General features: G+C 37.3%; 8 protein-coding genes, 2 non-coding genes and 1 pseudogene across 14 annotated transcripts; 5 read left to right on the top strand and 6 right to left on the bottom strand.

Moving 5' to 3' along the window:
* The first annotated feature begins 32,552 nt into the window (after positions 1-32,552).
* Positions 32,553-35,708, top strand: rpl10 (ribosomal protein L10). The gene is made up of 6 exons (XM_049462901.1): positions 32,553-32,712; positions 33,828-33,886; positions 34,098-34,205; positions 34,357-34,495; positions 34,742-34,904; positions 35,461-35,708. Exons 1-6 carry the CDS (start codon positions 32,690-32,692, stop codon positions 35,614-35,616), a joined length of 648 nt encoding a protein of 215 aa, XP_049318858.1. The 5' UTR covers positions 32,553-32,689; the 3' UTR covers positions 35,617-35,708.
* LOC125780701 (small nucleolar RNA SNORA70) lies at positions 34,526-34,659 on the top strand. The gene has a single exon (XR_007423979.1). It is a non-coding gene; the product is annotated as a small nucleolar RNA SNORA70 (small nucleolar RNA).
* On the top strand, positions 35,223-35,357 carry LOC125780702 (small nucleolar RNA SNORA70). Its single transcript, XR_007423980.1, has one exon. It is a non-coding gene; the product is annotated as a small nucleolar RNA SNORA70 (small nucleolar RNA).
* Positions 35,709-35,949: 241 nt separating the features above from the next.
* On the bottom strand, positions 35,950-46,511 carry dnase1l1 (deoxyribonuclease I-like 1). Of its 2 annotated transcripts, none has more exons than XM_007249897.4 (9): positions 46,391-46,511; positions 42,786-42,936; positions 41,661-41,749; positions 39,874-39,963; positions 39,505-39,617; positions 38,668-38,780; positions 37,434-37,591; positions 37,238-37,334; positions 35,950-36,766 (listed from the first exon to the last, which is right to left on the bottom strand). In XM_007249897.4, the coding sequence occupies exons 2-9, from the start codon at positions 42,927-42,929 to the stop codon at positions 36,629-36,631; spliced, it is 942 nt and encodes a 313-aa protein (XP_007249959.3). In that variant the 5' UTR covers positions 42,930-42,936; positions 46,391-46,511; the 3' UTR covers positions 35,950-36,628. The 2 variants fall into 2 exon arrangements, with proteins under 2 accessions (XP_007249959.3, XP_007249958.3); XM_007249896.4 differs by lacking the exon at positions 46,391-46,511 and adding an exon at positions 46,161-46,189.
* Positions 46,512-48,241: 1,730 nt separating this feature from the next.
* Positions 48,242-49,716, top strand: LOC103036665 (protein BTG1-like; annotated as a pseudogene).
* Positions 49,717-54,780: 5,064 nt separating this feature from the next.
* ognb (osteoglycin, paralog b) lies at positions 54,781-62,512 on the top strand. Its single transcript, XM_007249895.4, has 6 exons — positions 54,781-55,073; positions 56,213-56,294; positions 56,385-56,549; positions 58,550-58,752; positions 58,868-58,960; positions 61,932-62,512. Exons 1-6 carry the CDS (start codon positions 54,903-54,905, stop codon positions 62,100-62,102), a joined length of 885 nt encoding a protein of 294 aa, XP_007249957.3. The 5' UTR covers positions 54,781-54,902; the 3' UTR covers positions 62,103-62,512.
* On the bottom strand, positions 62,322-65,402 carry LOC103029172 (small integral membrane protein 4). Its single transcript, XM_007249894.4, has 2 exons — positions 65,043-65,402; positions 62,322-62,798 (listed from the first exon to the last, which is right to left on the bottom strand). Exons 1-2 carry the CDS (start codon positions 65,194-65,196, stop codon positions 62,707-62,709), a joined length of 246 nt encoding a protein of 81 aa, XP_007249956.2. The 5' UTR covers positions 65,197-65,402; the 3' UTR covers positions 62,322-62,706.
* Positions 65,403-67,010: 1,608 nt separating this feature from the next.
* On the bottom strand, positions 67,011-69,124 carry kctd6b (potassium channel tetramerization domain containing 6b). Of its 2 annotated transcripts, XM_015605949.3 has the most exons (3): positions 69,005-69,110; positions 68,347-68,436; positions 67,011-68,156 (listed from the first exon to the last, which is right to left on the bottom strand). In XM_015605949.3, the coding sequence occupies exons 2-3, from the start codon at positions 68,371-68,373 to the stop codon at positions 67,470-67,472; spliced, it is 714 nt and encodes a 237-aa protein (XP_015461435.3). In that variant the 5' UTR covers positions 68,374-68,436; positions 69,005-69,110; the 3' UTR covers positions 67,011-67,469. The 2 variants fall into 2 exon arrangements, with proteins under 2 accessions (XP_015461435.3, XP_015461436.1); XM_015605950.3 differs by lacking the exon at positions 68,347-68,436 and having other exon boundaries at positions 69,005-69,124.
* Positions 69,125-69,918: 794 nt separating this feature from the next.
* On the bottom strand, positions 69,919-75,897 carry abhd6b (abhydrolase domain containing 6, acylglycerol lipase b). The gene is made up of 9 exons (XM_022677404.2): positions 75,588-75,897; positions 74,898-75,051; positions 72,609-72,765; positions 72,409-72,522; positions 72,191-72,323; positions 71,366-71,523; positions 70,930-70,984; positions 70,725-70,825; positions 69,919-70,624 (listed from the first exon to the last, which is right to left on the bottom strand). The coding sequence occupies exons 2-9, from the start codon at positions 75,014-75,016 to the stop codon at positions 70,442-70,444; spliced, it is 1,020 nt and encodes a 339-aa protein (XP_022533125.1). The 5' UTR covers positions 75,017-75,051; positions 75,588-75,897; the 3' UTR covers positions 69,919-70,441.
* Positions 75,898-77,237: 1,340 nt separating this feature from the next.
* Positions 77,238-113,484, bottom strand: flnb (filamin B, beta (actin binding protein 278)). 2 transcript variants are annotated; one of them, XM_022677400.2, is made up of 53 exons: positions 112,932-113,484; positions 110,201-110,449; positions 109,883-109,980; positions 109,657-109,774; positions 108,660-108,797; positions 108,260-108,386; positions 107,051-107,187; positions 106,118-106,311; positions 105,895-106,008; positions 105,631-105,774; positions 104,985-105,063; positions 104,764-104,876; positions 102,583-103,165; positions 100,844-100,970; positions 100,596-100,756; positions 100,305-100,469; positions 99,465-99,588; positions 99,166-99,365; positions 98,431-98,554; positions 98,173-98,336; positions 96,559-96,682; positions 96,265-96,461; positions 96,062-96,185; positions 95,510-95,673; positions 94,723-94,846; positions 94,456-94,640; positions 93,655-93,778; positions 93,360-93,523; positions 92,626-92,749; positions 92,319-92,503; positions 91,764-91,887; positions 91,522-91,682; positions 90,406-90,529; positions 89,483-89,667; positions 89,266-89,389; positions 89,002-89,153; positions 87,800-87,932; positions 87,493-87,680; positions 87,275-87,398; positions 86,185-86,248; positions 85,942-86,044; positions 85,719-85,859; positions 84,912-85,040; positions 83,972-84,145; positions 83,608-83,766; positions 82,278-82,481; positions 81,032-81,184; positions 80,751-80,873; positions 79,806-80,072; positions 78,944-79,081; positions 78,726-78,854; positions 78,010-78,186; positions 77,238-77,789 (listed from the first exon to the last, which is right to left on the bottom strand). In XM_022677400.2, the coding sequence occupies exons 1-53, from the start codon at positions 113,467-113,469 to the stop codon at positions 77,602-77,604; spliced, it is 8,676 nt and encodes a 2,891-aa protein (XP_022533121.2). In that variant the 5' UTR covers positions 113,470-113,484; the 3' UTR covers positions 77,238-77,601. The 2 variants fall into 2 exon arrangements, with proteins under 2 accessions (XP_022533121.2, XP_022533122.2); XM_022677401.2 differs by having other exon boundaries at positions 100,844-100,955.
* A 3,470-nt stretch (positions 113,485-116,954) lies between these two features.
* On the bottom strand, positions 116,955-127,161 carry slmapb (sarcolemma associated protein b). Of its 2 annotated transcripts, XM_022677402.2 has the most exons (10): positions 126,789-127,161; positions 125,809-125,868; positions 124,062-124,187; positions 123,247-123,321; positions 122,121-122,426; positions 120,542-120,737; positions 119,580-119,751; positions 118,749-118,883; positions 118,297-118,384; positions 116,955-117,850 (listed from the first exon to the last, which is right to left on the bottom strand). In XM_022677402.2, exons 2-9 carry the CDS (start codon positions 125,858-125,860, stop codon positions 118,301-118,303), a joined length of 1,146 nt encoding a protein of 381 aa, XP_022533123.1. In that variant the 5' UTR covers positions 125,861-125,868; positions 126,789-127,161; the 3' UTR covers positions 116,955-117,850; positions 118,297-118,300. The 2 variants fall into 2 exon arrangements, with proteins under 2 accessions (XP_022533123.1, XP_015461455.2); XM_015605969.3 differs by lacking the exon at positions 118,297-118,384 and having other exon boundaries at positions 126,789-127,154.
* Positions 127,162-129,541: the final 2,380 nt, after the last annotated feature.

Raw genomic sequence — 129,541 nt, 5'->3', positions numbered from 1 at the left:
ATGCAGAATGAGAGTCAGACAGAGAGAGAGAGAGAAAGAGAGAGAGGGAGAGACCAGAGTTAGAATCAGAGAGAGAAAGAGAGAGAGAGAGAGAGAGAGAGGGAGAGAGAGAGACCAAAGTTAAAGTCAGATAAATAGAGAATGAAAGTAAGGCAGAGAGAGAGATGGAGAGCTCAGAGCTAAAGTCAGATTGATGCAGAAGGAGAGAGTCAGACAGAGAAAGAAGGAGAGAGAGGACAGAGTTAGAATCAGAGAGATACAGAGAGAGTCAGAAAGAGAGAGAGAAAGTGAACTTTAATATCCAAAGGCCAGTTGTGACCTTTCTGCTTTTAGGTCACAGTTCTTTTCAGTCCTCATCCGAAGTCGTAGGATTTGGCAGCTGCCTTATTTTGCACATCATCATCACATTCCTGTATCTCTCGCAGTTTACACAGATCAAGACGAGACAGGCAGGACCAAATCTGAGCTGTGCTGGAAGCAGAGGAGGAGTGCAGGAGGGAACAGTACAGATAAAGACAGGGCACATGAGGATAGTCCAAAACAACGCCAAACTGCTACTTTGACGAGAGGATAGCAAGCCATTGATCCAAACACTCCTCTACAAACACAGGAGCCATTAAGAAGCTATAAAATTAGAGTGGAGGAGGCAGCTGTGACAGTGCAGTGAATCAGGATAGTATATGAAGAGATCTCATGATAATAGGAGACTTTATAGGATGTTGAATGGATGTGTGTTTGTGTGTGTGTGTGTGCATGTGTGTGTGTGAGCTTGTCTTTGTTTCCAGTTAAGTAGATAAAGTAGGTTATTATCATGGTTCCTAGGGCAATAATGAAATAACAGTACGAGGAGTGCATGACCGTGAAAACTGCCAACAAAATCATTATGAAAAAGTCTGTGTAGAGTTTATTTTTTTTTACACTAGTCGGAAACCAGTTGGCTATCTGCCTTTTATAGTCTGGGAGTGAAGAATGTGCAAATAAAATAGTTTAAAAATATTTTAATAACATTGACCAGTCACGTCTCAAGTAAAAGAAAACACTATAAGAACATTTATCAACCTTTTAGAAAAGGTTCCAGGAAGGTTAGCCTAAAAGTTACAGAATTTATGTTTTAGAACCCTTGTGAAAACATGTGACATAATAATGATTTGCATCAGAACGTTTCTTACATAACATTTCTAGCTAGACATATATATTAACATCATGAAACTGTTACAAGCAACATTCTCAAAGCTACAAATTCTAAAACATTGACATAAGTGACATTGCAGTGTCAAATTGTAACATTCAGAAAGTGTTTAGTTGGAATGTCATGAAACATAAGTTTTGCTATGTTCCATGAAAGCTAGATACTATCAGATGCTGCCAGTCCCCAGATCATTATCACCCACTGCACTGTCCACTGTAGTAAGTAATGCCTTCTACAACATACAGCTCTGGGAAAAAAATTAGAGACTGCCTAAAAATGTGTTAATTTAAAAAGTTTTTTTTTTTCCAAATTAAAAACCTCTGGAATATAATCAAGAGGAAGATTGATGTTCACAAGCCATCAAACCAAGCTGAACTGCTTGAATTTCTGAACCAGGAGTGGCATAAAGTTATCCAAAAGCAGTGTGTAAGACTGGTGGAGGAGAACATGCCAAGATGCATGTAAATTGTGATTAAAACCAGGGTAATTCCAAAAAAGCTCTGCATCTTTTTTGTTATTTTAGCCATTTCTCATTTTCTGCAAATAAATGCTCTAAATGACAATATTTTTATTTGGAATTTGGGAGACATGTTGTCTGTAGTTTATAGAATAAAACAACAAACTGATTCAGAAACTAAAGTGGTCTTTAAATTTTCTCCAGAGCTGTATTTACAGCACGCACATAACACTGTGGATCGAGGAATACTAAATACTGGAATAAAGTTCATCACAACCTCTAAAAATGAAAGTCCCATCCATCTGGCACCCACTATGTGGCCTCCCTTGAACTCAAGTATGCTGGCCTGTGTTCAACCTCACCAACCAGATAGCACCTCACAACTTATACATGTGTGGGCATTGTTCAGGTTTGTTCCATTGGGTTTATATTCGGGTTACTTTAACATGTTTGGCCCCTGACTGGTCTAATATTACTGAATTTTACATGAATTCAGATTAGGACCACATATGAGATTGACTTAGATCTGATAAAAAAAGACTTTTGTGTTCACACTCCTTCAGATCTTTTTCGTGGTTTGGTATTCATGTATTTAAGGCTGTTTTTAAGCCAAAGCATTTAAAGTGTATTCACCTGGGTAATGTGAACACAGCAAAGAGGACCATTTCAAAATAAAGTCACATAACACACATACACACACACACATACGATCACATATTCTTTGTGCACAGGCTCACTAGAACAGAAGAAGAGGAAAATATGTCGTCATTACGAGAGACTGAGTCCATATTTGGGCTAATAAAATATTGCAGTGAGTTTTTATGACCAGTAAAGACAGAATTAGTACAGTCACAGATGAGGAGATCAAAGAACAGACAGGACTGTGAAAAGCAGGAGAACGAAACAGCGCGAGACGAAAGCTTCTCTAACCAGCCAGGCAGAGGCCTTCCCCCACATATCAGATCCTAATCTGAGCCTGTCTAAACAAACGGAATCCCATGCATATCAGCTCTGTCGTGACAAAAACAGTAACTTTATAGCAGGAGAGGGAAAAGGTTTTTGTTTACACTAGTAGATTTTACACTGGTAGATTTATGCTTTTTGGACCATTTCTAATTTGTCCATTCATCAAAACAAACGTTCACACAGTGGAAATGTCAGCTAAAAAATACTTCAAATAAATCAAACTGCACAGGAGCCTGTGCTGCAGGTGCACAGGAACCTCACTAGTTCACGTCTATCAACACAACACTCAAACACCTATGTCTATTATTTTTACACAGATTATTTTCTTCTTTATGTATTATGCACTTTATTTATGATAACTATTTTCAAGCATTTCCTAAAATACTGTATGTTTTTAAAATCAAAACACAATACAACAAGTGTAGGAATTAAGTTATATATTTAATAGGTTGTTTTTAGTCAAATCCAAATATTTTTTTTTATTGTATACATGTCTTGAATGCCACATGCATTTTTGTGTAAATATAGGACCCTAAAAATTTAGGGCACTTCTTGTTTTTTTTTATATATATTTTTTATTGGAAGACTCATTTACATTACATTTCTCTTTTTGAATTTAGGGACCACATACACTTACATTTTTTTTCTTTAAATTTGTACCCTTAGACGTTTGTAATTTTGAGGCCCCCCCCACTAAGGATGTGCCTTAAAATAATATCGCAATAATACGCAATAATATCGCCAACATTTTGAATATTGTAAACAATATTATACCCTGAAATATCGTGCCATATCACCCACCCCTAATTATCACATCAGGGTACAACTTTATTGCTGTTTAAAAAAGAAAAGTTTACACTGTTCTCATTTCCCATTATATATCTACTAGAGACTAGAGAGTATATATATATATATATATATATATATATATATATATATATATATATATATATAATATGTGGTGTTTTATTTTTTTCTTCTCAGTTGTCATTCTGGACGTTGGGAGGTGGAGCACACAGTGTAGCTCAGCACTGAGAGGGGGATTGTCAGTTGGAGAGGTGCTGAGTGTGACTCATCTGCTTTGGGGTGTTGTGTATTTGGACAGGAAGTCCTGGTGACAGATATAGGATTTTTTCCACAGGAACACCACTGCCCAGTGACAGAATAGATGGCTCTAATGGTCACAGCTTTGCACTCTATGAGACCACGGTCTTGTTAAGAGAATGAAATGAGACTCAGCATTTGAAATGTGAACTAAAAACACTTTTAGTCAAACTATAGACAGAACAAGCAACAGAAACAAGGCTGACAGTACATGAAGACCCCAGTCTATCCAAAACATGCATCTAAAGAACCCAGCAAATAGTCTCTATATCAGTGTGTTCTGAGCTTTATCATAATGGACCTGGGCGGGTATGTGCAAAGAGGAGGGGCAGAGGCATAGAGTATTTTAGCCCCGTCTGGCCATAGTGCACCTTGTTTCCCATGGGAAAAAGCTCTATAGACATCAGCATATTGCCAGTCTGTAACAACAATGCATATCATCTTTATAATAATTGTTTTTTTCCTTTTTTAAATACGGAAAATAAGGTTGCATAGAAAGATGTCCCTAAGTTTAGAAGTTTAGGGCCCTCTCTGGTGAAAATGGTTAATTGCACCAAGCATGTGGAAGAATCATTTTAAAAAGTCTCCATTGCTCCACCAGCCGCTCACGGATTCTGTACAGTTCACTGCACAGTTCACTGTGCAATCCACAAATGTAAGTTAAAGCTGTATCATACAAACTTTTCTGTTGATTAATCTGACCACAGAACAGTTTTACATTTTGCTTTAGACCATTTTAAACAAGCTTCTCCAGCTATTTGTGTGTACAAGGGGTTGGATTGCTTGAAGCCACATTGTGGCACCATTCAGAAGGCACTTCTAAATGATGCAGGCCTGGAATCGAGCTATTAGCACTGTCCTTAGAGTATTCTGAGCCACTTTGTGACTTTACATGAACAGCACTCAATAAAACAAGATAAAACAACACTGAAGAATAGTAGATTTTAGTTTTTTAAATTACAATTAGGTGCCTTATTGTGTGTAAGTGGAAAAATTGGGAAAAATGTTTTCATTTCAGCACACTTAAGAGACACTCTAGTAGCATTATTCTATTTCTATTATTACTAGGTACAAGCATTTCAAGCTTGAAGAACAACTCTAAGCTCTTAGCTGTGAAATGAAGCTGTACCAGTGCGTGACTGGACAGCATGTGGCAGTAGGGATGGTGGACAGAAGGCTCATGCTGACCAACCAACCGCCTGACCAGAGACCTCTGACCACATCTGGCACAGAGCGCAGCTGGATCGTGAACCTAAATCCCAGCTGTAGTACATAATTCTGCTCTGCCCTTGGGACATTTATTTGAATTGGACACAGCCTTACTGCACTTCAGAAATAGAGCTGGACCATAAACGGAGCACCGCTGAAAAGAGACAGCTTTAGAGGCACACTAGTATTTTTGTATTTATTTTTTTTATTTCTGATGACAGCTTACATAAACACAGGACACTGAACTGCAGACGAATGGGATCATTAAAGTTTCACCTTAACAGCTAGTTTAGAGTTGTTGTTGCTGTTGAAGTGTTCATAGTGCTAAAGTGAAATACTGAATGAAGTAGAATAAAAGTTAAGTTTGTTTAATAAATATACATCACCAAATTGTTTGCTTCTTACATTTATTTTAACTTGTATTTTATTGCAGACAGTATAAACCCTAGGGGCCCTATCATACACCTTGCACATGGCGCGTCGCAATGCTTGTAGCTTTCTTACACCTCATCAGCCGTCTATTTTCACACCTATAGCGTCGACATTTAGAAATATATTTACAGCAATAGGTGTGGTAGTCTGGAAGTGAGGTATATTCATGTAAATATCTAGTATCTAATATACAAGCGTGCCACTGACTGATTAAAACCATGACAACAGTCAACAGTCAGCTGCCCAATCCTATCCTTGCCATGCAGGATCACTGTGTGCACTATGCACCCTCAGCTTGTTAAACACACACGGATGTGCTGTGGAACGCAATCCCAACTTTAACCTCAATATTAAACATATACAGAATAAAATGACATTGCTGTTCCCTTAAATGAGCTGCTGGTGTATCTTCACAGCATGAACACCCTGGTCAGTAGACTGAGATGCTCAAAAGCGCAGCTGTTAAGATACGAACGTGCCAGAGTCAGAGCGTACCTGGCTCTTAAAGTGAATGACTACTGGCACACATATGATTAATTAGTAAATGCCTTTTGCATGTTTTAAGCTGTGCAGGGTGTATTTTTTGTGCCCTCACAATACCAAATACACAATGACACGCCCTAAATCCAGCTGTGTGATGTGCAATTAACCAGTGCACTATAGATCGCAAAAACAGGGCTCAGGAATATTTTATGTTCTATCTGGTCAACATTTTTTTATTTTATTTGTTAATATGCATCCATTCTTGTATTTAAAGGCCTGCAACACAATACAAAAAAGTAGGAACAGTAAAGCATTTCCCACTTTGTCATGTTGCCCTCAATTCTCACAATACTTACCTAAAAATGTTTTGGCGCTGATAAAAGCAAGTGATCATGCATTTGTCATCCTGAAAAAACATCCTGGCTTTGTATTGTGTGCAGTATGTGATTTTGCATTGTCTTGTTGGAAAATGCATGGAGGTTCCTTGAAAAGATGTTAAAGACAGCATATGTTGTTGTGCACCATCAGTGTACATTTCTGTATTAATGCTGCATCACAGAAGTGCACTGACACAAGCCTGTACCACGATGGACCATGCAGAGGGAGAAATATGTGGATCCCTTCCAATCTTTCTTTGAAGAATATTGCTTTTAACCACTAATAATTTCCTCACACACTGAAGGACAAACTTGACTTCCTACGCCCTTTTTTGCTTTTATAACATTCATGCTGCATCCCTGCAGCCTACACACTCAATACTATAACGTAGATACTATATACAGCTCTGAAAAAAAATTAAGAGACCACTTTAGTTTCTAAATCAGTTTCTCTGGTTTTTGCTATTTATACATATATGTTTGAGTAAAATAAACATTCTTGTTTTATTCTATAAACTACAGACAACATTTCTTTCAAATTCCAAATAAAATATTGTTATTTAGAGCATTTATTTGCAGAAAATTAGAAATGGCTGAAATAAAAAAGGATGCAGAGCTTTCAGAACTTCAATAAGAAAAGTTGTTCTCCTCCACCAGTCTTTCACACTATTTTGGATAACTTTATGCCACTCCTGGTGCAGAACCTCAAACAGTTCAGCTTGGTTTGATTGGCTTGTGATTATCCATCTTCCTCTTGAGGTTTTCCATTTGGTACAATCAAAAAAACTATTTTTTTTCCAGAGCTGTATGTCTTAATATCTTAATATGGCAAAATTTGGCAGGGTAGCAGCACACCAAATATTAATGTACTAATCTGATTTGTAATAACAGAAAGTGATGAAGTGTTGCTACGCCAACATATGTCACTGCAAGTTCTCCTGCTACATTTGTATCAGTATCCTCTATTTTTGTGTAATATCATTGCAGATGTGTCCAGCTCCATCCCTTTCATTTTGCAATGCATTGTGTGGATGAGAGTAATCTGTGGAATAAGCACTGATTGGTCCATGATATTCAGAGGCAGGACTGGTTGTCCAGAAGAGTCACAGTTAGTTTAACACTGGTTCTTAGTTTAATCTAGTCCTCATTGAGGCGTTGCCAGAATGTGTTGAACCAGTGAAACCTGGAGCGGCAGCTTTAAGAATCTTTATCAGTAGTCAAATACATCCGGAGCTTGTTTAGAAGGGAACAAGGGGGTCATGAGAAATGGCTAGTGTGGCATGAGAGTGTGAGATTAGAGCCTCTGCCAATCACTGCCAGCGTGTGAGACTTGGCAGCCCTGTTTTAACAGACGTTTAGGAAACTGATGTCTCCATTCATAGATTTCTATTTAAGTTCACTAAATTCATTGAAGTGACTTTTGACTTTTTGATAGGCAACCTTTACATTTCTGCATTTGATGTTCACATGTTTACAAATGTACAATGTTTACTGTGAAAATTATGATAACCAATAAAATGATTTAAGTTTTTTCTCCTTTTACCAAAGTAAATACAATATAGAACTGGTTAAGTAATTGAAAATTGGGCAATTAAATGAAACTGATGAGCTTGTGTTGTTCAAACACTGTCTACTTAAAAATCACTTGTGTAATTACAGGTTACAACATGAAAGCAACATGAAGAAGAACTTGCACAAACCATCAAACCATTTGAGCAATTCGAGCAGATTATGTAACCATTTATTAACTGTAATCAAGGTAAAATATATCCTAAATTTTAATCATGTTGATGAGCTTAGGTCAGATCACCCAGCACTGGTACAAACCAATAAAAGTAATACTTACAAAGACCTGATAAAAAGTACTAGATACTACTCACCACTGGGGTGGTATAATCAATCTCTGCACTCCCTCCACTGTAGATTAACTGTCTGCAAACAGTCGGAGAAGAACAGTGCGCTAAAGATCCCAACACTGGGAGAATGGATAGGTTGCATGTCTCTGTTATTTGTGAGATAGGGGACAGTGATACAGTGGGTGTTTATTACGGCTGGAGTGTTCAAAGTGAACTTTCTTAGCCAGCTCTTCTGTAGACTCTATATCATATTCGCTGTTAGCAAGACTGGTAACCTGGCCAAGTAGGGCTTGTTCCAAGTGCTTTTGACATTGTCCACACAGGCTCGGTATGGAGATAGGACAGGGCTGGGCTTTGAAAAACATGGAAGCCTGGAAGTGTCTGATATTGGCTGGCTTGATTCTTTTAGCAGTGGCTGCGAAAAAAAGAGAAAGAAAGCTAGAGTAGGAGCTAGCAAGTCTAGAGCTGTGTTCAGATATTTGGCCCAAATCAGATTTTTGGTATATTGGTATATATATTTGGTATACAGATAGGACTTCAGTCTAAACTTTCCGTCTGCTTAGACTGAATTTCAGTGTGTCTTTTGTGTTCCTCACATTTCAACAAACAACAGCCACCTCAAATCTAGAGTGACATAAGTCCTGGAGTCCAAGAATACCAAAGGTCACTGACGCCAAAAGCCAAAAGTTACTGACGCCAAAATTGTTACTGGATCCATCCATGTAAATACACTTGTGATGTCCAGGCAGGCAAATCCAGTCTGATCACTTCCAAATAATAGTGCATAGTCAGTCATTTCAATAGATCTGATTTGAGAAACAATTCTGATTTGCCTGCAGTCTGAACATAGCCTAGGCAATCATTATAATCTAACTTTTTTAGTGATAGAAAAAAAACTTATAAATATAGTTGAACCAATGCCTCACCCACAATACACTGTATATGGTGAAATCTTTGAGGTTGAAGCACTCTTCCCGATTGCAAAAGACCAGGTGTGTGAAATTAATCAATCTCAGCTTGCCTGCTTCCAGTCTACTCATATCTCCTTCCATTTATCACATTTCTTAAATAGGTTAAATATTTTTAATATTTGGTCAGTACTCTGTGTTGACATGTTGGAAGACTGAAAGCCAGTGGGAGATAAGTTGAACAGTAAGATGATATTGGATGTATTCAAATACATTATACATCCAAAAACCTTCTAATGAATGCATTTAGGCTTCTCATGGCAAATAAATGGAACTTGACCACAAACCCCATGGTTTTTACTTACTGAAGACAAAACTGAGGCATGGGAAAGCACCTCATGGAAAGAAACTCATTTGGATATTTTCATATATTTACTAAATGATTAATACAATATTTTCTTAATTTCCCCTACAATAAACCTAAAAATTGCTTACAAGCTAACCATCCATATGCTAACCATTTTAAACTACACAGTCACAGAAAAACAAATCAAACCAGTCATAGGCTAACCAGTTACAGCCAATCACAAACTCAGTGTCACAGATCTTTGGCTCACCAGTCACAGGCTAACCAGCAGTAGGCTAACCTGTCACAGACTAAACAGCCATAAGCTATTTGGTTATAAGCTAACCAGTCACAACATAACCAAACATAGACTAACCAGTCACAGGCCAAATAGCCATATTCTAACCAGTCACAACCTAACCAATCATAGACTAACCAGTCACAGGCTAAATAGCCATATTCTAACCAGTCACAGACTAAACAATTATGAGCTAACCAGTCACAGGCTAAATAGCTATAGGCTAACCAGTCACAGGCTAAATAGCTATAGGCTTACCAGTCACAGGCTAAATAGGCATAGGATAACCAGTTGCGGACTAAACCATCATAGGCTAACCAGTCACAGGATTAATAGCTATAGGCTAACCAATCACAGACTAAACAATCATAGGTTAATCAGTCACAGGCTAAATAGGCATAGGATAACCAGTCACGGACTAAACCATCATAGGCTAACCAGTTACAGGATAAATAGCTATAGTCTAACCAATCACAGACTAAACAATCATAGGTTAATCAGTCACAGGCTAAATTACTATAGGCTAACCAGTCACAGACTAAACAATCATAGGCAAACCAGTCACAGGCTAACCAGCTATAGAATAACCAGTCACAGGCTTAAAAATCATAGGATAACCAGTCACAGACTAAACAGCAATATGATAACTCCTTATAAACTATTAGTCATAAATTAGACAAATCGATCATAAACTAACCATTTACAGACTACACAGCCATAGGATAACTAATCATAAGCTAATCAGTTACAGGCTCACAAATCTATAGGCTAACCCATTACTGCATATTCAGCACTGATACAGTGAGTTATGATAGATAATTTCACACATTAATACTGTCACCACAAGCCAGATGTTCAATTTCTCAGACAAAAGAGTCTACAAGAACGTACAAATGCCAATGCGTTTGGGCAGAGCTGTGTGTGTCTGAGTGTAGTCAGGCCCTAAGGGGGCAGAGGCACTCCCCATTCGTGCTGATCTCCCTCACAGCTCTGCTGGCCTGCTGTAATGCATGCAGTGAGGTGGAGAACAAAGAGAGGTATTGCAGGGATCTGTAGCCAATGACCCTGCTCTTACGCACTAGCAGAGCCACAGACTCTGACTCATAATGCCATAATATCCTCTCAAACTGCAACAGATGGTACTTACTCTGCTACCTCCTTCAGGCAACCAAAAGTGCATAGGAACTCGGTGTGTCTTTGTGTTTGTACACATGTTTATTTCTCTGTATGTTTTTTTGTGGGAGATACTGGTGCAAATGCTAATTGGATAAAGGGACAAGTTAACTGAAACTATTGAAAAATGCAATGTAAAAACTGATTTTACAGCAATAGTGTCATTTAACTATAGTGCTGATTTAATAATTCCATTTATTTGCCCTGAGAAGGAGAAGTAAGACATTTCTTCCTCAGTTTGTTTCATGTTAATCTGTACAGTGAAATTCCATTGTTTGTATGGATCTAAGACATCTGAGCATGCTCTTTACATGACCACTTAAAAAATCAGGAAACTACTGAAATCTAAATATGATTGGAATTACTGAGTGCATCAACACATTTAGTGTTGATTTGGCTATTCACAAGGTTTCTGATCTATCTATTTTTTTTTTGGCTCAGTAATGGCCTCCTTTATTTGATTCGTCACCTCTGTCAGCAACATATTGAGAATTCCCATGAACGGCTACCAAATGCAAATTCAGCACTTTGAATTAACTCTAGACTTCTTATCTTCTTAATTTGGCAAGAAACAACAAAAGAGATGGTCATACATTTCCATGGAACTGTTTGTCTGCCAGTGAAAATGTGTAAATGGTAGGACTGTGTAAAAAAAAAAGATTCATACATTGATACATATTTTTGATTTAAACATTATAAACTCTTACATCTTAATGGCTTCATTTCAAATCCATTGCGGTGGTTTACAGAGACAACAGCACAACAATTATGCCACTGTCCAAAAATGTATAAGCTTGACTGTATCCTGAATGCAGTTGTCAATACACAACCATACCAAAAGTCTTGGGACAGCAGTATGTAAGTTGATCATGAAGTGTTACCTCAGGGGACAGCTTGAGAAAGCCCACACACCTGTAAAATCTTGTGAATCAGGCTGAACACATGACCTGAATTATTTTACTTTATAAAGGCCTAATAGTGGTCTCATCTGGCTAGACTCATCCATGCAAACAGCTGAGCAAGTCTGACAAAAATCACATTCACATTTAATGCAGGAGACCCGACACACATATCCTACAGGTTAGTACAGTGTTCTTAGCTTACAGCAGTTCTATACGAGTTCCTGTCCCAAAACATATGGGATATCAGTGTATTGCTTAGTGAAATATTCCGTAGCCAGTGTAAAGTGTAAAGCAATGCAGAAATTCAGTCCCAGAAAGGGAAAGATTTCAGGCAGCCCACTTAGACCTTGAGAAGTTCCACACCGGATAAGCTACTGATTATTTTATTTGTTTAGTTTCACTAAGTTTGTTCTACATCATGTATCTTTGAATGCTCAGTTGCTCACATTCACTCTTTCACTGCTCTTAAAAGGGGTTGTTTTGGTATGTTCTGTTTTTCTCCTTTCTCCTGAAGGTCTGACCACCACCAGCCATGTATCTGTAATATATATATATATATATATATATATATATATATATATATATATATATATATTTATATATATATCACACACACACACACACACACACACACAGGTTGTTGGCAGAGCAAGTTGGTTCATATTTTGTTGATCTGTGTTTGTGATTGATGTGAGAGAATGTTATACATAGTTATTTAAACTTTGTTTGACCAGGCTGCCCAATCAAAGGGCAGACTCTCATGTGCAGTGTGTGTGTGTGTGTGTGTGTGTTTGTTTGTATTCCGGTTGAGTCACTGGGAGAAAGGAGGTTTGATGGGTAGGTGTGGTGAAGCAGGGTCATTCCTGTTATTATCAGTTGCTGGGGAAGTGTTAAAGGGAGTGTGAATGGTGTGTGTGTGTGAGTGTGTGTGTCCAGCGTTCTTTAACTTGGTTGATTCATGATGTCTTTAAAAGGTAAGTCTACTGTTCAGAGAGCGAAAGAGAGAGAGAAGGAGAGAGAGAAAGAGAAAGAGAGAGAGAAGGAGATAGAAGACTGAATCACTGCCAAAGAATCTGTCCACTGCTACTGGGCAATACTGCCTTTCTCTCTCTCTTTGTCTTTCTCTCTCCTTCATTCATTTTCCTCTTTCATCTCTTCCTCTCTTTATCTCTATCCCTTCACCTTGTTCTTTTGAACCTTCCCTCTGTCTCTAGTATTTTAAAGCTTTTTCAAAGGAAGTGCACACACACACACATTGTAATCAGGAGGATCGTCTTTGATCAACTTCTTTTAGTAGTGTGGCAGAGGAGGCCTTTTACACAAACACACACACACACACACACTCTTTCTTTCTCTCTCACACACACAAAGCTCACAGGCATACTTACAGGGACTCACAACCGGACTTGGACGCAGACACACAAACAGATACATAGACACGCTCTCACACACACACACACATGCGTGCGTATACACACACATACACACACTTGCTCTTTCCCTCTCTACAAACAAAACCATTTATGGTAAGCTCTCTTTCTATCTCCCTCTTTCTCTCAGAGGTAGAGAGAGAGAGAAAGAGAGAGAGAAAGAGAGAGGTCAGTGATCCTAATGAACTAAACAACTCTTCGTCTAGTAGAAGAGAGTGTGTATGGATTACTTCAAAACTTTTCAAACTGAACTTGAGCCTAATTGTATTCTGTTCTGGTCTCTTATATATTTTAGTCTATTTTATTTTACTTTGTTCTATAATATTCCACTCTACTGTATTCTATTCTATTGTACTCTACTTTATTAGAGTACAGAGAAGAGACATCCAGACTCTTCTCTGTGCTGGCACCAAGGTGGTGGAATGAACTTCCACTGGATGTCAGAACAGCAGAGTCACTCACGGTCTTCAAACGTCGACTGAAGACACATCTTTTCAAAGAGTTCCTAAACTAAAAAAAAAAAAAAAAAAAAAAAAAAAAAAAGGTTCCTAGGGTTCTTAACATGATTAAGCTCTATGTATCTCTTGATCCTAGTCTACAAACTACCTTTGGATATCTTAAGTAACTTTGAAGCACTGTTGTAAGTCGCTCTGGATAAGGGCGTCTGCTAAATACCATAAATGTAAATGTAAATAAATGTATTATAATCTACAATAGTCTATTTTATGATACTTCATTCGACTCTAATATATTGTTCTCTATTCTATTTTTATTGTTATTATAGTCTACAATGCCATATTCTAATCAAATTCACTATACTCCATTTTCATCTACAATATTTTGTTTTTTTTTTCTTTTCCATCCTAAACTATTCTATTATTCTCTATTGTAATATATTGTATTTTAATCTAGTTTGCTATATTCTGTTGTACTCTATCTAATGTATTGTATTCTACTCTATTTCATTCTACACTGCTCTGTTATACTGTATTCTGTTCTGTTTTATTAAACTCCATATGCTCTATTGATGTATTTTTTTTATTCCATGCTCATCAGTTATATTGTAATAAATGCTGTTTTTGTTCTGATGATTCTGATGACTATATTCTTTTTATTTTATTCTATTTCATATTACTATTTTATTATTTTCCAATGAATTCTGTGCTGTATAAGTTTAATCTATGCTACTGTATTCTACACTTTGCTATTTCACTCTACTTTGTTGTATTTTGTTATATTGTCCTGTACTCTGTTCTGTTCTGTTCTCTTTTCTTCTCTTTTCCTCTATTTTATTCTATCTAAACTTCTCTATTCTATCACCTATAGTGTATTACAGTGGACACACACACACATTTAGAGTACAACACAGTCTCCTCACATCCTGTGCTGCAGGATTAGGCAGGCTTTAATCTAATCAGAAGATCCGTAGACACACACATGAACACACACCGGCGCTGTGTGGAAAGCACTGGGAATGCACAAGACTTTTATACTGTATACTTCATGTCCACACACATATATGCACACACACATAGACTCATATAGGATTTTTTACAACGTATAGATAAAGAAATACACACACAGCTGAACTATGAGGAAACTCAATAAATGTACTGATTTTTATTTCAGAAGCTGTGACTGGAGTGACACACATACACACACTAATAATGACTCTGGGGGTTTCCAGGAGACAGATGAAAAAAGAGTGAGAGAGAAATAGAGAGAGAGAGAGAGAGAGAATAGGGAAAATTGAGGATGCACGCTTATTCTCCAGCAGCATTTCCTCTATATCCATGGTTAACACAAATTAGATCATAGTTTCTCTTCTGCTATTGTAACTTTGACTCTCAAGAGCCTGGCATGAGTGTGTGTGTGTATTTGTACTGAGGCCTGGCGCCACGGGAGGCACCGAGGGGCAACGGCTTCTCAGTTGAAATATTGTGCCCCCTCAGCTTGGATTGCTATTTTGCTTTTTAAACAGACTTTATTAAAGATTAGTGCATTACAATATAATAAACATTACATCATATACTTAATCACATAATACATATATATACTTAAAAAAAACAGATAATAGGGCATAATAACAATACATTCAATAAATTCAGTTTCTTACAAAGCTTATAAATTTAAAATAGTCCAGGGATAATATTTGTTGTGTCTGATGTCTATTGATGTCTATTTGCTTAAAAACTATATCATCAGTTATTTGTATTTGGTTTATTATCATTTTGCATCTGGTTGTCCAAATTTTATAATTAACAACACAAACTATCAACCAATATAAATCATGTACATTTCTTTGTAACTTTCCTTCAAATATCCCATACAGTATAATTTTTTCATTTAAATCAAATGGAAAACCAATATCCCTTACCTTCTCCCATACCTTTACGGTTCTAGAACACTCAATCAATAAGTGCTCCACCGTCTCATCTTCTTGGCAGTTTAACAAGGGGCAAGTCTTTGTCTTAACAAAACAACTCCATTTTACAACACATCTTACAGCAATTCTTCTTACAGTAATCAACCATATAACATCTCTCATATTTTCAGAATTTCCTTTAAAATTTACATTTTTAATACATTGTTTACATTCCAATTCATTTAAATGTCTATATTCATACATACCACCATGTTCTTCTTTGTTTATAATTTCATAAATGTCTTTACTCAATGTGTTGCACCAGTCTATATTAAGGTCCTTATATTTAAATATAAAATCACTATATATTAATTAAAAAAACTGTACACTTCGTCTTGCTTTCCCTCTTTTCTTTTCCCAAGACTTTTTTCCCCTATCCATACTGCCTCCCTTTTTAGTGCCTGTGCCACCATTTTACAGTAGGTTACCTTTAGTTTTAATCGTAAATCTAAGGCACCTAAACCACCTAGTGCTTTGCTATTTTGCCCTGCAGGGCAGTTGACCCTTCAAACTGCACTCAGACTGGGCACTGAACTATAAAATATTATTGAAATATGACATGAAATATAACTGTATATGTAGGTAAACCTCCGTCCATAAGAAAACTAAGAAAACAGAAGGTGCACTTTCTGGTTTCAGACAAGCCTTCGGTGGGCTCCGAGTGGTCCAGCAGGCTAAGGGTTGCAACTATAATCAGGACATTGTCGGTTCGAATCCTGTTTATGTAGCTTCCTGTAGAAAGCACAACTGGCCTTGCTCTCTCTGGATGGGTCACAATCTCCCCACATCACTCTGAAGGGTGATGTCTGCAGCACAAGGCGTCTGTGAGCAGATGTATCTGAACCAAGTCCCTGCGCTTTAACTCTGAGCACGCTGTGATGCTACTCAGCAATGCTGCATCAGCAGCAGTTCGAAAAAAGGCGGTGGCTGACTTTGCATGTATCAGAGAAGCCATGTGCTAGTCTTCACTCTGCTAGTGGTGGGTCATCACCAGTGATAGGGGAGACCTAATGAGTGGGTTGGGCATTTGGCCGTGTAAATTGGAAAATAAATTAAAACAAAATTCTATATACCGGTATATATATAAAAAAAGACAAGCCTTCAGTAAGAAAGTGACTCAAGCTAGTGTTCCTAAAAGTACAATCGCTCTCCATTATTTAGCACACCTGATTTAGCTTTACAAGTAAACAAGAAATTATTTAGAAAAGCTAAATAAATGTCTGAGCTGTAGAGCTGCAGAGATGTACCGTTCTGAGCTCACAGATCTCAGCCTCCCCTCTGAGCTACTGTCTGCTTAGATGAATCTGGATCACCTAGTACCTAGCAATGTCATATTAGCCCACAGTTGGCAACTGTGCTTTTTGTGGCTGTTTGCTGGGCAGAGGCATATAATGAAAAATTAATAGAATGAAAATCATCAAATCATTATCACTCAGTGTAGAGGCTTTGATATAAAAGCAGATGAGTCTCAGAACTAGACAATTCTACTGTGTAATTCCTTTGGCCAACTGCTATTTACACTCACATCGTGTACCAACACTGAAAATGTCTCTATCGTATGAGTAGACTTACTTACAATTACACTTAGTTTGCGCCTTTTTGCCTTTCTAGGCACCCAATGACTTCTAGGCTTACAATTACATCCTGTGACCAACCAACACAAACCGTAAACAGTCCATATCTGGGCATACAGTCATTACATACCTTTACACCAAGATTATTGAGCATGGAGCATGGAGACCAATTTACCTGATCTACATACTTGTGGACTGTGTGAGGAAACCGGAGTCCTTGGAGGAAACCCATGCAAAATCCACCAAGATAGGGACCCCAGCGCCGGGAGGCAAACATGCTAACCATTTTAAGCCACCATGCTGCTTGTGGCCTAGACTTTATGCTCAGATGTACTATTTATTTACTAATTTATTTACACGTTTATTCAGCTTATTTGCATAACCATGTTACAAATACACTATTCAAATTAGAGAGTCTAGCAGTTATTCTGAAAACATTACAGTCTAAAACACTCAGTACTAACTGTCACAATTACAAGCAGAACATGTGGAGTTTCCTCCACATACAGATTAGTATTTCTGCTCAGTTTTTATCAAATTGCTCATGGTTGTATTGGATTCAAAATGAAGGCAGTCTAAAATAGGCTGCTGCTGTAGACACTGATAAATAAAGTAGCTAGCTATGCTAACCGGTCTAGTCCAACACGCTATTCAATGATATTTATTGATATTCAGTGCATAGCTGACAACCAAGCTCTTAGGCTAACATTGTACCCCACAGCCTATTAAGCAACTGATGTGTCCACTTCACTGGGTAAGAATGTTGTGGTTTTAGTTTCTCGTTCACAAAATTGTAGGAGCAAACATTTAGATGTTTGGGTGAACATTTGGGCTAATTCTCTCTTTCAATGAGGTTCCTTTGTAATTGTAATCCCTTCCAGATTGACCATGTTTGGCAAGAAAAATACAGGCTGATCCTCTGATTCATATTTCTGCATTTTTTCAGGCAGATGTTGCTGCATGTCAAGAAAAAAAAAGGTTTTGGCCACTGCTGCACTTTGTATTGCACATATCAGAGCTCTGTAAATGAACAACAGTTCTCTCCATTGTTGTCATGAAAAAGGTGAACATGGATTGTATGAACTGAATAGTGAACAGTATCTTTAATCACAGTTACTTGGCTAAAAGATGTTCTATGATTTTCAGTATCTCACAATAGACCTTTTTTACTTTTCATAGTATTAAGCGGTTCCATGTTCCAATCAAAGGGGGAGGATACTGGCCATTCCTAAATACACCGATTAAACACAGAGATCAGAATTTATACTCCATCAGGACTAAAATAGCTCTGCTTATTACATGACATTTGTATTAGGAAATCAATAAGAATGAGAATAAAACTGAACTGGAGTGTGATCATTTCACTTAAAATCACTTAAAATTAGATTAGAATTAGAACAGATATTAAAATGCTAAACTCAACATCAAAATTAATTCACTTTTTTTTCCGATTATTATCAGTGACTTCTGTCAGCAAAGTGCAACTGAGTGGGGGGCCTGTTGCCTTTTTTCTCTTCTAGAGTAAAGCTAAATAAACTGTATTTTTTTATTCTGTCCGTACAGAGATGTGACAAGGTGTTGATTATAAAGAAACACTCTTCTTTGTAAAATATTGTCCGCTGTCTAAACGCAGCTACTATCACTGAACTCTATACAGCAGTAATCAGTGCTGCGGAAGGCTCACACACGGATTAAAAGAACTTCTGCGTGACACGGTATTCCCAATACAAGCTAGCTTTGTGTTCATGCTGGAGAAATGTGGCAATGCAGTAACTGTGAAAAAGATCTATAACAACACTACAAACTCCTCTATGTAAATGTCACAACTGTATATAAAAATATACAGTTATAAAAATGTTCTATGAACAAAAAACAGGTTAGTTTATTTATCTATGATATGGTCCATTTAAGTTTTTAACAAATATATTATCACTATCTGTGTGGAAGTATCCAACCAGCCGGAGAAAGACTTAACACAATAGCAGCAACAAAACAAACAAACAAAAGTGAACGGGGGAGGTACCAAGGAGAGGTAAAATGCAGTTTAAAAACAAGGCCCATTGACTCTGTGCAAAACAAAAATACATTCCTTAAAATGAATAGAAGATAAATTACACACAAATACACACCAAATCTATCTATGGTGGTATGGCCATGAGATAAGTATGTTTTAAAATATTGTGCCTCTGAAGGCAGAAAGGAGGAGACTGAGAAGGTGAGAGAGAGAAAGAGAGAGAGAGGGATGGAGAGGGTAAGAGGGAGTTAGATCTAGTAGTTTTCTCCTTATTTGGGAGGAGGAATGTGGAGGGGGTTTAGAGCAGTGCAGCTATGAATGACTGATCTCTCTCTCTCTCTTTCTCTCTGTACAACCAATCTTTCTCTCTCCCTCTTTCACATAAACACACATACTGAAGGGCCATAGACTATATAGGAACACAAGACTATATATAATCACAAGACTTATGACCTATCACACAGAAGTGCCAGATACTTTGATTTATACTTTAGATTTCCTGATTTTGCTATTGTTATGGTGCAAAATAAAGGTACAATCTGTTCAATGATATTGCTACACTCTCAAACTTCTTAAACCCTACAGATAGCCCTACACTCCAGTCATTCACACTCATAACTATAATTTCATATACCTTAAAACTGAACCCTGTGGGACACCACAAAATAAGATAAATGGAATGGTTACCAAACTCTATATAGTAGTTTCTGCATTATGATTAATAACAAAATATTAAACCTAGGATTCTTCACGGATTCTGTAGTAAAGGCATTGGTTCTAGAATATTGACAACCTAAATAGCTATCTACATTAAGTCAAATAACCTTTTTAGCTCTATAGTAACTGTTTTTTTTAACTGTTTTCACCCTATGGTTGATTGCCCTTTCCTAACTTCTAATAATAAGCAAACATACATCACAATGGAATTTGAGTATAATAATAATATCCGCCATAATAATAATAATTTACACACATTCTCTTCACAGAAAGAACGCTTAAATCAAGTATCAGAATCATACGAAAAAATGCACATATACACACACATACCCACAAGAATTAGCTAGCACCACCAGCTCTGTATCTGCATCTGTATTGAATCACTGGAAGCAGATGTTTGAAGAAAACAAATGATGATGTCATACTGCAGTCAGAGATGACAGCGCAGCCCTGCAGTGTTTATTTGTCTGGCGGACCGCATGCAACCCCTCAGCACAGATGATCTGATTGCAGCAGCCCACAGGCCAGTTGGTGCGGTATGGTGTGTGCTTGCAAGTCAGAGGGAGTCAGTGTGAGTTTGTACTTTATTAAAAATATTACCTTCATTCCAACCCATAATGACAGGTAGTCTGGGCTCGAGCGCTCAAAGGCTGTAATCGAGATATCTGGTGACCTCAGCGTTGGAGGGTGAAATGATGACACAGGCCAGCAAGATTCGTACCATCATCCTTCATCAGATTCTTCAGACAGCTCTCCCACTGCAGCTGTACACACAGACACACACACACACACCTGAAGAGTTAGGATTGTGTAAGAAGGGATTGAGTAAGAATTAAACGAGGTGTGGAGCACACATGTGGTCACTGGCATTTCCAGACATGTTCTGAGACTGCATTATATCATAGCAATGATAGCTTAATGTCTTAATAAAGTGATAAAGCAAACACAGATAGAACAAACAGTTAGTTCTGAAGTTATTTTTGAGGGGCATTAAAGGAGAACTCTGATAAAATGGACTTTTGATGTAGTAAAACATGAAAAAAAAAACACCTCTGTTCTCCCACAGCGTTCCGAGATCCAGAAATCACTGAACTGATAATGACATAGACATACACATACCTAGAGATGGAATCTCTGTATATATGTCTGTCATTATCAGTACAGTGATGGCGGCGCATGGAGCTGAAGCTAGCGTTATAGGATGTAAACAGTGGTTTTTAATAAGCTTCTTGTGCACTTTTTAAGTTAGTTATGCCTCGTTTTGAATGTCAGGGCTCTCCGGATTCTAGCAAGGAGGTGTGGAGCTACTTTGAGCCTGAATAATGGTGGAAAAAGCTAAGTATCAGGGCAAATTATGCCCCGTGTCACCCAGTGTGAAGGGTGTTTGGACAAACTGTTAACGAAGATGTGCTATTCATCAAATGTAAGTACTTTTTATCATGGTTTACTACACCAAAAGTCCATTTTACACCAGAGTTCTACTTTAAACATTCCCTGTTCCACAGTGTTCCAGGTGTTCTAGGAATACAACATCGAAAGCATTACCATCCACAGTGGACATTGCCATAATTGTGTTTGATGTTGTTGTGTCTGGTTAGAAATGTAAACAGACAAGTGGATCTGGCAGAAATCACATCCACATTCAATGCAGGAAATCCCTATGGTGTCATGGGACACAACAATAATCCTACGTTCCAGAGCTGGACCACCCTTAACATTTATTATGGATGCTTATGGACTCCTTTAGGGAGTTAGAGAGAGTAACTGTCCCATATCAAATCAGAAGATGAAGCGAAACTATTCTTTAAGAAATGAAAAGCGTCAAAAAAGATTACACAAGTTTCAGTTCCACCTTAAATGATGCCACTAGATTCATACAATCACAAGACTACCAGCTTATTTAACGTCCTCGTTCCAGTTCTGAGTGACACAAAGCTGCAAGCTAGAGAATAAACAGCTACTTTGGCAAAAAAAAAATCTGTTCCACCTTAAGTGCTAAATCTGTTATAGAATTATTGTTTGCCAGTTATAGATATTTCGCCTTAAATTCTACATGTGTTCATATTTGTTCAAATAAAACTCTAAACAGTGACACTTTAAACAGCACCTCTGTGAGGAGCAGTCTAGGTACTGTTCTGTATACATCTGTTTATTCTAAACCAATTAGGAGAGTCTGGGAACACTGTAAAAATGCTCACATTATGTCTCACAAACTTCAGGTACTCTGAAGTGACTTTTGGCACTTCATTTTATTGATACCTTTATGTTGTATTCATTGCTAGGATAAAAGCATAGCAAACCTGCAGCTATTCATGCAAGGCTAAATGCTAATCCTCATTGACAAGCTTTACCTGCTCTTCAGCTAGCTAAACACACACTCAACAGGACAGAAACTAGTAAGACTTGAGGAAAAAAATACAAAAATGTGTTCCAAAAATTATGTTATATTAGTTATATTAGTGTTAAACACAGTTATTTGGATTATGTGTGAACCTTCACAATGCCTGCAAAAAGGAAAAACATGGGAAGCTATCCCCTATCTATGCTAGGGTAAAGGCTAACCATAGCCAGCCACCTTTACTGATTCATTAGCAAGCTAATCACACACCGAAGGGTGGAAAATCAACGTTGTTAGGACGTGAGAATATTTAACAAAAATTATATTATGTATCATACTAGTTACTGTGTTAAACACAAAGTTAAGCTACGCTATTTGGCTTCTGTGGGAACCTTCAGTGCTGTAAATCAGCCAATCAGACAGAACTCATCAAATTATTAACAAGTCTAGCATAAAGGGAGGATCAGCATGTTTTATTCTGAGGAAAAATTACAATAATAATTCACACAGCCACACATTGAGTAACACTTTTTACGTAAAAACGTTCTTAAAATACTTCATAAATACATACTAAGGCACTGTACAAGAGTATAGTATAAAAGTTAATGCTTTTTTACATTTTACTATAGCGTGATTAATAATATAATAAATGTACTTGGCATCTATTATAACTCAACATTTGTCAACGTTAAGCTGTTTATCTATGTAGAAATGATGCAGGCCACAAGCAAATTTGGTAAAACACGTTTTCAGTAGATTCCCAGCATTTTAAGTTTATTATCTCATTACTAAGTTGTGCTTCTGGATTCTTTTGCTAAGTTAGATCCTTCTTGGACCCTCTAAAACCCTTCCCCCCAGTATTTCTCATGTACACATGTGGATACACACACACACACATTTAGTCCTCCACAAAATCTACCATAAAGTGTGGTGTGTGTCAGTGTATGTCTGTGTAAGTGAACCTGCATGACATCATATGATCTCATGACTGAGGCAGTCGGCTCAGAAGCACAAACTTGTGCTGACAAGCTGCCCCTGAGCACCATTCCTCACACCATTACACACACACATACACAGTGAGAGAGAGAGAGAGAGAGAGAGAGAGAGAGAGAGAGAGAGTAGAGATAAGGAACATGGGGGTAAAACCCTTGAGAGTAAGTGGATCTTAGGAACTTTATCAAGCATCTGTCATCTTCCCCCTTCCCCTCATGTTTTTGTGGTTTCATGTATTTCTGTTTATATCTATGGTACCAGTTGTCATGGTGACAAATAAGCTTTCACTTCCTGTTAATCTAGTATTGTTCATTGTGCCAACTCATCAGATTACAGCGGAATCCAGTGTGGAAATTAATATAAATAGCCAATGGGTGGCCCAGAGAAAGAATTTAGCTTACACTGAGGAATTGATGAACTGATATCTTGGTATAACACACATCATTTCCCAGCCTACAGAGTAAATAATGACTGAAATACACAACATTCCACTGAAAAATAATCATAATTCATTATGATTTCATTAATTTTTATATTCCAAAGCTTGAAATCACGTGTGAATAGGGCAGCAACTAATGATTATTCAGGAAGACGAATAATAAGGCTATTATTTTTCTGATTAGTCAATTAGTCAGCGATTATCCTCCATCTCGGCATGTTGTGGATCCATCTCCTGTTTCTAGCTTTCTCTATTGCTACAAAACGATAGAAACAGCTGAACGTGGGATTAAATGCCCTTCAAATTTACACAACAGTGCTCTTTAAATGTAGAAAATGCTGATATTTAGTGAGAAAATGTATAATGTTTTGGAGACGTAGATCGAGTTGGGTGTAAATTTAGTTTTTGTCCCTAGTACTTTGTGTAGTGCTACAAATTAATGATTAGTTGACAATGAAAATTTAGAGTCATCTGTTTATATCGTTGCAGTCCTACTTGTCACATCCATGTATTATTTTATCATATACACTCATTGCACCCTGAAGGAATGAACAGGAATGACTTGGTGGGTAGTCATGTCACACTGTCTGGGGTGACTCACAATGGCAGCGGATCATCTTCAGTGACAAGTTTTGGTGGAGGGGTGCAATTTTGTATGATGCCCAATCATCTCTGGTCTTCATTACATTTCAGACAGCCCAGTTCTACATTAAAGGTGCCATTTAACTAGAGAGCATTAGTACTTGCTCTTTTTTAATATATTAGGTCAGTACAATACTTCGCAGGTTATATATGCATACTGTATGTGAAATTGTTCTTCTACCCTCATCGCCTTCATTAGGCAATAAAAAAAACAGATGCGTTTTTGATAAGCTAAAATTTAGACAATTCAAATCTAAGACACACTTACACATGCACATAAAATTAAACAGCAATCCTTATGCTGTTGTTGTCTGATTGTCTTGTTTTTGTTTAGTAAGCTAATGCAGCAGGCTGATAATCAGTAACTGTCCAGCGTTTAACCTGTGAGCATGCCATTAGTTGGAGTTTATACTATCGACAGTGTGCTAGACTAGGACTATCTATCTATGTATCAGCTTATTATTTGTTACAGAATAATAGAAGATTAGCCAGGTGATGTTTCACTCCTAATATGTCCTGTGTGTGTGTGTCCAGTCAATCAGCCATGGATATTGACTAGTTTTTTAAATATAAAGAGCAGGATTAGGTTCAAATAAGAGAATAAGGTGAAAAATGTATGGGATTTAATTGCCAAGTGTGAGCTGATTCCATACAAAATCAATACTGACTTTGAGCAGCTTCCTGTTTTAGCCATATAACTAGATAAGAGACACTGCAGCTGTGGAAGGAATGTTAAGTAAAAATATGCTCAACAGTTTTATTTCTTTATCTACTGAAAATATGCTTAAAGTTCCCTGTGCATAATAGTTTGTGTCTAATATAAATGTAAAAGATTCTGTTTGGTTTCTTCTGATACGATTTTTGATGATTTTCTGCATTGTGTTTTCTATTTAAACTTAGTTTCTTCATACAACATGTAACAAAGTTAATTATTACATTGGGTGTTGTCACACAGCAGATTTACAGAGAACTTTACCATAGCAGCTTCTCTTTAAAGCAGACCAGTGGTGACAGTGGCCAGGAAAAAACTCCCTCAGAGTATGAGGAAGAAACCTTGAGAAGAACCAGCACTCACAATGGGAACCCATCCTGCTGTCTCTGTCACAGACTCCAACTTTTCCTCGGCTATTTCTTAAAGATATGGAGACAGTGCTGAAAGAAGCTTTCGTTATATTACAGTTTCACATTGCTGATCATTTGTATATGCTTTAATCAGAACAATGGGCCTGGGATGTGGGTTCAGGTCTTTCTCAGGTCATTTCCTTCCATCTTCCAAAATGAACATGTGGTAGGTGAATTATCTATGCTAATTCCCATTGGTGTGAGGGGTATTCCCATGGTGTGAGGGGTATCCTGGACTGTGTCCAACAGACGTTACTGGCATGAACCCAATAATTCTAGTTGATCTCTGCATCCACTACAACCCTGACCAGGAAGAAGATTAATAGAGTATTGTGGTGAAAATTAAATCTACTGAGTTTTACACGTTACCTCAATTATACTATGAGGCTATACTACATTAGCTATGAGGCTAATGTAGCTCACAAGCAATGTACACTAATTAGAAGTATCCAAGCTAATCTTGCTTACATTGTAAAAAAAATACACAAATAAATAGGTTGAATAAAGGTTCTTTTAAATAAAAAAAGGCCTGTTAAAACATAATAACAATATTTTCTAAATATATAACAAATAATTTCTGGTGCTCCTGCTGCCAGAAAGTTACTTTTTTAACAGACATTTTCTAGGCACCCCTGTTGCCAATAAATTACAGTTTATCATGGTTCTGTACTTTACTTCAGAAATTGTAACAGTACGTCTCTGTTTTTTGACTCAAAGGAAATCATTGTTAAAAACAAGATATTGTTTTGACAGTAATACAAAACAATTTGTGTAAAATTACATAAAATGTTGCTATTTCTGTAACAAATCATATTTTTTAATTTACAATTGGCAGCTAAAAAAAATCCCAAAAAGTCTACAGAATATTTTTGTCATTTTATTGGAGTGATTTCACATTCTAGTAAAATATTGCAATATACTGTAAAATATATCGGGGAAAGCTTGTAAAAAAGTTTTTTTTGACAGTGCATGTTGTTTCTATACTGCACACTGTTATCTAAAAAAATGGAGAGAAGAGTTTTGAATCAACAACTATTGTTCTGCTTGAATTGTGGCTGTACTTTTGTCCTTTTCTTCATAGATAACAGTATGACTTTCAGCAGAGGTCATCAGTTCCCGTCCTTTAGGCTGGAGTCCAGTGCAGTTTGGTGATTTCACTGTTAATTAACAGATGAGTTGAACCAGCTGTGTTTGAGCAGTGAAATCTTCTGACTCTGCTGGACTCTGGCCCTCGCGGACTGGAACTGGTGACCCCTGCCATACAGTGTCCACATTAGTTAGTCTATTTTAGTTTCATTTAGCTGTGTTCAGTTCCCACAGCAGTAGGCCTTTCCCAATAATCTTCCAGCTTTGTAGAACTGTTGTGGAGGAGAAAGCGTCATTGTTCTCTTGTCTCTTTATCTTCTTTTTTTCTCTCCCTGTCTCTTTACCATCCCACTCTCTGTTCTCTCTTCTGATCTTTGTTCTGTGTCTGTATACTCTCTATCCTCTCTTTGTGAGCTCTGCTTGCGTGCTCTTACATTTGGAGTTCATTACAACTCAATTACACTCTGTCCGAGAGTACGTGCCCTAAAACACACACACACACACACACACACACAACAGAGCATGCAGGACATACACTGTGTTGCAGGTGTAAAATGTGTATTTGTTTGCAATGTACTTTTTTTTTTTAAATTGTGTTTCTTGCATTGTCTGTTGTCCAGCACTGTAGCTCTAGAAATTAAACATACTCCAGTGAAAGAGCTAAATTAATGAACTTGGCCAGACCAATGATGCCATTATTGCATGAATTTGAGTAGTATTAGTAGTATTTTGGTTTAATAAGCGATTTTATATGATAGACCACTGGATGTCACAGTGTTAAAGCACACTAGGTAGTATTTCTTTCTATTCTATTTCTAAATAACAGCTCCAAAATCATTGTAACCCTCATCTGACTTGTAAGAAGGAGAATGCCATCTTTAACAATGCTACTCAAGCTTCAACACGCTGCTAACTGCTCTATGTAACTTGGAGACACAAACAGGAAAATGCTTTTTAGAACTGTACAACACTGCATAATCCAAGTCACATCCACGTAAATTGCTGTAAATGTACTTTACCATGCTTTTACCAGTGATTGTTCATTCAGTGATAGTTCTATATCTCTCAGAAGTCTAGGAATTATGCTGAATTAGAGGTGCTGTAAACAATTTTGGAGAATGACTTTTGATGTATAAACTCAACAGCAAACAAACACACCACTCCCTTCAGTGCTCAGTCATTCACACTGTGGGTTAGTGAACTGTTGCTACAATAGTACTACCAATTATAGTGCTTTTGCAGACTATAATCTATTATGAAATCTATATCCAGATTTCATGTTGCATTGAATCATAAAGGAACAGTTGTGATGAATGAGATTAACAACCCTAGTAAATTATATGTATGTGACCTTAAACATTAACCCATTAAACACTACCTCGTGCTTTTGATTCTAAAGATGCTGCTGAACAGGGTGGGGGTGCACACTCAGGCTGATGTGTGAAGTCTTTAGTGAACCACTGGCCCACGCCCACAGCTCTTGTGCAGGAACTGAAACTAGGTGTGAGAGGGTTAAACATTCTGTCTACAGTAAATATGAGATATTAGGTACCTGTTGCATAGAATTGCATGTCAAGCTCAACCACAGAGGAAACCCACAGTCTCTGAGCCACGCTTAGCAGGGTAAAGTCAAATGAGGAGAGCGTGCATCACATACTTCACAAGGGATATAACATGGCACGGATGATAGACCTTTTCAGAAAATTGTCTACCAGCTTTAACTGGGTCAATGAATGACTATATATTAGCAGCCGCTGAGGTCAACAAACTATAGACGTTAGATATCAGATTGCAAGAAATGTTGCATGTATTGGCCATTAAGCATAACTAACTCTCGCAATGCCTGATATTTGAGCTGATAGGCGCAGGCTAAGGGCTCCTGAACTTGCAAACTCATGGCCGAGAGAACCTTTGTTTGACTTGTAATGACTTATTTAATAATCTGAAACAGTAATAAAATGCATTGATTGACTGAAAAATGTTGCATAGTGTGCTGTTAATTCAACAAAATTCAATATCTTTTAAATTTTACATTAGCATGCCAAAATTCATTGAATGTGGATTTGAATTAGTGATTTCTACCAGAGTCGCTTGTCTGTTTGCATGGCCAGTTTTAGCCAGATGCTGCCATTCACCATCATTACCATTCAATGTGCTGTCCACTGTGGGTCGAGGAATGCTAACTGACCGCACAACTCCATGAATGGAATAAAATCTATCTGGCACACACTGTCAACTTTCAGGACTCGCTTGATCTCAGATTGCTAGATCACCTTCTCTTAAGCAGATGGGGCAGTGTTCAGCCTCACTCACAATATAATACCTCACACATAAGTTGTGAGGTATTATCTTGTGACTGAGGCTGAACACATGCATGGGTGTTTTCAAGCTCTCTCCTGAGGTAACACTTCTTCGTGATCAATATACATACTGCTATGACATGAATTTTGCCAGTGATTTTGTCAGTGTACACTACTTCTTAATTCTATTCCTTGGTCCATTCATCAGGATATATTCACACAAGGCAGCTGCTCTTGTCAGATAATGCAGAAAAACAAGCTTGCCATGGAGGAGGATGACAGACCATTAGACTTAATTTCATGCGCCAAAGCATGGCAGATGGGGGTAAGCCTTGAGTAAGACTGTCTGGGCTTTGTGAGAAATGAAATATGTAAGGACACTACATAGACAACAGACAACAGCCTTGAAACAAAGATCAAGTTTTTTTTTTAGCAAAAAAGCAGAAGGGTGGGTATGGGCTGACCGTGGTTGAGGTTTGACTGGGCTAAGGTAATCGTAATGAACAGTAATGTAGGCGACTGTAATCTGGGGCTGACCTGAGCCTAGTCCCTTCTAAGGCAAGGAGTATTTGCTTGCCCCACTTAGGCGAGGAATGCAAGAGGAGACAAGAGGAATAGTTTGGATTGTTTAAAGAGCTTCGGCTGCATGGCCAGAGAGTACAGGCTTGATTAATCATAAGCTGGTGCCGAGGCCTTGTAGAAACAAGATCTCTCTTTTTCTTTCTCCCTCTCTTTTCCCTCTACGTTTCCTTATGACTCAGCTTTCAGTCCTGTTTCTAGTTTTCTGCTGCTCTCCACAGACCACACAGCGGATGTTAAACCATCTCCATCAAAGGTGGGTCAGAGAGGGGATGTTTGTACATCCATGTAATATCTGACTTGACTAAGAACAAATGTTAGTGATTCCACAGATTCCGAAGGCCACCCCCAGCATATGTTCTTCATTAGCAAGAATTTAGAAATATGAGGTCATTCCTCTTCCAGAAAATTAACAGGGGAGAGAGGATTTTTGTATCACAGCCACAGTGTCCTGCACTAATGACGCAACAGAGACATCTTTTGGGAGAAAAAGAGACAACCACTTTTGACCTTGACAGGGTTTGATTGTTGGTGGTCTTTGTCGCCCTCTTGTGTGTGCTCAGGGTAACAGCTCCTGATTAAGTGTTAAAGGGAACATTCTTAGTTCTTAGCTTTTTAAATAAAAGATTACAATGTAGACTTTATGTTAAACATACAGTTTTGAGAGTGTATTTACATACATCCTTTTTTGTCACTAGCCAGTGAAGCACAGGACAGGGCAGGGCAGGACTGTTAGAACTGTTAGAACAACCCATGCCCTAATCCTGAAATATGTTACCCAAGAAGGCTATTCTAGGCTTTTTTCAGTAATTCTGAAATGAATACCTGAATACCAAATAAAGAAAATGGTACAGATTTCTGGAGCAGAAATTAAAATGTACAGAAATCCGCTGCAAGGGGGCCGTAGACCAAAATCTTTTTTTTTTAATCTTGCAAAGTATAATTTTAAATATATTGACATTTGAGCAAATGTAAGTTAATGTGTGTAAACTTGATGTAGAAATAAAAAACTGCTAGGAGACCAATAGAGAAAAAAGAAATTCTCCTTTTCTTTTTCTAAATTTAAATACTTCTACAAACAAAATGTAAGATGTGACAGGTATGTAAATTCTTTAAAAAAAAAAAAAAAAGAAGAAAACATTATATTTTGATCAAGTTTGCTGACCATTCTAGCTGGAGGATGAGTTAGCTAAATTATTGGTTAGTGCTAAGTGTTAAGGTTTCATCTTGTTTTTGAGTTTTACCTATCATAGAAAGATTACAACAGTGATTTAGTAGACACTCTAGCCCTGTTTCTAGCTCCCAGTTTGGGATTCATGTGTTACCCCAACACAACCAGCACAGGTTGTACAAGTGACAGTAGAAGGCACTTGCGTGCAGGAATAACAGATTCAGCAGTGTAGCCCCAAATATATGTTAAAAGTTGTAAAGAATGTTTTAGTTTGAATGTGTTTTTGAATAAAGTATATTACAAGCCAATCATAAGCTTGTTTATCAATTAAAAACCTTGCAGTTTAAATTTGTATTACACTTAAAATGACTTGAAATACAATAGTTTTACATTGACTACCATAAAAAACTAACTTTTATTTTTACTCAAAATATGAATTCATGAAATATTATTCAGACTGTTTTAGTCTAAAAAGGGGAGACATTTAATATGACTAAAATATAATATTGATACCTTCAAAAATAAACTTATTTTTCTCTTTTTCAGTTGTAATGGCTATTTAAGAGTATAATTTATCATACAGTCGAGCAGTAGAATCAATCAGAAACCTGAAACTAACCTGACAATACTGATTAAAAAGACAAAGAAAACAGTTTTAACATTTAACTGTAGAGTATTTCTAGCTAGCTTTATGGACTTAGCTATTTTGCTAACTAAAATACAGAGTAAAAAAATAAATAAAACTCAATAATAAGACTAAACATCTGTACAATATGTATTGCCTAACGCTATAGCCTTTAATAAGAAGAAAACTTTATATTAGAGTGAAAACTCATTACTTACCAATTAGGTACAAATCCTGAATCATGGAAAAGTGGCGGCCATCTTGGAAAGCTATTAAAACAAACAGCTGTGTAAAGTTTCTTCAAGCACTCTGTCCATCACTTCAAGTCATGAAGTTCGTGACTCATACTGAACATCTAGAGAGCATCACGGGACGGTGTGTGAATCTGTGTTCATTCATCTGATATGACAGATATCAAAAGGTAGGAGTGCTGGATTAGTGCTTGAGATAAAACAAGCTACTTTTAAAATTGTGTTTTTTAGCTCCTAAAGGTCTGTGCAATTCATTTACGCTGCATATAACTAGTTATTGCTTGATTTTTAGAATATTTATACATTTTAAAATGTATACATTTAGTTTTTTTTTTTTTTTTCAAAATTAAATTATATAAGCAGTTTTTTTATTTTAACTTAATCCTAAAGGGGCAAAATCTAATTATCTGATTAACTGTGATTTTACTACAAGAGGCCGTACAATATCATGAGGAGATAATTTATGCACAAATGTACATTTTGCAGATTTTTGGTTTGAAAGGTGGTGATGAAAAAAAAAACAATAGTAAATGTTTTGTACTTTGTAATATTCATATTAAGTCACATATCCCTAAATTAATGTAATGTTATAATACCTCTTTAAGTTTACATATCACTGTGACAGTGTCATATTATAGTACAATCAGGCCACCTATTATATTGCTGCACTTTGGACAGTATAACAGTCGGTTTCTCTTGGGTGTTGTAGTTAATGTTGTTTAGTATAAATTATTTGCCTTGTGTGAAATTGTGTCTCAACGTGGAAAAAGTATTAAACTGTCAATATGCCTCTAAACAAGCTTTTAATTATTATTATTTAATTTATTTTGTAAACTTTTGACAAGAAAAGGCATGGATCTCCTATGAACTACAAATACTTACACAAAAAAACTACATTTCCCAGGTACACATATAACGAACGCCCGCGAGAGAGAAAAAAGTGTGCTTTATTTGCTAAAATGGGTTATTGTATGTATAGGCTGTATTTATGTGTATATTTAATTAAGGCTAAATGGTAGCTACGCTGTAAGGCTGATTATAAATGTTAAGTCATTGTGACTGCGCGGATCTGGGGGATAAATGGGTCTGACCTCCATGTTTAGAGAGTATATGACGCGGCGGAAGCGCTGAGGACTTCCTTTCCTCCATTAGGTGAGTGCGTGGAGCGGGCGGCTGTTCTCGCGCTCTTCACTGATTTTACATTAAATCGCTCATATCTGGGGTTTAAAGCGCAGGTTCTGATATTAAAGTGATTGTGTCTGTGTTTGTTACAGATCGCAACCATGGGCCGCCGTCCAGCCCGCTGGTAAGTGGAGGATTTTGTAGTTTTAGATGTGTGTGGGGTAGAGAGGCTGAAAATGGCAGGGCCGCTAACAAACCATGTGGCGGAGGAGAGCGGGCCGCGGAGCCGGGCTGGAGTCACTGCGGCGTTTTATACTGTAGAACTGGGACTCGCCATCCGACTGTGTGACTGTAACTTAGCTACCGTGGTTTAATTCAGTGTTTTGTTGTTCCACACATGAACACATTATTTTAGTTGCTAGTTAGCTCAGTAGCTAATGCTAGGGCTTGACAGTAAAGCTTAGTTCACTAAACCAAACTATTTAATCCAGTAACGTTAGTGTCATTGTGGCAAATGTAAAATACTGGCTTTGTGATATTTAGAGAACAATTAACGATTAATCAACAAATTCCCTGTAACGATATTTGTTTTTTCTTAGGTTAAGCTGGATATACGTTACCGAACTCAAGACTTAATTTATCATGCAAACTATTTTTTAACGACGTTTAAAGACCAGTTCCTATTTAAACTAACTAGTTAATTAGCCAATATATCTAGAGGTTTTTAAGGTTGTTGGCTTGCACATTTTGTCTTGTTTCATGAGAGGTTATAACTATATAGCTTTAGTTTAGCTAACTATCTAGGTTGACTGGCTAGGTTCACCTGACTAAATTAAGTACTTTTATTTATACGGTTTTGTCTTGGTAAATTAATATTACCTTAAACTTTTTTGCAACAAGGTTGGACTTATCTATCTGATTAATTATTGATTATTAAATACTTATTTAGTTTAGTGTAGGCCTGTCACATGTTGGATGTAAGCCTGTATTAGCTTAGTGTACAACGTGTTTGTTTATGTAAATGAATAAATAAATAAAAAAAGCTAGGACAATATGGTAAAGGTAAATGTTTAGGATGTTTGATTTTAATTTTTAGTACTTTTGTAAAGGGTGTATTTGCATTATGCTCTTACCTTATCATTGCATAAAGGGTTTTAAAAATTATAATCATTATTCGTTATTTCTCAGTCAATATATTGTCCAGACAAAATGTTACTGTGACAGGACTAGTTTAGATCCTTTTACACACTTAAAGTACTAGAACTGCAACCCTGACTGTGGTTTTCTTTTCTTTCACAGCTACAGATACTGCAAAAACAAGCCTTACCCCAAGTCCCGCTTCTGTCGGGGTGTGCCTGGTAAGAACATGTATTACGTATTATATGGTTAATGGGTTAGTGTGATTTTAGAAACTGGTAGATTAGTTCAGGATTTTGCCATGTTTAGTTATTGTTCAAAAGTATTGATGTGGTTGCAAAACCTTTACTTTTCTATAATAAAATGAAATCCCTTCAAACACCTGTATCTGCAATGGTTAGCTGAATCTGCGAATCTTTCTTCTAAACCCAGATCCCAAGATCAGGATCTTCGACTTGGGCCGAAAGAAGGCTAAGGTGGATGAGTTCCCCTTGTGCGGTCACATGGTGTCTGATGAATATGAACAGCTGTCCTCTGAAGGTAAGTGGATGAGGGTGTTCTGATGTACCACTTTAATCTGTACTTAATGTGTATTACAACAATTTATACTTTTTTTTTTTTTTTGCAAGGTTTAAATGAGAAATTTTCCAATGGAAATTTCAGTGTTTAATGTAATCATGGTCTCTTTCAGCTCTTGAGGCTGCCCGTATCTGTGCTAACAAATACATGGTGAAGACCTGCGGTAAGGATGGTTTCCACATCCGTGTGCGCCTGCATCCTTTCCACGTCATCCGCATCAACAAAATGTTATCCTGTGCCGGAGCTGATAGGTGAGCTTGTGCCAGGTCTAAACACTTCATCTGCAGTTTATTAAGCCGACCAGCTTGGTTGTCTGTACTGTTCTGGTGTGCAAAAGCTGCAGACAGTGAATCTTTGGTTGTGTATGAGCCCAGCTGTGAGGTGCTGGGTCCTTTAAGGGACCATTGAGACAAAAGATCTTATGGAAATATTCAGTTCAATTGGAAATTGGCCGTTCTCTCACTGTGTAACCTGGGTTGTATGTTTTGTGTCTGCAGGCTCCAGACTGGAATGCGTGGTGCTTTTGGAAAACCCCAGGGCACAGTGGCTCGTGTGAACATTGGACAGGTGATCATGTCTGTACGCACAAAAGCCCAGAACAAGGAACATGTCATTGAGGCTCTGAGGAGAGCCAAGTTCAAGTTCCCTGGCCGTCAGAAGGTATGTTAAAAAGCAGTTATTGAATTTTGACTGTTTTTGAATAATTTGAGTAATTTAAATAATATTGACAAGTGAACAGAAGTTAAGCCTAAGTAAACAACTTTGTGTTCATGCTTCACTGGGTAAAAAAAAAAGACCTAGAAGGCCTTGGGTAAACTAAATGCTAAACAGTTTAAAACATATATTTTTTTTTTTTTACATCATATTGGATGTAAATTGATATACAGGTGTGCCACAGTTAAAGTGTGGATTAACATTAAATAAAGCATCATGGGTAATAAGAAATAATTGACTGACTGAGATCTTCAATCTGAGTCTCTGCAGTTTATTAAGCCGACCAGTCAGGTTGTCTGTGCTTTTCTGGTGTGCAAAGGCTGCAGACATCAAGTCTTCGGTTTGTGTATGTGCCCAGCTGCGAAGGGCTGGGTCCTTAAAGGGACCGCTGAGACAATCTGCATAGAATTCTTTTAATGGTGGACTTTTTTGTTTGTTTGTTTGTTTGTTTTGTTTTATGAACACATTCACTTTGTGGTTTCTTCCTCTTTTCTCTGCTTAGATCCACATCTCCAAGAAGTATGGCTTCACCAAGTTCAATGCAGTGGACTTTGAGGACCTGCTGGCGGAGAAACGTCTGGTGCCCGATGGCTGTGGGGTGAAGTACATGCCTAACCATGGACCACTGAACCGCTGGAAGGCCCTGCACGCCAACTAAGCACTTCACACTTAACCAGTTCTTGGTTGTGTGAGGGGAGAGGCCTCATTTCATAAGTGAATAAAATCAAACGGTGTTTTGATTAAAAATCACAGCCTCTGTTTTTGTTTTTGAAGTGGAACTGCTGCAGAAACGCTTAGACATTTATACATATTTATAAATGCTTTACAACCCAAAAATGATTCATTTTAATGCTTTTAAAAACTTTTGACTTCGAGACTAAATCCCTGCATGTTAGAAATCAAGCATGTTAACTTGCTTGATCAATTGGATGATGTTGCTTATTTAAGGTCTACTGTTCACTTTTTAAAATATAAAAAAAAAGTCAGGATGGAAAAGAAAATGCAAACATTTTATTACAAAACATGCTTACCACAATGATGGTAAAAGTAAGTTTAAAAAAAAATAATCACACATTTCTCTATTGTTTAAGGCACTTGTTGCATCCACTAGGTTTCTTTTAATCCTGGTATTTACACTCCCCTTGTCCAGAAAGTGGCTATACCTATATGGCATACCTGATTTATTAACAAGCCCGTTCTTTGATTCAGTGAGTGCAGTAAAGTAGGCAATCTTTTAAAAATGTGCTGGCCCAGGGGGGTGTCAGGACAGGGATTGAATTATGCCTGACTAATGCTGTTGCTTATTGGATTTTATTTTTCACTTTTGGAATTTGATTATCATATCCTGTTGGAGAAAATGATAGAATAAATATCAAATTAAAAGCGTGCTGGTTCCCCATAGCCCTTTTATCATTTAATACTGATTGTCTTGTTAAAATACTGCAGGTCACCTCATCTTGAAAATAGTGGTTGACGTGGAACTTTATATTTACCACAATAAGGATAGCTTGTGACGGCAGCATAAATAAATGGTTGGCACAATACTCCAGCAAAATCCCAGCATTTTATCTTTTAAGTGCAGCGTTGGTGTGAAAAAGATTCAAGTAAAGGAATCAGTGCATTCTTAATTCATTTTAAACTGGCTTATAAAAGTGTCTGCATTGAGCACATCAGTCTGCACTCATTTGAAGCAGGAGGACAAGGCCAAAGGTGAAAGGCAGCAAGTTTGAGTGTGCGCATCCCCGCTCACTTCCTGACTTGGTCTTCAGGTCAACTTCTATAGGGTAATGGTCACTTACTTTCAGAGCCTGTGAAGAACAATTCAAAGCATTAGTAAAGGCTTGTGGGGTTTAAAAAAAAAAAAAAAAAAGGTTGAGACAAGTGAACCAGCCATAATACACATCCATTTAGACCAGAGGTGGACCACAATGAGCAATTGAATTAATCTCAATTAGAACAGTTACTGTTTCAGAACTGTTACTGCAGCAAAAATGGTAAGATTTTATTGACAGGTTTAAACATTCAGTAGAAAATCTAAAAAAAAAAAGGTAAACTTCTGTCTGTTATGAACATCTGCTAACTAGGCTGGCAGTCTGAACACTAAATGACTCAAGTCAGATTTAAAAATTTCTATTTTTTTAACCGCTCTGAAATGAAGATTACTTTAGATAATGTGAACAAAATGCAAACTGCAGAAACAATTGAGCTACAGTCAGTAACTACACATGACAAATCAATGTATTATAATGTGAGTAGATAGTAGGAAAAAAACACATTACCTCCTCCTCTGTGAGACGATATTCTTTGGCGAAGTTGAACGGCTGAGCTGAAAATGGTACTACAGCTCTGAGAAACGTGTCTCCGTGCACGACTATCCTGTGAGAACAGATCAGGTATCAACACTTAGACTTCGGATGATTATTAAAATAAAACATTTTAGACCTCCTAAATGGAGCAGAAGTCGGATAGATTTACCTGTCGTATGCACAGTCAGTGGTTTCTCTCACTGTAGTGTCCTGTTTGTCTTCTATCAGCCAGGCGAAAGAGGACATAGTGTACAGTCTTATGTTCTTCCTGTTCTTTTTGGCTACATATCCGCAGGCCGCATTAAAGTCACCAAGGAACATCATGTCCTGTTAGAATTTGCGGAAATAATGGCAAAACATGATTCTATGAATATATTTGATAAGTGGGCTAAAAAAACAAATGCATTATTATCTGTAAATAATTTTAATTCATTTTTTCTCCCTGAGGAGACCGCCCAGTTGCTTGTTTTGTCCTTCCTCCCTCATCTTCACTACTGCATCTGATCCAGAAAGTGTTTTTTCCTCAATTTAGAAGGCCAATTACGCAACCCATTCTTTGGGACTCCCTCCCCACTATCGCTGGGAGAGTGAAGACTAGCACATGCCTCCTCCGACACAATCAGCCACCGCCTCTCGAACTGCCCCTGATGCAGGTTTATCGGATACCAGCGCACTCTTAGGAAAGAGCAGCGACCCAGTTCTGATACATCAGCTAATAGACGCCTGTGCTGACCTTCACCTTGGGAGTGATGTAGGGAGATGCTGCCTTCTACCCACCCACAGAGAGCAAGGTCAATTAGGCTCTCTTAGACTTTGGCTGCTGATGCCAAGCAGCATGACCCAGTATTCGAACATGCGATCCTCACATCATAGTTGCTGCACTGCTCAGAGCTGATCTTTCCAAATTTCGCATCATAAGCTTTATGTAGCTCCCCACATCACATTTAAAACCCTGATGCTAGCTTTAAAAGCCAAAACATTTCTCAAACAGGTCCTTAAGGACCACTTTCCTGCACATTTTAGGACTTTTCACATCAACATTACCTCAGTAACAGGCTGTTAATTGCAGAACAGTAAGCTTTCAGGACCAGAGATGAGAAGTACTGCTTTAGGATGTGGAAGGCAAGCATCTGCATATACTTTTCTCTCAGAAATGTAGTCAGCACTAATCTCACACTTGTTAGTCTTATTTATTAATACTTGTGATGACACTTAAATGCTTTGCTTTGTCATTTTTACTTTATCTTTATCCTCAAGCCTATTTACACAAGTTCAGGATATTTTCTAAAGCGAACGGATTAAACACCTGAAGTCGTTTTGCTAAATGCTAAAAATGTAAACGCACTCAACAAACTCTTTGTATTTCTTTAACTGATTATTTTAGCTTTCTGTATTTCTCTTACCTCTGTCCTCCATCTCTGTCTTACATCTTCAAACACATCATAGAGCTCATCAATCTCCTTGGTGGCATTTGTGGGGGTCGTGTGAACCGGGACCAAGACAAACTCGCCCATCACTGTAAAACACGAACCACTCAATCTCAATCTGACACGAGATTAATCATCCTGTTTTATGTAATCTCACTCTCACTTTGCTAGAAAAAGTTCCACAACCACTGGTTCTAAAACTAAGACTATTTCACCACAGCAAACAACCACAGATAAGTATGGTTTCCATCAATCTTTGTTTAAAATAGTTTGCTGAAGCACATTTAAACAAAGTTCTGACAAATAAAATACCAAATATTCAAGCAAGTATTGAAACAAGTATTACATTCATTCTAATTCGTTTTATTTTCCTGCAGGTTTTACTTTCCTCCTGTTGGTGATTAAACGTTAAAGCTACAAAATAGTTTTAAATCACAATGCGCATACTAAAATATAGCGGTAGGGAACAGCACTGTAACAGATCCTATTGTTATCATAAATAAAACAAATTACAAACTTCAACAAATTGAACAATTGTTGAAAGTCAGAATCTGTGTAATAAGGTTTTGAGAAAAAATAAATTAATAATAAATAATAAATTGGGGCCCAGTGTCTTCAGCTTTACTAATGGCAGGCATCTAACCAGTATTGTTGGTAAAATAGTTAAATCTTTAATTGCTAACAGAAGCAGTGCTTTATGTTGTGCCTCACAGAAAGGGATGTGAGGGTACACCAGATTTTTCCCCCCTACTTTTTTTGGTGTCAGTAGGTGTCAGTAACTTATTTAGGCTTGCCCTCTGTCTGCAGTGTTACCTGTTTTAGGTGCTTGGAATCGCACTACAAAGGGCTCCCTGGCGAAAGCATCCTCATCCCCTTTTTGTGTGTCTGGGTATTGATACTGATCTTTGAGCCTCACTGAGTCCCTTCTGTAAAAGCAAATGGGGACAGATGGAGCATCAATCATGTGTTTATAACTACTTAGCCATAACGTTACATACTGTTCCTAATACTGTGTAAGTGTACACTTTACAAGTCCTGTCATGGTTTCCAGTGGTATCTGGCACAAAGACGCAACACAATTTGGAACTCAAAAATCAAAGTACGTTATTTCACTTGTCAGTCGTCTGTTATAAAACACAAAAAAAATGAATAAAATTTGAATATGCATCTTAAATGTCTTACCTGAATACAAACACGTATTGCTCCTGATAAGTCTGTGATCTGCCAAGTCGCCCACTTGATACATGGTCATATTGGTGATTACTGTCAAAGCTGTACAAGAAGCAGTACAAATTTATAATAGATCATATGAAACTGTGTGTAATCTCATGTAATCTGGTTGATCTTGAAATGTGATTTATTTGTCTGTGTGTAATGTTGAATTCTAACATCTAGATGACAGCTATTTAAAATGCAGGGTTTTTTGATTGTTTTTGTAACACATTTTTGTCTCAAGTTTTTTTTACATAAACATGCACTAAAACACAATAGAGCAATAAGCAATGAGCTCAGCAAAAACATTTCTATATTTAAAATAATATAAATTGATGATTATTGCGACAGGTCACTGTTGTGGATTTAGCTTTAAGATACATATAATCAACAACTTAATTTGCTTTTAATTCATATAACCAAAGCATTAATCCATTGCTAAAAGCACACACATATATAAGCTTCAGCATACATAATCATCATTATATTCATATATTTCATTATTTGTTAGAACTTATAATTTGATCACAAGTCATCTCAACCTCAGGGGAACTTTTATGACCAACTCGAGGTCAGGAGACGTTTGGCTTGCTTCCTCTTTTAGCATGAGGCCAAAAACCACCGCCATATCATGCATTAATAAACGCGATCACGCTTCGGCAGCAATAAAATATTAATCAAAGAGTACAGGATTAAGTCTATAGAGCACCAGCGAGAAGTCTCCTAGTTTTGAAAACAACACCTTAATTCCGAGAAGCCGAACGCTGAACGCGACAAGATTAGATCCTACTAGTTTCGAAAACAACACTTTTAATGAATTCAATATTATATTTAGAATAGCAGCCGTAAACCGGGAACTGTCACTTAGCATGCCAGACAATCACCATAGCAACCGATGTACGTCATAACAGACTATAAAAGTTGGGTCAGATTACGACGTCAGGAGAAAATTGGGGCATTCGAATACATTAAACTGTCTTTGCATGCTTGTAAACCTTCTCCCCAATTCTGTAATAAAAGAATACTTTCACTGTTCACTCTGATCCTCTGTGTCGTCTCGATTCCTTTGCATCAACGAACACGCAGGAAAACGGAAGAGATTGTCCACAACACTGAAGACATACTAAACTGTGTAATTTGTGGAGAGTGTTTTAACAAGAACTTAATAATCATAATCAGTTATCTATAGTTATCCAATTAGTCAAGCGTTGGAAGCAGCATACTCAAATTTTTTAAATCAGATTAAGGCCTAGTAATGCGACTTAGAAATCTAATAAGTAGAGCTGAATTTTCTTCTCATTGTATGAGTACCCTTACTCTGATTTTTTTTTTTTTGCCCTCTCCACATGCACACAGTCATTACTGGATAGAAAAAGCTTATCTATATCTTTCCAGCAATCTAAAGAAAGTCGTCAGCTTTCTATACGAAAAAAAAATACCTAAAATGAATACATATTTGCCATTAAAATGTATCTATATTTACAAAAGGCCACAGCAAATAGTCTGAAGTTTTTATCACATGAGATTATCGACTGGTTACAAAGTAGAAATCAGATAATTATTGCCTTACTCATCTGAACCCAGAGTTTTCTCACTATCTGATTACCCAAGAGCCAAAATCGGATTTTCTGCATTCATCGGATCATTTATTGTATGTAATGCACTAAGTACATATTGAATCAAGTAAATTCAGTGTTTCACTTTTTTGTCAATATAATGCTCTGAACTATAACTAGCAGTGTATAAAGTGATATTACTTGTTGAGGCTGTTGAGCAGTTTTGGAATGGCCTTCTTCCTGTTATCTCTGACCTCTTGAAGCAAGCACACGTCACAGCGCGACACAATCTGAGGAAATCAGATCATAACCTTAATCAAAATCTGTTTGATATGTTAAATAACCTGAGGGTTGCTGTATTGACAAAACATCAGATATTATAGCCTTAGGTAGTAATTGTTCAGCTGGAAGAGTTTATCTATTAATATATTCAGATAATGGAAGATATTCTGATTTAGCTTACAATAGATTTGGTTACATTCGTCTCACAGTTTAAGTCCTAACAAAACAAAGATGGGTGACAAACATAAAGGTGGCAATCTTACGAAGGGCACACCTTCAAATGCTTTTTTGAGTGATGCCATAGCAGAACCACTTTGGCTCCAAAAGAGTTGTTTGTTAAAAAAAAGTGTGTGATAACCTTCACATTAAGTAGTCCTTTAATTGCATTACATTACATTACATTACATTACATTTGGCAGACGCTTTTTCTCCAAAGCGACTTACAATAGTAAAGTACAGAAGTAATAGAAGGTAAAAACATCTTTAGATAGGGCCTAAAGGAGGTCAAAGGGAGATAATGGTGCATCACTGGACAGTGGGCAGTGCAGTGGGTGGTAATGAACAGCACAAGCACAATCTGGCTAAAAATTGTCGTAATGCAGAGATCACATTCACATTCAAAGCAGGAAGCCCCACCTGCATATCCCCACCACAGGTCACTGCAGTGTTCTTTAGCTTTAACAGGATACAATATTAGTTTACATGACTTTGGACATGTCAACATAGAGTACTGAAGCACATCTGCTGACTTTAAAAGCCCCTCTTTACCATCTATTAACATAAAGGGTCCACCACAGGGTCAACATAGATGATCAGATCATCACTGAAAAAAGTGGTTAACCACACTAAAATGAGCTCAAATTTCAAAGGAAACCTCAGTTTTTAAATGTAGTTCAACATGCTCGGCAGGACCTGCTGTTTGGGCTAATCTGTCATGACTTGTCCCACAGTGTAAACATGGTCACAAATAGATCTTTCTAACCTTTACCCCACAGATTTAAAAAGCCTACATTTAATTTAGGGCCACCATACAGTGAATCTTACCTGAGTTAGAGTGTGTAAAATTTTCCCATCTGCTGCTTTTGAGTCTCCAAAACTCTGAACATTGAAAGCACAGATTTTGAATCCATGGCATGCCAGCAGGCCACAGAGGTGAATGAGGACGAACAGCAGGAGAGGGAGAGTCATACTGGACCTAAATAGAGAAAGAGAGAGAGATAAATTAGTTGATCTACAGTCTAATAACAGTCAGGTATAGTCTAAAATACTGTAAGGAGTTAGGAGACAGACAGATGGAGGGAGGAAGAAGGAAATATAAAAGGATGTATGGTGACACAGAAGTCTTTAAAGCAGCAGTATGTTAGAATTATTTTTTTTTCTATTGGGCTCCTACTACGGTTACAGAGTATAATTTAATTCGATAACACTGCTGTATATACAAATCACACTTTGTTTCAAAATTCAAGATTTTTACTGTCACGTCACAAAGTACAGGTGTACATGTGAGTAAACTAGAGAACAGTATTTACAACAAGTAGAACAGTAAAATAAAATATACAGATAACTTTACAATATGCACAATACACACAATAACTTACACTAGGCCTGGACAATAATTCGATAACGGTATTTATCGCGATAAGAAATGTTTCAATAACGGTGATATAATTTTTGTGTCATATCGATATGTATTATTTACAGAAACACGGCTCAGCTGCGCTCCGTTCGGCCCCTAAAATATCTCGCGCTGAAAATCTCTCGCGCTGAAACTCGCGCTCCGGTCAGCATCTAAAATCTCTCGCGCTGAAGCTCGGCCGCGCTCCGGTCAGCATCTAAAATCTCTCGCGCTGAAAATCTCTCGCGCTGAAACTCGGCCGCGCTCCGGTCAGCATCCTCTCGCGCTGAAACTCGCGTTTAAAATCTCTCGTGCTGAAATCTCTCGCGCTGAAAATCTCTCGCGCTGAAACTCGGCCGCGCTCCGGTCAGCATCTAAAATCTCCTTTTAGAATCTCCTAAATTTCTTTATTCTGGCTGAAACACTTTTGTAGTTTATGTTATATCTAAGTTATTTATAGTTATAAAAGCCTATAGGTTTGCTTATTTGACAGTGATATCATGTTCCTTTTATGTATATAAAGGCTTTTTTTTCCTTATCCTGGTTGAAGCACTTTTGTTTTGATCTGTTACATTTGTTTACGGAAGAATAAGAAGCTTTGCCTCTGTTGTAAATGTAAAGTTATTTATATTGGTAATATGTACAGTATAGGCCAAAAGTTTGGACATACCTTCTTATTCAATGCGTTTTCTTTATTTTAATGACTCTTTCATTTCACGATGCATTGAATAAGAAGGTGTGTCCAAACCTTTGGCTTGTACTGTATATAGGTCATAGGCTTGTGTTTGACAGAGATGTCATGTTTTTATTTTGCTATAAGTGATTAAAAGTGATCATTGGTTTATTTTGACCATTTTTTATTTCTAAAGTATTATATAGTTTTTGTGAAAGGAGGCTTTAAAGACTTAAGTTTTTCTTAGGCCTTCAAAATATTTATGTCGATATCGAAATTATATCGTATCAACCGAAATTATGGAATATATCTGATATAAATTTTGGCCATATCGTCCAGCACTAACTTACACTATAGACATACTGACATATGGTATTGCACGGAAATACATTAAGTGAGGAAATAGTCCAATAGGTGACAGAATAACTTTGAGTAAAGTGCAGGTGCAGAGTTGTGTACAGGGAAGTACAGGGAGCAGGATGCTGAATGTAGGATAATATGGAAAAGTCTAGTAGGTGCAATATAAAGTAAAGTGCAGGGTGCAAGTGTTTGTATAGATGGCAGTGTGGTGGGTTGGGCAGAACACTGTTACACTGGCTATTACACAGCCTGGTCCCCTGTTGTTAATAATAAGCAAATAAACATACATCAAACCAGTTTATCCACTTATTGCTTGTTATTATTAAACTGGGTGTGTTAAAGAAGGCAACTCACCCAACTGTGTGGGAAACCGGCTTTCTAGAACTGTTATTTGCATGAAACATTTGCTTGACTGTGATCTAATTTTGCCTTTTGATTTAATAACAGACACAATCACTTATGCAGTATATTTAACCTCGATACTGATTATTACTGAAGTACCAAAATTTTATTTAACAGAAATGTTTTTTAAAAATGTCGATTACTTAATGAGACTAAGGCTTTTTCCATCAGTTATGTTTGTTTCAAAAGTCATTTATACAAAAGACTTGTATTATATCAGTCACATTAACAGATTGACCATTAATCAGTGATAATAGTCATTTGCTGAAATGCATTTATGTCTCTTTACAGGGAAAATATTACAAATGCAATTTATTGTATATTTAAATGTTTAGCATTAAAAAATAGATTATATATTTAAATGAACCAATGCATACAATATGAACTTGTACTGAATGTTGTATTTCATTTCCTCTAGGGACTTATGTATATCTAGGCAGTAAAGATTGCCTTTTATTCTTTTTTTTTGCAGCTACACCATTAAATTACTTATTTATTTAACACATGCATGCATGCCTGCATGCTACATTAAGATAAGGGGCAATCATACTGTGACAGATTGCATCGTACCTGCCCTCCTATCCAAGACATGTTCCCTCTTTCTCCCTGTGTCATTGGTCCTCTGAACCCTAACAGTTTAATATTCCAGTGCTTTCATTTTCACACTCAATGTACTGTTTTTGTACCTCTTAATCTCTGCAAAACCACCAGGCATTCCTGGCATTTTATCTTACTGGTTTAACCTTTTAACACCAAAGGCATGTTTAATAGTTTATCAGTTACAGAAGTGTGCAGAGAAACAGCAGGATAACCTAGAAACAACTTAGCTATAGATATAGTTTGCATTGCCTTCGATGTAGATAAAGAATAATAATCTTTAGGATGTAATGTTAAAAGTCACAGAGCATAAGGGTTTAAAAAATACCTAACAAAAACGTTCACTAACCCTAACTTAACAAACAGAATGAAGTAAATGAATGGAAAATACTGTACTGTTACACAATGTGCTCTCAGCTGTGTTTCCCTCAGAAAATCCCCAAATGTAAAACTTGTAAATGAAGCATTACTGCCATTAAAAAAAGACATTCAGAACAATTCTCTGACACATGCAGTTTTCTTTTCCTAATACAATATCATAAACCAATATAAACCATTGGTGTAACAATAGAACAGACACACACACGTTAAACTTCTCACAAGTCAAGTTACGGCAAGTGGCACACTGATTTGTTGATAAGTCAGAACATGTAAGTTAAGGGGTTATTTTCCTTTTCATAATCATCTAATAAAACTACCATATCCTGATACTGAGTATATTTCTTACATCATCAGCTCCATATATTATTAAATATATTAAACAAACAACAACCTTAGCTTTAACATTGTTTACAGTTTTACTTCTTCTTTTCAAACGGCTTGTTCAGCTTCTTCACTCACCACACGCACGAAACTGCAGCCGCTGAACACTACACACACACACACACACACACACACACCACTCACACACACACACACACACACCACTCACACACACACACACTTACTCCACACACACTCACTCACTACACGCTCATATTGGAAGATAAGGAGTTTATTTACCTCAGATAACTGAGCCGCTCTCTTTGGTGTAGTAAATGAAAGGCTGAACTCCGGAAAGGCTCAGTTCTGCTCAGTGTTTACAGGATGGTCCACCCTTTCCAGGCTGAGCTCTGAGCTCAGAAGCAGAAGGAGGAGCCTGGGTCTATAACTGTACCTACTGCCGAGAGACTATTTCCACTCATAGAAACACACACACACATACACATAGCGATACAGAGTCATGGAACACTGGATTTTTTGCCACTTTACTTAAAGGAAAGTTTATACACTTATTCTGCTTATTAATTATTTTCATATATCCAGCAAAAAAAAGTTGTGAATATTAACATATTAATCAGGGTGACTGGGTAAAACTGGCTACTTTATCTACACAAAGCTTCATTTCATGTGTAAATGGAATAAACTAGGTCTTTTGTTTCTAAGCCCCAGCTATAAAACCACAAAATCAAAATGAACATATTTTGAATTATAGAAATGTATCATTTGTTTGGCTGTTTTGTTCTATTAATTTAAAGAAAGCTTACAAACTGTCCCAATCACCCTTAATTCACCCATCATTTCACTTATCATGAAAAACACAATCACAAAAAATAAAGGAGACCACTTTAAAGTTTCTTTGATTTTACCTAATTAAAAACTTCTGAAATATAATCAAGAGGATCACAAGCCATCAACCCAAGAACTGTTTGAATTTTTGCACCAGGAGTGGCATAAAGTCATCCAAAAGCAGTGTGTAAGAATGGTGTAAGAGAACATGCCAAGATGCATGAAAACATGAAAACGTGATTAAAAACCAGGGTTATTCCACCAAATATTGATTTCTGAACTTTTATTATTTTGTTATTTCAGCCATTTCTCATTTTCTGCAAATGAATGCTCTAAATGACAATATTTTTTATTTGGAACTTGGGAGAAATGTTGCCCATAGTTTATAGAAAAAACAACAATGTTCATTTTACTCAAACGTATACCTATAAATAACAACAACATCAGATAAACTGATTCAGAAACTGATTTGTTCTCTTAGTAAATTCACTTCATGCATTGAAGTTTTGCCGGTTAGATATTCTCTTGTTCATAAAAGACAGGGGTGTCCAAACGTTTTTTGTTGGGGGCCAGAAGGAGAAATATATTTGAAGTCACGGGCCGCCCTCTGTAAAAAAACAAATAATGAAATGTACCACTTTAAATAATACTTTTTTTCCTGATTATTTCATTTACACACCAGTTTACTTGACTTACTATCTTTATCTTTGACAGTATTGTGTAAACTAAGATTTTTCAAATTGATGTTTAATTTAATGATGTCTCTTAATATTAAACTCCTTAATTACGGCAATGTTTAGACTCTGTTTTTCTACGCTAGAAATGCGCACTCTCTCCGCTTTTAGACTCTTTTGCCCGGTTTTTTTCTGCGCTAGAAATGCGCACCCTCTCTGCTTATAGACTCTTTGGCCCGATTTTCTGCGCTAAAAATGCGCACCCTCTCCGCTTTTAGACTCTTTTGCCCAGTTGCTCTGCGCTAGAAATGCGCACCCTCTCCGCTTTTAGACTCTTTGGCTCGTTTCTGACACCTAGCGTTCAAACTTTGAATCTCACTTTATAAAAAACTGCTTAACAGCGGGACAACTTTCATCCTATTTCTAAAATACCTCGCGGGACGCTCCAAAAAAGGATTCGGGCCGCAAATGGCCCGCGAGCCGTAGTTTGGACACCCCTGCAGTAGGATACGTATTTTGTGCTTCAGCACCAAGAAAGGACACGTGGTTTCGCTCGTGAGGCGCGCTGTGACGTCATGTGTTTCGGAACCGCTGCCTTTGTGACGTACGCGCGCGTTCTGATACAATGTAATGACAGAACTGAACCTACTACAGCTAAACTTCTTCAGGAGCGCCTCCTGCTGTGCGGAGAAACACTGATAACCTCTTTTACTCTTTAGTTGCTACTCTTGGTGAGTATTATTTTTTTTTAAACAGAGTTTTTAACAGAGTTTTCAGGCTCTTTTAAGCGCGCGCTCATTAATTCAGTCTTTAATAACGCGCGGATTCCGTGTTTCTGCTTTTCCCAGTTGTTCTCTCTAAAAAAAGGTATATCAAATGAAAACGGAAGTGTCGAAAGCTGCGGATTTTGTCACCAGTTTGGTCAGGATAACTGGACTTCTCACTGAAGAGCAGCTCCACCACTTCTGCCACTCACTGGAAGAAACTCTGCTGGGTATGGGACAAGATTTACTGTGAAAGATTTAGGCTATGAGTGATGTTATGGCTGGATAAACGTTTAATTTAAATTCTACTCTATTCATTTTTGTATTGGGTGTAGAATCAATAGTACCCTGCATGAAAACATCCAGCTCAAGACCAACTCAAACAGAAAAAACATACCCTGGTTGGCCTGCTCCTTTTTAGAGGGGTACCTATGAAACACAGTCTTTATTATTTATTTTGTGACAGAAATCATGACAAATAAGGAGAAATCTGTGAATATCAGCCCTAAGACACAGCAACCTTATTAACCCACACAGAAACAGCCTTGTCTAGAACTACACTAGAGTCTCCACACTGAGTTTAAACCTTATATTGAACATGTACATTAATACATAACAGAACAAATTCATCACCTGATTTACTTAAACACATGATTTATCAATATAAAGTTATCTATAATCTATTAATTACCTAAAATGTATTCATGTTATTTTTCCTATTTACTTTCTTAAATGTATTTTTTAACTATACCCACATATGTAGATTGACTTGTTGCTTACATGTGTCTAGGAATTTAAGACTTATACCCCCATCTATTCTGTAAAGTTTTTTTTTTAAACTTATTTAAACATTTAAATGTCTTCTATGGTTCTAATGCATCGTTTCTTTTCTTGTGTCTCTTCAGAACACTACCAGCACCACTGGTTTCCCCAGGCCCCTTGCCGAGGGTCTGGCTACAGATGCATCCGCATCAACCACAAAATGGACCCTTTGATAGGCAAAGCTGCCTGCACCACGGGGCTTACACGAGAGCAACTCTTCTCTTTGCTTCCAAGGGAACTAACAGTGTGGGTGGACCCTTACGAGGTGTCGTATCGAATAGGTGAAGACGGATCCACTTGTGTTCTGTACGAGTCCTCACCCCTCCACCCAGAACTGCCAGCTCGACATATAATGGACCCAGTTGCAAGGGGGCACTGACAACTGGACGGTCAAGCCCTTCTGAGCAGATCAATATGATGACTGTTTTGGGCTAGTCTGCTGGATTTTGTATTGAACACCTTACCCTGCTGAACTTTTCTTACCCTTTTCCAGAACATTAAACATGCTTTAATGTCTTTTAGTTTGTTGCATTGTTGTTTCTGGATCTGCAATCCATGCATCTGGTAGTTAAAACACTTATCAGGGATCTCACAGCTCCGATCTTCAGATTTTGACAGAATAGAGGATTAGGATAGGATGACTTCAGGGAAATTAGTTCAGTTCACAATTACATGTATGTCAAAAGGGAGTCAGTACCACCCAACATTGAACAATTCAAATTGAATCACCTGTGGTAATGAGGTCTGAACTAACCTTTTAGAGCTCTGCATTTCTGCCAATCTGAATTAAAATGGGTCATTGTATGTTGTTATGTAATGCATAAACACATTGAAATCCAATTTGAGTGTCCAGAGCATCCAGAATGAAACACATCTGTATAAATCTGATTGTAATGCATTTCAAACCACTGTGATTTAGATCAGATTTCGTTAGGTTTTCTGGCTGCCTAGAGTATCAAATATCAGTATAGATACAACCTTGATATACTAAAAATCAGATTTAGTGTGATTTTTGATTGTCCTGGCTAGAGGAGTCTGATATGGACAAAAATACAAACATACAAAAACACTATTTAATATCTTAATGTACATTCTTTGTGAAATATAATTCATTTGGATAATTAGCTGAAGATTCTCAAAGGTTTTTTTTGGCACTTGGTTTTTTATTTGCACTCATTTCTACCAGGCTTAGAAGTAGTTGGGTGTGTGTGTGTGTGTTTACTATGAAGCTCCACCTCACTGTACCTACATCCAGCCTCATTTTGTCAGGCGCATACAGTCTGCAGCATGAAGTGCACCCCCTGCTGCTACACTCAGGAAATGCAATTTTATAAAGTTTAAAGAATAAAGTTTGATGTTATTCACAATGTTATTGCAGCTCTTTTTCAGGTGTGTCTATCGTAAAAACTCAAATAGCGATAATGATAAAAATACAATTTATTTTACAGCCTTATTCAAGACTATCAAAAATCAATCAGGATACAATCTAGAAATAAAAACTTGTTTTGGATTTGGATGTGAAGTCTGAACAGAGCCTTAGTTGTTATAACCTCATACTCCTGTTGTAAAATGAGTGTTTATTTATGATTGATAACAATAGTTACTGAATAACAACTCCTATTACATATTTCATTTCAAACAGAAGAGTTATTCCAGGTTCAGGCTTGCAGTTTTCTTCAAAGCTCTGAGGCCTAGAGACAGCTACTCTGCCTCAAAGGAGCTGGATGTTGTATTTGGATCTGAATTAGAACTCCAAGGCCACACCAAACACTAGGTGTAAAAGATTACATAACTTTCATAAAGTAAAAATGTGAGAACTTGCTTGTTCAGAATTCTGAGTAAAAACAGCTTGTTGGTTACATTTAGTGAATCCTGAGAAGAAGGTATTTGTCTGGTGTAGATAAAGTACATTATGTAGCAGTGGTGGCTCAGTAGTTAGAGCAGCAGGTTGTGGATTCAAATATCTGATATTTGTTAGGCTGCCACTGTTTGACTCCTGAGCTATGCATTTAACCCTCTCTGCTCCAGGGGTGCCATATATATATATAAATTTATAAATTTATATAAATATAAATCAGTTTATCTGATTTTGCTATTTATAGGTTTGTGTTTGTGTAAAAATATTTTTTTCTGTAAATTATGGATAACATTTCTCCCAAATTCCAAATAAAATATTGTCATTTAGAGCTCAAATTATGTGCAAAAAAATAGAAATGGCTGAAACATCAAGAAAGATGCAGAGCTTTCAGAGCTCAATATTTAGTTTTAATCACTGTGTTTATGCATCTTGGCATGTTCTCCTCCACCAGTCTTACACACTGCTTTTGGACAACGTTTTGCCACTCTAGGTGTAAAAATTCAAGCTGATCATCCAACTTCCTATTGATTAAATTAGGAAAAACAAAGAAACTCATACTTTTTAAGTGGTCTCTTATTTTTCTTCCAGAGCTGTATATATATATATACATATATATATATATATATATATATACATATGTATATATATATATATATGTATATATATATATGTATATATATATACAGAAATCAATATATACAAAGGAAAAATGGCAAATTATAAAAAAACGGCTCTATTAGTTTGGCACAGGATATACATACATATTGCAAGGATCTTTTATAAATATTGCACAGGCCATTGTGGCAGTAGGAGAAAACAAAGTTATTGAGTTTCTCTGTAACATACCATGAAACAAAAAGTTTTTTTTTTTTGTAAAATGTAATATCTGGGTGTTATTAAGTACCAATTAACACTTTGCAACTGTGCACATAACAAAATAACTACTTGAGCTTTTCAGGACAATCGTATAACTTATGCAATATGCTAAATATTCCCTTTTGTTGTTGTGTGACTCTGTTTTTGTGTTTTTTGTGTTGGCTGTTCATTCTGTGGATTTTGAGTTTTAACTGATGTTGAAGCAGGAGTGCTGCTCTTTCACGTCCCTTTTGACAAATTTTTTAGGAAGCTCCTTTACGTAACCTGCAGTGATGATGCATTAACATCCAAGCAGCACCATGTGATGCAGGCCCACTCCGCCAGGTTTTCCTCTGCTTACTTTCACATCTGTTCAGCCATTCACAGTTCCCATGATGAATCAGCTGCAGGCACTAAAATATCCGGACTGCACGGCAAGGAAAGTCTGCCTGCAATAATAAGTTCAGTCTCTCTCCTCGGGTTCTTCTCTTTGCTTGGTCTCTCCCCGTCTGCTCATATCGCTCGCCTTTTGTTTCTTGTTCTGTTTTTTTGGGTTCTCTCCATCAGCTTAAGTAACAGTACCCAGAGGGAGAGAGAGGAAGAGGCTTTTATATGAAAAATGTGTGTTTGTTTGAACAGATGCTGTGCTGTGAATTCTTTCTCTCTGTATCTATTTGCTTCTTATCAAATGATGAATTCAAGGAGTTTAAATGTGCTACAAAAAGTTCTCTCTTAAAAATCTCCCCTTCACGTCTGAAGCAGAAGGTGAGCACGGCCTGTTCTGCTAAACCTATCAGACCCTCTGTCTTCTGTTAAACTCAGGAGAGCAGCAGAGGGGGTTGGAGGTTTCAGCATGTGGAGGGAAAGGGAATGGAGTCTGGGAGACTTCAGGCCTATTTTATGTGCTGCTTTGCTTTGCTGTGTGTAAAGTTGGGTGTTGTCATGTATTTTTGCAGTTTATTAGTAGTACATTGCATCAGGTTTTCCAGAGATTTCCACAAAAAGCACAAAAACTCAGTTGAGCTGTGAGCCGTGTTGTGTAATGGAATACAAGAGTTCTTGGATGCTTCTGGAGGCAGATGGACAGATGTGTTTTCGTAACTGGCAGTGGAGCAAAGCTTTAGCGACATTCTATTCATGTAAGACATTGTCAGTTGGGTTCTTTAATGTTCGCTGTATTGAAATAAGCCAAGATTCCTGAACTAATAATAATTTCCTGTTGAACTCGCTGCCCTTTATTTCCATTGCTGGTCCTCTGCTTCTTTCTTGACTACATTTTTCCTCCCTGCAACCTTCTGTCTTTTTTCAAATCAAAGTTTCTTTTAATCAATATTCTTCTAAAACCAGAAAGAAAATAATTATATAGAGATATCAATTGATTAAAAATGTAATTGCTTTAATCACAACAATGTTCTGTGAATAATCATGCTTAGTCATAAGATAATTGAACATTGCATCAAAGCTTGATAACAGAAACTTTAATTGAAACAAATTAATGCTGCTTAAGTGCAGCTCACAGTTAGAACCGTAAATCAACTTTCAACACAAATAATATTTTAACATAAATATGAAATTAAATAAAAACTAAGCTCTGAACCCGATGGTAGTGACACTGTGTTTACATGTTTGCCAAACTTAGTCAAATTATTCATTTGCAATAAAACTAACATTTCCAGATTAAATGTTATATTTAGAATGCACAATGAAACAAATTTTTAATGTTTAAAAAAACGATGTGGATTAATATTCAAATTCTTTTTATTTCATGAACATTAAAACAAAACAGAAATAAATGCTTCCCTCAGAGATATGCAAACTTAACAAGTCTAAATGGCCAGTTCTCTTCAAAGAGTCTGTGAGTCAGCCAATCAGTTTTTAGTGTGGGTGGGCAGTGTCTTTTCCCCTCCTGGACGGGATGCATTCAGGAGCATCATGGCTCCCATTAAAATTGAATTCGCCTCAGAATTCTTTAAAGTATATCAAGTATAAACAATGATTTTACACGTTTATAATAGTGATTTTAACATTGCCCACAGGGGAACACAATTATTCACAATTATGAAGAAAATACTTTTAAATCTCTCAGCTACGTATGAAAACTAGGTAAGAATTTAAGGTAGTAAACTGTCATGTTGTCCACTGCTCAGAAAGCTGAGTAAAAATGTAGTTTGAAATGATTACAATTACTATATAATTCTGAAATCTTATTAAATAAAACTTTAAAGAGTTAATTTTGTAACAACAGAAACAAAATATCTTCAAAAAAATTGAACACTTGCTTTTTTTGTTGTGATTAAAATGTGAAAACTGTGATGGCCACCATTTCGAAAGAAAGTCTCTGTGCTCTGTTGGCCACAGACCCACTATTAAGCTTTAATGGAAAGTCCAGAATGTTCTCTTGGCTGTACAGTAGGATTCAGTAGAGCAAAGTTAATTGTCAGGAGGATATAAAGAGTTAATAAAAAAAAAAAAAAAACAGATTGAAAGGTACTGTCCTTTAAATATATCTTTAAGTATACCTTCCTATTTCTAACTCTTCCTATATTTCTCTTTTTTCTGTCCATGCTAGAGAGTTATCCAGCACGTGCACATTTTTCTCTGCATAAATGAGGAAAACAGTTCCAAGTTCACTATCTGTAGAAAATTACAAGCAGATTCCCCAAAAGGACTCTGTCTATTGTAATTCCCTGAGAGCATCTGCTGTGTTGTATATTTGAATTATAGCTCCAAACACCTGCATGTGTTTTCAGGAGATTGCATGAAATAAAGGAGGAACATCTACCTGACCTAACCTGCAGCTGCACACAGTGGGTTAAGTGAGGTCTGCCTGGAGCAGTTGGAGGAACTCACTCCACAAAACCACTTTAAAAGGTCTCTCCTTTCTTCCAGACACACACACGACACACACTGCACTGCACTGGCCCTCTCAGTGCAGCACACACACACACACACACACACTGAGAAGGGCGAGCTCTGCTGCTCGGCTGGAGAAGATGGATATGAGGATGTTAATTTTCTCCGTTCTGATTGTGCTGTGGACGTTCTGTGCAGCAGCACAAAATGAGAGGAAAGTGGAGCCTCGAAACAGAATTCAAGCAAGAGGACTGCGCCTAACACTTCAAACAGCTGCTAATAATACTTTCATGGAGGTGAAAAAACCTAAGGTAAGAAGGCATGAAATCCTGTGGACTTATTTATATAATTCTGTGGAGTTATATAAATATATATGTACATACAGCTCTGGAAAAAAATGAGACCACTTAAAAATTATGAGAAAACCTCTGGAATATAATCAAGAGGACGATGGATGATCACAAGAAATTAAACCAAGCTGAACTGCTTGAATTTTTGCACCAGGAGTGCCATAAAGTTATCCAAAAGCAGTGTGGTGGAGGAGAACATGCCAAGATGCATCAAACTGTGATTTAAACCAGGGTTATTCCACCAAATATTGATTTCTGAACTCTTTATACTTTAAGAATATGAACTTGCTTTCTTTGCATTATTTGAGGTCTGCTCTGCATCTTTTTTTTGTAATTTTTTTAATTTTCTGCAAATAAATGCTCTAAATGACAATATTCTCATTTAGAATTTGGGAGAAATGTTGTCCGTAGTTTATAGAATAAAACAACAATGTCCATTTTACTCAAACATATACCTTTAGATAGCAAAATCAGAGAAACTGTTTGAGAAACTAAAGTGGACTTTAGAATTTTTTTCCAGATAATTTTTTTTGCATACAAAAAAGTTGTGCTTTATTTACTTATTTTTCTGCATTCATAGAAACATTGAGAATAAAATAACTTTTTATATACAATAAAACAAATGGTTGATATATGGTTATTCACTATAAGGGCTGATATATGTATCTTATATTACACAATAGGTCAACTTCTTACTGCTTTTGCAGTCTTCATGACAATGTTTTTTAAAGTAAGACCTCATTTCAAACCTTCAACCAGCATTTACCCCAATATTGCATCAAATACTGAAAGAAAAGGACAAAAAAAAAATCAAAGCAACCTAAATCTGCTATATAAACATAAGTACAGAACGCCAGATGTCATAAATCTGGACCGGTGAATGGTATGCACTGGAAACTGTATTCTGTAATCTGTTAAGTCCATAATGGGATGGTGTCCAGCTCTCTGTAGCAGGCGCAAGTCACTCTGGATACTATAACTCAATTTACATCAGTAACCCAGGAATTGAGTTGGTGGTTTTAGGTGCACAATGTTGGAAGTATATAGGAATTTCTGTTCTCGTCACTCCCGGGCTAAACTTTTTTACTTTTATTTTACAGAAAAAGGTTATTGAAGTCCCAGACTATGAAACTCCTGTTGATGATGACCAAAGCCCAGCAGCAGGAAAAGACGCAGATGCAGGTAGATTCTTAAATAAACCTTCAGATCAGAGTTAATGTCTGAATGTGTAGAGTATTGTGCACCAGGTCCTACTAAGACTTTTTCCCCTAGATCTGCCCACTTGCCTACTGTGTGTGTGTCTGACTGGATCCGTGTACTGCGAGGAGGTCAGCCCAGAGATGACAACAGTGCCAGCCTTACCAAAGGAAACTACGTACCTCTATGCACGCTTCAACAAAATCACCAAAATTGGCAGCAAGGACTTTGCTGACATTGGTAAGGAGACCTATTCTGCGTGTGGCTCAATAGAGAGTGCAACATCTGGCCTGAAATGCTAAATTCTAAATTCAGTGATATTTTCCATACAGCTTTTTAGCACTAGCTCAAGCCAGTACAAAGTTTCAAGGTTCAAGGTTTTATTATTATAATTATAAATGATTATCTGACCCAGGGAGGAGGTTGACTAGGTTGCCCAGTTAAGGTAATTCTAGGTGTGAATTAACAAGGACTGTATTTCACAACAGCCACTGTTATACAGTAACATACTAACATACAGCTCTGGAAAAAAATTAAATGACGACTTCAGTTTCTGAAACAGTTTCTCTGATTTTACTATTTATAGGTATATGTTTGACTAAAATGAACATTGTTGTTTTATTCTATAAACTACAAACAACATTTCTCCCAAATTCCAAATAAAAATATTGTCATTTACAGCATTTCTTTGCAGAAAATGAGAAATGGCTGAAATAACAAAAAACAGTTTTCAGACCTCAAATAATGCAAAGAAAACAAGTTCATATTCATAAAGTTTTAAGAGTTCAGAAATCAATATTTGGTGGAATAACCCTGGTTTTTAATAACAGTTTTCATGCATCTTGGCATGTTCTCCTCCATCAGTCTTACACACTGCTTTTGGATAACTTTATGCCGCTCCTGGTGTAAAAATTCAAGCAGTTCAGCTTGGTTTGATGGCTTCTGATCATCCATCTTTCTCTTGATTATATTCCAGAGGTTTTCAATTTGGTAAAATTAAAGAAATTTTATGTGGTCCCTTATTTTTTTTTTCTAGAGCTGTACAGATCAATAACATACACTAACATATATATAATCACTATATTATTACTATTAAATTCTATTGCTAGACCTGGGTCAATATGGTAAAAGATTTTAGCTTCTTTAACTTTAAAATAAACCATAAGTACATATTTTTTATTACAGTTTTGCATAGCTTAACCAATAATTATCGGAGTTTTAGAGGTGTCGTCTTATATTAGGAAAAAGTAGTTCCTATAGCTGGCTGATAAAAAAAAATACCTAACTTGCATATTGCTGCAGAAGACTACATCACAATAACAGACCGATATTTTCGAAATGTATCCGAAAATATTAACCCTTTAACAGTCACAATAAGAAATCTTTCAGAAAAAAATATGTAATGGTAAAATTGTTACTGGATCCTCATTTAAAAAAAACGTTTTTTTTTATTTTTTTTTAACTTAACCATCAGTGTAATTTAAAGTAAATGTCTAAAGACCTGCCAGCGTACCTTTAGATTTTTTTTCTTGGCTTTCAGAGAATGACATCTCTTTTTACAAAATAGAGAGTTTAACTAAAGTGTAATCACAAATAAAGATCTGCTATCTGGTTATAAAGTCTGTTAAAAAGTCCTGTACACTGAAAGAACATAGAAATGCTCTTTAGATCTAGAGGGTGAGATCTGAAGAATGCAGACAAATCTGTGCACAGTTAATGGGAAATAAACTGGAACTGTAGTAAATTTGGTTTTATAGCACAATAAAGAAAATCCTTTAAAAGGGACAAGTTGCCCCACTGTTGGTGCAAGTCATCAATTTGTGTGTTAAAAATTCAGCTTCATTGCACTTAACAGTTCTTACTTTTTTTCGTACTTTTTAAAATTATATTATTACAGCAACAAACAATTAAACTTAACCCTCTTCTCAAAATTAAAAGCACATTTGTTTAACCTATATTTATCCAACAATTATCCACAAATGCGTAATATCTAATGACAAAAATGACATCAACTGGCCCTAAATCGTTTTTGGGTGCACAAAATCCCACGAAAGTCATCATCCAGATAAAATTTCAGAGTTAATCAGACTGTATGCATCCAGCAAATATGAGATCACTCTTGGCTCATCCCTGGATCAGCAGAGGAATAAGGAGGGGAGGATCTTACTCTGGTGAGGTAACCCTATTCTCCTGCACAGTCTGTGGCCTTCTAACATCTCTTTAACTTGCTCTTACCGCAGCCACACTGAAAAGAATCGACCTGACTGGCAATATCATCTCCGAGATCGAGGACGGAGCTTTCTCCAAACTGGACCAACTGGAGGAACTGACGCTGGCAGAGAACCGACTGATTAAACTCCCGATGCTGCCTTCAAAACTCACCTCCCTCAACGCCAATCACAATCTACTCAAAACCAAAGGCATTAAAGCAACCATTTTTAAGGTAACTTTATATAAACTGGTAACATTTTAAAAAATAGATGTAGGTTCCAAATTTTATATGTGATGAATAATTATTGTTTTTTTTTGTTTGTTTTACCAAAATCTTTTTGGAGCAGAAACTCAACAAACTGGCATATCTCTACCTTGGTGACAACGAGCTGGAGGCTATTCCACAACTTCCCGAGAGTCTGCATGTCGTCCACCTTCACGTCTGTTCATTATCTACACATTTACATACATACAGACAAAAAATCTCATTGAAAAGTTACTTTATTTCAGTAATTCAGTTGAAAATTTACAAATCATATATTATATTGATGTATTAAACACAGAGTGATCTATTTCTTTTATTGTTGATGATTATGGCTTACAGCCAATGAAACCCCAAAAGTCAGTGTCTCAGAAAATTTGAATATTATATAAGACCAGTTTTTTTTTGGCAGTGTGCCAAGTCCTGCTGGAAAATGAAATCCGCATGTCCATAAAATTTGTCAGCAGAGGGAAGCATGAAGTGCTGAAAGATTTTCCTTTGGACTTGATTTAACACAGTGGATCAACACCAGCAGATGACTTGTCTCTCCAAACCATCACTGATTGTGGAAACTTCACACTAGACCTCAAGCAGCTTGTACTGTGTGTCTCTCCACTCTTCCTCCAGACTCTGCTCCCTTGATTTTTAAATGAAATGTAAAATTTACTGATAATCAGTGATGGTTTGGAGAGACATGCCATCTGCTGGTGTTGGTCCACTGTGTATTATCAACTCCAAAGTGCAGTGTTTTCCCAGATAATCTTACAGCACTTCATGCTTCCCTCTGCTGACAACTTTTATGGAAATGTGGATTTTCCAGATTTAAATTTTTTTAGCAGGACTTGGCACACTGCCCACACTGCCAAAAGTACTAAATATAATATTCTAATTTTCTAAGACACGGTCTTTTATGTTTAATTGGCTGTAAGCCATAATCATCAACAATAAGAAATACATGTTCAAAATAGATTACTCTGTTTGTAATACATCTATAAAATATATGAATATGAATTTTGAACTGAATTACTGAAATAAAGTTACTTTTTTAAAGATATAAAATTTTTTTCATTTTAACCATTTGCCCTATTGTTGCCATAGAATGTAAAAGCTATAATCGGTGGTGTTCTGAAAGAAAGAAATCCTTGTACTCCCCGCAATTGAGGCCACATTGAAGATCCCAGGATGTCCTTTTAACAGTACATAAATTTACGTAAAATGTGATTGAAGTAAAGGTCTCAGACCTATGTCCAGCAAGTTTACCCTTTCTGGATTTTAGCACAGTTTTCATTTTTGTACAGAAAGCAATTTAGCCATGTTTAAGTCTACCTTCGTCTACTATTTCCACCAGAACTTGATTAATTCAGTGACATAAAAAACAAAAACTAGACTTTCAAACTACAGTAACCAGCATTTGTTATTCAAACAATTGGGAACCCTGTAGTACCAATCCTAACTACTAGCCAAGCCAAAATACCAAAATACATGGGACAGCAGTATGTAAATTAATCATGAGGTGTAACCTCAGGGCTTGGCTTGGGAATGCCCACACCTGTATAAGTTGTGAGGTGTTTCCCTTTGAAGAAGGGATGAAACTTGACCAATGTGCTTAAGGCAAGGCGATGTTATTTATTAAGAGTTACGGATGGGATATTCTTTTTACGAAGCGGAGCACACATAAAAAAAAAAATCCGATCCACAACATTATGTGTACACATCAAGTTTTAATGATGGCATCTGGCTAGAATTGTCCATGCAAACAGATCCATTTTCAACCCAGCACCACAAAAGGAGGCGAGAAGGCATGTTTACAACTGATGAAGTGACAGGTACATTTTTCATTTTGGTCACAGTGTCTCTTTAAACATTATAATCTGCTCCAAAGCTCTTTTTCATTTTGTTATGACTGGCTCATATAACAGTGGAAAGTGACAAAAGAAAGAGAGGACCTGCCAAAGCCTTTCTTAGACTGCAATAAATTATATTCTAAGGTTCCACTGAACGGGTAGCACTTGGCACTGTTGAGAAATTTATAACCAACAACAGGACAGAAGTATGTCTGTTTATATATATTTTTGGCATTTTCACAAATGATTATGGCAAATTAATGATTAACAAGTAACGAGCTGCTCAAAGAACAATATGAACAATTACACTGACAATCTAAAAGTCATGGGCCTCCTGCACTGAATTGTAAATGATATTTTCTGGTGATTTCAAGAGTCGTTTGTCTTTTTTAATCAGACATTGTCCACTGTGGGTGCTATTGCCTTCTATGAGCATAAAAGGTAATCATCAAAAAATAATATCTCATGTATTATATAGGTGTTATATAGGAAATATATAGTTTTTCCCAACCCATTTTTGTGATAACAATTTGTGATCAATTGACATACTGCTATTCCATGACCTTTGGCACATCAAGATGCAACTTTTAGTTTCTAATCACCATCAGAAAGCCTATGACTGTTTAAAATGACTTTTTTTTTAATCTTTTTTCTTATATTATATATATATATATATATATATATATATATATATATATATATATATATATATATATATATATATATACATATATATTTTTTTTAATTCATTTTATTAATTTATTTTTTGTTTATTTATTATTACTTTTATTTTTTTATTTCATTTTAATGTTTTGTATTTTCATTCTTGTTTAGTTCTATTACTCATTTAATCACTTATCATTTTTAATATTTCACTTTACTTCTACTATTATCTATTTACTTATTTTATATTTTATACATTTTTTATTTTTATGTCAAATTTGTTTTTATGGTATTTTAGAATTTTCTGTTTTACATGTTAAATGCGTACTTTTATTTATTTATTTATTTTTTACTATTTTATTTCTTGTTATTTCTAAATTATCATTAAATGTGTTCAATCCCTTTGATGTTATAAAGGATCGGCCACATTGTAAATGAGGGTCACCCTCAATGTTTCTTCCCGAGTGAAAATAAAGGTTGATTGATTGATTGATGTTAGGTTAAATGTTACAAATATGATACACAAACTACTCCACACCGTCATTTTCTTCTGTTAAGTCCAAATACAAGTATATAAGTAAATCTGCTCTAAACTAACCAATCACAAGGTAATTTAACTTTTTTGTTCTTCTTGTTTTCCAGAACAATAACATAACCACCCTGACGGACGAAACATTCTGCAAAGGCAACGACACTCACTACATCAGGTACAACATGCTGGAGGTGCGGCTGGACGGGAACCCTCTGATACTGGCCCAGCATCCCAACAGCTTCATCTGTCTGAGGTCTCTACCGATCGGACACTACAAGTGAGCAGGAGAGACAGAGGGGAGTACGTCTACAGAGCGCTCCCTCTGTGACTGGCCAACTGGCAACTGGCCTCACTCTGATGAAGTTTGGCTGTTATTTCAAGCACTCTTAGCATCTGCATAAGCTTAACTCAAAGCTTTGTGTCCAAGTGTTAACTTCATCATTAAGATAATGGTTTTAAGGGCATGTGGCATATAGAAAAGAAAACCTCTGTAATGTATATCCATTTTATACATTTTTATTATTATTTAACATGGCACAGATGAAGACGACTGTGAGAAAAGCTGCAGCATATTTAACACCAGTAAGGAAAGTGTTACATTAAATCAGTGAATTTGGAAAATAGTTTATTTCCAAACATTCTGTAATGCAGCGATATTCAAATCTTTCACTAATAAATACTTTTGAACAAACGTCTCTTCACGTCACTTCATCACCTTTGTTTACGGACCAAAATGTTCTTCTCTGGTTCCTGAACGAAAGACGAAAGCAGGAAAGCTTTTAATCCACCTTGACTGAAAAGTCTAATCTTGTTTCATCTTCCACATTTGTTTCATTGTGTTCGAGTTCATATAATTCCAGGATTTTGTGAAGATAATCCTAATGTTCATTTTGCTTCTGAACTGGGAAGAACAATCAATCCATCCTCGATCTTCTGCTGGTACTCCCTTTCAGAGCGTTTTCTTCTGTAGACATCATCTAAAAGAAACAAAACATAATTTTTTATAGAGCTGCTACAAACTAGACCCTGTTTTTTCTTCACCACAAGCTTAAAACTGGGCTGCACCACCTGTAACTTCAGTAAAGCTTATGAATTAATAAAGACATCAGACTTATACAATACCAGTCAACACACATAGAAGGAACACATAAGTAATAATTTAATAACTTAAGTGTTAAACAAGCAAAAAAACTCTGTGAAGCATTGAGGTGGCTCTTATCTGGGATGGTGTTAATTTGCATTTTTTGAGGCTGGTAACTCTTATGAACTCTTGGTCTTCCTTTTTTTGGGGAAAGTCCCGCTGAGAGCCAGTTTCATCATAACGTTCTTGATGGTCTTTGTGACTGCACTTAAAGATACTTTTAAAGTTCTTGAAATTGTTCGGATTGGTTTGCTTAAACTATTTTTTTTTCTTATTTAGTTGAGTAGTTCTTAGGGATTTAACAACGCTTCACTGCACAATGCATTGAGAAATTATTATAGATAGAGAAATACTTTAGATACACAAAAACCTATTTAAGTAGAGTAATGAATTATATTCATTTAATAATGATATTTTCACTCTAGATTGCATAAACAAAGAAGTGATTAATTGAGAAATAAAAAGCATAGTAGTTTAGTCATGCTCAGAACAGTACAGGGAGAAATTGTATTGTTTATACAATAAAAAAATTAAAATATTGTGTGAAAATCCAATTGTGAGCAGAGTGCACCTCTAGTTGTTCTTGCTATAACATGGATTATAACATTATTCAAATAGGGCTATTCACTGTATACCAACTGTACTTCTTCACACCTTTACAATTGATGCTTTCAAACACATTAAGAGGCAAGAAATTCAAGTGATGAACTCTTCACAAGTTCAGCACAGCTGTTAACTGACTCCACCTCATAAAGCTGACTGAGAAAATCAAGATGTGCAAAGCGCACATGAACGATATCATACCCTGAAATATCGTGCCATATCACCCACCCCTATTTATCACATCAAAGTACTACCTTTTTACTGTTTTTAGCAAAAAAGAAATTCACACTGTTCTCATGGCCCTTATATATTTACTAGAGATAGATTATATCTGTCCAGTATCATTTATTTTACTTTAATTCTGGATATATGGAGATATGTGGTGTGCATTATTAGTATCATGACATTCTGGATCGTTGACTTCTGTTACAAATCTGATAAAATTCTTGTATTTTTAATATCTCAGTTAGGGGTGAACCATATCATAATGTATGCAATTATAAAAAAATATCGCTATCTGTATTGCAAAAATATCATGAAATATCGTGATATTATTTTAGGGCCATATTACCCACTCATAACACTGGATTTAAGGTGTGTCCAAACATTTACCTACAATCCACATCCAGAAGGTGCTCTCTCACTCTGTTCTTCTTCTGTATTGCACTTCTTATGTATCTGTTGTTGTGTGTATTTGTTACTGTGATACAGTCAGTTATCGAGTACTGTGAGCTTTTGTACCCAAACACAAATTCTGATTCTGATTGTGTGTGACTCTAGCAAAGCAATTTGGAAAGCTAATGCTAGGTAAGCTAAATTAACTTTAATAAATTAATTAATTAATAGCGGCTAAACCAGCACTGACAAAGCCGTTTAATGCAATGCCTTTTTTATTTATCTAAAAAATAAAGTAAATATAATGTTGGGTGTTGCTGAAGAAAATACAGCTCTAGAAAAAAAAAGAGTTTCTTTGATTTTACCAAATGTTTTTAATTGTGGAGGAGAACATGATGAAAAAACAGGGTTATTCCACCAAATACTGATCTCTGAACTAAAAACACTATGTATATGAACTTTTTTTTCTTTGCAGTATTTGAGGTCTGAAAGCTCTGTATCTTTTTTGTTATTTCAGCCATTTCTCATTTTCTGCAAATACTTGCTCTAAATGACAATATTTTTATTTAGAATTTGGGAGAAATTTTGTCCGTAGTTTATAGAACAAAACAACTATATTTATTTTACTTGCACAAACTGATTCAGAAACTGAAGTGTTCTGTTTTTTCTAGAGCTGTATTTTTTAGGTAAGAAGCGTTGACAGTCTGAATCCGAACCGTGGAACCGAGTCCAAAGCTTTCGAGTCGACTCTCCGGTTCAAAATGGCTTGAAAGAGAGAATCGACTCTTTTTGGTCTCGATTCACAAGAATACGTAACTACGTAACCCCGCGATTTCTTCGCTTTTAACCCGCAGATACTCACAAAACGTCTCTCTTCCCATCCGCACGTTTATCATGATCCACTCCATAACCCCTCCAATACAGAAGAAGACGGGCAGGAACCTGTAGACTCCGAAACGTTGCTTCCCTGGCATCAGACCCAGGAGGTACTTCAGGTTTTTACTCTGTTTCATCATGTCTGCTTCTTTACACCGCCTCGCCGCTTAGTCACAATACAGCGCCAGAATGAGTCGCACGCTGTCAGTCTAGTGTTATTCAGAGCAGCGCTGTGGAGGTTTATTTACTCAGTCTGTAACATTTCCGTGTCCTTCTCCCCGCTCCACACAGTATAGCGTGTCCCCCCTGCGCGCTGACATTACACAGTATGGCGGTGTGGAGGTCACGGAGCGCGTTCATTGGCCGGTGGAGGACGGACTGTACCAAGTCCTGCCTGTAGAGAGGGGGCGCACCTGAGAATCAATGTAACACTGACCAGTTCTGACGTTAATATTTTTTTTCGGGAGGAAAATACAGCTCTGGAAAAGAATTAAGAGACCACTTCAGTTTCTAAATAAATTTCTCTGATTTTGCTATTTATAGGTATATATTTGAGTAAAATGAACATTGTTGTTTAATTCTCTAAACTAAGGACCTTTCTCCCAAATTCCAAATAAAAATTTGGAGCATTAAGAGCATTTATTTGCAGAAAATGAAAAATGGCTGAAATAACAAAAAAGATGCACAGCTTTTAGACCTTAAATAATGCAAAGAAAACAAGCTTATATTCATAAAGAGTTCAGAATCCATATTTGGTTAAATAACCCTTGTTTTTAATGTCAGTTTTCATGCATCTTGGCATGTTCTCCTCCACCAGTCTTACACACTGCTTTTGGATAGCTTCTTTACTCCTGGTGCATATGCAAAATTATCAAGCAGTTCAGCTTTGTTTGATGACTTGTGATCATCCATCTTCTCTTGATTATATTCCAGAGGTTTTCAATTTGATTAAATCAAAGAAACTCATAATTTTCAAGTGGTCTCTTATTTTTTCCAGAGCTGTATATATTTTTATAACTCTGGGAGTCCCTGGGGTTATAGCAAATTCAGCAGCAAATAAAAGCACTAATTTTGTTTACAGCAAAAATGTAAGTAAATAAGTAAGTAAACAAGTAAGTTATTAAATAAATATAATACCAAATAAATAAGGTAAGTTATGGAAGGTGTATTAACCAAACAAAAAGTGTTGCCTGAGGGCAACCTAATGCCATAGAAAAAATTGGAGTTAATCTTTCATTACTTTTTTCCATTTAGTTTAATTAAAAATAAATAGATTTTCATTTCTTTTTCCAAATGTACTGTTTTTCATTTCTACCCCTCACAGTTTTGGGGAAATAAAAAAAAATCCTTTACTCAATTCTTTCATTTATCATATCTTAACAACAGAAATGAAACACAAGAAAAAAATCTCATAGACCAGCCCAGCAGTACACTGTACACAAATTCTGCACATCCTCCCAGGTAGTGTTAAGTGTCATATCTAAAAAAAAAAAACAGGAAAAGGAAAAACAAATTTCTTAACTTGGAATGGACATTAACAATGGAATCAATGTAGACAGGCTTCTGTTACAAAAAAAATGCTGTCTGATGGTTTAAGCTGTTTGTTGATAGTCAAGGTCAAACTGGTCAAACTTACCCTATGCTGGAAACTAGCTGGTTTACAAACTGCTGATCAGCATATTGTAAGTTGAATTTGGTGATGACTGTTGATCATGCTTCTGGACTGGCTAAACCATCAAATTTAATAATATACTCTATTATGGTAAATAACCAAGTTTGTCAACCAGCTTAACCAACCCGAACAGCATCTTTAGCATGTGTGTGGTTTATTCACCATGTTATCTGGAAAGGTTTTTATATGTTAAAGTTTGTTATGTTGTAGATCTGCAACGAAAACTCACAAGGCTGTATGACCAAACCTGATTGTAATCAAAAACAAAACAAATCACATTCATTTTTAATTTGACATGTTGATATTTTAATACTTCAGATATATGGTAAAAACATGCATGTCTTCAACACCTTGATGTTGCACATGGTGTACAAAATGTAGCATTTTTTAAATCTAAAGTGAACATACAAAATTATTTTCCGGTATCGTTTTGACTAGACGTACATGACTGATCTGAGGTGTTTGAAGTGTTTGTCTATATCTGGCAGTTTATCTAATCCAACTGTAAATGTATTTCAATGTCACTTTATCACATTGGTACAAAGTAGAATGAAAATCTTTTTTATGAACAATACAAACATTGACTTGTTTATAATTCCATCATCTTTGCTCCCTTCCCCTCATAGATGAGTTTGGTCTCACAACAAACACTGACATATATACACAGCTTAATTAAGTTATAGCATTGGCATCAGCAGCAATCAAATAAACCACATAATTCAGTCTCATCTCTGGGCTCCGTCAGTCCTCCACTTTGTAGGCCAGCCTGCAGAAAGTCCAGTGGTGCTCCACTGTGTTCTCGTTGGCACGCTCGCTCATATGGTGCACTCGAGTGTTTCGAATTGTAAACCCCTGTTTGGTGATGTAGTCCATGAGGTGGACCCTGAGGGACACCTCTTGGTGGTAATCACATGGTCCAAAGGTGAAGGACACCTGGCAGTCTCTGGTGTCCATCATATGTTTGTTCCACTTAGTGAAGTTGTTGGAAATTCCCTCCAGCAGGGAGTGGACCTTTGTGGTTATGGTTAACTGTGTGATGATGACGGCTACTGGGTTGGAGTACTTAGAAAGTTTGCGGGTGCTGGACAGTTCCACCATCTGTTCGAAGGTGTCTAGGGGGTACAGTGGCTTCGGATCATTGAGGCATTGGATTAAAGGCTCGATCTGATAAAAGTCAGCTTCCTTGCGTAGAAGATCTGTCTCCACAAAGTCACTTGGCAGGGTGAGCTCTGATGTGCGAAGAAAATTTAGTATGTAGCGGAACAGTGTCCCGTCTCTGTCGATAAAGTAGTTTCCTTGAGCATCCCTCGTGGTCGGGAAGTCGCCACGGAACATAGCCCCCAGCATGGAGTCGGGGTAACGCTGAAGTGTGGCGATGGAAGTGGTGTAGAGGTGACCTCCAACATTTAAGGTGACTGGGTGAGTCATCTAGAAGAAGAAGAAAAAAAAAAAAAACAATGTACAAAAAAACTGAGGACACGTGACAGAACAGAGGGTATGTTGACTCTATAGAGTACAGTATATTAAATTTACGTAGCTTCCATAGTAAGTAACCAAATAATTAATAATAAAGGAGCTAGATCTAACTATTTAGAGCTTAAAATCCTTATAAATTTACCCTATGCCCCCAGTCCCCATTATCCATTTGATTTGGATATGTAGACCAGCCTGGCACACAAGAGAATGTTCAGGTATGGGTTGTTTAGATCTGCAAAAGAAGACAGTACAGTTAGCTTGTACTGAATCAGCAGACATAGCTAGCTAAAATTTAAAACACGACCCATTTAGATACTTCACACTTTCAGATAGCTAACAGTATTAGCCATATCTATCAAAACAAGATCTAAGACGAGTTTTATGTAGGTTACCTCAGAATTCAGGTAAAACACCTTCAACTACATAAGATGCGAGTTTAGCTGGGTTAGTAAACAGAGCTGCATCAGCGAAAACACATGGCTACTGGAGTCTATATGATTTAATCTGATAATAGAGATCACTAAAGGATATTTACACTTCGCAGATGTGTGTTATTGACATTAGCTAGTAATGAGCTAACCTGGCTAACGCTAACCAGCACAGCTGACCCAGGTTAGCTAGCCCGTTAAAAGCCTGGGTGGCTAAGCGGCGGTAACGCTATAGCTAGGTTAGCTCCTGTTTCTGTTTCTACAGCTAATGTTACTAATTCTGCAGGAATATCTGGAAACAGACATTAATTAACGATAGAAATGCAGTTTTTACACTGATATCTACGGCATATAAAGCGAACACAGGCTTACCTGCTCCCACTGGCGGGGTTTTGAATGGATAAGACGGACCTGATGTTTAGAGAGGAGAGTGCATTGCAGCAGTGAGTTAGCCTTCAGCTCAAGCCGCGCTGGGTCACGTGACGCGCCCCTCTCTCTCTCTCTCTCTCTCGCGCTCGCTCACACTCACGCTCACACATACACACATACACTCTTTCTCTCTCTCTCTCTCTCTCTCTCTCTCTCTCTCTAATGTATTTAGAGATTTATTTGCTGAAAATAAAAAAGGTCAAAATACCGAAAAAGATGTAGTAATTTCATACCTCAAATAATGCAACAAAAACAAGTTCATTAATTTAGAAAAAACAATATTAATGTTTTACCTCAGAAAGAGTTTTAGTGGAATAAGTTTGTTTTTTAATTACAGCTTTCATGCATTTTGGCATGTTCTTCATCAGTCTTTCACTTTTTTAGGTGACCTTATGCCAACTCTTTAAGCACTTCAGCTTTGTTTGGTAAGAAATGTTTTTTAGTAGATTAGAATAGAACTACAGTGTTCATTTTACTCAAACAGACACCTATAAATATTAGATAGATATTAGATAGAGCTGTCTATGCAATGTTGTTTCCAATTTTAGAAATTAAAATATATTTTTTTTCCTAAACACAACCAACTCATCACAAAACAGACCAGTGACCAATCCAAACACTGTCTGGGGCTTTTCCTCAGGGTTTATTATGTTTTCAGGTTTGTGAAACACTCTGGTAAGGTTGTATCCGGTCCCAGCATAACCGTTTCTATATTGCCAGGCTAAAGTGATTTTTTTTGGGGGGGAAATCTAGATTGAATCCAGGCTGTGTTTTGATCATTTGATGGCACAAAAAATAAACAAGTCACATTTAGAAGTGATTTGGACCATACAAATGTCTCACAGACACAATTAAAATGTTTGTAAAAGTGGAATCTTTAATAAACACAAATAGCTGTTCACTTATATATTAATAAACATAGTCCAATAAGCCCATTTATATGTGATTTAAGTGTCCTTGTACTTTTGGCTACACAGTGTAACTGCTGAGGTATGTCAAGATTACACATTTTTCTGGCATTGGTGTACCCTAAGCAATTGAGGCACATGCACATCTTTAGTTTGTCAAATATTTCGATTTATTCATTATTCATAAATTTCTAAATTCTGTCCGTCTAGCCTAGAACACATCCATACTAATAAAGTCTGTGAGTCAAAGGCCACAGGACACCCTTTTATCTTTTATTTCAGAAACAAAAGGTAAATGAAACAAAAGGGAAAATTACATATCTAAATACCCCAGCCAGTAAGGGGGAAGGGGGGCAATCTTTCAGGTTATGTCTGGAACATGGCTTCTATATTTCATTTGTGATATAAAAGAGGATTTGTTTTGACTCATCCTGTAGTTCGTACAGCATTTAGCAAATATTCCGATTTTTATTCAGAATTTCTTTTTGCTGTTGGCACTCGCTGCACTCTGATGAGAGATGATAAAGTCTAAGACGAGCTTGGCTGTGCGCTTTGGCCGCTCCATCACTACAGAATGACCGCAGTTCTCCAGCAGGTCCACACGGCAGCCTGGCACAGCCTCAGCCAGCACACCTGCCCCAGAAACGTCCACTACCTAAAGAGAGGAAAGGAGACAAATACTGTATCAGAACCAATGTAATTCTGGACCAATTCCTTTTCCTTTTTCACTATAATTCAAATTTGTGCACACATACCTGGTCCTGCTTTCCCCAGATGACTTGTAAAGGAGTGGTGATCAGGTGCAGATGTTCATGCAAGGCATATTTAGAGTTCTCCCCCATAATCTCCATGAATACTACACACATTTATTACAATTGAAGTAATTCATTACTGTAGAATACATGAATCATAACCACAAGCATCTGTATACTTTTGCACAATACGTGTGTTTATGCTCACCTTCATGATAAAAGTCATTGTGTGGAATTCGTACATCCACCAGTCCCTGAAGAATCTAGGAATACAGCAAATGGACATGAAATCAAAACTAACCTTCATAAAGAAACAAAAGCTTACACACCAGAAGCCCAGCAAAAGTTGGTATAGCACTACTTTCCTTTATATGGTAGATTTGGGCAAGACCACCATGCTATAGCAACAACTTTCTACCACTATCCTGAAATCACTACTGAAATGTTAAGTCTGTGTTGTAGCATAATGGGAAAATCATTGGTAAATCAGTGGTTTCTAAAGGTAGTCCTGGAGACCCAATGCTAAATTTCTCAGCTAGCTCGTAAATTAAAACTCAGTTTATCAGTTAATTTGTTCATACAAAGACCAGGAACAATCCTTAAACTAGGCCTGTGCATCAAAATACCCCCCAAATGTCCCATACCTGTTGAGGGACTCTAAAGCGTACATGTGAGCAGAGCTTTAGCATGTCCTCCATTTCCTCTGGGGTTGATGGGATTAAAGGAATGCTCAGCGTGTATTCACTGATCTCCAGCTCATGCATTTGGTCATCAAACTTGGTCTTGCAAGGGTACCTTAGACCTGGAGTGGAGGCAAGAATATGTACAAGAGGTAAGGTTTAGGGTATAGCCGAACTAGTGTACATTATAATTTAGTACTGCTAGTATAGTATAGTATTGCATTGTAAAGTATGGTAAATGTAGAAAATACACAAACCAAAAAGAAAATAAAAAATCAATAGCACTCAGATTACAAAGTGTTTATTGTAAAATGGAAATATCATAAAATTATATTATAAAAAATAAACTACTAATGTCAGTCAACCCTCATGCTTGAGATATGTCCACACAAAAACAATAACTAGCAAAAAGAAGAAACAAAAGATTAGTATGAACATGTGTAGCTAATTAAACACTATAAGAGGATACAATGCCATAGAAAAGTTTGTTAATTTGTGTTTTCAGAGATACAAATCCAAATTTATTGCCAGACCTGTACTAGACAACTGTAAACAAAAAATAACAGATAATTTCCAAAAATGCCTTGTAATATTTGCAGATAAACCAACAGTTATTGCCTCTTTCTAACAGTATTGTAAATCTTCAGAAGCCAAGTTGATGACGATGTTCCACAAGAATGACTGTTCTTATCTAGAGCTAGTTCTGTGTTAAAGTAATATTTAAGATTATATAATATTACATAGTCCGTCCTGAGTTGGAGCTTAAACTTAGATTTACGGTACACTAACCAGCTGGACAGATGAGCGTCATACTGCAGAGGTCTGAGGGGTAGCAGGCTGCATACACTCCTGCAACGTTTCCACCCATTGACATGCCCACCAAGTGGAATGGCTTCCTGTTGAGATGAACAGTCTCTACAAACTTGAGGGAAAACAAAGTGGACAGAAATTAAAGTGTGCAGTTTTACATTAAGCTTAAGCAACATGGAAAACTGTAGTATGCCCACCTGTCTTATTCTCTTAACCTGGCCCTGGATAGAGTAGTCTTCTACGTTGGTGCGTGTTGTGCCCTCATGTCCTGGCATATCCACACACAGGAGGTGCAGATGTTTGGGAAGGTACTGTGTAAAAAGAAAGAGAGCACAGGGTCATATTACCTCTTTGTTCAGCTAATGAATGAAAAACTCAAAGGAGTCACACTACACACCTTAACCATAGAGAGCCATGTGTCTTTGTGTGCGGAGAAGTCATGAAGCATGAGAATTGAGGGCCTGAAGCCTGGCTTTCCTCTGTAAGAGTAACAGAAACGATATCCTCCACATTCCGCATAGCACACCTGCAGGCCCAGGGTTCGCCTCCAGTACCTGAACAACAAAAATGGGTAGCTCTATAACACCATATTTCCAAATATATGTCCAAATATGCTGAGGAGTGTGTGTGAAACATAATATATTTTGGTTAGTATTATGCCAAAACATTTAGCATAAAAAAAAAGATTTACATAATGTTATCCTTTATACAGCTCTGGAAAAACAATAAGAGACCACATAAAAATCATGAGTTTTGTTGATTTTATCAAATTGAAAACCTTTGGAATATACAGGTGCTGGTCAACGAATTAGAATAATTTGAAATAGTGCAATCATGAAATTCTTTGAATGCATTTTTTGTGCAGAAAGCAAATCAGGTGTTCACCGCACCTGTCCTACTCGTTAGACTAATCACAGAACTCGTTACCTGGAAAAAAAAATTTGCTCAGCTGAGCTTTCCAAAAGGCCCATTTAGGCCATTTAACTGTGACACTGTTGTTTTATTGAATTAGAATAATGGAGAAACCGTTTCATTGAATTAGAATAAATGCTCGAATTTTTGTTTTCTGTGAAGAGTGTTCACTGTGCAGTATAAAGTCAGGGTTGAGTAGAATTTCTAAGTTGTAAAATCAATCATGGGTAAGCAGCGCGACCTCTCAACCGGAATAGTGGCTCAAATTCAAGCCCTTCGCCAACAAGGCTTGACCCAAACTAAAATTGCTGAGCAGCTCGGCATCAGCCAGTCTTCCGTCTGCAAAGCTCTCAAGAAAAACTGCAGCAAGCGCACCAACTGTTCCGGCGTCCGAAAAACTTCTGCTCGCGACAACAAGCAGCTGAGAAAGATCGCAGTCAGCAACCGGTTCAAGTCCACTTCCGAGCTCACCGACTTGTGGAACAAGCAGACCGGCGCTGACGTCTCCAGATCAACCGCTTCAAATCTCGCGTTCCAGCAGTAAAACCGATGCTGAACAAGAAACAAATGGAGAAACGGCTGAAGTGGGCCAAACAACACAGCGAGTGGACTGCTGAAGACTGGCAGAAAGTGGTCTTCAGTGACGAATCACGCTTCTGCATCTCCTTCGGTGACCAAGGTCCTCGTGTCTGGCGTCGTGGTGGCGAAACCTACAACCACGAGTGCGTGAAAAGATCCGTCAAGTTTCCCCAGAGCGTTATGGTCTGGGGATGCATGTCCGCTCGAGGTGTAGGGAAACTCTGCTTCCTCAAGAAGACTGTCAATGCTGCCGTATATCAAGATGTTCTGGAAACGTTCCTGATTCCGACTGTTGAGGAACAGTTCGGCGAAGAAGACTTCATATTTCAACAGGATCTTGCTCATGCGGCAAAGTCGACCAAAGATTGGTTCACTAAAAAACAGCTTGAAGTTTTGGCATGCCCGGCCAACTCGCCTGACCTCAATGTCATTGAAAACCTTTGGGCCATCGTCAAGCGCAAAATTCGCGACAGAAAGCCTACTACGCTGGACCAACTGAAGTAGAACATCGCCACTGCCTGGGAAAGTATGAGTGCGGAAACTTGCGACAAGCTGGTCAAATCGATGCCGCGGAGACTTCAGGCAGTCATACAAGCCAAGGGGGCAGCCACAAAATACTGAGAAAGTGATGATTGTAATTATAATAAAAATTATTCTAATTCAATGAAACGGTTTCTCCATTATTCTAATTCAATAAAACAACAGTGTCACAGTTAAATGGCCTAAATGGGCCTTTTGGAAAGCTCAGCTGAGCAAATTTTTCCAGGTAACGAGTTCTGTGATTAGTCTAACGAGTAGGACAGGTGCGGTGAACACCTGATTTGCTTTCTGCACAAAAAATGCATTCAAAGAATTTCATGATTGCACTATTTCAAATTATTCTAATTCGTTGACCAGCACCTGTAATCAAGAGGAAGATGGATGATCACAAGCCATCAAACCAAACCGAACTGCTTGAATTTTTGCACAAAGAGTGGCATAAAGTTATTCAAAAGCAGTGTGTAAGACTGGTGGAGGAGAACATGCAAAGTACATATGGAACTTTTGCACGCTTTTTAGAAAGAGGTTAAGTAATCAGTGTCATTATTTGTGATTACTGAAACATACACTGCACCAAAAAATCTAAGATTACCTAAAAAAAAAAAAAAAAAAAAGAAAGAAAGAAAGGTTTTAACTGTGCAGTAGGTTTAATTACCAGTAATACACTTTGATGAGAGATGAAGGCCACAGCATAAAAGATGCCATGAAGAGCAGAATGGGAACAGCCAGGGTCCCCATAGCAATGGCAAATAAGTTCAGCACATCCAGATCCATAGCAGCTGTAGATCTGGCTGCAGTCAGTGAGAGCCCTATCAATAAAAGCGCATGCAGTTAGTGAAACTGTCTCTCTGGCCTGAAATACATTCAGACAGAAGATCAAGCAAGATATAAAAAAATAAATCAATTCTAAACCTTACAGCTGTTTTATTATCAGACAAACATTCAGATTAACAAGCAATGGATGATGGGGGAGGGTTGTCCGCATCTCTCAGATTAATCAATAGATAACCCAGTTTTTTGGACCATGCGATTATAAAATGTGCAAATCTCCTTTGGTTGTATGTTTCTGTGTTTATGAAGAAGTAAAAAATGAGCAAAATGGACAAGGTTCACAGGCAACACCATAATAATTCTCTGCCATATTTTATGTGACAAGCTATTCATATAATAAAAACACTAAGAGCAAAGATATAGAAGGAAACAATATTTTAAAACACAGTCTATTCAAACATTACAGAAACGTGTAAATTAAGGTTCATTTACTCATATAAAAGTCAATGTAACACAAATGAATCTTGGCTTTTCATAACTGAATCAAAACAGAGGTAATTAATAGTAAACTTACTTGAGTGTATAATTCTCAGACGGATGTGATTCAGTGCAGTCCGTGTTGTTTTTCAGCAGCAGCTCCACATTACTTGAAGAATTGCTTCCATTCAAACTTCATAATTTTGTCACCTCATAACATTTTAAGGCTCTATGTTGCTCCATGTGTTCTGGATGCTTACCGTGATGTCAAACAATGAAACGAGCCAACAGGAGACAGACGAGTGCAGAGGACTTTGGTGTCGCTCTCACAGTAACGTGTTTATTGATCAGTTTAGATGGAAATGTAGTTAGGCCTCAACATGCTTCTCTCTGCTGCTCTGCATCTAACTAGTGGTAGTTGTTAATAAGAAACATATTTTCACTCATTCAAATAGACAAATAATTGTTTTATAAACAATATTTCAGGTATTTACATTGTGTAAAAGTCTTAAACAGTTAAGTAAATAGTAAATGTGTATTTTGTTTACTATGCACTACATGTACATCACTATTCTAACACAATAATAGGCTTTAAGAACTTTACACTTTAAATAACAGGTAACTATATAACGATTTCCTACTGTTTTGTTGGAGTTACTGTCTTTAATAAGGTCAACCCAGTGACTCAATGATCCCAAAAGTACTTTTCTCTACAGGGACTAAACAAAATGCATGTGTGCATTGTCCAAATTAAAGTAGCTGAATGTGCTCAACAGAAAGAGTGTCCACAACCATCTAGACATAAGAATGATAAGAATATTTCAAATATTTACACTATAAAAAATTAATTATTCAGTGATTGTAGAATTCTGAATATAGGGAATGTTAGACAATGGTAAATAATTCAGTCCTGGGCAGTACTACAGTAATATTAAATATGGTGAATTTACAGCTCTAAAAAAATTAAGAGAGCACTTCAGTTTCTGAATCAGTTTCTCTGATTTTGCTATTTATAGATATATGTTTGAGTAAAATGAACATGGTTGGTTTATTCTATAAATTACAGACAACATTTCTCCTAAATTTCAAATACAAATATTGTCATTTAGAGCATTTATTTGCATAAAAATAATAAAAAAGATGCAGAGCTTTCAGACCTTAATGTAAAGAAAATAAGTTTATATTCATAAAGTTTTAAAAGTTCAGAAATCAAAATTTGGTGGAACACTGGTTTTAATTACAGTTTTCATGCATCTTGGCATGTTCTCCCCCATCAGTCTTACACACTGATTTGGATAACTTTATATCACTCCTGGTACAAAAATTCAAGCAGTTCAAGTTTGGTTTTATGGCTTATGATCATCCAACTTTTTTAAGTGGTCTCTTATTTTTTTCCAGATCTATATTACAGAATATTGTAAGACAATTTTACAGCACAGCAACAAAAAAAAACACTTATATGGTATTAGATATCAGAATTCACTGATTGATTCCTCGCTGATGTGCGAAAAATAAAAGTAGAAATGTCGCACATTAGTCATGTTCAATTTCATGAAGTGCAACCCCATCTTTCTTGCTAACTGCTATCACACCATCACTAAACAGCATAACACGCTTAGAGGAAAATGCTAGCATTGGTAGAATCACACAGAATTGATTAAACTGTTTAAGATTTAAACATTTGCTTGCTTGTGTGCATGCTACAACTTCTTTAAATGATCACACACCCAGTGTTTAGATTTTTCTATAGATTTTAATGGTAGCATATTTATAATGGATTTCACATTCACATATGATTACATTTCACATGTACTGTATATACTTGTGTAACATACAACACATAAAAATATAAATGTACAGTGTAAAATGTAAAGATCACTTAAAAGTTCAAATTAGGGTTGTTATTACACATTACAAAAACACTTGTATGAAAAAGAAGAAAGAATGATTTCTTTAAAAAAGTGTAACAATCCCACACCACTCAAATACAGTATATATAAAGACATTTTACAGGTTTGAACATTTTAGTTGATAAGCTTCAATTAATATGCAATTAAACTCTAAAGATATGCTGATTAAGTAATTATGGCAAATTTTATAAAAGAAAGGTTTTATAAAACATCAATGTGGAATGGAGAGCCTGGGATGTGTTCCTCCCCCCACTTCACTGCTAGAATGTACTTGCCTCTCTCTTTCACAGTGTAGTGAACAGTGTACTGATTTTTACCCAAATGTCTGACGGTCACTCGCTCACAGGGAACTGTGGGGCCGAGCATGCCAACAAACAGCATATTTCTCCCTGTAGAACACAATTACACATATACAATTACACGTACACAGACTACAATTACAAGCAAATGATGCTACTGTAAAAACATTACTAAGATGTCTCTAGTAATGTTGGTTATATTGCAAAGCTTTAATTTGCATTCATATCATAAAACTGGCAAAACAACTGTACATCTTTTTTTTTTTTTTTTTTTTTTTACAGAGTTAACATGCAGGCCTGACCAACTTACCAGCTTTACTGCAGTCCACATAGAAGGTGTTTTTCTGACCAACCATGGCCTCACTCAGACCTGGCCCATGGCTGGTTATTTCAGGGGCATCAGAAAGAACACCGGACTCAGCACCACTGTTGCATGTGGAGTTCAGGTCTGAGGATTCTGTACAGCCATTATTCATCGGTTTATAACCTGCAGACAAGAAGTCTTGCTCAATATAAGGTAACATTTTTAACATAAAAAAAAAAAAAATTACACTGGCACGCCACACGTCATGGGGCAGGAACTAATATTGTATCCCATGACTTTTGCCATGTCTCAAGGAAGCTAAAGAACACTGCACTACTGACCTCTGTGATGTGTGTGGTGCGTTCTGCATTCAATGTGGATGTTACAGATTTCTGCCAGAGCTGCATGTATGTTAACATGGATCATTTTAGCTAGACTTTTCAACCTACAATCATTACCACCCACTGTGCTGTCTAGTGCTGGTGGTAATGCCTTCTATAATGTTAAATGCACGAACAGCTTCGGAAAACAGCTTGAAATGTACCACCTACCTGGCTTCCCATATCAGCCCTCGCTATTAGAACTAATGTATGACATGAGCATATTTGTTAATGTTTAATAGGTGTGGCTGTTCCCAAGCCCCGTACCCTAAAGTAACACTTCTTGATCAATCCCATGAGTTTTGGCATGTCAGTGTATAATCAACACATTATTGTTCATACCTTTGGAATCATATTTCGCCCATCCTTCTGGAGAATTCTGAGCACTATGAGAGTGCGCACTGACTGACACAACAAAAGGACTGGATGAAATATGCTGCTCGTCAAACATGACGGACACCTCGTAGTCTCCTGAAACACATACAGAAAGCTTGTAAGAATGGGCTGATATCAAACACAGAGTTTACTACTGTTCTAAATTAGATTATAAAGTAACTCACCAGCCTGTTGAGCAATATAGGACACAGTGAAGGATCCATCTTCATGATCGTCTAAGTAGAGTTCAGTGTGTCCTGGTCCCTCCACCGAAACACACATGCTGCCTTCTCCTGCCTCACGTGCCCAGATATTAAAATCAGCTGCAAATCAGAATTAAAAAATTCAGTCCGGGTAACATCAGATTTTGATGGTTTATTATATCTTTTCCAGAGAAGGTTGAACTGCAAATTTACCAAGTGTTGCTTATCAACAGCAAGTGGGTATTATTAGCCATTATTAAAGGTATTAGTGATGCACGTGCGACTATTTTAGAATGATATAAGCATTATATTAAAATATTATTAATGATAAAAACTTACTACATTAACAATGCAACTAAAGTTTTCTTTTCATGTATTACAAAGGTAAAACAGAACAATCATCAAAAAGTAAAAATTTATTCAAAATAAAAAAAAATATAAGTAATAACAAAACAACAGTTATATTAAAAAGGTTAATTATTATGATTACAAATAAATCTGCACAAAAAGAACTGTAACAGGGTAAAATCAGAGAACACAAAATAAACAAAAGAATGCAACTATTTTAAATAGGAATTACAGCAAGTAAAATAATTAACAATTTAAGAATTCAATATAAAAGCAAATAAATGAAAGGAATATTTAAAAACTTAAAAATAATAAAGAAAAATGAAAATGCAATGAAAATTAATGTTTTTACTTGCAGTTAACTGTTGTATTGTTGTATATTTTCCTATATGTATCGTTATATTCCCTTTAACAGATCAGCAATTTACCAATATGTTATGTATTGACATATATTTTATGATGTTTATTGTGAAAACACTAATAAAGATAGTCATACCTGGTATCCTTGCTTGAACCCTGTGGAGGCCTTGTCCCCATGTCTGTACCTTGTCTGCACCTCCCTCACCAAGAGGCCCAACAGTGTACTGCAGCGGAGAGCCTTCAGTCTCCTGCCCGTTGTTCTTCACACTGACAGCGTGCACACCCGTCTCCTCCGGCACAAAACTCACAATATATGCGTCCCTGTCAGTGGCAGCAACCATGGCTTCTTCTGCTGTCCCTGACGGAGCAGATACTTGAGCGGACATGGTCTCTGGGTTCGCTCCTGTAAGGAAGGATAAGTCAAATGTTGACTAACTGATTAAAATAAATTATTGATGATTTAAAGTTAACAAACCTTTTGGTGACAATATTTAATCAATATGTTGTACAAATTATAGAACACAGATTTCCTGCTTGATGTATACACAATACAATTTGCACAAAAATAATCCAGACCCATATTACAGTTTTTATTCATCTCTGTAGAAAAACAAGAGACCACTATGTTTCTTTGATTTTACCAAATTGAAAATAATCAAGCCTGCTTAAACTGCTTAAATGTTTGCAGCAGGAGTGGCATAAAGTTATCCAAAAGCAACGTGTAAAACTGGTGGAGGGGAGAATGCCAAGATGCATGAAAACTGTGATTAAAAACCAGGTGTTATTCCACCAAATATTGATTTCTGAAGTCTTGAATCTTTATGAATATGGACTTGTTTTCTTTGCATTATTTAAGGTCTGAAAGCTATGTATCGTTTTTGATAATGAAATGATAATATTTTAATTTGGAATTTGGAAGAAATGTTGTCTGTAGTAGAATAAAACAACAATGTTCATTTTACGCAAACATATACCTATAAATAGCAAAATCAGAGAAACTGATTCAGAAACTGAATTGGTCTCTTATTTTTTTCCAGAGCTGTATACATAACATAAAATCATATATAAACTCATATTCTACCTGGTATCTTGACTTTTATGCTGCATTCTTCTCCTATACTGGCAACAGTGGGTGGTTTCTGGTAGTGAGTGATACTGTTTTTCATCAGTCCACCATCTGTCACTTCTGCTAGGAAAGGGCTCCCTGGAAAGAAACATCACAATCATGTACAATCCTGCCATCATTCACATTACACTTCTATTCTCTAAAACAATCTGCAGTTATAACCCAACGTCAATAAGAAAACCACTGTTTACAGGGATATTGCAAACATGATAATGGCGTAATAAGTAATATTTTACCTGGTATGTGCTCATCAGAGAATCTGATAGAGACTTTGTAGGTGCCTGGTTTGGTTGGGCAGTATGATATTTTACAGGCTCCATTTTCCAGCTCTTCTGTGTGAACGACCACATTAGCTGGACCCTCGATTGCAACAGTCAGGCCCCCATATCCTGCAGGTTGTATCATAGTACAGGACCAATCAAAAGTTTGGACATTGAATATTTTTATTTATTTTGTCCCTACATTGTAAATTAATATTGAATTCAACCAGACTACTGTGATTAGTCGATATAATCAACAATGTTGATTATTTAAATCTGTTTACTACACATTTCATTGTTGACTAATCGTCAATTTGTAACGGTACTGCAGAACACAAACTGATGACAGAAACGCAATGGGAGATGGGTAATGGGCTCAATCACAGCTTACTCTCAAATTGGTCTGTGTCTCTGAAAGTGCTCAAACACAACAGATTACATATTTACCCACTAAATATCAGAATTTTCCAATTTTACATTATCTGGACATTTAAATGGCTCTTAAATCTCAGTTGTTTAGCTGTTTTTATGCTTTTAGAGATGGAGGACATGGCAAAAATAATCGTTGACTAATAAAAAAAAATAATAATAATAATCATCAGATTAGTTAACTAGCAAAATAATCATTAGTTGCAGCCTTACACTGCACAACAAGTCAATTTGTTGAGTTTTTTCCCTACTAGATATTCCCTGATCAGCGATGAGTGGTAATACTGAAACACAGAAGTGTTTATGGAACCACTGCAACTCTGCTATAAAACATCTATGACTATGTAAAGGTACAAAGCAAGGTGCCAGACGAGTGCAGAGGTCCAGAGCTGCTGTCCAAAGTCTAAATTAATGGCTATGAATTTAAAACGGAATGTCATAAAAGCTCCTGTAAGCATACTGTGCTGGTATTCCAATAGTTTTGTCTATCTAGTGTAGCGCAGGGCAATAAATAGAAGATTAAATAAAATCCATATTAATAACCTGTAATTCATGAAATCTTAAACATGTGTAATTTAAAAACTAACACAGAGCCAGCTAAGCCTTTTAAGCCGCATGTAGTAAAAAAAAAGTAATGTTTGTTGTTTAATAAAATAATCATTCATTAATCCTAATTGACATAAAATGTTCAATTTAATATAACAACGATTAAAGGGCATGTTGCCCAGCAGTAATAGAGTTTATCTCTAATTTCAGAGCTAATTTATTTGAAAAACACATGAACAGATCTTACCAGCTTCCCATGTGTCAACTACAAACTCTGACGTGTGGTTAGTACGTCCGCTGTGCAGGCCAAGTCCAAACACCTTCACCTTGGTGGCATCTCCTATCTCTGACTGACTAATGCAAACCGAGATCGGGCTGCTGCTCAAATGCTCTCCATCCTTCTTAATGCTCACCAGGTGCTCTCCCACCTCTCTAGGGATGAAGGATATACCTGTATACAAGAGTCACATGGGGGGAGTAATGAATATTAAAACAGGTCACCACCATTACATCACTATTATCATGTACAGCAATGAGCCAGAGCATTCAAACTACTGGCCTAATATTGTGAAAGAGCTTAAATATCACTTAAAAAAATACTGCCGATTTCTATTGGCCTATATTAGTCATTATGTAAATAATTGGCCTGCTCAATTAGGCCTCAGTCTTACTCTGATAATTTATATTGCCTTGCCTTGAAAATACTGGCCATTGTTTAAACTCACAAAACAACACCTCACTACTTAAACAGGTGTAGGCATTCCCAACCCACTCGGGTTAACACATTGTAATCGACTTACATATTACTTCTGGCATGTCAGTGTAATTATAAATTGTACTAAAGTAGTTGAAACAAACTGTAGGGAAATTTAAGCTTTAATGATGCTGAGATTAATTCTGTTAAATGGTCTACTAGCACATGATCTCATGCAGTACACAGCACTCTTTTACACATTGAAACATATACAGACGACTAGTGCATAGGTTTGCACTCTCTTGGTCAAATGACACCTAGTGAATAAAAGTGAATAAAAACTCTACAGGAAAACAAATATTCTGCACAGTTCAGAGCACAATGCTGAATGTCTGAATAAACATATTTACCGGCACCCAAATAAACTGAAGCCAAAATGACTAAACACCAATTATGCCTTGGGATGTGCAAAAATACACTTCCGGTCAGGAGTTTTAGAATTCTTTATATTTTTCCTTTATTTTTGCCATTTAAGCTCTTCAGGTTCAATCAATAACCAAAAATAGTACACAATCCATCTTAAAGGGCCTTTAAGAAAAACAAATGAACAAAAAAGTAAATTGAAGAAAAATTTAATTTTAATATTGTGAAAAAAATAGTATATTGTAAAAAAACATCCTGAAAAAATTTTACATTGTTTAACAAGTAATTGATTATAAGTAGCATTAACCTGAACTTTGTAAATTGATTGAATAAAATGGCTGTACTGCACTGATACCAGAAACTAAAAAATAGAGATGTTCTAAATAACATTTGACCGGTTCTGTATATAACCAGAAAGCCCAAATCTTTGCACAATACTGTATCTTCTTATGTCTTTTACCGATATGGTTGTCTGGTTGTCTCTTTAGAGCACAAGGCACAGTCTGTCCTGTGGGTGATGAGATGCTTGCAGTGAGCAGACTGATGTCCTCCTCTGTGACGTCCAGAGCAAAGTCCACCGCAGTCCCCAGTTTAACCTGGGATTTCCTTAAACTACCGTCTGTGTTGGGGTTAAAAAGAGGGTATATTAAATTGTGCATCTAAAGCTGATAAGACAGGCACCCCTGCAGGCACGTAACAGTAGTAGACGTTATTTTGCTGTAAATGTTTTGTCATCTGAACATTTACCCTGAAATTAACATCTATTCTAATATCTATGGTGGCCAGCTGGGACAGTATCATAGAAACAAGAGGAAATCAATTACCTGCGATCCTGGCTTTGAACGGACTGCCGGCGATATGCGTGTCATTGTGGCGGACCTGGATCTTGTAATCACCTGGCTGCGTGGGCAGGTAGGTTACAGTGCAGGTACCATCTTTATTATCTGAACAGCACACCTTTGCTTCAGACGTACCCTCAACTGTGATGTCCAGATCTCCTGAATCAATAACAAATATCCACTTTTATTCACATTTTGGAAACATTCAAGATAGATACATAAACTGTACATTATAAATTACAGTACATTATTTAACCTCCTACGACCTGGTGTCCACATGTGTAGACATCACATTTTGGGTTGCCTAAATCACAACACTATATTTTGCTCTACAAAACCTGGTGTCCTCTTATGAGATCATTATGCTGTCTCTTAGTGGTGGCAGAATAGTTCAAAATGATTCGATTTTGTTCAGAAATGTAAATGAAGAGTAAATACAGTTTACGTCTTTACGTGTTGAAGCAATTCAGAGCCATATTACTTAAAAGGGCACAATTGTTTTTTTTCTACTATTGTTTTGTACTCAATAAAATAAAAGCCAAAAAATAAATGTTTTGCACATCAGTATAATTTGCGACTTCATTATGTTCTATTGAAATATAAAAAAAGAAACTACATCATGTAAAAAAACTCAGAAAGTACATCATGTAAGAAGACAATTCTTTGTTTTTACACTAATCAGGTGCCAATTAGCTCAAATATCAAAGAGAAATAAAAAAAAAATGCATGCCATGCAAGAGTTAGGGTCTTAGGAGGTTAGGCAAATCTATAAACTACAGTTTGTGTTTCTTATAACATGGCCAGGCATGGCCAGTGCAGGGAATTGTACTACTACTGCACTGCCACCTAGTGGTAAAATGTCATCATTTAAACAATAATTTTACTGTAAAGAGGATACAATAAAATAATTGAGGAAGTTACTCACCTATTTTTGTATCTTCATGGTAAATGGTAAACGCTGCAGGATCATGGGCAACTCCATACACCAGCCCAGGACCATGAGCTTTCATGCAGCTGTTCATGGAACTGTTCGCGTAATACTGCAGAGAGAACTCTAGAAGAATTTAAGAATTTCAATTTTAGTAAAAACTACTCAAACAGAACTACTCAAAACACTAAGCTTGCTTTCAAATAGCCCAATATCCTAAGCTTTCTGGCTATTGAACTGATGAATATTTGCCATTAAACTGTTCTCTATTTGTTGCACTATGCTGTCATCATGACTTACATAAAGGAAAAGTGCAGCTTATTAAGCATAATGCAATGTAATTACATTACACTGACTTGTCAAATGTCATGGTACAAGTAGTAGTATCATGATAAATCTCGTGATTTTTACCATATCCCATTAAATACTGCACTAAGCTGTGGGATATGTGTGTTTGGGCATCCTGTATTAAATGTGGATTTATTTTGCTTGTTTGTTTGCACAGACAGTTCTACCCACAAGCAGCCAGGCATAGTCATTACCACACACTGCACTGTCCACTGTGGTGTTAATGCTGGTGTTAATCTATGATGTATTGCTGGTATAGGCATGGTACTGTGGATTAAGAAATGTTAAATGCCTGCACTTCAGAAATTCAGAAATGTTATAAAGTGTGTGTTAATGATCTTATGCCATCTCCTAAAGCAACACTTCATGATTAATCTACATACAGCTGTCCAATGACCTTTGGCATGTCAGTGTATATTTATATAAGATAAACTTAGTTTGTTTGAAATGTCTAACCTGCTGCTTCAGCTGCACTGGATTTAATAAGAATCTGATGTAGGCCTTCCTCTGTGGGATCGAATTTTAGCCTCATAGTACCGTCTCCATTTTCAGTGACATCAAGAAGTGTTGTCATCCCTGAAGGCATGATCACCTCCCCTGAGGATGACATTGGAAACATGAGCTGAAATAAAATCCCTCGCTTTGTGTATGAATCAGTGAATCTATGCCAAACTCTCACCTGTGCTTTCACCTTCACATAAGCTTGACTGCAACACCATGTCAAACACCATGAGTCCTGCTTCATTTGTGCTGTTCATCAGTGTCAATTCTCTGCCCAGAACCTGTGAAGAAGAAGTGTTATTAGAAAAGTTAGAGGTTTAGTCTGTTATTAGAAGTGTTGTTAGTTGTCTGTATACATCTGTATTTCAGAATTTGTTCTTAAACATAAAGTTAGATTAAAATTAAAGCATTAAATTCATACTTCGTTATCCAGGGATTTTTCACTAGTCAGCTCAGGGAGAGGCTGTACATTGAACCCAGTCAGACTGTTGAAAACATATAAGGACAAAGGCAAAAAAACAACAATCAATTAATATATATATATATTTTTTATAATTTATTTCAAATTTTTCCCATTTTCTTCCCAATTTACATGGCCAATTACCCAACCCACTCATCAGGACTCCCCCTATCACTAGTAATGCCCCAACACACCAGGAGGGTGAAGACTAACACACGCTTCCTCCGATACATGTGAAGCCAGCCACCACTTCTTTTCAAGCTGCTGCTGATGCAGCATTGCTGAGCAGCATCACAGCGTGCTTGGAAAAAAGCACAGCAGCTCAGTTTAGATACATCAGCTCACAGACGCCCTGTGCTGCAGACATCACCGTACTAGTGATGTGGGAAGAGAGAGCCATCTACCCACCCAGAGGTAGCTAGGCCGGAAGCTTGATGGCAAAGCTCCATGAGCGGGGGTTCGAACCTGCGACCTCCTGCTCATAGTGGCAACAATCAGGGTTCATAGAGTTTTTAACCAATACATTTCCATGGATTTTTCCAAACTTTTCCATGATGTCAAGGCAAATTTCCATGGCTATATGATAAAAAAAAAAACATTTTTTGTGCAGACATGGAAAAAAAAAAATCAACTTATCAACTATAATCCAAATTGATTAACGTAGGCCTAAAATTAATTTGATTAAAAAACACACAATCTTTAATAATAAAATGCGTGTTAAATCCTGAGAGCTCAATTGTGTATGGCTAAATAACTGAACTAACTCTGAGCTGATGTATTTATTAGCTTAAAATTGTTTTTCTCCATCAATAAATGGAAACACAAATTCTAGAGCAAAATTTCCATGACTTTTCTAACACTTTCTGCGTATTTGTATTTTTCCAAAACTTTAATATTTTAATTTTTTTTTTTTTAATTCCATGACTTTTCCAGGTTTTTCCATGACTGTACGATCCCTGAACAATTACCAACATCCTAAAATAAATTAAAAAAAATACTGTAATAATATGAATAACAGCAGTTTCCATGTCCTGGTTCTCCACAATCTTACCTGTGGAAATCCTCCTCACCAGCATATTTGGCAACCACGGAATGCACACCCTCAACAGATGGGGTGTATGTCACTTGATATGTCCCATCAGCATTGTCCATCACTTTTAGAAGCTCCATTGAACCTAAAGATCAAAATAAAAACAAGTCACAAGGCTAATAGTTCACATCTCTAAAAACTGTGCTTGCTTTTAATAACATAATGTATACAATTCCTACCATCAGGATTGACCATGGCCACTGTCTCTGGTGCTTGTCCAGTGCTGCTGTTTTTAAATGTAAACGTCTGGGGCTTTCCCATATGGATTCCCTTGTTCAATTTCTGGTCAGAAATGTCTATTGAATCTCTTAGCTCGTCATTCCCTCTCATACGGTCACTTGTAGGCAATACCTGGAACTTCAGTGGGCTAAAATAAATTCAGTATATGCAGATATGTTGAGAACAATCAGCCTGATAGGAAATTATAACAAACAATACAATATTTATGACATTGTTGATGAGTATGCTGCATGTATGAAAAATCACCTGTTGCAAGAAGCATCCTGATCCCTGGCATATTTGTCTTTGAAAGAAGAAGAAGAGCCATCCACAGAAGGAGAACTGTTCCCTGTGTGGATGGTTTTTTGTTGGTCTTTGATGTCCACCAGGTCGGTATTACCTAAAGTCATGTATATTAATGTTATTAATTCCATATATACAGAAAGTTTGCAGGTACACTGCCCTGTTTAACCCTGGTCATTTTATACATCTTTCAAGACTCCTATGCCATCTGGTATTAACACACATCCAGGGTGACCTGATAATAAGTGGCCAGTACAAAGTACAGGTAAAAACAGCGCCTTAAAGAGCCACTAAAACTTAAAATATATATTTTTTACCATTAATAGTTTTGAAATGTGTTCCTTTGCAGTAATGAAACATACCAGTCCTGTTTAAAAAATATATAAACAATTTCCTAACTTTTAAAAAATGCTTTTATTGCCTTCCTTTCTGCCTCTGCAGTGCCCTCTCAGGTTCAAATGTTCTATAAATGTGGATAATGTGTCCGTGTACTTTGCTACCCAGACACATCACAATATGCAGATCAGGCAAATAATAATAACGCAATCCTGAGATCAGCCAATCAGCTCTTCCTCCTGCCCTACTTCTAAACCCATACATCACCCAGTGCCCCTCCCAAACTACCACTCCCATTTTTTAGCCATTTTCAAATTGTGCTGAGAGTGGAGTTAGCAAAAATCAGTGGGTTTAGTGCCCCTTTAAGAATGAATGAATGAGACACACATGACCACATTTATAATCTCCTAGTATCATTGTGGCAGAGACACATGACCACATATATAATCTCCTAGTATCATTGTGGCAGAGCCTTAGTTCGCTGGACCACTCTGAGCCCTAGACATCCAAACAAACGAGTCTTGGCACGTGCATGGCATGGTACCAGTTATTGTGTGTGTTTTCATTACAAAATGTGATTTTAGAAAACAGTCAGACCGTGGGTTTTTACCTGGTCAAAGACTAAGGTTGATTCATTCATGACCCTGTGACTGATCAATCAGTCAACCACTAAAATGTTCCCAATTACAAGACAATTACTTGTGTAGTGTACTCCGCGTATTAACCTGCTTTTGCCAAATCATATATTATAACCATAGTACCACAATCAGGATACAATCCAGATACTAATCACATGAAGTGTCCAAGTGTAAACAGGATCATTGTCTCACCATTTGGAGCAGTCATAACTGTAGACTCTGAGGGCTTTCCAGTTTTACTGCTGTTGATGCTGGTCTGAGGAACCTGGCCAGAAATCCTTGACTCCAAGCAAAGACCATTAATCTTTGGCTCATCAGCTGAAATAACCTGGAACTTAACAGGACTGTAACACATACAGTACTCATTATAAGAAAGTAGTGGGAATATTTCACCAGGCAATGTGTAGAACTCAAGACTTAAAGTGACTTTTAATGAAATGCACTCTTAATCCTTACCTTTTAAAAGAATCTTCATCATTGTATTTGACCATTAATTGGTAAGACCCTTCTGCACAGGGTGAGTAATCCACAGAGTAAGTTCCATCACCATTATCTGATATGTCAACAAGTTCTACTGTACCTAAAGCACAAAAGAACATGAATTTAAGTATTAATGTTTACAAGAAATCAACAAACAAATGAACAATCAGTATTAATAGAAGAGGATTCTAACCATCAGGTTTCATCACAGCAACCATCTCTGGAGCTTCTCCAGTGCTGCTGCTGTCAAAGGTAAATGTTTGAGGAGTTTTAGTGCAGATTCCTGACTCCAAGCCAGGTCCAGCTATTCCAACAATGTTCTTCAGTTCCTCCACTGTTTCAGCGTTAGTACTGGGCAGCACATGGAACTTGACAGGGCTGTAGAAAAAGACAACAACATTCATCTTATTCATTCTTATGTTGGACACAGAGGCTGAAAAACACAATCTGACAGCTTGTCGCATTCTCCAATACAGTCTGTTCATTTTTATTCTCTGTTTTCTTGCTGAGAATCGGTGCACAAACTTGTATCGCTCATTATTTTAATCCCACTATTCTCTCTAATTTAGCTATGCCAATAATCCTACCCACACATTTTAGCTGTACTCCCCTATTAACCAATAGTGCTCTTTCTGGGGCTCCAGCAGCCGATGGCAAGCTGCATGACTGGGATTCGAACCAGCGACCCCCTAATCATAGTGTTATGGCACATGCATGGCATGGTACCAGTTCTAGTGTGTCTTTTCATTACAAAATGTGATTTTAAAAAACAGTCAGACACGCCGTGGGTTCCTCCTGGTGAAAGACTGAGGCTGTTCACAACTCTTTTTCCTGATCTAAAAGACATTGTCAAGTTGTGTAGTGTAAAATGTACAATGACCAGACGACTTCAAAACTCTTGTCAAACCTGGGTAGTTGAACCCACTACCCCAACCCAAATCACCAATAACCAGGTAATCTAAGAAGTGAGTCACGACTGCCCCATTAATAAAGTTATTAATATAGTTTTGCACAATACATACATGCATGTACAAGCTTACAAGTGCAAATAAAATAGACATGAGATATGAAATGGGTTAAATTGTGATTTTATTTAAAGACTTGTAATCCTCATACCTGTGGAATGTTTCTTCTCCTGGAGTTTTCACCACCAATGCGTGAGGACCTTCTTTAGAAGGGGAGAAACTTACTGAATAGGTCCCATCTCCATTGTCTACAGCCTGCAGGGCTTTACTGGTACCTAGTCAGTAGAAGTATAAAAACTCAATATGCATACCATTGATGTCATAAAAGAATAAATCTTGTATCTCAAAAAATAATTCTTTTTTAGGAGATGGAAAAATGTCTCAGCTCAAATGGTTTGTGGCGGCACTGAGTTTAGGGAAGGGGGATCTACCGCTTTATTTCTGTTGTTGTGGTTATCTGGGTTTTATATTATTTGTGGAAGGCTGTGTGCGCGTATGTACATATTTTATTATGTTTAATCGTGGCAGTTGCACTGGTGGAGTGTTATTCAATCATCTGGTATTAGTGTGCAGTGCGAATAAGGGTCACTCTATCTAATTTATCTAATACATCAACCAATAGACACCTATGCCAGCCAGCATCACACTGGGTACCATCTACCCACCCAGAGAGAGCAAGAACAATTGTGCACTCTCTGGCTCTGGCTGCTGATGACAGGTTTTAGGTACTTGTGGGAATTTTAGTAAAGGAAAAGCTTCTTATCTGTAAAGTAAGTGTTTATTAGCTCAGAAGAAAAACATTAACTAGCATTACAATAAATACAAAAAGCAATTTTTCAAATAGCAGTGCTTTTACAGCACTGTTTTCCTTATAACATCTCATAATCTCTAGTCATTTCTAATTCTCATCATATCAATAACTGGTTTGGTGAATTGCTAATATTGGTAAATCAGGTGACCTGCTGATGGAACTGAACAATATACACATGCTGGCTGAGGGCATCCAGGAGAAATCTGGAACTACATATTGTTCTTCAGCTTGGCTCACATGATATAACACACTTAGTTAAAAATGAGAATTCCTTGTTACGTTTTACTGTAAGTATGTTTATTTGCATCTGTTCAAATCATATGTGGTGCTTTTTTCAGGTAAAAACACTCATACTGCTGGGATAAATGGATTAGTGTAATTTGTTCAGGTACCTAAAATGTTTGCACTGTATTATATATCTTAAAATAGGAAAATACAATCTATATTTGGTCTTACCATCAGGACAAATTATTGCCACTGCTTCTGGAGCATCTGTTTGGCTGCAGTCAATAGTGAAAACTGTAGGTCTTTGGGAACATAACCCTGACTCCAGACCTTCCCCAGTGATCTTAATCTGAGTAATATCTTCTGTGGGAAGCACCTGAAACTCAATGGGTCTGCAAAACAGCAGAGAATAAAACTCATGAAGAAATACTAAGAATGTGCGACATATTAAATAACTATAATTGCTGCCTCACTTGCAATAGGATTCCTTGTTGGCGTTTTGGAAGATCAAACAATGAGAGCCCTCCATGGACGGGGTGTATGCAGCGCTAAAGGTGCCATCTCCATTATCATGCACCTCAAGGAGATCAATTGTACCTAAAGGCATCAGGAGGAGAACAAGTAAATTACACTTCAAAAATACACAGACATTCCAAAAGTCACGGGATAGCAGTATATAACTTAATATGAAGTGTTACGTAAGGGACGGCTTGGGAATTCTTGGGGATGTTGTGAGGTCTTATCTTTTGAGGCTGAACACTGGCTAGCTTGCTCATGGCAAAGCAATAGCAATTGGATTATTGTGAGTAAAATGAGATCCGAAAGTGGGCACCAGATGAATTAGAGATTGCATTTCTGAAGATGTGCAAGCATTTAACATTCCTTAATCCACAATGTCATCATGTGTGTACTCGGATATGTCATAGAATGCCTTACCATGACAGTGGACAGTGCACAGTGCACAGTGCAGTGGGTGATTCATATCGACTGTGAATAGTATGCAATCAACATTTTATACAGGTTCTTACCATCAGGTTTTACCACTGCAGCAGCCTCTGGTGCTTCACCGTTGTTATTGCAGCCTATTGTAAATGTCTGAGGGACGTTTTGATAAATAGCACCCATTAAATCTTGGCCAGACACTTTCAGACCTTGACTTGGGAGACTCTGGTCGACAGATCCAAGTGTTGGAAGCACGTGGAACTTGAAAGGGCTAAAATTAGAGAAATAGTATTCTCAATGTAATGAAGAAGTTAAGAAACAAACACATATTTACAATAACATCAAATAATGAAAACCATGTTTAATTGACAAAAATGAATTTTATTATCTTACCTGCTAAAAGACTCCTCCTCAGCATGTTTGACAATCAGTGAGTGAGGACCTTCCATAGACGGACAATAGTTTACTGTGTAGGTCCCATCTCCATTGTCTTTCACCTCCACCAACTCAGTCTTACCTGTGCCAATGGACAAAATTCATGATTATTTATGTACCTTAATAATTTAATTAAATCGGTCTGTATTTCAACACTATTGGTTAACTCTCTATGGCAGGGTGTCACATTTATGATTATTAAACACTCCTTTACATTTTTTATTATAATTTTTTGTCCAAAATAACTACAAATCATAACTAATTTAAGTTTATATGCATTAATATATAAAAAGTAAATTTTGCTTTAAAGGACAATTTTAGTTTTCCTTTACTTTTAAAAAAAAAAATGTATTTACTAAAACCGTGATTTTCAATCTCTGCCCCAGGGCAACATTTCTTTTGTTAAGGCAATCATACTAAAGCAATGTTTTTCATCTATGAGCCTGGGAACCTCCTGCCCTGCAAGTTTTAGGTGCTTCCCAGTGCCAACACACCCAGATTAAATTATCACATTGTTTTCAAGCAGCTGCAACAGTTAATATGAGTTAAATCGTATAAATCAAGTTGTGTTAGATACCAGGGTTGAGAACATCTATTTTAAAAGGTTAATAGCATTGAAAAACCCCAAACCCCCAAAACAAATTCTATAAACAATTGTAACTCGTGCCATAGAATGCTAAAATCCTGCTTACCATTTGGTGTCAATATTGCCACAGATTCAGGTCTCACCCCAGTTGTCTTACAGTCTATGGTAAATGTTTGTGGTGCCTGACTACACATGCCAGACTTTATTCCTGCTCCAGAGATCTTCATTTTTGACTCTGCATCTACAGGCAGCACTTCCAACCCATCAGATCTGATTGTATTGAAAATAACAATATAAAAATTAAAACTCACAATATAATCACAATCACAATCAGTTTATAATCATTGTTTTCTTGAAAAATTAAGAAGCATGAATATGGACCAAATAATTCCCTGTCCTACCTCCTAAACGCCTCTTTATTGGTGCGATCATCAACCAAGTACTTCAGACCTTCTGTAGAAGGCACGTAGTTCACTGTAGAGGCTTTGTCTGCATTGTTAGTCACGTTTACCTGGTCAAATGTTCCTTCATGTAAACAAAGAAAAATAATACTGCAATTTGTTTTTGATTAAGTCAGTATACAAAAAATATCAGTGAAATTTCACATACACTTAAAGTAAAAAAAATAGTTGCACCTAGAAGGACTCAAACGACAGGAATGAAACTTGAATGAATGGGTATTAGTGTCAGACAGCTGTGGAACATGTAACTCAGAAGGGCATCAGGGCATCATCAGTGTCGAGTCTTGCTTACTTCTCTTGGTGAATACATTGTGTTGTATGTAATTTCATAAATTGCCAGATCTTTAGTCTTCATTATGTTAATGAGTTACGTTAATGAGGTCCTACAACCAGTTTCCATATTGTTTCTAAAAGCAAACTTCAGTACGTTATTCCATCATGACAATGCTCATCCACATACTGCTGACATCTCAAAAGCTTTCGTTGGAGACGTGGCCAGTGGCATTGTCAGACATATCCCCAGTTAAAAATGTGTGGTATGCTGATAGACTTGCTATGAGCACGCCACGCCTACTGCAAAAGCTGCAGAAACTACACAAATAGTTAAACTGCATGGGATGGATAATCACAGGACCCCATTAAGAACCTCTACAACTCCACTCTCCAATATAGTACATGAGCTGCCCATTTCAACGGGGTGCAACCATTCCTTTGTAGTTCACAAATGTTCTATGTACTCACCATCAGATTTTGAAGTTGGAACCATCTTTGGAGCTTCTCCATCATCACTACAGCCATTAATAAAAGTCTGTGGAACACCAGCACGTATTCCTTGTCTTGTCATCTCTTGTCCAGATACATCCACTTTCCGACCCATCTCCTGCTCTGAAGCATCATTAGTGGGAAGCACTTGGAATTTAAAGGGGCTGAAACGATACAACAGAGCTTACACAACAGCACATCAATCTGAGCTGTCATTTCAGAGTGCGCCACTTGATTCTGACTTACCTACAGTATGAGTCATCTTCGGCATATCTCACCATCAAAGAGTGAGGACCTGCAGAGGCTGGAGAGTAGCTGACTGCATAGGTTCCATCTCCATTGCTTTTAACCTCCAGCAGCTCAGTCACTCCTACGTTCAGTTAGTAAAACAGTAAAGTAGTTAAAATGCAAATTACTGCTGGAGTACTGGAATATGGGGACGGGATGCTGCTGCCGACTGAGTTTAACCCAGTCACACCATATGGACATTATTATTCAACCACTTATTTCTATTTTTTTTTACATTATCACTTCCCCAACCTCACTTACTTTTAAGTACAGTTACTGTCAGAACTATTTTGTAACATATGCATTTTTATATTTATATGGCACATCAGTCACTTTTTTTTTAATCAATGTCATTGCACCTTGCACTTTGCTCTGTTAATTATTTAACGACCATTAGCAACATTTATTGCACTGCTCAGTTTACAGATAGATCTTTACCTTGTATAGTAAGCCTTATATATTTCTATTCGTCTGTGTTTTAATTTATGTTTAAGTATGTTTCTTTTTGTATTGTGGCTGCTGGATGCCTAAATGTAAAATAAAGCATCCATCCATCCATCCATCCATCCATCCATCCATCCATCCATCCATCCATCCATCCATCCATCCATCCATCCATCCATCCATCCATCCATCCATCCATCCATCCATCCATCCATCCATCCATCCATCCATCCATCCATCCATCCATCCATCCATCCATCCATCAGCTCTAAAAAATAAACCCTTTATTATGCCAACATACCTTGTGGAGTAACCACAGCTACAGACTGAGGAACCTTTCCAGTTGTTCTGCAGTCAATTATAAAAGTTTGAGGGCTTTGAGTGCAAATTCCTGATTTTAAACCTGGTCCTGAGATCTTCGCTTTATTTGTGTCATCTGTCGGTAGCACATGGAACTTGAATGGGCTATAAAATAAAAAAAAGCACAGTGTATACATACATATTCAATTTCTTTAGTATTTCTCAATATCAATCAATCAATATCAATCAATGGGCTCAGGGTCACGCTGACACTATGGCTGAGGATAGTGAGTTTGAATCCCTAGTCATGCTGCTTCGACATCAGCAGCTGGAGCCCAAGAGAGTACAATTGGGCATGCTCTCTTTGGGTGGGTAGATAGATGACCTTCTCTCTTTTCTCACTCCTGTTGTGATGCTAGCAAGCACAGACATCTGTTGGCTAATGTATCAGTGTTGGGTTGGTGTGTGTGCTAGTGATGCTACATTGGTGGCAATCTGAAAAGACGCGATGGTAGTGGGATAATTGGCTAAGCAAAATTATGCAGATTCTTACCTACTAAAAGCATCTTCTTCTGTGTATTTCACTAGTAATGAGTGAGGGCCATCTGTGGTAGGGCTGTAGACAACACTGTAAGTTCCATCTCCATTATCACTAACTTCTCCCAACTCAATTGAACCTTAAACATACAAATAAGTACATGACAGAACATATTTTGCAGTAAATATATAAAAATAAACAAATTGGCTGGTACTCACCATCAGGTCTTACAATAGCTACACTCTCTGGTACTTCTCCAGTGCTGCTCTCATCAATTGTGAACTTCTGCGGAGTTCTTGGACAGAAATTTCTGTCTAAACCTGGTCCAGATATCCCGCTCTTACTTCTGAAGTTTGGAAATGGAGCTTCATCCTTGAAATCATCATGACTAGGCAGCACTTGGAAACTGAAAGGACTAAAAAGTATACTATGTTTACTTTCAATAACACATGAATGATTTGGTTTAGGAACTGATTCAGAACTAAATGTACTGTAAATACACATTTTCTGACCTGCTAAATGCTTTATTGTCTCCATATTGAACCATCAAAGAGTGAGAGCCTTCTACAGATGGACAGTAGGTCAAAGTGTAGGTTCCATCTCCATTGTCTTCAATATCAGATAAGTCAATCAATCCTGTTGCAGGTAAAATATAAGACATGTCATTAGAGGAAAACCATTACAATTCACAATTATTCTTTTACACGAACTCTGGACAAAAAATTAGACATCATTTAAATAACATATAAAGCACAAGTCCCAAAATACACCATATGGACAAAAGTATTAGGACACTTGCTCATTTATTGCTTCTTGTAAAATAAAGGGGAATTAAAAAATGTATCCTTTTTGAATTAATATTATTTTTACTGTCCAGGTTGAATAGCTTTCTACTAAATTTTGGAGCATAAGCTCACAATGTTGACTGATTGATGACAGTCTTTCTTTTAGATCTCACATAGAAAACCTGGTCAAAAAATCTAAATTGCAATTGGCCTTTTTTTATTGTCATAGGACATGCTTCACATTTGCTGCCAGGATTATGGCCACCTTATTTATATGCATGCTTCTGCTAAATTGTCTGCAGTCTTGGGACTCATCACAGTTCCTTGACGGTTGCAGAACACAAAGCCTTCACTCACCACTGCACTTTATATGCAGAGTTGAGTGGCCCTCATTAGCACATTTTCATTTAAAAAGCCATTCTAGATCAAATCCAGCAATATTTATGTGATTATATCTTAAGTGATAGTATTTATGCTTTACGCTCCAATTGTTATCTGCCTAATGTTCCCAAAGTTTGCACTGAATTCGGCAAGCACTCTTTTATGTATTTTACACCCGCTGTGTGAAGCTCACTGCAGAGCAATCTGAATCTGGGGAACTAATCTCTCTTGGAACATTCAGAAACCTTGTAAGGAATCTGGAGTTAGCCTCTTATCGTTTCTGCTCTTGCTTCAAATGAAAGTCTCGCTATTAAAATCTATCGATCTATCCAGACTGTATTTTGTACATTGTTGTTTGACTGGTGTTTTATGATGTTATTGTGTGCTGTCTGTTTTAAATGTTGAAACTGGTGTTTAGGCTACTGTTTTGGCCAGGCTTCCTTTGAAATGGAGATAATTGTGTCTCAATGGGACTGACCTAGTTAAAAAATGGCTAGATAAATAAATAGAAACGTTGGATAATCAGCACCTCACCTTACCCCCAACTTTCCAATCTCACAAGTATTGTATGAAGCACAGTCTTTCTAGAGAACACAGCTCCACTGCTGCACAGCTCAATGTTACATTTTTAATCCCTCTAACCCACACCTGTAATTATGAAAGGTTTTTGTTTATTTGCTTCAGAGGTTTCTATTCAATTTTAAATACTTTCCCACAGGGACTGGCAAGGTCTGTGTCTACATTTACACGATTAAAGTAGCTGAAAGGTTGTCCAAATGTATTAATTTTATGTATATGGAACCAATGTACAAACACATTTTTCTATACTGTCTCACATTGACCTTTTTATCCAGATCAAAAAAACATATTTGATTTTATAGCCCACTACTTTTAAAATGTAAGGTCTTATATATAAATCTAATTTTCTTCTAGAGCGACAGAATAAGAAAATACCTTTACCATTGGGAGTCATCATAGCGACAGAAGTAGGAAACTCTCCATGTTCTCTGCAGTCAATAGTGAAGATTTGTGGAGTCTGAGTGCAAAGTCCTGACACCAAACCTGGTGCAGTAATGATACTTTGGACTGAATTCTCAGCATCGAACACATGGAAATCATAAGGGCTTTTAATAAAAAGAAAAAATGCAGTTTAAACAAAAACATAAATAGCAGTATAAAAGCAGAGAACAAGGTTTTGTTCAAGACCATCTGTCTCACCTACTAAAGGCCTCTTCATCTGTATATTTTACTGCCAAAGAATGTGGGCCCCCCATAGTTGGAGAACAGGAAATGCTGTAGGTTCCATCTCTGTTGTCTGTGACCTTGAGTCGCTCAATTGTGCCTACAAAGATCAATATTTAGCATTCAATTAGTGCTATACTGCTGTTAAACCTTAATTCAATACTCTATACCATCTGACAATGCTAGCAGACTCATTACACGGCCATTCCATGAAAGATGGACCTATAGAAATGGCTCACAATGGCTTGTAATGATATCATTTGTGTACATTAATGTTGCAATAAATCAGACAAATGATGTTCCCTATCTTGTATGAAGATGCTATTTCAGATGTACAAGATTGTATTGCATTAGTAAAGCTATTCAGGTCGATAAAAGGATTTTGAACAGGCCATTTTTTTGTGTTTTATGTTTAAAATATATAATATCTTAACGTTTTAAATGTTTTAAAAGTAACATTAACATAAACATACAGTATCAGCAATAAAAAAAAAAAAATATTTTTTTAGAATGTATTACAGTTACTGGTATTTTTGTTTACACCACATGATATTTTCACACTAACGATAAAAATGCCAAAGAAAAAAAAAATAAGTTACAGTTCTAGTGAGTACATATATAGTAGAGGTACTACATACAGTATATATACCATGTCTGTATGCACTTAAAGCTGAAGCTAATGCATCCAATAAATAAACACAAAACACTCACCATCAGGTTTGACCAGAGCAACAGTCTCTGGTGCATTTCCATTGGCACTGCAGCCAATCGTTAAAGACTGAAGACCTTTAGCACAGATCCCAGACTTCAAGCCTTGTCCAAGAATGGTTATCTTATTGTTGGGGTCTTCATTTATGTTCTTTTTTTGCTTAACAACTGGACTTCCATTCAGTACATGGAAGTCAAAAGGACTGTGGGGCATAATGTTCAAAAATGCATTATAAAAAAACACAGACAGCATACAATAGGTATAGTATTACTATACATATTCACGTTAAGCAAAATCTCACCTAGTATAAGAATCATCGCCAGCATATTTAACCATCAAAGAGTGAGGACCCTCCATTGAAGGGGAAAAATTCACTGCGTAGGTTCCATCTCCATTGTCCTTGATGTCCAGCAGCTCAGTCGTACCTTAACCATTGAATATAATGATGATATATGTAAGTGACAGGATAAGTTAAATAAGGCAGTATAAGACAAAACTGTACAATTGAAAGTTGCGTGTGTGCGAGCATTATCCTGCTGAAAAATGCCAGTTTAACCCTACCTTAAAAGGCAACAGGTACCACAGCCTCCCAGCGAACTTCTGTTTACACTCCTCCCCTGTCTCTCTGTCTTTAGTTTGCGACCGTTTTTGGGCTCCCTATCTCCTTATAGGGCGTTTTTTTCCCAGCGGTGTCCCAATTTACTAGCCGGTGCAGCGATTGTGTATTGGATCTTTTCTTTTTGGGATTACCTGCTTTACCTGAGATCAACTGTTCTGCAATTGGGTTCAACAACCCTCTGGGTTGGAGAGCTACTAGTCTGTAGCACTCCATCCCATTACACTTCATTTTTTGGAAAATATCTGGTCCACGGCCAAACTTAATTGCAGACCCCTGGTATATATCGTATATACATATTTACAATACTGATTGGTTGACTCACAGACTCTTTGTAGAGAACAGGCCAATCATCAGAACCCTTTCTGTTTTGCATGCACTTCATGAATATGCTGAATATATATATATATATATCCAAACTTTTGGTCTGTACTGTATACATATTTATATTTATTCATTCAATGAGTGCATGACATAAAAAAAAAAAAAAAATCTTAGAATTATCAACAGAAAGAAGGGACTTACCATGAGGAGTTATTACAGATACAGACTCGGGTAATTTGCCAGCTTTACTGGTGTCAATTGTGAAGGTTTGAGAACGTTGTGTGCAAATTCCTTCCTGTAAACCTTCTCCAGATATTTCTGCACTGGTCCCTGAAACATCCTTCACTGTTGATTTGAAGGGACTACCTGCAGAATCCAAAAAAAAATGATTACATGATCTGAATCTAAAACAGTATTACATGATCAATATCAGATCTCTAGTAATCAACCAAACCCTCTCGACATTAGCAAATTTGGGCATTCAGCACAAACCTGGAATGCTCTTCCCTCCATAGGTTATGTTAACATCGTATGAGCCAGCAACAGACGGAGTGTATTCCATAGTGTAACTGCCATCTTTGTTCTCCTTGCAAGAGACTTTTGACTCAGATGGACCTTCCACCATTATTCCCAGACTGCCATTTCCAGCTTCTCTGCCAAAGAACACCATCAGATAATGAGTATCATCAGAGTTTCAGTTCTATAATTTGAGCTTGGAGATAAAGATAGAAATGGCTAACCTTGTGTTGATGTAAACCTTGTTAGGATGTCCAGTGAGGCCCTGGAAGAGTCCAAGACCATCTGCAAGTACTTTGCTTGGATCATGATTCCCTTCTGCATTTACCGGGTCTCCTGATACATTACAGGCTACAGTAAATAACACAGTCAAAATCACCCAATAAAATAGCTGGCAATCAAAGAAAATGCTGTCTCTTACATTTAATTTGACATCTATTTTTACTTCTATTTTAGATTTTTTTTTTGTAATTTTATTTCATTTGTTAATATATTACATCTACTCCTGCGTCCAGCAGAGCACAAGGTTGTTGTCGTATTTTTAGTTTCTAAAAACTCCACACATTTCATAGTCCAACACCTGTATCCCTGTCTTCCAGAGGCCCATGGCAAAAAGGCAAGCAAAACAATTACCCAGAGCCATGAGCTGGTCTGGGAGCGCTAGACAATGGCTGGTTATGAATTAAATGCAATGACACTGTGTGAGCACCCTTTCATTTCTGTGACGATCAATGCAGTAAAGTACAACCACACTGTTATCAGAATCCCCGTCAAGGGGGTTCCTCCCACTAGTTACTGTAGCCAGCCAGATTCACGATTGCTGAAGTTTCATATTTTGCCAGCTCCACTAATCATGAAGCAGAGTTAACCAGAATTTACACTGGATAAATTAGGCCTACAAGTCTTGTACAAATGGTGTAATTAAAAAGCAGTTAGGCTAGTGTCCATTTTGCTTCCTAAATGGCTTATACAGCCCTGTTATGCCCCGAGTTATGCCTTTGTAATGTATGCAGCATATGGTTTTGCATTGTCCTGTTGAAAAATGCATAAATGTCCCTGGAAAAGATGCCTTCTTAAAAGCAACATAAGTTTAACATATGTCAATGTACTGTTCTATATTGTTCTCAAAGACCCTTGTACCAAAGACCTTATTACCAACCCTACATTGCACAGTCCCCACTTTTTTGGAATGTTTTGCAGAAACATTGAGTTTAAAGTTGTGTAGATTCAACATGATACATCTGTAGGGCTGCAACTAATGACTATTTTGGTAGTCGACTAATCTGATTATAATTTTTTAGATTATTTGATTGTCAACGATTATTTCTGCCATGTACTCCACCTCTAAAAACAATAGACACAGCTGGACAAGAAATTTAAAAAGGCATTTAAATGTCTAGATGTTGTTCAAACATGGAAAGTACTGATATTTGGTGATTAAATATTTAATCCGTTGTGTTTGGGCACTTTTGGAGATACAGACTGTGTTAAATGTAAACTGTGTAAGTGAGCCATTTACCCATCTCCCACTGCACTTCTGTACCCAGCACTTTGTGTAACTGAAGTACTGTTACAAATTAACGATAAGTCGACAATGAAATTTGTGGTCAGAAAATGTAAATAATCGATATTGTCGATTATATTGACTTATCGTTGCAGCCCTACACATCTGGAGTTAATGCTGTCTGCAGCAAAATTAAAGTCAAAGTAAATGTAAGAATCACTGACTGTTTAATGTATTTGCATTTACTCTACTGTCCCGACATTTAAGATTTGGGGACGTATGGGGATGTATGGCCATGTGGTCTAGGAAAATCACCTTTACTTTATGTGGAGGTCCTTTAAATTAAAGAAAAAAAAAAGAATACACTAATCTATTAAAAAATGTTTCATGCACAGAAAAATGTAGTTCTTCCACACCAAAGTTCTAATTACCCAAAAGAATGTGATTGCATTGCCTCACCTTGCCCTGTAAATTTAACATGGCTTTTGTAGACTTCTGGATCCACCACAACTGCTGCAGGAACGTTTGGCACAACTTTTCCTCCGTACTTCAGAAGAAGCGTGTAGACCCCAGCAGTGAGGGGCACGTAGACGACCGTGTAGCTGCCATCTTCATTCTCCAGCACTTTAGTCTCGGCTATGACTCCTTTGTCAGACACAGCTTGTACAGAGAGGTCACCTGACCCTGCCATCACACAGTCTATGTTCACAACACACGGTTCACCCACCTTCCCCTCAGTCAAACCAGCACCTGATACCACTACTTTAGAGGGGTCAAGGGGGAGCTGGACCACAGGGTGAAATGGGGAGCCAGGGATGTGTGAGTTGTCAAAGTAGATTCTGATCAGGTATTCCCCGTGTTCAATGGGCAGATAGAAAACCACACATGTGCCATCTTCATTATCAACACAGTGCAGCGTAACTCGACACGGACCTTCTATTATAACAGTAAGTCTTCCACTGCCTGCTTCTCTTGTGTCTATGGTAAATTCTGCCTGCTGTCCCAGTAGAACACCCTGTAAGCCTGGTCCATAAGCCTTCACCTAAAGAGGGAAAACAGAAAATGATAAAAAATCACTTGTGAAATTTAATTTGGAAGATTTAAGTTGTATTGTTCGCTGTCCTTTAAGCAGATCATTGATTTTTATCTAACTTTCAGGATGTTTTAATACAAATTTATCTGCTTTCTTGTAAGTTTGCAAATGTTATGAAATCATACTTAGAAATCTCTAAAGAAGCCATGTGTGAAAATGTTTATTTATTATTATTTTTTTTTACTACTGGTCTCCCCTACAGTTGCAGAGAGAATGCTAATTTTATTTGTATCACAATAGCAAATACAGATTTCGCAAAATCTTACTCATGGACATGTACACATGCATTTGCTGAAAAGCTTAAAGATTCATAACCTCTGTAGTAAAAGAACCAAACTGATGTGATAAAAGTGATATTACTGGATTTCACTGTGCACTATTATGCACAGGGGCATTGCCTGAGTAGGTAAAGATCCGGGGCTAAGCCCAGTTAACCCTCCTGTTATGTTACAGGTCAAATTGACCCGTTTGAAAGTTTGAAGACCCAGGAAAAAAAAGTTAAAAGTATTTTTTTTTAGTATGAAACTTCTTCTGCTTGCCTTAATTAGTTTAATCAACATATAATATGAAAATGGCTGATCTCACATATTTGCAACCACCCCCTTTAAAAACAAAACTAAAACTTAATTGCAATGTCATGTTTCAATGTTACATAAAACTATTGTGTTTTATATGTTGGTCTTTCAAAAGTAATAGAGTAGTAAAACATAAAAAAAAAGTTTGAACATGTAATTTTTAATGAAAGACAAGTAAATTATCCTACTTTAACCATTACCTGTTAGAGGTAAGGAACACCATTGATAAAATTTAAGCAATGATAAAAATTAGCAATGGAGTTAGTAATGAAATATTCACACTACTTGTTAGGATTTCTTTTTGTGTCAGTCATCTTTTGGATAATTAAACATTCAAACGGGTCAAATTGATCCAGGAACACCATTGCTGTTTCTGACAAATAAACATAACAGAATTTGTTTTAACCGATTATTTTAAGCTTTTAAGCATTTAAGCTTGGCTGTTGATGTCTTAATGAAAATAATTAAAAAGAACAAGGAAACAAAAGGATAAAAAAAAAAACACAATGCAACTGAAAAACATACAAATTTGCTATGGCGCCGGCTGCTACACCAGGAGGTAAGCTATGCAGAGTCTATGTATATGTATGTCTATGTCATTATCAGTACAGTGATGGCGGCACATGAAGCTGAAGCTAGCTCTGTAAGATGTAACCAGTGTTTTTTAATAAGCTTCTTCCTTGTTTTAAATGTCAAGCAACGGGGTGTGGAGCTACTTTGAGCCTGGATAAAGGTGGAAAATGCGATTTATCAGGGCAAATTATGCCCAATGTCACGCAGTCTAAAGGGTGTTTAGACAAACTGTTAACATTTATGGATCTCAGAACGCTCTGGGAGAATAGAGGTGTGCTATTCATCAAGGGTAAGTACTTTTTATCATGTTTTACCACAACAAAAGTCCATTTTACACCGGAGTTCTCTTTTAAAATCTTTAAATATTATTTTTAGGGAGTATGTGTAGTATGAGAATACCTTTGCTGCATCTGTGGGTATGTCCAATGGGCTGACAACATTGATATCCAGCCTGCTCACACTTCCGTCCCTTACATTTGCTTTAATGTCGTGATCAGTTTCCATCTCTTCATCTGCGCACCACAGCCAAACAAACACACAAACACACAGCACCTCAGTAACATGAACATCACACTACAATTCATATAGTATCTTATTATTTGACTCAATATTTGACTCACCTGAACAGAATCTCCCTGATCCATGAGGTCTCCTCCGCCTCGCACTACATGGTTCAATTTTAACCTTGCCAGGTTTTACCTGAAACAGTGAATTAATTTACCCTGTATGAGCTTTATATTGAAGTGCTAGCATACTACTAAACATACTTTATTCCCCCAATGTGATATCAATAAGTCTGGAAACATTTTATAGCAGCAATATTCTGCAACAAATGATCTAATAAAACAACTTTCCACTTCTCTTTCAGCTGTGATTGCTACAGTATGTCATCAAGCGACAGTTTTAATGCCTCCTTGTGTAATGAAGTGGAATTTCAATATGGGGATGTATGCTAGAGAACAATGTAAATTATTAGAGAATAAATAAACCCATGTAGATGCAATAAATATGAAGAAAGCAGAGTCTTTTCTGTCTTTTGAGCCTTTTGACTAGATTTCCACAGCAAACTACAATAAATGATCCTTTTAATATAAAATATGCAGTACTATGCTTTTGTTCCCAAATTGGTTTTGGTTTTCATCGACAAAGCAGATAATTGCATTTTTTATGGTAGAAGATTCCAGCTACATTTTATCACATTCCACATACTATATATATTAGCATTATTATTATTATTATTGACACATATATCAGCATTATGCTCACTGTAAATGGGCTGCCAGGAACAGATACACCTCCCCAAGACACCACAATAGTGTGCTTGCAGATAGCAGTGGGGGTATAGGAGCAGTTGTAAATGCCATCCTCTTCACAAATCACATCCACCTTTACACAGCTTCCATCCACAGTCTATGCATAGACAAGAAATATAAGACACATATAAGAATAAAATATATTCCAAACAAAAAATAGATTAATTTTGCGATCTCCTAATTCCTTGACATGCAGCATCATCCAATCAAATGCTACCTGGATACAGATTCTGAGCAGTCCTTCACCAGCTTGAGTTGCATCCACGGTGAACTCTGTCTTATGGTTCACCAAGACCTTAGTTGGGGAAACTCCTGGACCATAAACTTTAACCTAGAATTTAAGAAGCAACATCTATTATAATATATTATAATATACAGTACAAAGCATGTATAGTATAATATAAGTAACATAATTTTGAAGAGAAACTAGAAACTGTTACCTTAGCTGGTCTGAAGCCTCTTTTCTTTGGTGCCACACATGCCATAAAAGGACTGTCCTCTATTTCCTCATCATCACACATCACATGTACAGCATACTCCCCTGCTTCACTAGGCCAGAATCTCACAAAGCATGAGCCATCATTTTGATCATCACACTCGATTTTAGCCTGCGATGGGCCTTCAATGGCAAAACCTATGGAGAGTAGGAGCAGAAAGAAAGTTACGTAATTATTAAAACTACTTTTAAAAGTATCCTTACACTAAAATCCACCTTTTCTGTTTGTCGCGCGACGGGAAGCCTCTGCTCTCCCTGTGGCATTGATAACAGTTCTTTTAGCCGCGGGCCGCCCACTTCGCAACCGAGCAACACTGAGAGTCTGACGTTAAGTGAAGTTTAAGGGTTAACTTTACCTAGCACTCAGTGCTATATCTTTAAAAACATTTTGTACTTTCAGTTTTTGAGCTGTAAAATTGACTGTAAGGCAGGTAGCATTTTCTGCTGTAGTGCTGTTAGCCAATCAGAGCCAATATGTTTGCGAGTATGAATATTTACGAGCAAGAGACGAAATCCTGTCTTTCTTCAGAGACCACTAATTTGGTAAACTAAAACAGGGCTACACAGAAACAAAGGAGCACTTTTTCCCACAAAAAACAGTTCATATGGCACTCATTGTTAGTAGAGACCACAACTTGACATTTTAAAATGAATTAAAAAACAATGGATTGAGACCTTTAAAAAAATATTTCTGATAAATTGTTAGGATTTGTCATTATATTAAATGGAGACAGGTCAAGCACTAGGACCAAGAGGAAAACAGCCACTCAAGCTGAAGCTTGTTTCAAACCAGCTCTGTCCTCCCACCAAATTTCCTCCAATGACCACAGAGCTGATAAGAAAACTTCTGAAATTCTGACTTCTGAAATCTTCTTACCTAGCATACCAGATTCAGCACCAGTGGCTTCAACCAGAAAAGAAGCAGCCATCCCCACAGTCCCTCCTTCCAGTCCAGGACCCCAAGCTCTAATTTTCTGTGGACCAGCTTTAGGCCCTACATGAACCTTAAAGGGACTGCAAAATAAAAATATGTTGAACTTTATTTCAGAATGGGCTGTAAAACCAAAACACTACATTAGGTTCCACTTATGACAGTCAAGAACAGAAAGCTGAGGCTGCAGTGGAAACAAGATTACCAATACTAGGGAGTTGGAATGGAATGGAAAATTGATCTAGCCTGGTCTGACCAAGATGTTACGGTCTGATGATGGCACTACTAGTATAAATCCATAGGCCAAATCTGCCTTTTGTCAACAGTCCAGGCTGTTGGAAATGATCCCCACAGCATTTCCCACCATAAACCACAAACCGCTTGAATGCCACAGCATATTTGAGTTTTGTTGCTGATGTTTCCTCCTATTTGGTCATGGTTACTTCCAGCATAATAAGGTGCCATGTCTGAACAAGTTCAGTCAGTAGCCTTTCAGGTAGGGGTGGACAATATGGCTCTAAAATAATATCACAAAATGTCAGTATTTTTGAGATATCAATATTCTTGCCAATTTGACAAAACACTGAAAAATATTTCATATATTTCAAGAACAAAAACATAATATGTAAAGGAATAAAGTTAAAGTATTATTAAGAATAAAGAATAGTTTTTAACAGTGAGTAAAAAAATCTGTATTTTGTTCATTTAACAGTAATTGCCAGTATTAATAGTAATTTACCAAGACTCTGACCAATACTTGTATAGCCTAATATTACTATTACAAAATGAGTAATAATGTAAAACATTAACTTCAATCTTTACATCAAAAAGCAAAACACATACAAAACAGACTGCTTTCAGGTCATGCCTACTGCTGCTGTCACAATATATGATTAAAGAGTATTTCAACTGTTATAAATCTGATAAAATTATTGTGAACGATACATAATGGCACAATTGTACCTCCAAGTCACTGGATTAAATCCAACAGAACACTATAGGGATGTGGAAGAACGTGTGATTCACAGCATGAAAGTGCTCCTGAACAATCTGCTACATTGCTGCTAAGGTTAAATGCCTTGCCCCCGTAGAAATCTCATCTTTCCGTGAGGTGAGTGAATGCAAGGAAGCAGCAGAAGATGAATGAAATCTGACCTCTTTGGGATGTGCTGGTTGGCCCAGGTGATGTCCACAGTGTAGTCCCCTTCATCACCAGGCATGTATTCAAAGCTAGAAATGCCTTCCAGCGCCTCCCTCTGCTTCACTGCTACTTCATTACCAGCTGTCAGAGATAGAGAGACACATCATCCATCTCGAGGGGCAGAGAGGAGACCCCATTTCTCTAGGTAATGATCCCACCTGCTCCCCTCTCTGATAATGTAGAGATCTTGCACCCGAGTCAATGCATGTACATCAGTTTCTGCTTATACTATGGGGAAGAGTTATGTGTGCTTGGAGTGTGAATAAGGGTAGTGACTGAGAAATGAACACACTGAACACTTCAGGGTACAGAGAGAACATATGCAGAGAGAGAGCACAGCTGCTGTTGACTCACTGGGCCCGATAATGTGAACAGCCAGGTTTCCAGGTCCAGCCTTGTGGGTGTCAACCTTAAAGTCAGCCACCTGATCTACTCGAAGGCCTCTGGCCTGCAGTCCTCGCCCAGTGGCACGACAGGCTTTCGGTTTAGGCACTGAAATCAGGACGAACATGGTAAAAATCTTAAACATTTTATGAGGCCTCAATATATTTTTTGTTTGTTAAATTTGTACCGCAATTTAGTTAAGCCAATTACCTAATTAACCCATCCCCATCCACTAAGGTCCAGTCCCATTTCACCCTAGCCCTTGGCCCTACCACTTACCCCACCCCGGTTTTGCGTGTGCACACCAAAGGTTAGGGGTTTCCCGATTCTTGTTAGGCTGGAGGGGTAGGCGGGAAGGGATAGGGCCTTGTTAGGCCTTTAAACAGATATTTTTTTTCAGATGCAGACTTCAAACCAAGGGGTATGAGAATCACTGGTAAGATGGCGGCACATGCAACCAAAGAAACCCACAAATTGAATTACTTGTGCTTGAAGGGTTGTGCCAATTGTTAGAGGGAGGAAACTCTTTACACTCAAAATGAAGGGGTAGGGGTAAGTGGTAGGGCCAAGGGGTGAAATGGGATTAGGCCTAAGAATCCCACTATCATTTGCAATGCTTCAGACACTAGGAGGGTGTGGACAAGCACATACCTCCTCCCATTCACGTGAAGTTAGCAACTGCCTTGTTTCAAACTCGCGTCAGTGTGGGAAAGGCAGCCAACGCGTTCAGTGGAAAGCACCAGATTCCCAGCCAACAGATAGTTAGTTGTACGGGCCAGCAACACATTGGGAGTGATGAGGGGATACAAATTGATCTACCCTTCCAGGAAGAGCATGGCCAATTGTGCTCTCCCTGGGTTCCAGTCTTACAGGACTTTCAATGTTACAGGACATTCATTGATAGATGACTCAATTATTGCTACAAACAACAGACAAAATGCAGACAATTCATTTAAATAAGTCTAACCAGTTTTTGGTTTGAGAGGAGCTCCGGGTTTCAGCCTGGCTTTGGGGAACAGGGAGAGGTAGGTCATCACTGACTGTTCGTCCACTCCTGGGTCAAGAATTTCCTCTGGAGCAATGACCTGGACACATAAGTAGTATATATGAAGATGGTGCAAGTATGCCAACAATTGACTTTAAAATAAAGCATATAGTATTACACTTGTACATTAAGAGTGAACAAACTGCACCTGTGGTACTCCCAGCCAGTCATCTGCCTGCTGCATGGCCTCCCTGGTGTTTGTCACTCTCTGGACTGTGTCCCAGCTCTCCCAGTCTGGACACAAGCCTAAACACATGTAAAGAATCACTTATGAGGACTGAGAAATTGCAAAACAATTTTATTAGGCTTATCTCAGTCACTGTAAAAAAAAACAAAAAGGAAAAAGTTGTTCCAACTGATTATTATTTTAATATTATAAAAGTTAAAACTTCTTACTTGCAACAAGGATACATTGTATTAAAACAATGATAGTAACGAATAGATATGTTTCAGATGGAACATTTACCTGGTGCTAGTCCATCTACAAGGGCTCCCAATGCTTTGCCATCCTGCCAGTCCTGGCTAAAGTTATTGATGGGCAGTTCAGGCACTTTGCTCTGGATCCATCCCAGAAGCCTCATTTCCGGGGTGAGTTTAGTGACAGTATCACTGGCATCATCTTCCCATACAGGGATGGAGATTGAATAATGTAGGATGAGAGTCCAGACCAGTCCCAGGATAAGCTTCAGATTTCCATCCACTATTGCCTTACTGTCTGTGGAACACCACAGTATGTACACAGCATTCTGTTATCAGACAGAACCTTAAACACCTCTTAAAACTTCACAGTTTCTTTGGATACAACAACAACAAAGTAATTTATGAAACAATTACTCAACAAAATGAAAGTCAATCCATCCAATTAGCATTCAATGCATAAACAATGGCATTGACATTTTCTAGCACTTTAATTCATGTTATCAGCCATTATTATTGTCAGTGCAAGGTCAGAACTTCTTATATTTCCAGAAAAATGTCTTGCGAAATAGGCCGCTGATGATGCAATCTTTTGAGCTTATTGTTTTCCCAAAGCTGTGAAATATGAGGCCCATGGATATTACTATGACACGTACCACTTAAACTCCCAAATCAGATGTAATGAAAAGCAACACAGTGTTCTTTTAAACAAAACCAAATTTAGTAAAGAATATAATGTGCTATTTTTTTTTACAGAGATAACAGCATGTTATCTCAATTTCTTTAGAATTTGAACCTTTTTGGCTTTTATTTAACAAACTAACTACTTCTAACCGCATTTCCTTTTCATCCACTCCCTTCCTCCTCTATCCCACTATTTCTATTCGACCTCCTTTAGGTCCTGTCTAAAATGTTTTTTACCATGAACTTCTATTAGTATATGTACATCATTATTACAAGTCGCTTTGGACAAAAGCATCAGCTTAATGCAATGGAAGGTAATGTAATAATAATCATTCTAAACCCAATGCATGGACACATTTATTGTATTTACATGCGAAAGGATTTTTACGTTTATAAGAGCAACAGTACTTGAGAGGGAGTGCTATAACATGTAATATTGTCACAGTTGTGCTGCAGTCGTTTATCAGATCATTACACGTTATAGCACAAACCCTGAGTGTATTATTGCGATGCTGCATCAGTGCTAGGTTACCTGTATGTAGCAGAGTAATACATTGGGAGCTTCAGTTACAGTGCATTACTGGCTGATAGTGGCACTCATAAAACACCTCTTAGACAATCACATTGCAGGGTCATGGCAAAATTTAGAAAATAAATTTTAAAGATAAGTGAATATTTATGACTAAAAAGTAAGCCTAACCAAAAACATTTAAGTAAGACTTTGGAAAATCAGTATTTTTGCTCCTGGGCTCCACCTACAGCCAAGGACTTTCAGCCTCCCTTAAAGGACATGCATTTCTGGACAAGCTGAGCAATACAGATCTGTCATGAAAGTAAAAGAACCATATGGGCTAAGCAGTGTTGCTCATTGCAGTGTTGTCCTTTCCGCTTATCCAAATAGTGAAGTTGGTGTGCCAAACCTCAAGTAGCAACAGAAGCATTTTTTTCCTATAAGTGAAACATAAAAATGATGTTTAAGGTGCTAGCTATATTTTAAGGTACAAACGTGACATAGTATAACAACTCAAAGCTACGCTTACCTAGCTATTAGTTAACAAGCTGGTGCTTTTGGAAGTGTTCCTCATTCGCATGCAGGCCTATCAGACCTATCTCCAAAAAGTTATAATTTTTAAACTAACTTGTTAAACTTGTGTCACAGCTGGAATGTATATATTAGCATTTTATTATTATTTTTTTTAGACATTTATTGTTTCTTACTTACTAACAGGTCAGTGTAAATTAAAGGAATACCTTTAGTCAGAACTCATAACCTAGCAGGTAGTACTTTTGGCTTTGTATATGCTTTGGTTAGCTTAGCTTAGCTTTCAAGCTAGCTAGCTATGTTTACCTCAGGAAAAAGTCTTGCACAGAAATGCATAGCAAGCAGCAATTAGCCTACATTTTTATAATCAGAAAGAGCAAAAATACAATAGTATGACAAACTTCTCTGTTATCTTAGTTTTAGAAAACTTATTCAAACCTTGCTCACAGTAAAAAAAAATAGCTGAGTTTGTCAGCTTGACATGAGCATAACTGCCATGCCAGTGTTTAGTGATTTAACACAATGTATTGGACAGATGTTTTAGTCTTTTCTTACTCATTTTAACACATTTAAAACAATATTGTGCAACAATAGTGGGGGAAAATGAAGTGTGTTCTAAATGATCAGAATTGTCTGGCCTCCTCCAGCACGATAATTCTCACTGACATATTGTCAAAATTGCCTAAAAATGCTTTGAGGATCATGAGAGAGAAAGTTTATGGCATTGTCTTGGATCTCAAATTCTTTCAATTCCTCAGAGCAAAATTTGATAAAGCATTTGTTGTACTATACAGACAATCCGGTCCACAAGGGCCAGTTTACAAGACTTAAAACATCTGCTGCTAACATCTCAGAACCAGATACTAGAGGACAATTAAGAAGCTCATAACCCAGTACAGACAATGTGCATAAGGAGTCTTATGTTTAGAATTAATGTTTGCCTGAGAAACTGGCTACACCTGTTAATTTAAATAAAAGCCTTCAGAAGTTACAGACTATAATTAATACCTGATAAATACAGAAGTCATTTAGTAATAAAATAAATATAACCCACCTATAGACACCAACTTGATCTTCTCATGATCCAAAAACTCCAGTGCCACTGAAACATTGTCCAGCTTGAGTTGCCTAAGCGTGGGTCTTGCATGGTACTTCCTGAACATCCTCTTGTGGCTTAGGACCTCCAATAAGCAGATGAGGTTCAGGCCATCACTCAGGTCAAACCGGAGGTCATTGATCTGCTTATCCATGCATCTCAGGTGTTCATTACACCAGCGTGTGAAGGTGTTCTTCTGTATCTTTTTCCAGGGTGCATCATCTGATAAATTTATCTGAGCTGCAGTCACACTGTTGATAAAGTCACTCATTTTTTCCAGTCTTTCTCTGTGCACAAATCTGTAATCTACTCCTATTAAAGAGCATTTATACCAGGACATGGGTGCAATATGAGCCTTCATGCAAACCTGCTGGAGAAAACCCTCCCACTTCTTTATCTCCAACCAATGGTCGAGCATGATCCTACAGTGCCTTTGGGGATGCATCTCGACATCTCGCTGAGGGGGGCAATTCTTCAGAACATGAAGTTTCGTCATTGTGCAAGAGCCCCCCTCCATCATGTTATGGGGCGAAATAACAAAAACAGGCAGTGCAATTACCTCAGTGTGTGGAGAATGTATTTACTCTGATGAGAGGTCAGCAACAGGATCTGTCTCCCAGAGGACTGAAACCAATCCCCCCACCTGCGGTCTGGTCCCCCTCATCCAATGCCTGACGTCATTGCTCCTTCTAACCCCATCACTGGTGACATTAGACTTCATTTATTCTGGCATAAACGGAGTGTATTATTACACAAGACCTTTTGATGGGCCCATGTCCTCATGTTTTCTGTGTGGAGAAGAATAGGTATGACTCATTTGGGTGGGCTCTCTTATGACACGGAAGCATGCCTTTCTACATGAGAAGCACTTGGAGTAAGACTGTTTTGTTTTATGGCCTTCAACGTGAGTAAACTTCAGTTTCTCTTTCCAAAAGGAGGTCACGGCCTAACAAATAGCTTCTTTGAAAGCACTTCTGGCATATATCACACCATTTCATCCTTGCTCTTAACACTGTACTGGCAGAGAGGTTTTCTGCATGTAAATTAAGACCAGGGAAAAAAAGCTGTTAATGGTGAATTACTGTTGGCAGCTGCAAAAGAAAGTATAAAAGGGTTCAAAACAAGTCCAAAAACAACATTGTAGCCTGCCTCAAGATTGCCCATGACCACCTTAACACTTCTGCAATGCTTCTGGGAAATCATTCTACAGACAGATTAAACAAAAGTGTGTACTATTTGCAAAGCACAGCACTATGTTTGAAAGAAATAAAACACTGCACACAATAAACCAAAACCTGGAATAGAACTGGATGCTGTGCAATCATTAAGGGTTCATTACATTTATAGACATATCTAAACTATTTTCCAGAGAAACACAAGGAGATATTTCAGAATTATCATCAAGTCAAATATTCTGATGCCATGGCATGACCTGGAGAGGGCCATCTACACAATACCAGAAATACTTAAGAACTAACAAACAAATGTACAAGGAGGCAGTTGAAAAAATTCCTCTTCAACACTGTTAATTTAATTTGTAATGCCTCTCAATTACAGTTGTGGTCAAAAGTTTACATACACTTGTAAAAAAACATAATGTTATGGCTGTCTTGAGTTTTCAATAAGTTCTACAACTCTTATTTTTCTGTGATAGAGTGATCGGAACACATACATGTTTGTCACAAAAAAACAGTCATAAAATTTGGTTCTTTCATAAATTTATTATGGGTCTGCTGAAAATGTCACCAAATCTGCTGGGTCAAAAATATACATACAGCAACAAAATTTGTCAATTTTGGTGATGTAGCGAGTTGTGTCAATCAAATTAGCTTCATGTCATGGCCTCTTCACTTCTTGTAAGTGATTCTGATTGACTACAGCTGTTGACTTCTCATGAGCCCATTTAAATAGGGCTCATTTGACCCAGTGATTAGACTCAGCTACAAAAGCTACAATGGGAAAGTCAAAGGAACTCAGTGTGGATCTGAAAAAGCGAATTATTGACTTGAACAAGTCAGGGAAGTCACTTGGAGCCATTTCAAAGCAGCTACAGGTCCCAAGAGCAACTGTGCAGACAATTATACGCAAGTATAAAGTGCATGGAACAGTTGTGTCACTGCCACGATCAGGAAGAAAACGCAAGCTATCACATGCTGCCGAGAGGAGATTGGTCAGGATGGTCAAGAGTCAACCAAGAATCACCAAGAAGCAGGTCTGCAAGGATTTGGAAGCTGATGGAACACAGGTGTCAGTCTCCACAGTCAAGCGTGTTTTACATCGCCATGGACTGAGAGGCTGCCGTGCAAGAAAGAAGCCCTTGCTCCAGAAAAGGCACCTTAAGACTCGGCTGAAGTTTGCTGCTGATCACATGGACAAAGATAAAACCTTCTGGAGGAAAGTTCTCTGGTCAGACGAAACAAAAATTGAGCTGTTTGGCCACAACACCCAGCAATATGTTTGGAGGAGAAAAGGTGAGGCCTTTAATCCCAGGAACACCATGCCTACTGTCAAGCATGGTGGTGGTAGTATTATGCTCTGGGGATGTTTTGCTGCCAGTGGAACTGGTTCTTTGCAGAAAGTAAATGGGATAATGAAGAAGGAGGATTACCTCCAAATTCTGCAGGAAAACTTAAAACCATCAGCCCGAAGGTTGGGTCTTGGGCGCAGTTGGGTGTTCCAACAAGACAATGACCCAAAACACACATCAAAAGTGGTAAAGGAATGGCTAAACCAGGCTAGAATTAAGGTTTTAGAATGGCCTTCCCAAAGTCCTGACTTAAACCCCATTGAGAACATGTGGACAGTGCTAAAGAAACGGGTTCATGCAAGAAAACCATCACATTTAGCTGAACTGCACCAATTCTGTCAAGAAGAGTGGTCAAACATTCGACCTGAAGCTTGCCAGGAGCTTGTGGATGGCTACCAAAAGCGCCTAGTTGCCGTGAAAATGGCCAAGGGACATGTAACCAAATACTAATGTTGCTGTATGTATATTTTTGACCCAGCAGATTTGGTGACATTTTCAGCAGACCCATAATAAATTTATGAAAGAACCAAATTTTATGACTGTTTTTTGTGACAAACATGTATGTGTTCCGATCACTCTATCACAGAAAAATAAGAGTTGTAGAACTTATTGAAAACTCAAGACAGCCATAACATTATGTTTTTTTACAAGTGTATGTAAACTTTTGACCACAACTGTATGTATCAAATAACATCAAATGTATTAAAATGTTTTGATTACCAACATTTTTTCAACACAGAGCCCATTCAAGCATTCAGGTTTGATTTCTCCTCATTCGTCTGATTGGTTGCTGAACATTACGGCCAAATTAGGTGTAGGCAATCAGGATAGGCCAGCGTTTCTCAATCCTGGTACAGGTGGCACCCTGATCTGCACATTTATTGCTTACCCTTCTTCCACCACACCTGATTCAGAATATAAACTCTGCAATGCACCAGAGGCAGATAGATCTTTTAATCCTGAATGACAGCATGCATTAACTACAGCAAACCATTAGCAAAGTCAAGGATGCAAGAGGCTTTATGGCTGAAAGACAATCTGCTGATTTTGAAATTATTGCCTGAAGAGGCATTCAAGATTGTATACAGTCTGTGTACACCCAAGTGATGGGTTTAAATGTAGGTATAAGTATAAATGCATATATACTTAACACCTATTAGCACGCTCTTGTCCCACCATGTCCTTCCAAAAAAAAAAAAAAAACATATTCCACAGACTACTGTCCAGTACAACCATTAAACTCAAAGAATAGCAAATGTTGGATCTTTTATTTTGGCTTCTTAAAGCTTGAATTCCAAAGCATAAAAAACAGCACTACTTAATTTAGATTCATTGCAGAAAGTCAGAACAGCTGGAACTGGTCAAATCTGGCTTCTCTTAGGTTAAATCAAAAGCATGTTTCCCCATTACACAAAGCACACAGGTAACAATAACTCAGTGTCACGCAACAGCAGTTTGTTTTTATTATGTTTTTATTTGGTTTTATATTTCTTTAGTTCATTTTTTCAGTAAATCTCTGTACAAGTAGCATACAAATTAGTGACTCTGGTAAGGGTCTCTTCGAGACAAGTTAGTGCTCTTAAATTTAAATGACTTGTGCAATAGTTATTGTCAATATTTTAAAGCCACAGAACAATAAGGTACAGTGCATAGACATTAACAATTTATCACTTATATTGTATATATTGATAAATTAGGGCTGAGGTCGTAATTGGCAACTACACAGACACTACATTAAAAATGTAGCAGGCACCCACATATTTGGAGTATGACATTAAACATGAGGAAATGGGTCAAATGTATTATTGCTTTCACTCGGGTGAACTGATAAAATAAGCAGAGTAGTCATGGAATTGTTGGAACAAGGTGAAAGGAAAGAAAAACAAAACATTAGTGAATGGGTAGACTTAGGTGCAAACAGCTGTTCGGTAAGGCAAATTACTACAGTACATATTTATTTGGCCAAACAAACCAAATACTAAGATCACCTATTTGCAGGAAGGGGAAAAAAGCAGTCTCACCAAAACATCAAAACCCTAGAATGACAGAGTTTCTGCTTTCGCCTAAACGCTGCAGCAGCTTGGGATATGATGTGGACCTGATAGCCTACATAAATTACTCTAAGGCCATTAGCCTTTAATAATACAGTTACAAGTTGAACAAATTCACACTTAGGGCACCTCTTAAATCAAGAGGGCAAAACATCAGTTTATTATTGAAAATGTGTGTGCATTTGTGTGCGTGTTTACTGGTTTTTCGTGCCAGGTGCTCAAGCTGTAGTCTTTGCAAGCGCATAGGCTGTCACAGCAACCGTGATGACGGCGACAGGCACCCACCTGATCCATCTTTCCTGAAACAGCAAAGAAGACACACAGATGACAATGCAGTCAGCATTATCCCTCCTGTCACAGCATGTTAGAGACATACAGACATACAGGCATAGTGACAGGGGGGTGTCAGGTACAAAGGGGACGCCAACGGCAAAGCAGACACAGTAGAAACACAAGGAAAGCTGGAATGGTTAGGAGATATGAGCTAGATGAAGCATCCTACGAGTCAAGAGTTTGTCAGACACATTTTGTTAAAACGACAAGGGGTAAAACAGACTGATGCCTGCTGAATATGAGGAGTACCTGGAAGAAGAGGACAAGGAGCGTTTTAAGAATGATCTGCCAATGTGTCTTGGCTTAGGCGAATGCAGGACAGTTTTTTTGTTTGTTTGTTTTGCATAGGCCAAGGATGGCGGACGTAAAAGCAGAGAAATTAGGAGCGAGGGGATGTAAGCACTGTGTGTACCTTTCTACCACAATGGGCCGAAGCACCAATACAGCAAAGCCAGGACAAGGCCGATGACTACGGCTAGGATGGGCGGCAATAAAGACAGCTAAAGAAGGGAAGGGATATTACAAAACAAACAAAAAAAAGAAAAAGAAAAACAAAACAAACAAACAAAACAAATCAACCGAGGAAGACTGGTTTTATGCAACTTGATATGACAAAGATGTGAAAGCTGAGAGGGTTTTACTCAGAAGGAGAGTGAACTAGTCTACACTGATTAAAGACACAACACACACACATTGTTAAATGATATGGACTACACTGTAAAAGTAAGAGAAAGTAAGTTCCAGCTCCTGTAATGAGATTCAAATTAAACTATAATAAAACAGAACTGTACTCTTGTCAAATAACACCATTAATACTGTCAACCTCCTGTGTGATGTGCTGAGAATTAATGAGGTAAAACCCACTTGGTTGCCTTTTTCTTGCAGACCCTTCAGGCTGGCTTGGCACTGCTTCAGCTCCAGGCCGAGGGAGTGCTTCTCCTGCTCTAACTGCTCACACCTCTCCTTCAGACTTAACAGCTCAGCCTGGGTCTCTTCATACTGGAAACATAGAGAAGGAGACAGTCAATATAGCAGATAGAAAGTGTGAAATAGAAAGTAAAATAAAAAGCCATTTGCAGTTTTGATCATTTCAACTATTGTTGTAAAGAAAGCACAGCCGCATTTAATATCAGTTAATACAGCATTATTTATATACATTTAAAAAAAAAATACTAGCTAGCACAAGGCAGAAAAGTGAAAATACTATTAAATCTAAACTGTGGAAAACAGTGATTAAAAAGGGTATTTCAAATAAATAATTATCTTATGAGCTGACAGAGTTTTCCGCCTTCTCTAGGTGGGCCACTGCTCATCCTGCCCAGCAACAGCCATATAAAAAGATTACATATGGCTGTAAAGAGGATTCTGCTTAAAGTTCTGCTTGCTTTGACGGCACTCACTGTGCCCTAGATCATCTAAAGTTTCTTACTGAATCCTATATCTGTAGTAGATGGAAACATGAATTAATTAGCCGTAATTATGCATAACTTTTGCCAAATGTTTGAAGAAGAAGAAGAAAAAAAAAAAAAAAAAAAAAAAAAAAACACAGGCTAATGACTTATTTGAACAAATTGATTGAATGCATGACAGACAACATCTGGTAGTTTTTCTGCCCCCTCATTGGATTGACCAGCCATGGAGTAGTTGGACAGCTTTGGCGTTGGTGTTATTTTTGATACTTTCAAATGTTCTCACCTCTTTCTGCAGCTCTTTGGTCCTGCTGCTGCTCTGTTCCAGCTGGTTGTTTAGCTGGCTGGTTTCTCTCAGGTGCTCGTCCTGCAGAGCACTCAGCCGTGATTGCAGGTCAGTCTGTGTCTTCTCCTGGACCTGCACCGTGTTGTTGAGGCCCGCACGCTGCTTCTCACAGCTGCAGGCAATCAGAAAGCAGCCAGAACCAAATTAGACACAAGCATTACATCATCACTGCATCAGTGTGCTGACTTGATTATTAAGTTCTCCTCTCAGGAATTCATAGTGTTTCTGTCATCTATAATAATGGTTTCATTATGTTTTAAAGTCTAGAGCTTAGAATGGACATTGCAACATTACAAGAAAAAGGATTATTATTATTATACAACTATACAACATAATACTGATCAAAACATTACATATATTCAGGCAATGCAGCAAATATCTGCAGTAATCGAATTGCATTAATTAACTGTAATATAACGTTTACTGTTTAACTGTCGTTTTTCCCTGCTGAAAAATACAAGATGATTTACAACTAAAATTGCACTGCTGAGGTACCCAAATTAATAAAATAAATATTATTAGAATAATATTGTCATAATATATTGTGCTTTGTTTGTATGCCTACTAGGACAGGTCTAGCAAATGTATAGCCTAAAAATACATTTAGACAAATATATATATATATATTCAGCACTCAAAAACAATATGGATATTCATTGCCACAATTTTTCTTTATCATTTCTATTGCTCCATTTATCATGACAGCTTTATTTAATGTATACAGTACAACTGCCAGCTTTAAAAAATTGGGATACTACTTGGTTTATCAACTTAATTTGTAAGCAAGCTTTATGAGCTTCTGAGTTTACAAGGACCATCTAAACACACCATAAAGCACTGCATTTCTTAACCAATGAGGTGTTTAATTACTCGATGTTGCATATGCTGGTGTTTAGGCAGACCTTTCCAGTTCCTTCTCCAGCTGCTGCAGTTTCCTCTGGAGCTGGTCCTTCTCAGTGCGCAGGGTGCTGCATTCGCTCTGCAGGCTGTTAGTCTCCTTCTGCTGCTGCACAGCCAGCTGCTCTTTCTCTGACTTGAGGGATGCACACTCCCTCTGCAGGCTCTTGCACTCCCGCTGTACCTTCTCCAGCTCACTCGCTGCATTGTACACACACAGACATACAGAAAAGCACACACGTTACTACATATCCCAGCCACTACACATACAGCCTTACAAGGGGGAATACACTCAAGCAAGACCACAGACAGACAGACAGACAGACTCAGTTATGTAACTGCTGCAGTCATGAGAGAAATATGAGTCATTGTCTTTATGAGCGTCACATTCATACAAATATTGTTGTATGTGCTGTTTGATGATCTCACTGCTTCCCTTGTCATTTCTCTCACTTTCTTACTGTATTTCATTCACAGCTTTGCTTATTATACAAGCAGTAATTTTGGTGTGGAATGTAATGGGTGTGGAAGACACATAAGCAAGCCTTACTTTTGTGTTAATGGGACAGAAATCAATACAGTCAATCAATAACGGCTGTTAATCAACCCTGCAACCCCAGGAGTATTGCTACTGTTCTGCTCGCTACAGGGGCCTAAGGCTTTTCAATATATGTATAGAACGTATGAATGTTTATGTTACAATTGTGTCTCGATTGAGTACTTTTATTTATACATGAAGAGTAAGGAGTGCTTTAATACATCTGGCTTTCTGGAATATTTATGTTTCTATTTTCAGTGTAAGCATCCAAAATGTTAAAAAAATAAAAAGATAGCCTGGAGATAATATGAATATGCAAGCTCTTCTCTAGCTTTTCTCAATTTAGAGAAATAAGAGCACAATGTTCAAGGCATATTCACGCCTGGACTTTTCAGTCTGTTTAAGTCAAAAACTGATTTGTTTTTACCCTTGGTTTGATTTGTTTGGGCAGGTGTGAATACAGACTAAGACAACCACATGGATACCCGTGAGAGGTGGTGATCTCAGTCTGGTCCCAAACAAATTCTGAAGCAATTAGTTTATGGAAAGAACATGATCCAACCTTAATCCAACCCAACTTTTAGGTGTGCTCCACAAGTTTGAGCCAAAAAGGTCTTCCAAAGTTGTATACTGCAAAGTAATTACTACAGCTTTGAACAAATGCCTTCTCTGCTGTTGCTCTGTATTGAACTGGACTGATCTAGCCCAGAACACATGACCTTCTACCTGCATGTGCTTTCTTGTTCACACCTCAACAGCAATCATTAGCTCCAATTTTCTGACCTATGAAGCTAAATGCAAAAATAGAAAACTGGGCATAAAATTATTACAGATACATTTTTCCATTTACTACAATGAAAATGAAATAGATTTTCATCCAAGGTTTTAATTTTTGCCTTTTACAATAAAAAAATAAGTCCTGTTTTTCTGATTTTATAATTTGGACTCCTGTAACAGAATTTTGCAAAAATGGAAAAATATTTTCCTGAAATTCTGATTGTCAAGGACACGTAAGAGGATATCTACATGTGTGGCTAAGAAAGTACCTTGTTGTTTAGCAGCTTTGTCTCTCTGCTGGTTCTGTTGCTGGTGACTGGCTTGCAGGCTGTCAATCTCCCGCTCGTACTTATTTGAAGCCAACTGCCATTTCTCCAGCTCAGTGGTCAGTGTTGCCAGGTTGCCCTTAAGGGCGCTGACCTCGTGATCCCTCTCAGCTGCAGTCTTCTCCATGGAGCGGCGCAACACCTGCATTTCTTCTTGAGCTGCATGCACCTCCTGCCGCATGCCGAAGATGGTACTGTCCTTCTGATCCTTCATTTTTCCCATATCATCCTGCAGCTTCTGAAGCTGAGCTTTACAAAACACAATAGATATGAACAATGAATCCATGTATACACCAGCCAAATGCTGTCTGTAAAATCTGTCTGTAGTTGCAAGAAAAATAGTACAGATTAGTAGACTAGAAAAATGTGGTCTAATAACTGCTTCACAATTATTCAGGCACATCTCAAACTATAAGAATACCACAGAATTATTCAGTAACTGCATGCAAAAATAAATTAATTATACAGATTTACTAATAAGAGCAATCCCAAAGAACCCGAAAGTCAGTATCTTAGAAAATTAGATTACTATATACGATCAATTGATACTTCTGGCGCTGTTGGCAGGTGGCAAGTGCTGCAGGAAAATAAAATTCTTTATAAACCTTGTCAGCCGGGAAAGCCTAAAGTTTCTTGGTAGATGGCAGTATGGACATCTATGGATTTGATATAACACATAACCAACACCAGTAGATGACATGTCTCCCCAAACAATCTTTAACCATCATTTTGCATTTCATTTGGAAATCAAGTTGCCAGAATCTGGAGAAATAGGGGAGAGCTGCTTGAGATGTAGTGTGAAGTTTCCACAATTAGTGATGGTTTGAGTTCCCTCTGCTGATAAGCATTTTAGAGATTCAGATTTGATGGGTTTCTATTGAGCGTATGGAGTAAAGACCCACAGTCTTCTGGTAAATGCAAAACGTTTTAGCATAAATGCACACATCTATGCACTTAACTTAAAATCTCATTTGGTTTTGGGTTTGATATGTTGCATCAGGGTCTGGATATCTTCCAAAGGGTTTACATACTGTAACTTGCAACTGTATAATTCCCTTCTCACACTTACTCTGAAGGATCTTCATCTGCTTGGCTGACTCCTCAGCCTGCTGCTTGCTAGCCTTCTTTTCCTCCTCAAGAAGTCCTATAATGTGTAGCACAGACCATTAGAGACACATGCTGAACATAATGGAGCTATCTAATCTGATACATAATGATCTGAAGCACTTAGGTAGGACAATCTAATTGTAGAACTGTACTGAAAAGTCTGCTAAATCAGCTCCCATTCTCTATTAAGTACCTAATGTGCAACATTATACAATTTAGAAGCACTTGTCAAAATATTGTGCAATAAGAGCTTTGAAGACCAATTTCTATGGCCAATGGATTAAACAAACAGAGCCATAATCTGTCCAAGAACTGAGTATGTATTTTGTATTACTGGAAACGTTGCATTTTATTTTTAGATTATGTTTTGAATTATGTTTTATCCTTTTACACTGCTCAGCCATAGCATTAGCATCACTACCAGGTGAAGAAGAAAACATTTAAATAATGTTTATATACAGTGTCAACTTTAAAAAGGTGAGATATATTTGGCAGCAAGTAAAAAGTACCTTAAATTATGTAGCAGGTCTTATAGGTTGCATAGGTTTTATATGGTAAGCTATGGCTTGTACCAAAAATGCTCCAATAAAGGACATCTTGTAAAAATAGTAAATAATAGCCAGGTGCTGGTAATGTTATGGCTTATCACTGTATATGTGCACCAACTAACCAAAGAAAATTATTTTTACATGTAAATTTCAGTATTGGGTCAGTAAGACGATTCCGATTGTTGCCTGTGTCAAAAACCTTCAAGTAAATTTCATGTCTAAACTGTACCTTGGAGCTCTACACATTTCTGCTTTCCTGCAGTAGCCTGATCATGAGCTTCCTTCAGCTCCTGGTTGAGGTGCTGGATGACCTTTTCTGACTCACTGGCCTCCATGGAGCTCCGACTCAGCTCATCTGGAGAGACATACACAACAAAAGAAAAACAATCCCACCTGGAAATGTCTCAAATAGACTTTTAATGGATAAACCAAATCTTAGAAAACAGAACACAAACACAGATTTTTCTCTAACTGAAAGAAATTTAATTTGGCCTTAGGTTAGCTGGCAAAACTTTCTGTCCTCCTTTGCGAAATGCCCCCTGGCCGTCATAGACATGGACTTAAACCATCATTTCTATCCTGAAACATTACCTGGCAATTCTGCTCTCCTCCAGAGTTCGCACTCAGACTGGCCACAGGTTAAATTTAGAGCAGAATGAAGTGCAAGATAATTTCCCCTGAGGTAGGTGGGTAAATGTGTCTTTTCCATAAATTAATAACTTGACCCAGAATAGATTTACCCTAAAAATATTAGCCGCCAGCTCATTTGCAAAACTAGGACCCTTGTCGCCATGATGGATAGATCGAAATGCAGTCAAATGTAGCTTGTGCCTTAACAGTGCAGCAAACTGCAACAGCGATCTAACCACTCTATGAGCCCATTTCTAAATAAAACATCTCTATGAAGGTTCTTACAGAAGCTTGCTGGCTTCTGTTAGGATGCTTCTATACTAAGAAGAACAGAATTCTCCTCCTAAAAATTGGGTTGCAAAGAACCAGGCCATCCTATTGAGTGCACTGAGTGCTCCAAAAAGATATGACCTCATCTTGCAAACTCAAGGCAGGCACATTTAGGAGTGAGCTCCATAAATGGTGATTTCAGGGAGCTTATCAATGGCTGCAGATGCAGGAATTCAGGAAAACAATGCTGCACATATCCTGCATGAGTCAGCTGTAACAGACAAGCTGAACACACCGTCCATGCCAAACATGCCCTTCAGACATTGCAGGGAGGGTGATAGAGGGAGGACATTAAGGATTCATGAATTCCTGGGTTGTATAAGTCTCATGCTCATTGGTGCCACTCTGGATCAGGCACACGACCTCTCTGCAGAGCAGTGAGGACACAAGAGAAACGCTCTGGCCTATATTAGCTGTGCAACTGTACGCATGTGCGTGACAGACAGAAATTGGCAAAGAGACAGGAAAGATGGACAGATTGACAGGCAGATAAAAAGGGATTGAAAGACAATGACAGGCTTATTTTTCCTTCTCCAAGGCTATTCATATATTTGCACCAAAGATAATCCAATCCTGTGGAGAAACAGAGAGCTGCATTTATCTCTACAAAGCTGCACTGCAGGCTAATATTATGTTACATCCATACATCTGCTCAAAATGACACTTGTTTACAAGAGACAATTCCAATATCACATGAAAGTGAAATAAACAGACTTATAAACATGCCATATAAACAGAAAAGAGCCCTGACCACTCACTGCACTTTTTTGCTTCTCAAATTCATTGCTACACACTTCAGGGTACAACAGTCATGTCTTTACCAGGTTGAGCTCATGTACTACATTATATAGGCAAACAAGCTCTTTAGACCAAGCAATGCACTGATAGACAATTTCATGTTGTGAAGTAGTTAGTTAGTAGATATATAATCTAGTTTATCTACAAAGTTGCAGGGAGTAGAAAAGGTAAACATGATTTTAACTAGTAAATAAATAACAGTAAGTCAATTCAGTTACCTTTTATTAGTGACACTTTATTTGGGGGATCCTTTAGCTGTTGACCCTCCATGTTCTTTTCTGTAACACAGTATATAAAGTGTATGATGTACATTCAAGCAAGGTAACTGAGTTTCTCTTAAAAACAGTTTTTGCTGGTTTTGGACGGTCTATGTGACTCAAAAACACAACATTCAAAAACATGTTTGGTCATGTTAAATTACCCAAAGAGCACGGTCAAGTTTATATTTACAACAGAATATAGTCCCAAAAAGGTTCAATCTTAGCCAGATTGACCATCTTAAATTAGCCCTGCTCTAATTATTTTTGCAGGGCCTTCTTATTTATACACTTCAAGTTAACTAAACAACGGTGGTAGCAAGATAACTAGATACCCTAACTAACTAATATAGGTTAGTAAAACCGTTTGTCAAGTTTAATTTGTGAATTAGTCAGCCAGGTTAGCAAGTTAGTTAGCTAAATCAGCTTGCGCTGCACATACTTTTATTATACCTAACTAGCTAGCTAGCTAACTAGCTTAACAAGCTTAGTAAGCTAGTTATTATTTTTTTAACCATACAGGCATTTTTTTTTTATTAACATAGATAACGCATCAATTTTAAACCCAACCCCCAACCAACAACCACACATCAAATGAAAGAAGACAAAACGAACAAATAACGTTATTAATAAAAAACAAAATATAAAAAAATAATAAGCTCACTTTACAGTCTCTTGAATTAGTTAGCTTAGCTAAGCTAGTCAACTAACGTTAGCTGCTACTTTGGCTAAGCTAAACTAACCGTCACTGGCTCAAATGTTTAAATAATAACGACACAAACAGCAACTAGCTAGTTTAATCCGTGACGACTAATATTAAAATATGATAATTCTCCTCAAAACGACAAATGACTAAATATATAACCTGCCCTGCAAATGTATTCATTACTAAATACCATTCGCACATTACAACACCGATAGTAATCAGCCCTGAAGCTCACCTGAAGCGGTGGTGCCGTTAGCCGATGCTGAGGAGAAGCAGCAGCGTTTAGGGTCTCCTAACCCAGCAATCACACATTCGCGTCCCTGAGATGCTGGACGATTCCATCTGTGAGCAGGAGGGGGGGCAGCGAGCGCTAGTGTGATATTCCTGAAGCACAGTGTTTGTTTTAGACTCAGAGATAGGACTTATATTTAGAAGAATGACCCTAAAATAAGAGGTGCACGGTGGGTAGTTTTTTTAAGGTGTGTGTGAAGGGTTAGCTGTACGCTTCATCTCACTGCCCCCCGAAAACGCTTGTTTTTTTAGAAAGGTCTCGCTTGGCCCACATGGTCACGCATCCGAGGCGAGGAGGCAGCAGAGGGAGGCTGCAGCTGCATGCCAGCACAGTCAGGCCCTTTGTTTCACTGCCCAGGGCGCCACTGATGTACTCGAGTGGGCTCCATTTTGCAAGGTTGTCGCTTATATATGTTTGTGTCTCATGATCATTCTGTGTCTTGAGGGGTGGGTGTCATCCCCACGGACACACCACTTAATTCAAAATTGATTATTCAATGGTGATTTATTAATGCTCTACAAGGGATACAAAAAATATGGCACAATTAAAAACAACAAAAACAAAAGAAAGGTCAGTGTAACGTTTAGCAATTTAATTTGAATAGAAATAGAAAATTAGGTATAAAACAATTATTACTTTTCAATTCAATATTGACATATATTTTTACCATATCCCCCACATTTAAAGTGATTTAATAAGTTATCACACAGGCTGTTACAGTGAATCTCTTAAATCAGAAATTATATGGGACTATGCTGTCACAGTTTTGTTCTTTACTGCTTGGAAAGCATTCAGTGATGTTAATTCAATAATAATTTTAAAAGTATAAGGGCCAGAATAATGACAACTTTATACAAGCAATATATATATGTTTTTGCCAAAAATAAAGATAGCAATATTGTTTTCAGCTCCTACTCTTTGTGAACAATTCAACCAAATGTAGCAGGAGTGCAAACTTTTTAGCAGTGATAAAACTGATTAGAAATGAAAACTGTGGGAGTTCAAATTCTGGTCAATTAATATTCACTGTTATTTTAATACTAATCGATCATTTCTGTCATACCCTTCACCTCTGCTTCCTGTGGGCACGGCTTTTGTTCCTTTCAATATTGCCCGTTTATCAACAATGCCATTTTTAATTAATACATTTTTATACTCGATTTATACTCGATTTATATTATCGTCTATTAATTGTTTAAGCCCTAGAAGAAACATTTAAACAGATGGAACCAAAGCACTTCGTTCAAAGCGTAATCAAAGCTCAGGCTCTCTAAGCTTTCATATAAAGGTTCATATAAACATGGATTGAGCTTTTCGTGGTGGTGGTTTATGTAATCCAGGCTTTTTCTTACAGTTCATTTCAGGTATCTGCCGGAAATCAGGAGGTCATTTCTGTACACATATCTTTCATTATATAAGGATTCAGAAGGATTCAGCTTGTTGCTCCACTGAAAGCTACATATCAAGTAGTCTGTGGTGGTGAAGGGGAGAGCAGTTGGGGGAAACCTAACACTTTTGAGGTTTTGCTCAGCAGTGAAATGTGTCTACACTTTATTGGCCCATTTTTATTTCTGTATGCTAAAAAAAGGTTACATCTGCATCATAATATCTACACCATATATATTAATTCTATAATGCTATTCTGTAAAGAAACAGCACATTTAAAAATATGAGCTAATAGACATTCAACACATTTCATCACAGTATCTATTGGTCTCATGTAGTCCTACAACATACAGGCATACACAAATATCAAATGTTTATGGGAAGCCCTTCTAAGAATCCGTTTTGTAAGTACTGTAAGTTTGTAAGCACCTACTGTTAACACAGATATACAAATGCATGAACACAACTTGTCTAGTCCCTGTAGAGAAGTATTGCCATATAGAATAGATAAACATGAACCCACTGGCACTGTGCCTAATGCCAAGTGTGGCATAAGGCTAGAGGGGTATAAAGCCCCCCAGCATGGAGCTGTGGAGCAGTGGAACTGTGTTCTCTGGAAGGATGGCACAGTTTGCAAATTGTTGGGGTTGGGAGCTGAGGATGAATGAGGTGGAATGATTATCATCTAACATACTCCTGTCCTTTATGTATGCTTGGATACCACACACATGCATTGCCCGTATGCTTAACATTCATCATATTTTGATTGCAGATATGATTATGCATGGCTCGCTTTCAGTGAACATCGATCAGTAGATCTTGCGCACTCATCACATCATCACTTTCCTGTTTGCTTCTGTATAAATCAAATTATAAGCAGGATGAAACGGAGAAAGATGGACTGACAGATAGACAAACAGCCTTATCAGAAAAACATTTACCCCATTAAGTCCACTAAAATCAAATGGCAAATCAAATAAAGATAAGAAGCAACTGACCACTAGCCTCAGTAGTTGCCATGGTTGCAGCTCAATCCCCCTTTGTGTTATCCACAGAAATGTCTCGTTTGATTGTGCTCTTACAAACCGGATTGGCTCAGAAGGAGGAAAAAAACAACAACAACATCCTGCACAGAAGACCACTGGGCCTGAAATGACCTTGTCCTCTGCTGTCAATATGTGTATGAAAGGGATGAGTCATTCTCCATAAATCTTCCTAATATCTCCCGCTTGGTGATTTTACATGGGATTAAGATGGAGCCGGTGCCTGCAGCAGCTTTCCATGCAGAACCACCGAGGACTAAGCTGCCC

The sequence above is a fragment of the Astyanax mexicanus genome, chromosome 13, assembly GCF_023375975.1.
Source record: "Astyanax mexicanus isolate ESR-SI-001 chromosome 13, AstMex3_surface, whole genome shotgun sequence".
In the NCBI taxonomy this organism is placed as follows: domain Eukaryota; kingdom Metazoa; phylum Chordata; class Actinopteri; order Characiformes; family Acestrorhamphidae; genus Astyanax; species Astyanax mexicanus.
Note: the sequence above shows the minus strand (reverse complement) of the source record. Positions and strands in the feature narration are given on the sequence as shown.

Bases quoted from the DNA above. Each gene is read 5' to 3' on its own strand.
- rpl10 (XM_049462901.1), top strand. From the start codon at position 32,690: ATGGGCCGCCGTCCAGCCCGCTG. The intron at 32,713-33,827 runs GTAAGTGGAGGA...TTTCTTTCACAG, and splicing joins GGCCGCCGTCCAGCCCGCTG to CTACAGATACTGCAAAAACA. The intron at 34,496-34,741 runs GTGAGCTTGTGC...TTGTGTCTGCAG, and splicing joins TCCTGTGCCGGAGCTGATAG to GCTCCAGACTGGAATGCGTG.
- dnase1l1 (XM_007249896.4), bottom strand. The intron at 39,964-41,660 runs GTAATATCACTT...CTTCTTGTACAG, and splicing joins CTGCTCAACAGCCTCAACAA to CTTTGACAGTAATCACCAAT. The intron at 37,335-37,433 runs GTAAATCTATCC...CTGTTCTCACAG, and splicing joins ACTGACTGTGCATACGACAG to GATAGTCGTGCACGGAGACA.
- ognb (XM_007249895.4), top strand. From the start codon at position 54,903: ATGGATATGAGGATGTTAATTTTCTCCGTTCTGATTGTGCTGTGGACG. The intron at 56,550-58,549 runs GTAAGGAGACCT...CTCTTACCGCAG, and splicing joins CAAGGACTTTGCTGACATTG to CCACACTGAAAAGAATCGAC. The intron at 58,961-61,931 runs GTCTGTTCATTA...CTTGTTTTCCAG, and splicing joins TGCATGTCGTCCACCTTCAC to AACAATAACATAACCACCCT.
- LOC103029172 (XM_007249894.4), bottom strand. From the start codon at position 65,196: ATGATGAAACAGAGTAAAAACCTGAAGTACCTCCTGGGTCTGATGCCA. The intron at 62,799-65,042 runs GTGAGTATCTGC...TGTTTCTTTTAG, and splicing joins GATGGGAAGAGAGACGTTTT to ATGATGTCTACAGAAGAAAA.
- kctd6b (XM_015605949.3), bottom strand. From the start codon at position 68,373: ATGGATAATGGGGACTGGGGGCATAGG. The intron at 68,157-68,346 runs GTAAATTTATAA...TTCTTCTTCTAG, and splicing joins ATGGGGACTGGGGGCATAGG to ATGACTCACCCAGTCACCTT.
- abhd6b (XM_022677404.2), bottom strand. From the start codon at position 75,016: ATGGATCTGGATGTGCTGAACTTATTTGCCATTGCTATGGGGACCCTG. The intron at 72,523-72,608 runs GTGTGTAGTGTG...CTTTTTACACAG, and splicing joins CATGGCTCTCTATGGTTAAG to TACCTTCCCAAACATCTGCA. The intron at 70,826-70,929 runs GTGAGCATAAAC...AAATGTGTGTAG, and splicing joins CAATGACTTTTATCATGAAG to TATTCATGGAGATTATGGGG.
- flnb (XM_022677400.2), bottom strand. From the start codon at position 113,469: ATGACGAAACTTCATGTTCTGAAGAATTGCCCCCCTCAGCGAGATGTC. The intron at 89,668-90,405 runs GTATGAGGATTA...CTTTTTCTACAG, and splicing joins GGAGAAGAAACATTCCACAG to CCCTGTCAAGTTCCATGTGC. The intron at 85,041-85,718 runs GTTAGACATTTC...AAATTCTTCTAG, and splicing joins CAGTGCAGCTGAAGCAGCAG to AGTTCTCTCTGCAGTATTAC.
- slmapb (XM_022677402.2), bottom strand. From the start codon at position 125,860: ATGGAGGGTCAACAGCTAAAGGATCCCCCAAATAAAGTGTCACTAATA. The intron at 122,427-123,246 runs GTAAGTGTGAGA...TGTTTTGTAAAG, and splicing joins GCAGATGAAGATCCTTCAGA to CTCAGCTTCAGAAGCTGCAG. The intron at 119,752-120,541 runs GTCTGCCTAAAC...GATTGCCTGCAG, and splicing joins CTGGAGAAGGAACTGGAAAG to CTGTGAGAAGCAGCGTGCGG.